The following is a 115,177-nucleotide window of genomic DNA, read 5'->3' on the forward strand; positions in this document are numbered from 1 at the left end:
CTAACCAGGAAGCTCAAAGCCAAAGTTATTGTTCATTTTTAATTGACTCTATAAAACTTATATATTGTCACTGTAACTCCCCTCTGCCTTTTACTTGGCCGTTATACTTTAACTTATTCTCCATCACAACTTCATTTTTACTTGAGATTTCCCTATTTCATTGTACCTATTCTAACAATCCACTTGAAATCCTTTATGAAACAAGGCAGGGTATAAATAAATAGAAATCATTTTGTGAGTCACTCAATTATGTTACACATCATTTCTCTATGTATAAAATAAGAGCTTGGGACTCAATGTCCAACATCTCTTTCAGCTCTAATCCTGTTCTAATTCTTTATTTCTAAAACACACAGTCCATACTAGGTTGCCTTTATAGAGCCTTGACTCTATCATAAGCCTACTAGGCATTCCCCTAGTATCCTAGAATAGGATTTATAACTCTAACTAACGGTTGAATGGGGCTTAACATTTGTGTAGAACTTATCACCTTGAGTTTGAAGTTATCTCACTTTGATCTTCAGCAACCCTGTGTGATGAGGGAAGCAGGGACATATCTCCATTTTATAAGATGAGGAAACAAATACAAAGATTAAGTGACTTGCTCAAAGTCTCATAAGTAATGATTGGCACGAGGACTGGAACTTGGATCTTCTAACTCTAAATCTTTGGCCCTCTCCAACCTCGCAGCCTCATGAAAAATCCCTCCAGCTCCCACTGAATGCTTCCAGGTCATATATCTCCTGGGACAGCCTCTTTGATATGTTTTTCTGGAGAATTTTCCGCTCCAGTCTTGTGGAGGACCACAGCATTTGTCTTATTCCTCTTTGACATGAAAGACCTTTAACGTTTGAAACAGTGATCCTGTAACCTTTAAATCTTTATTCCTGAGCCAAACATCAGAGTCAAATCCCTGAGGGCTGTTTTACCCGTTAGGCCCAAAAAGCCCAGTGCTTGGGGCCCACAAGTTTTCCAGGGGGCAATGGGAGAAAAAATTGAATTGGCTCCAAGGTACACAAAAGCAAACTGAAATTAATAAGTATTTAATTAACTGCCTGCAAAATGTAACATTATGTCAGCTTCTTTAATTGATCAATTTATTGTTCATAAAAAATTTCATTACATGTAAGAATAATTTCTGTGAATTAGATTCTCTTGTTTTATAAGATTTCCTGAGTAGGCACAATAAGACAAAAGCAACTGTAAATTTAATAAGGCATTCATAGGCAAATAATTTTAAAAGCAAAATTACAAAAATGTTTTCACCATTTTTATGGAAAACTTTAGATTTAATTGCGATGTGGGTGCACTTTAATATGTTTGGTCTAAGTGATGAAGCCTCCAAAAGAATTTACGGCAAACTTAAAATGGCCCTGAGTCTCCCATTGCCTAAATTTCTGCATGCGAGTCAACAAGATACCTTTTAGTTAACATGGCTCCCTGTGGCCTAACAGTTTATGTAGTTTCTTCTAGCTGCTGGATTTGCCCAGTAAATCAAACCTCGTTGGTTTGGAAGAAAATGAAGGTGCTGGGGAGCACTTGGGGCCCTGCCACAACATCACCAACATGGTCTATGGGGTGCCAGAGACAGTAGATCAAGAATTCAAAAGAACCCCCATAGGAAGCTACCTCTCTGAGCACCAGTCAAACCTCTTCCAGATGTGATGAGAAAGTGCACTAAGAAAAAATTCAAACTCTGACAAAACAGTCTGCATGTTGCCAAGGGCATGGTTTTAATTGCCTCAAGGAGCCTTGGGATGCACTGGCAGGATCCTAAAAATATTGCAGGTTAAAAACCATCTCGCATCCAAGGTACTGCTGTTAATTCTGTTAAACTGCTTGCATTCAAGCGATAAGCTCAGCATCAAAAATGGGCAATTCTTTAAAGCCTCAAAAGTTCTGTGAGTGCTGCCTTCACAGAGCCTAAGGTGAGACCATCTGGCATGAAGTCTTTATCCTTGGTGCCCTCAGAAGCCACCAAGGGGAAAAGCCGTGGGGACCAGCTTGTGAATCCCAAGGGCTCGTAATGACGCCAAACCCTTCCTGAAGGGCTGAGCCTGGGACTGTTGGCATCAATCTCAGACCCCTGCGAGTCCTGGGGAGCCGGATTACTGAAGCAACACTTGGATGGTACCTGCTGAGGCCACAGCCAATTCTAGAACTTGCTACTCTGCTTGGGAAGGAAAAGCCAGAACCTTATTTGGATTCTAAAGGGACTTCCTGGGTCCTTCGGCCTGAGGCAGGAAATAAAGCAAGTTCCTGAGAGAGGTGGATAGGGGACATGGGGCCCTGCATCAAGAAGACGCATGTAGAAAAGTTTCCACTCAAAGGTACTCTATGTCCTCAGAGGCTCGGTGTTCTGGGTGAGGATGAATTTGCCTCATAAAAGCACTCTGTCTCCATGTAGCACTTTAAGAGTCTGTCCGAGCCTGCCTCCTACCAATCTTCCAAGTCCACTTGTTCCATCTCTGTGCCTCAAACCTGAGTTTGCCTCTGTGCACAGGCCCTTCAGATTGATGTTGAAATCAGCTTGGTTCTTGACCCTGGCTTCCCCCGATGCTGTCTGCAGAAGTCCTTTGTCTGTACTCCCAAAGCCAGCCTTGGCCCCAGAACCCAGCCAGGGCTGCAGAGCCATACCTCTGGTTGTCCAGACAAAGACTCTGGATGCTCTAATGCAGAGATCTCTAGAGTTTCTATGTAGAGACTCAGCCAGAACCCTTGAGGAGGGGGACAAGTGTGGCCATGGAGCAATAAACTCCCTTTAGTAATTCCACAGTACACTCATTGGGTTCCTATACTAGATAAGAACTACGCTAGGTACTCAGCGTACAGCAAAAAACAAGGCCTACCTGGGCCCTGTCCTCACAGAGCTTAGAGTTACCTTCTGACCTGCTGAACAGACATTCTGCATCCTTACCCACTGCTGGTAGCACGGTAGTTTTGGCTTCCAGAGCATCATTCCGATTCTGATACAGGCAATAAGAAAGGTATACTCTCGTGGACCAACACCACCTGGAATAGCAGTAAAGCAAGGAATCAGTACAGCCAAGGTTCCTTCCACCCGTTCTACCTGATTCCCATTCTAGTTCGTGCACTGTTGCCCTGGGATATCTGCTCTATGGGTACCTCTAGCATACATCCATCAGTCACGTCAAGTTGCAGTTCTAGTGCAAAGGAAGAAAATATGACAGACAATAAACACCCTATGGCTATTCAGTGCAGTGCATGTTGAATCTGATCTTTCCACTGGAATTAAGTTGAAGGTTAATTTAGCTTATTGGAGCATACATGACAGCAAGAAAAACGTAGCTTATGAAACCATATTTATTTTCTATTAATCTTATAACAACATTCCTTATCCAGACAAAATACTCAAAACCAAGACTCATAGTCACCTGCAGGGCATATGACTGATTGGAAAGAGGCATTCCTGAATCACGATGTTAATTCCTTGAAGGGTAATACAAGGAGACAGATTGCTCTCTTATTAACAGATCGCAAGATAAGGCCTCTCTTGTCTATGATCACAGATACTGGTTTCTCCGAATTTTGCAAAGCTTCTAATGTCTAACTTAAATCCCTCCAAAACACCATCTAATCCTTACTCTCTTATGCTACCTTCAGTGATGTTAAATTTTGAAGATCAAATATACATCATTTAGGTAACACACCTTAACAACCAAGAGTTTGATTTAGCATTTTTAAATTTTAAATTATTTTTAAATTGGCTATTTCATGGTCTTCTCTATATTTACTGCAAGGTGTATCTCACTTTGTAGAATAAATGCATCCCAGAAGGTTCACTTTTAAAGTGAATCTTCCCCCTCTGACATTCATATATAACCAGTCCCAAGACAAAAGAAAATTGCCTTTAATGATGCATAAGTCTTTTTTAAATTACACATTTAAAGGAGAATTTTTAAAATAAAATAATAATACACATATGAAGATTAAAGTTTCTTTTGTTTGGTAGAATCACTTCTAGAGTTAAAGGGAAAACAACAATTGTAGCTTAAGAACAGAACATCCTCGACTAAAAATTCATTCAGCTTTTATCAAATCTCCTTGTCATCACTTTACAAGAGAATAACAGGAAACTCTCCTTGGGTGCTCAGACCTTGTTTCCTAACAATTGATGGAGGCTGCAGACTCCTGGGAATAAGCAATTGAGCTTAGGCTGAGGAGCATGGAGACTGAGGTTCCAAATGCCACAGGTCAATAGGCAATTATGAAAAAGTGGGACTCCCTCTATGTGTTCATAGTATTACCTGTTACCCAGTTTAAAGTTAGGCTTTAGGGCTTCCCTGGTGGCGCAGTGGTTGAGAATCTGCCTGCCAATGCAGGGGACACGGGTTCGAGCCCTGGTCTGGGAAGATCCCACATGCCACGGAGCAACTAGGCCCGTGAGCCACAACTACTGAGCCTGCGCGTCTGGAGCCTGTGCTCCGCAACAAGAGAGGCCGCGATAGTGAGAGGCCCGCGCACCGCGATGAAGAGTGGCCCCCGCTCGCCGCAACTAGAGAAAGCCCTCGCACAGAAACAAAGACCCAACACAGCCAAAAATAAATAAATAAATAAACCCAAAGTTTAAAAAAAAAAAAAAAGTTAGGCTTTAGACATCTTATAATAATTTCTTTAATCAACCAGAATCCATATATATACCTAAAAGTCAAGAAGGGGGCACACAACATGTAAGAAAAAAGTAACTGTTTAGTAAAAGGAGGCCAAAATGTAGAGTGTTGTGAACCAGGTTGTAGAATGGCCAGGAGTTCAGCACCTGAACCAAAGACACCAGTTACAGTGTGTGTGTGTGGGTGTGTGTGGGTGTGTATGTGTATGTGTACTCACACACATGCACATGCACATGCAAATAACAATGCAGTGACAGCATCATGACTTTGGTAGGACTTCATATAGAGTAAATCAGAAGAAAAGATGAGGAGAATAGACAGACTACAGATCTGAATATACAGAATATTTGCAATTATGTAAAAGCAAAGAAAATTCACCAGATTTTGCCTGTGGTTTTTTCTAGGATTACGGATGATTATAGATGGTTTGTCTTCACACTTTTTTGTATTTTCCTAATTTCTATAGTGAGTATGTATCTTTGACTTCCACATATAATGAGAAAACGTTTTGTTTAAAGAAAGAAAAAAATTGAGATCAAGAAACAGCAGACAAAGGGCAATTCCCCTGCCCTTTGAAGAGAAGACTAATAAAAGGAAGACTTGACCAAGAAGCTGGGGAAGGAGGAAGCAAAGAAAACATTAAAATCCACCTGAGAAGCTGCACCTAAAGTGAGGTCAGGGTTGGGCTTAAAGGCAGCCCTGGGGATGACACAAAGCAGGGGCTGTAAAAGCGATGGACTAGTTAGTGAAGCTCTGTAGCTCTAATTTAGTTTACCCATGTGTACTGGTGTCCCTGAATTGCCTCACACTGTCATAAAATAGACTTTGCACCTAAATTACCAACTGAATATGCAAACTCAAGACCCACTCCAGAAGAGGGCATCAGAGGAGTGGAAAAGAAAGATAGCCATCCCAAAAGTACCATCTAGAGGGGACATCCCCTAGTGCCAGTGGGAAAGGCCATGACAAAGGCATGTCAGGAGCAGACTGGCAGGCAGCCAGAGCCAGTTACTGAAACACGTGTCCCAGAGCAACAGCTTTCAACCCACAGTCACATAGCAGGAGCAATAGCATCCCAAAGGCGGACCTGGGTGAGGGTCTGAAAGCTGCCATTCATTCCTGCTTTTCCCAGTCACCACAACAAAACCCAAGATTCGACACCCTGAGAGTGAATCTCTAAGGGGTGCACATGAAGTACCTGATAAGAGGGAACTAGTTCATGTATGTTGGTTTCCAGCCTTTCTCTTCCTTCCATGCTTAAGTGAATTCCATCTTGACCCTCCTCACTCCACCTCCCAGCCTGGGATGGTCCTGCTTTGCTAAATAAGCTCTTTTGGGTCTTGTAATCCAGAGGAAAGGAGCTGGTGAGGATGACAAGAGGCACAGGGGCAAGAGCTGGTGGGATACAGGTGTTTGTTGGAGGGCGACTGGGGTGAGAGAGATGGGGGGAGCTGCTTCAGTGTAAGGGAAATGGATGGAAGAGAAAAGGAGATGTCAAAGATATATGACTGTGGTCTCCTTATCTCCCCTTGCAGAGTTCAGGAAAGGGGAGTTAAGGGCTAAGACCTTTGGAAATTACTTTTTAAATGCTGGACTGTATGTGCGCCACAACTAGAGAAGCCTGAGCGCCACACCTAGAGAAGCCCGCACACCGCAAAGAAGAAGAACCCACGCGCCACAACGAAGACCCAGAGCAGCCAAAAAAAAAAAAAAAAAAAAGCTGGACTGTATTATTTTAAACACAATAGCACTCTGAGTCTGCCCCATGAGAGCACAGACTTTAAAAAGATTTCATGTTGATGAGGCACACCTCATTCCTATAGGGACCTTGGGGCTCAGGGGTGCAGCTAACGAGCGTCTAATAAAACCACAGCAAACATTTACTTCCTCATGTTCTTGTGTGTATTGGCTAAAGTAAGGGTCTTTAGCCCTTACTGTTTCCCCCTGGGTTTTTTTCTAACAGAATTGTCCCCGAAGCTCCTAACTCTGAAAGTTGCTCAAATTTCTCTGACAGTACAGCAGGTATAAAAGCACATGGTGTTGGAAGTGACAGAGGGAAAAAATGATAATATCTTCCCTAAGTTTGAGCTATACAGAAATGTCTACTCCAGGTATTTTTTAAAGAATGAATGACCAAATCTGAAATATTCTTTGTATCTAGAGCACGATGCTCGACAATTTCATAACTCAGTGCTCTCTAATGAAAACAAGACTCCATTTAATGAAATCAATTGTATTTAGCATAAGAAGTAGGAAAAATGATCCATTTTATGTGCACCAAGATATTGCTACTAATCTTACATGCACAGTCATTCATAGGCATATACATAAGGTACACACTGGGACCTGTTGGGGGTCATGAGAACTCATAGTAAACAGTCAAAAGCTAAATGGTGATAAACGAATTCCCTGATGTGGTACAGGAATATTCACTGCCATGGCATAATCTAGGACAAAGAAATCTATTTGTATTTGCCATACCTTCTCTGTGGGAGGGTTAGGGCCAAAATGTCAATGTGGGGAAGAGTGTGCAAAGATCCCACCCCAGGGGCACATGTAGTATTGGAGTTGATGGTGCAGAGACAAACTAACAGCAGAGCTGGCCTTCTGCAAAGGGTGAAGACAAGGCACTTCCCGGTGGCATGTGGCAGAAAAGGCCCCCCTGCCTATAATCATCTCTCTCAACCTCCAAACCTCTACTATTTTTACCTCTTGGTTTTAGGCACTGAGGGCTGCTATTCAAATGAAGGTATTTTGAAGAAAGAATAACCTTTTGAGCTATATTGTATTTTACAAGCACCTTGGCTCAAATTAATTTTTCACATCAACAAATTAGACACCGAGAAAGACCCTGAAGGATTAGGGTTCAAACTGTATCAGGTTTGAAGAGTTAAATGATCAGGAATTAGTCAAAGAAGGTGCAAAGGTTTGTGTACAGAACACCACTTCCCACCCACAGCTCTCAGGAGGGTCAGCCCAAAACCAGTAAACTGAGCATCAGATCCTCAATAGGGAACAAAATCCCCTAGTAAACAGCTAGGGGAAAACATTTGATTAGGTCTTTATCTTTAATAAATGAAATTAAAATTTAAGAAAATATGTTTGTTTTATCTTACTTTTTAATTAGGTTCTAATTGGCACAATTATGTACTAAGTCTTTCAACAACTCAAATATTTATGTTAGGGGACAAATTTTAAACAAAAGAGTATAATAGCATTATATAATATCCTTTACTTCATGGTCAATTTTTGTAGTAAGATCATAAACAGGGTCATTTCCCCTTCTTCCCTCCTTTGTTGCAGCCAAGGGAACAAAGTAGGGCCAGCGCCCTAATTGCTACCTCCTGGACCCCCCTCCCCACTCCCTCTTGCAGAAGGCTATTTTTCACGAGAGAGTTCCCCCTCTTTGTTCCAGCACACACAGCACATCTCCCAATCGATACGACATCTCATCCTCCAAAACATTCATAATGTCTGCTTCCTAGGATTCTGGTGGCCACATGCCGCGCCCACATCACCTTCCCTTTGTAGCTGGTGGTCTTGTGCACCGGCCCCCTCTTGAGCAGGACTGCTGGTTGCTGTTCTTTAAAGAAAGAAGAATGTTGTTTGGATTGTCAACACTGAATGACAAGCTTCAGCAGTTGGGGGGTAGGGGGGTGGGACATGCATTGAAGTGTATGTGTACGGATTGTGGGGATGTGTTTTGCTGTCACAAAAGCTCTTAAAATATGAGACCGTGATTTATTTGCAAAATAAACAGGGTCATTTCTGCAAAAAAAAAAAAAAAAAAAAAAAATACTCAGGGACATATTAATTTACCAGGGTCAATATCCTTCTATATTCAAATCATTTGCTTTGAAAACCTATCACGCTATAACCCTTATTGGTTTTCTCTTCAATTGTTACCTTATCTGATTTTCCCAAACCTCATTTATGTGTGATTTGAGCAATATTCCAACATCATTTTCTTCAATTTTATGAAATCCTAAAACGTTTGCAGGAGTGACAATTTCACTTCACAACCTATTTAAAATGAGTTTGCATGTATACTGTCAAAGGTTACAATAGTCATCAGTGAAACTGGGAAAATATGTTGATAAGTGGAGAGGCAGGTGCTGGCATGAAGCAGGATAGATATTTGAGAGGAGGCAAATTTACAAGTAGAAGAATATTTTCATGTGATGATAAATGTTGCTTCCCCATGAAATCATGTAATTGTTGTGACTGGAATCATGAACACTCAGATATTCAGGATGACTGTATTATGCCACCCTCCTCCCTGGGCCATAGCTGATTGGATCAGAAATGGAAGACTGACCCAACTAAAGCAATTATCTTCTCTTTCTTGGGATTCTGGGATTGAGACGCAGTTATATGTATGGGACAGTGATCTCAATTTTTTTGATGGTGCATCCCTATCAGTAAAAAGGTTTAACTATAGGCAGACCTCAGAGATATTGTGGGTTCAGTTCCAGACCACCGCAATAGAGCAAGTATCACAATAAAGTGAGCCACATGAATTTTTTGGTTTTCCAGTGCATATAAAAGCTATGTTTACGCTATACTACAGTCTATTAAGAGGGTAATAGCATTATGTCTTAAAAAACAATGTACATATCTTAATTTTAAAATGCTTTATTGCTAAAAAATGCTAATCATCACCTAAGCCTTCACTTAGTCATAATCTTTCTCCTGGTGGAAGGTCTTGCCCTGATGTTGATGGCTGCTGACTGATCAGGGTGCAAGTTGCTAAAGGGTGGGGTGGCTTTGGCAATTTTTAAAAATAAGACAACAGTGAAGTTTGCCACATTGCTTGACTCTTCCTTTCATGAATGATTTCTCTGTAGCATGCAATGCTGTTTGATAGCATTTTACCTACAGTAGAACTTCTTTCAAAATTGGAGTCAATCGTCTCAAACCCTGCTGCTACTTTATCAACTAAGTTTATGTAATATTCTAAATTCTTTGTTGTTACTTCAACAATCTTCACAGCATCTTCACCAGGAGTAGATTCTATCTCAAGAAACCACTCTCTGCTCATCCATTAGAAGCAGTCCTCATCTGTTAAAGCTTTTCAGTCACATCTTCAGGCTCCACTTCTAATTCTAGTTCTCTTGCTATTTCTACCACATCTGCGGTTACTTCCTCCACTGCAGTCTTGAACACCTCAAAGTCATCCATGAGAGTTGGAAACTTCTTCCAAGCTCCTGTTAATGTTGATATTTTTGACCTCTTCCCATGAATCACAATTGTTCTTAATGGCATCTAGAATAGTGAAGCCGTTCCAGGAATTTTCAATTTACTTTGCCCAGACCCATTAGAGGAATCACTGTTTATGGCAGCTATAGTCTTATGAAATGTATTTCTTAAATAATAAGACTTGAAAGTCAAAATTACTCCTGATCCATAGGATGAAGAATGGATGTTGTGTTAGCAGGCATGAAAACAACATGAATCTCATTGATCTCATTGTACATCTCTATCAGAGCCTTTGGGTGACCAGGTACATTACACAAGCAGTAATATTTTGAAAGAAATCTTTTTTTCTAAGTAGTAGGGCTTAACAGTGGGCTTAATATATTCAGTAAACCATGTTGTAAACAGATGTGCTGGCATCCACGTTTTGTTTTTTCACTTATAGAGAACAGGCAGAGTAGACTGAGCATAATTCTTAAGGGTCCTAGGATTTTTGGAATAGTAAATGAGCACTGGCTTCAACTTAGAGTCACCAGCTACATTAGCCCCTAACAAGAGAGTCAGTCTGTCCTTTGAAGCTTTGAAGCCAGGCATTGACTTCTCCTCTCTAGATATGAAAGTCCTAGATGGCATTTTCCTTCCAATAGAAGGCTACTTCATCTACAATGAAAATCTGATTAGTGTAGCCACCTTCATTAATTCTTATGTATCTTCTGGATAACTTGCTGCAGCTTCTACATCAGCACTTGATGCTTCACCTTGCACTGTCATATTGTGCAGATGGCTTCTTTCCTTAAACCTCATGAACCAACCTCTGCTAGTTTCCAACATTTCTTCTGCAGCTTCCTCACCTCTCTCAGCCTTGAAGAGAGTTAGGGCCTTGCTCTGGATTTGGCTTTGGTTTAGGAATGTTGTGGCTAGTTTGATCTTCTATCCAGATCACTAAAACTTTCTCCATATCAGCAAGTAAGCTATTTCACTTTATCAGTCATGTGTCCACTGGAGTAGCACTTTTAATTTCCTTCAAGAATTCTTCCTTTGCATCCACAACTTGGCTAACTGATTGGTGCAAGAGGCTTAGCTTTCAATCTATCTTGGCTCTTGACAACCTTCCTCACTAAGTTTAATCATTTCCAGGTTTTGATTAAAATGAGACACTTGAAGTATGACTTCCTTTCACTTGAACACTTAGATGCCATTGTAGGGTTTTAATTAGCCTAATTTCAATATTGTTATGTCTCAGGGAATAGGGAGACCTGAGGAAAAGGAGAGAGATGTGGGAATGGCCCATCAGTGGAGCAGTCAGAACACACACATTTATCAATTAACTTAATCATCTTACAAGGGCATGCTGTGTGACACCCCAAAACAACTACAATAGTAACATCAAAGATCACTGATGGGGAGGGGCAAGATGGCGGAAGAGTAAGACGCGGAGATCACCTTCCTCCCCACAGATACATGAGAAATACATCTACACGTGGAACTGCTCCTACAGAACACCCACTGAACGCTGGCAGAAGACGTCAGACCTCCCAAAAGGCAAGAAAATCCCCACGTACTTGGGTAGGGCAAAAGAAAAAAGAAATAACAGAGACAAAAGAATAGGGACGGGACCTGCACCAGTGGGAGGGAGCTGTGAAGGAGGAAAGGTTTCCACACACTAGGAAGCCCCTTCGTGGGCAGAGACTGCGGGTAGCAGAGGGGGGAAGCTTCGGAGCCACGGAGGAGAGCGCAGCCACATTGGTGCGGAGGGCAAAGCGGAGATTCCCGCACAGAGGAGCGGTGCCGACCAGCACTCACCAGCCCAAGAGGCTTGTCTGCTCAGCCGCCAGGGCGGGCGGGGCCTGGGAGCTGGGGCTCGGGCTTCGGTGCTAGCCGGGAGGGAGTCCGGGAAAAAGACTGCAGCTGCCAAAGAGGCAAGAGAATTTTTCTTGCCTCTTTGTTTCGCGGCGCGCAAGGAGAGGGGATTCAGAGCGCCGCCTAAACGAGCTCCAGAGACGGGCACGAGCCGCGGCTATCAGCGCGGACCCCAGAGACGGGCATGAGACGCTAAGGCTGCTGCTGCCGCCACCAAACAGCCTGTGGGCGAGCACAGGTCATTCTCCACACCGCCCCTCCCGGGAGCCTGTGCAGCCCGCCACGGCCAGGCTCCCGTAATCCGGGGACAACTTCCCCGGGAGAGCGCACGGCGCGCCTCAGGCTGCTGCAACGTCACGCCGGCTTCTGCCGCCGCAGGCTCGCCCCGCCTCCTCCATACCGCTCCCTCCCCCCGGCCTGACTGAGCCAGAGCCCCCGAATCAGCTGCTCCTTTAACCCCGTTCTGTCTGGGCGGGGAACAGACGCCCTCAGGGGACCTACATGCAGAGGCGGGTCCAAATCCAAAGCTGAAGCCCGGGAGCTGTACGAACAAAGAAGAGAAAGGGAAATCTCTCCCAGCAGCCTCAGAAGCAGCGGATTAAAGCTCCACAAACAACTTGATGTGCCTGCATCTGTTGAATACCTGAATAGACAACGAATCATCCCAAATTTAGGAGATGGACTTTGGGAGCAGGCTATATTAACTTTTCCCCTTTTCCTTTTTTTTGTGAGTGTAGATGTGTATGCTTCTGGGTGAGATTTTGTCTGTATAGCTTTGCTCTCACCGTTAGTCCTAGGGTTAGGTCCGTCCGTTTTTTCTTTTTTTTTTTTTTTTTTTTTGGCTTAAAAAAATTTTTTTTTCCCTAATAAATGTTTTCTTAATAATTTTTTCCTTATTTTCTATTTTTAAAAAAATTTTTAATAAGTTTTTTCATATTTTTTATTTTAAAAAATTAAAAAATTTTTTTTCTTAATAAATTTTTTCTAAATAATTTTTTTCTTATTTTTAATATAAAAAATTAATAAATCTATTTTTAAAAATTAAAAAAAATTTTTTTTCTTAATAAATTTACTCTTAATAATTTTTTTTTCTTATTTTTTATTATAATTGCTTTATTTTATTTTATTTTATCCTCTTTTTTTCTTTCTTTCCATTTTTTCTCCCTTTTATTCTGAGCTGTGTGGATGAAAGGCTCTTGGTGCTCCAGCCAGGCATCAGGGCTGTGCCTCTGAGGTGGGAGAGCCAACTTCAGGACACTGGTCCACAAGAGACCTCCCAGCTCCACGTAATACCAAACGGCGAAAATCTCTCACAGATCTCCATCTCAACATCAAGACCCAGCTTCACTCAACGACCAGCAAGCTACAGTGCTGGACACCCTATGCCAAACAACTAGCAAGACAGGAACACAGCCCCATCCATTAACAGAGAGGCTGCCTAAAATCATAATAAGGCCACAGACACCCCAAAACACACCACCAGACGTGGACGAACCCACCAGAAAGACAACATCCAGCCTCATCCACCAGAACACAGGCACTAGTTCCCTCCACCAGGAAACCTACACAACCCACTGAACCAACCTTAGCCACTGGGGACAGATACCAAAAACAACGGGAACTACGAACCTGCAGCCTGTGAAAAGGAGACCCCAAACACAGTAAGATAAGCAAAATGAGAAGACAGAAAAACACACAGCAGATGAAGGAGCAGGGTCAAAACACACCAGACCTAACAAATGAAGAGGAAATAGGTAGTCTACCTGAAAAAGAATTCAGAATAATGATAGTAAGGATGATCCAAAGTCTTGGAAATAGAATAGTCAAAATGCAAGAAACATTTAACAAGGACGTAGAAGAACTAAAGAGGAACCAAGAAACGATGACAAGCACAATAAATGAAATTAAAAATACTCTAGATGGGATCAATAGCAGAATAACTGAGGCAGAAGAACGGATAAGTGACCTGGAAGATAAAATGGTGGAAATAACTACTGCAGACCAGAATAAAGAAAAAAGAATGAAAAGAACTGAGGACAGTCTCAGAGACATCTGGGACAACATTAAACGCACCAACATTCGAATTATAGGGGTCCCAGAAGAAGAAGAGAAAAAGAAAGGGACTGATAAAATATTTGAAGAGATTATAGTTGAAAACTTCCCTAATATGGGAAAGGAAATAGTTAATCAAGTCCTGGAAGCACAGAGAGTCCCATACAGGATAAATCCAAGGAGAAACACACCAAGACACATATTAATCAAACTATCAAAAATTAAATATAAAGAAAACATATTAAAAGCAGCAAGGGAAAAACAACAGATAACACACAAGGGCATCCCCATAAGGTTAACAGCTGATCTTTCAGCAGAAACGCTGCAAGCCAGAAGGGAGTGGCAGGGTATACTTAAAGTGATGAAGGAGAAAAACCTACAACCAAGATTACTCTACCCAGCAAGGATCTCATTCAGATTTGATGGAGAAATTAAAACGTTTACAGACAAGCAAAAGCTGAGAGAGTTCAGCACCACCAAACCAGCTTTACAACAAATGCTAAAGGAACTTCTCTAGGCAAGAAACACAAGAGAAGGAAAACACCTACAATAACAAACCCAAAACATTTAAGAAAATGGGAATAGGAACATACATATCGATAATTACCTTAAATGTAAATGGATTAAATGCTCCAACCAAAAGACACAGACTGGCTGAATGGATACAAAAACAAGACCCATATATATGCTGTCTACAAGAGACCCACTTCAGACCTAGAGACACATACAGACTGAAAGTGAGGGGATGGAAAAAGATATTCCATGCAAATGGAAATCAAAAGAAAGCTGGAGTAGCAATTCTTATATCAGACAAAATAGACTTTAAAATAAAGACAATTACAAGAGACAAAGACGGACACTATATAATGATCAAGGGATCGATCCAAGAGGAAGGTATAACAATTGTAAATATTTATGCACCCAACATAGGAGCACCTCAATACATAAGGCAAATACTAACAGCCATAAAAGGGGAAATCGACAGTAACACAATCATAGTAGGGGACTTTAACACCCCACTTTCACCAATGGACAGATCATCCAAAATGAAAATAAATAAGGAAACACAAGCTTTAAATGATACATTAAACAAGATGGACTTAATTGATATTTATAGGACATTCCACCCAAAAACAACAGAATACACATTTTTCTCAAGTGCTCATGGAACATTCTCCAGGATAGATCATATCTTGGGTCACAAATCAAGCCTTGGTAAATTTAAAAAAATTGAAATCGTATCAAGTATCTTTTCCGACCACAACGCTATGAGACTAGATATCAATTACAGGAAAAGATCTGTAAAAAATACAAACACATGGAGGCTACACAATACACTACTTAATAACGAAGTGATCACTGAAGAAATCAAAGGGGAAATCAAAAAATACCTAGAAACAAATGACAATGGAGACACGACGACCCAAAACCTATGGGATGCAGCAAAAGCAGTGCTAAGAGGGAAGTTTATAGCAATACAAGCCTACATCAAGAAACAGGAAACATCTCGAATAAACAACCTAACCTTGCACCTAAAGCAATTAGAGAAAGAAGAACAAAAAAACCCCAAAGCTAGCAGAAGGAAAGAAATCATAAAGATCAGATCAGAAATAAATGAAAAAGAAATGAAGGAAACAATAGCAAAAATCAATGAAACTAAAAGCTGGTTCTTTGAGAAGATAAACAAAATTGATAAACCATTAGCCAGACTCATCAAGAGAAAAAAGGAGAAGACTCAAATTAATAGAATTAGAAATGAAAAAGGAGAAGTAACCACTGACACTGCAGAAATACAAACGATCATGAGAGATTACTACAAGCAACACTATGCTAATAAAATGGACAACCTGGAAGAAATGGACAGATTCTTAGAAATGCGCAACCTGCCGAGACTGAACCAGGAAGAAATAGAAAATATGAACAGACCAATCACAAGCACTGAAATTGAAACTGTGATTAAAAATCTTCCAACACACAAAAGCCCAGGACCAGATGGCTTCACAGGCGAATTCTATCAAACATTTAGAGAAGAGCTAACACCTATCCTTCTCAAACTCTTCCAAAATATTGCAGAGGGAGGAACACTCCCCAACTCATTCTACGAGGCCACCATCACCCTGATACCAAAACCAGGCAAAGATGTCACAAAGAAAGAAAACTACAGGCCAATATCACTGATGAACATAGATGCAAAAATCCTCAACAAAATACTAGCAAACAGAATCCAACAGCACATTAAAAGGATCATACACCATGATCAAGTGGGGTTTATTCCAGGAATGCAAGGATTCTTCAATATATGCAAATCAATCAACGTGATACATCATATTAACAAATTGAAGGAGAAAAACCATATGATCATCTCAATAGATGCAGAGAAAGCTTTCGACAAAATTCAACACCCATTTATGATAAAAGTCCTGCAGAAAGTAGGCATAGAGGGAACTTTCCTCAACATAATAAAGGCCGTATATGACAAACCCACAGCCAACATTGTCCTCAATGGTGAAAAACTGAAACCATTTCCACTAAGATCAGGAACAAGACAAGGTTGCCCACTCTCACCACTATTATTCAACATAGTTTTGGAAGTGTTAGCCACAGCAATCAGAGACGAAAAAGAAATAAAAGGAATCCAAATCGGAAAAGAAGAAGTAAAGCTGTCACTGTTTGCAGATGACATGATACTATACATAGAGAATCCAAAAGATGCTACCAGAAAACTACTAGAGCTAATCAATGAATTTGGTAAAGTAGCAGGATACAAAATTAATGCACAGAAATCTCTTGCATTCCTGTATACTAATGATGAAAAATCTGAAAGTGAAATTAAGAAAACACTCCCGTTTACCATTGCAACAAAAAGAATAAAATACCTAGGAATAAACCTACCTAAGGAGACAAAAGACCTGTATGCAGAAAATTATAGGACACTGATGAAAGAAATTAAAGATGATACAAATAGATGGAGAGATATACCATGTTCTTGGATTGGAAGAATCAACATTGTGAAAATGACTCTGTTACCCAAAGCAATCTACAGATTCAATGCAATCCTTATCAAACTACCACTGGCATTTTTCACAGAACTAGAACAAAAAATTTCACAATTTGTATGGAAACACAAAAGACCCCGAATAGCCAAAGCAATCTTGAGAACGAAAAATGGAGCTGGAGGAATCAGGCTCCCTGACTTCAGACTATATTACAAAGCTACAGTAATCAAGACAGTTTGGTACTGGCACAAAAACAGAAATATAGATCAATGGAACAGGATAGAAAGCCCAGAGATAAGCCCACGCACATATGGTCACCTTATCTTTGATAAAGGAGGCAAGCATATACAGTGGAGAAAAGACAGCCTCTTCAATAAGTGGTGCTGGGAAAATTGGACAGGTACATGTAAAAGTATGAAATTAGAACACTCCCTAACACCATACACAAAAATAAACTCAAAATGGATTAAAGACCTAAGTATAAGGCCAGACACTATCAAACTCTTAGAGGAAAACATAGGCAGAACACTGTATGACATAAGTCACAGCAAGATCCTTTTTGACCCAGGTCCTAGAGAAATGGAAATAAAAACACAAATAAACAAATGGGACCTAATGAAACTTAAAAGCTTTTGCACAGCAAAGGAAACCATAAACAAGACCAAAAGACAACCCTCAGAATGGGAGAAAATATTTGCAAATGAAGCAACGGACAAAGGATTAATCTCCAAGATTTACAAGCAGCTCATGCAGCTCAATAACAAAAAAACAAACAACCCAATCCAAAAATGGGCAGAAGACCTAAATAGACATTTCTCCAAAGAAGATATACAGATTGCCAACAAACACATGAAAGAATGCTCAACATCATTAATCATTAGAGAAATGCAAATCAAAACTACAATGAGGTATCATCTCACACCGGTCAGAATGGCCATCATCAAAAAATCTAGAAACAATAAATGCTGGAGAGGGTGTGGAGAAAAGGGAACACTCTTGCACTGTTGGTGGGAATGTAAATTGATACAGCCACTATGGAGAACAGTATGGAGGTTCCTTAAAAAACTAAAAATAGAACTACCATATGACCCAGCAATCCCACTACTGGGCATATACCCTGAGAAAACCATAATTCAGAAAGAGTCATGTACCAAAATATTCATTGCAGCTCTGTTTACAATAGCCAGGACATGGAAGCAACCTAGGTGTCCATCATCGGATGAATGGATAAAGAAGATGTGGCACATATATACAATGGAATATTACTCAGCCATAAAAAGAAATGAAATGGAGGTGTTTGTAATGAGGTGGATGGAGTTAGAGTCTGTCATACAGAGTGAAGTAAGTCAGAAAGAGAAAAACAAATACAGTATGCTAACACATATATATGGAATCTAAGGGAAAAAAAAAAAAAAAAGAGGTCATGAAGAACCTAGTGGCAAGATGGGAATAAAGACACAGACCTACTAGAGAAAGGACTTGAGGATATGGGGAGGGGGAGGGGTGAGATGTGACAGGGTGAGAGAGTGTCATGGACATATATACACTACCAAATGTAAAATAGATAACTAGTGGGAAGCAGCCGCATAGCACAGGGAGATCAGCTCGGTGCTTTGTGACCACCTAGAGGGGTGGGATAGGGAGGGTGGGAGGGAGGGAGATGCAAGAGGGAAGAGATATGGCAACATATGTATATGTGTAACTGATTCACTTTGTTGTAAAGCAGAAGCTAGCACACCATTGTAAAGCAATTATACTTCAATAAAGATGTTTAAAAAAAAAAAAAAAAAAAAAAAAAAAAGAAGAGGAAAACCAGGAGCCCAGATGGTCAGTTATCGAAATCAACCAAGATCTCTAACAAAGGAGCTGGTGGGCTGGAGTAGGGACAGCCTGGCTTTTTATCTAGTCTTGCGGCTGGCACTGTGTTTATTCAAGATAGCTGACTTTGAAGAGGATGCCTTGGCAATCAAAGCTTAAATCAGGCACTTGCACTACAAAAAACAAACAAACAAACAAACAAAAAACTGTCAGGGCCTACACTACATATCATCACCCAGACTTCTTTCAAGTCTTTGATGGCAACATTAATTTTTGCACTCCTCCCAGGGATGCAGTACTGTTTCTGATTTACTCTCTTGATATGAATGGAAACCTTAGGGGCATCTACTTAGCCCTTCCTACCATAGTGGCCATCACCCATGGGTCAGAGACCAAATGTGGGAATTCTGCCCCTTGTCAACTATGTCTATTCCAATTACACCTTCAGAAACTGGGGAAATAACCACTAGCTGAGTCTCTGGACTCCCTAAAGTTAACAAATGAACAAACAAAAACTCCAGCAGCTACAATTCAGAGTTATCCTACGTGAATTAGGTTCAGAATGTTCTTTCACTTTTGCCTGTTATTTTAATATTGTACATATGGAATAGGCCCAGAAAGGCTGACCAGAGACCAACAAGTTAAAAATAAAGGACGTTCTTCCCATTATATCATAAAAAAAAAAAAAAAAGAAGATGTGGCACATATATACAATGGAATATTACTCAGCCATAAAAAGAAATGAAATGGAGGTGTTTGTAATGAGGTGGATGGAGTTAGAGTCTGTCATACAGAGTGAAGTAAGTCAGAAAGAGAAAAACAAATACAGTATGCTAACACATATATATGGAATCTAAGGGGAAAAAAAAAAAAAGAGGTCATGAAGAACCTAGTGGCAAGATGGGAATAAAGACACAGACCTACTAGAGAATGGACTTGAGGATATGGGGAGGGGGAGGGGTGAGATGTGACAGGGTGAGAGAGTGTCATGGACATATATACACTACCAAATGTAAAATAGATAACTAGTGGGAAGCAGCCGCATAGCACAGGGAGATCAGCTCGGTGCTTTGTGACCACCTAGAGGGGTGGGATAGGGAGGGTGGGAGGGAGGGAGATGCAAGAGGGAAGAGATATGGCAACATATGTATATGTGTAACTGATTCACTTTGTTGTAAAGCAGAAGCTAGCACACCATTGTAAAGCAATTATACTTCAATAAAGATGTTTAAAAAAAAAAAAAAAAAAATCACTGATCACAGGGACTTCCCTGGTGGCACAGCAGTTAAGAATCCGCCTGCCACTGCAGGGGACTTGGGTTCGATCCCTGGTCCGGAAAGATCCCACATGCCATGGAGCAGCTAAGCCCATGAGCCACAACGACTGAGCCTGCGCTCTACAGCCCGCGTGCCACAACTACTGAAGTCCGCACGCCTACAGCCCGTGCTCCGCAACAAGAGAAGCCACTGCAATGAGAAGACCACGAACCACTACGAAGAGTAGCCCCTGCTCACCGCAACTAGAGAAAGCCCGCGCGCAGCAACACAGAGCCAACACAGCCAATAAATAAATAAATAAATGTTCCTTTAAAAAAAAAAAAAAACCACAGTGAGGTATCGCCTCACACCAGTCAGAATGGCCATCATCAAAAAATCTACAGGAGAGGAGAAGATGGCGGAAGAGTAAGACGCGGAGATCACCTTCCTCCCCATAGATACATCAGAAATAAGTCTACACGTGGAACTGCGCCTATAGAACACCCACTGAACGCTGGCAGAAGAACTCAGACCTCCCAAAAGGCAAGAAACTCCCCCACGTACTTGGGTAGGGCAAAAGAAAAAAGAAATAACAGAGACAAAAGAATAGGGACGGGACCTGCACCAGTGGGAGGGAGCCGTGAAGGAGGAAAGGTTTCCACACACTAGGAAGCCCCTTCGCGGGCGGAGACTGCGGGTGGCGGAGGGGGGAAGCTTCGGAGCCACGGAGGAGAGCGCAGCCACAGGGGTGCGGAGGGCAAAGCGGAGAGATTCCCGCACAGAGGATCGGTGCCGACCAGCACTCACCAGCCTGAGAGGCTTGTCTGCTCACCCACCGGGACAGGCGGGGGCTGGGAGCTGAGGCTCCGGCTTCCATCAGATTGAAGGGAGAGGACAGGAGTTGGCGGCGTGAACACAGCCTGAAGGGGTTAGTGCGCCACAGCTAGCCGGGAGGGAGTCCGGGAAAGGCTGGAGCTGCCGAAGAGGCAAGAGACTCTTTCTTGCCTCTTTGTTCCCTGGTGCACGAGGAGAGGCGATTCAGAGCGCCGCCTAAACGAGCTCCAGAGACGGGTGCGAGCCGCGGCTATCAGCGCGGACCCCAGAGACGGACATGAGACGCTAAGACTGCTGCTGCCGCCACCAAGAAGCCTCTGTGCAAGCACAGGTCACTATCCACACCACCCGTCCCGGGAGCCTGTGCAGCCCGCCACTGCCAGGCTCCCGTGATCCAGGGACAACTTCCCCGGGAGAACGCACGGCGCGCCTCAGGCTGCTGCAACGTCACGCTGGCCTCTGCCTCCGCAGGCTTGCCCCGCATCCGTACCCCTCCCTCCCCCCGGCCTGTGTGAGCCAGAGCCCCCGAATCAGCTGCTCCTTTAACCCCGTCCTGTCTGAGCGAAGAACAGACGCCCTCAGGCGACCTACATGCAGAGGCGGGTCCAAATCCAAAGCTGAACCGTGGGAGCTGTGCTAACAAAGAAGAGAAAGGGAAATATCTCCCAGCAGCCTCAGAAGCAGCGGATTAAAGCTCCACAATCAAACTGATATACCCTGCATCTGTGGAATACCTGAATACACAACGAATCATCCCAAATTGAGGAGGTGAACTTTGGGAGCAAGATATATTATTTTTTCCCCTTTTCCTCTTTTTGTGAGTGTGTATGTGTATGCTTCTGTGTGAGATTTTGTCTGTATAGCTTTGCTCTCACCATTTGTCCTAGGGTTCTGTCTGTCCGTTTCTTTTTTTTACTTAAAAAAAATTTTTTTTAATAATTATTTTTTTATTTTAATAACTTTATTTTATTCTATCTTTATTTTATTTTATTTTATCCTCTTTCTTTCGTTCTATCTATTTGTTCTCCCTTTTATTCTGAGCTGCATGGATGAAAGGCACTTGGTGCTCCAGCCAGGCATCAGGGCTGTGCCTCTGAGGTGGGAGAGCCAACTTCAGGACACTGGTCCACAAGAGACCTCCCAGCTCCACGTAATACCAAACGGCGAAAATCTCCCAGAGATCTCCATCTCAACACCAAGACCCAGCTTCACTCAACGACTAGCAAGCTACAGTGCTGGACACCCTATGCCAAACAACTAGCAAGACAGGAACACAACCCCATCCATTAGCAGAGAGGCTGCCTAAAATCATAATAAGGCCACAGACACCCCAAAACACACCACCAGACATGGACCTGCCCACCAGAAAGACAAGATCCAGCCTCATCCACCAGAACACAGGTACTAGTCCCCTACACCAGGAAGCCTACACAACCCACTGAACCAACCTTAGCCACTGGGGACAGATACCAAAAACAACAGGAACTACGAACCTGCAGCCTGTGAAAAGGAGACCCCAAACACAGTAAGATAAGCAAAATGAGAAGACAGAAAAACACACAACAGATGAAGGAGCAAGGTAAAAACACACCAGACCTAACAAATGAAGAGGAAACAGGCAGTCTACCTGAAAAAGAATTCAGAATAATGATAGTAAAGATGATCCAAAATCTTGGAAATACAATAGACAAAATGCAAGAAACATTTAACAAGGACCTAGAAGAACTAAAGAGGAACGAAGCAACGATGAAAAACACAGTAAATGAAATTAAAAATACTCTAGAAGGGATTAATAGCAGAATAACTGAGGCAGAAGAACGGATAAGTGACCTGGAAGATAAAATAGTGGAAATAACTACTGCAGAGCAGAATAAAGAAAAAAGAATGAAAAGAACTGAGGACAGTCTCAGAGACATCTGGGACAACATTAAACGCACCAACATTCGAATTATAGGGGTCCCAGAAGAAGAAGAGAAAAAGAAAGGGACTGAGAAAATATTTGAAGAGATTATAGTTGAAAACTTCCCTAATATGGGAAAGAAAACAGTTAATCAAGTCCTGGAAGCACAGAGAGTCCCATACAGGATAAATCCAAGGAGAAACACGCCAAGACACATATTAATCAAACTATCAAAAATTAAATATAATGTGAAATTTCTAAAAATCTTATATGTTCTGGTATAATGTTATAAGTCATAATTCTAGTTATTACTTTAAAATGTATATCTCAGAAAAAACTTAAAAAAAAAAAATTAAATATAAAGAAAACATATTAAAAGCAGCAAGGGAAAAACAACAAATAACACACAAGGGAATCCCCATAAGGTTAACAGCTGATCTTTCAGCAGAAACTCTGCAAGCCAGAAGGGAGTGGCAGGACATATTTAAAGTGATGAAGGAGAGAAACCTACAACCAAGATTACTCTACCCAGCAAGGATCTCATTCAGATTTGATGGAGAAATTAAAACCCTTACAGACAAGCTAAAGCTGAGAGAGTTCAGCACCACCAAACCAGCTTTACAACAAATGCTAAAGGAACTTCTCTAGGCAAGACACACAAGAGAAGGAAAAGACCTACATAACAAACCCAAAACATTTAAGAAAATGGGAATAGGAACATACATATCAATAATTACCTTAAATGTAAATGGATTAAATGCTCCAACCAAAAGACACAGACTTGCTGAATGGATACAAAAACAAGACCCATATATATGCTGTCTACAAGAGACCCACTTCAGACCTAGGGACACATACAGACTGAAAGTGAGGGGATGGAAAAAGATATTCCATGCAAATGGAAATCAAAAGAAAGCTGGAGTAGCAAGTCTCATATCAGACAAAATAGACTTTAAAATAAAGACTTGCAAGAGACAAAGAAGGACACTACATAATGATCAAGGGATCGATCCAAGAAGAAGATATAACAATTGTAAATATTTATGCACCCAACATAGGAGCACCTCAATACATAAGGCAAATACTAACAGCCATAAAAGGGGAAATCGACAGTAACACAATCATAGTAGGGGACTTTAACACCCTCCTTTCACCAATGGACAGATCATCCAAAATGAAAATAAATAAGGAAACACAAGCTTTAAATGATACATTAAACAAGATGGACTTAATTGATATTTATAGGACATTCCATCCAAAAACAACAGAATACACATTTTTCTCAAGTTCTCATGGAACATTCTCCAGGATAGATCATATCTTGGGTCACAAATCAAGCCTTGGTAAATTTAAGAAAATTGAAATCGTATCAAGTATCTTTTCCAACCACAACGCTATGAGACTAGATATCAATTACAGGAAAAGATCTGTAAAAAATACAAACACATGGAGGCTACACAATACACTACTTAATAACGAAGTGATCACTGAAGAAATCAAAGGGGAAATCAAAAAATACCTAGAAACAAATGACAATGGACACATGATGACCCAAAACCTATGCGATGCAGCAAAAGCAGTTCTAAGAGGGAAGTTTATAGCAATACAAGCCTACATCAAGAAACAGGAAACATCTCGAATAAACAACCTAACCTTGCACCTAAAGCAATTAGAGAAAGAAGAACAAAAAAACCCCAAAGCTAGCAGAAGGAAAGAAATCATAAAGATCAGATCAGAAATAAATGAAAAAGAAATGAAGGAAACGATAGCAAAGATCAATAAAACTAAAAGCTGGTTCTTTGAGAAGATAAACAAAATTGATAAACCATTAGCCAGACTCATCAAGAGAAAAAGGGAGAAGACTCAAATCAATAGAATTAGAAATGAAAAAGGAGAAGTAACCACTGACACTGCAGAAATACAAAGCATCATGAGAGATTACTACAAGCAACTCTATGCCAATAAAATGGACAACCTGGAAGAAATGGACAGATTCTTAGAAATGCACAACCTGCTGAGACTGAACCAGGAAGAAATAGAAAATATGAACAGACCAATCACAAGCACTGAAATTGAAACTGTGATTAAAACTCTTCCAGCAAACAAAAGCCCAGGACCAGATGGCTTCACAGGCGAATTCTATCAAACATTTAGAGAAGAGCTAACACCTATCCTTCTCAAACTCTTCCAAAATATCGCAGAGGGAGGAACACTCCCCAACTCATTCTACAAGGCCACCATCACCCTGATACCAAAACCAGACAAAGATGTCACAAAGAAAGAAAACTACAGGCCAATATCACTGATGAACATAGATGCAAAAATCCTCAACAAAATACTAGCAAACAGAATCCAAAAGCACATTGAAAGGATCATACACCATGATCAAGTGGGGTTTATTTCAGGAATGCAAGGATTCTTCAATATACGCAAATCAATCAATGTGATACACCATATTAACAAATTGAAGGAGAAAAAACATATGAACATCTCAATAGATGCAGAGAAAGCTTTCGACAAAATTCAACACCCATTTATGATAAAAGCCCTGCAGAAAGTAGGCATAGAGGGAACTTTCCTCAACATAATAAAGGCCATATATGACAAACCCACAGGCAACATCATCCTCAATGGTGAAAAACTGAAAGCATTTCCACTAAGATCAGGAACAAGACAAGGCTGCCCACTCTCAACACTATTATTCAACATAGTTTTGGAAGTTTTAGCCACAGCAATCAGAGAAGAAAAAGAAATAAAAGGAATCCAAATCGGAAAAGAAGAAGTAAAGCTGTCACTGTTTGCAGATGACATGATACTATACATAGAGAATCCTAAGGATGCTACCAGAAAACTACTAGAGCTAATCAATGAATTTGGTAAAGTAGCAGGATACAAAATTAATGCACAGAAATCTCTTGCATTCCTATACACCAATGATGAAAAACCTGAAAGAGAAATTAAGAAAACACTCCCATTTACCATTGCAACAAAAAGAATAAAATATCTAGGAATAAACCTACCTAAGGAGACAAAAGACCTGTATGCAGAAAATTATAGGACACTGATGAAAGAAATTAAAGATGATACAAATAGATGGAGAGATATACCATGTTCTTGGATTGGAAGAATCAACATTGTAAAAATGACTCTACTACCCAAAGAAATCTACAGATTCAATGCAAGCCCTATCAAACTACCACTGGCATTTTTCACAGAACTAGAACAAAAAATTTCACAATATGTATGGAAACACAAAAGACCCCAAATAGCCAAAGCAATCTTGAGAACGAACAGTGGAGCTGGAGGAATCAGGCTCCCTGACTTCAGACTATATTACAAAGCTACAGTAATCAATACAGTATGGTACTGGCACAAAAACAGAAACATAGATCAATGGAACAGGATAGAAAGCCCAGAGATAAACCCACGCACCTATGGTCACCTTATCTTTGATAAAGGAGGCAAGAATATACGATGGAGAAAAGACAGCCTCTTCAATAAGTGGTGCTGGGAAAACTGGACAGGGACATGTAAAAGTATGAAATTAGAACACTCCCTAACACCATACACAAAAATAAACTCAAAATGGATTAAAGACCTAAATATAAGGCCAGACACTATCAAACTCTTAGAGGAAAACATAGGCAGAACACTCTATGACAGAAATCACAGCAAGATCCTTTTTGACCCAGCTCCTAGAGAAATGGAAATAAAAACAAAAATAAACAAATGGGACCTAATGAAACTTAAAAGCTTTTGCACAGCAAAGGAAACCATAAACAAGACCAAAAGACAACCCTCAGAATGGGAGAAAATATTTGCAAATGAAACAACTGACAAAGGATTAATCTCCAAGATTTACAAGCAGCTCATGCAGCTCAATAACAAAAAAACAAACAACCCAATCCAAAAATGGGCAGAAGACCTACATAGACATTTCTCCAAAGAAGATATACAGATTGCCAACAAACACATGAAAGAATGCTCAACATCATTAATCATTAGAGAAATGCAAATCAAAACTACAATGAGATATCATCTCACACCGGTCAGAATGGCCATCATCAAAAAATCTACAAACAATAAATGCTGGAGAGGGTGTGGAGAAAAGGGAACACTCTTGCACTGTTGGTGGGAATGTAAATTGATACAGCCACTATGGAGAACAGTATGCAGGTTCCTTAAAAAACTAAAAATAGAACTACCATACGACCCAGCAATCCCACTACTGGGCATATACCCTGAGAAAACCATAATTCAGAAAGAGTCATGTACCAAAATGTTCATTGCAGCTCTATTTACAATAGCCAGGACATGGAAGCAACCTAAGTGTCCATCATCGGATGAATGGATAAAGAAGATGTGGTACATATATACAATGGAATATTACTCAGCCATAAAAAGAAACGAAATGGAGTTATTTGTAGTGAGGTGGATGGAGTTAGAGTCTGTCATACGGAGTGAAGTAAGTCAGAAAGAGAAAAACAAATACAGTATGCTAACACATATATATGGAATCTAAGAAAAAAAAAAAAGGTCATGAAGAACCTAGTGGCAAGACGGGAATAAAGACACAGACCTACTCTAGTAGGAATGGACTTGAGGATATGGGGAGGGGGAAGGGTAAGATGTGACAAAGTGAGAGAGTGGCATGGACATATATACACTACCAAACGTAAAATAGATAGCTAGTGGGAAGCAACCGCATAGCACAGGGAGATCAGCTCGGTGCTTTGTGACCACCTAGAGGGGTGGGATAAGGAGGGTGGGAGGGAGGGAGATGCAAGAGGGAAGAGATATGGGAACATATGTATATGTATAACTGATTCACTTTGTTACAAAGTAGAAAGTAATACACCATTGTAAAGCAATTATACTCCAATAAAGATGTTAAAAAAAAATCTATAAACAATAAATGCTGGAGAGGGTGTGGAGAAAAGGGAACCCTCTTGCATTGTTGGTGGGAATGTAAATTGATACAGCCACTATGGAGAACAGTATGGAGGTTCCTTAAAAAACTAAAACTAGAACTACCATATGACCCAGCAATCCCACTACTGGGCATACCCTGAGAAAACCATAATTCAAAAAGAGTCATGTACCACAATGTTCATTGCAGCTCTATTTACAATAGCCAGGACATTGAAGCAACCTAAGTGTCCATCGACAGATGAATAGATAAAGAAGATGTGGTACATATATACAATGGAAAATTACTCAGCCATAAAAAGAACGAAATTGGGTTATTTCTAATGAGGTGGCTGGACCTAGAGTCTGTCATACGAGTGAAGTAAGTTAGAAAGAGAAAAACAAATACTGTATCCTAACGCACATATATGGAATCTAGAAAAACGGTACTGATGAACCTAGTGGCAGGGCAGGAATAAAGACACAGACGTAGAGAAAGGGCTTGAGGACACAGAGGGGGAAGGATAAGCTGGGAAGAAGTGAGAAAGTAGCATTGACATATATACACTACCGAATGTAAAATGGATGGCAAGTGGGAAGCTGCTGCATAGCACAGGGAGATCAGCTCAACGCTTTGTGACAACCTAGAGGGGTGGGATAGGGAAGGTGGGAGGGAAGCTCAAGATGGAGGGGATATGGGGATATATGTATACATACAGCTGATTCACTCTGTTGTACAGCAGAAACTAATACAACATTGTAAAGCAATTATATTCCAATAAAGATATATTTTAAAAATTCCTATGTTCTCTGATATCAATCAGTTCTTACAAAGCTAATCAAACCCACTGACTTTCTCTTCTGGAAGTTCTTTTTTCAACTGAAGTATAGTTGATTTACAATATTATACTAGTTTTAGGTGTATGGCATAGTGATTCAGTATTTTTACATATTATACTCCATTAAAAGTTATTACAAAATAATGCCTATAATTCCCTGTGCTATACAATATATCCTTGCTGCTTATCTATTTTATACATAATAGTTTGTATCTCTTAATCCCATACGCCTAATCTTGCCCATCCCCCTTCCCTCTTCTCACTGGTAACCACTAACTTGTATTCTATGTCTGTAAGTCTGCTTGTGTTTTGCTATATACAGTTGTTTATTTTTTAGAGTCTACATATAAGTGATATCATACAGTATTTGTCTTTCTTTGTCTAACTTATTTCACTAAGCGTAATATTCTCCAGGTCTATCCACATTGCGGAAAATGGAAGAATTTCATTCTTTTTATGGCTGAGTAATATGCCATTTTATATATATATATATATATATATCACGTCTTCTTTATCCATTCATGTGTTGATGGACACTTGGGTTGCTTCCATATCTTGGCTATTGTAAATAGTGCTGCTATGAACATTGGGGTGCATGTATCATTTTGAAATAATGTTTTCATTTTTTCTGGATATATACCCAGGAGTGGAATTGCTAGATCATATGGTAGTTCCAAATTTAGTTTTTTGAGGAATCTCCATACTGTTTTCCATGGTGACTGCACCAATTTACATTCCCACCAACAGTGTACAGTGGTGCCCTTTTCTTCACATCCTTGCCAATATTTGTTATTTATAGACTTTTTGATGATAACCATTCTGACAGGTGATATCTCATTGTTGTTTTGATTTGCATTTCTCAAATAATTAGCAATGTTGAGCATCTTTTCAGGTCCCTGTTGGCTATCTGTATGTCTTCTTTGGAAAAATGTCTTTTCAGGTCTTCTGCCCATTTTCGATTGGGTTGTTTGTTTTTTTGATATTGAGTTGTATGGGCTATTTATATAGTTTCAATATTAACCTCTTGTCGGTCATATCATTTGCAAATATTTTCTCCCATTCCATAGGTTGTCTTTGAATTTTTTTTTTTAATTTTTTTTTTTAAATTTTTATTTATTTATGGCTGTGTTGGGTCTTCGTTTCTGTGCGAGGGCTTTCTCCAGTTGTGGCAAGCGGGGGCCACTCTTCATTGCAGTGCGCGGGCCTCTCACTATCACGGCCTCTCTTGTCACGGAGCACAGGCTCCAGACGCGCAGGCTCAGTAATTGTGGCTCACGGGCCCAGTTGCTCCGCGGCATGTGGGATCTTCCCAGACCAGGGCTCGAACCCGTGTCCCCTGCATTGGCAGGCAGATTCTCAACCACTGCGCCACCAGGGAAGCCCGTTGTCTTTGAATTTTGCCAGTGGTTTCCTTTGTTGTACAAAAGCTTTAAATTTAATTAGATACTATTTGTTTGGTTTTGCTTTTTATTTCTTTTGCCTTAGGAGACAGACCCAAAAAATATTGCTATGATTTATGTAAAAGAGTGTTCTGCCTATGTTCTCTTCTAGGAGTTTTAGAGTTTCAGGTCTTACATTTAGGTCTTTAATCCATTTCATTTAGGTCTTTAACCCATTTTGAGGGTTTGTTTTTTTTTTTTGTATATGGTGCTAGAGAATGTTCTAATTTCATTGATTTACATGTAGCTGTCCAGTGTTCCCAGAACCACTTAGCAAAGAGACTGTCTTTTCTCCATTGTATATTCTTGCCTCCTTTGTCATAGATTAATTGACCATGTGTGCATGGGTTTATTTCTGGGCTCTCTGTCCTGTTCCATTGATCTATGTGTGTTTTTATGCCAGTACCATGCTGTTTTGATTACTGTAGCTTTGTAGTATAGTATGATGTCTGGGAGGGTAATATCTCCAGCTTCGTTCTTTTTTCTCAAGATTGCTTTGGCAATTCGGGGTCCTCTATGGTTCCAAATAAATGTTAGGTTTATTTGTTCTTGTTCTGTGAAAAATGTCATAGGTATTTTGACAGGAGTTACATTAAATCTGTAGATTGCTTTGGGTAGTAGGGCCATGTTAACAATATTAATTCTTCTAATCTAAAAGCATGGGATATCTTTCCATTTCTTTGTATCACCTTCAATTTCCTTCATCAATGTTTTATAGTTTTCAGAGTATAGGTCTTTCACCTCCCTGGTTAAATTTATTCCTAGGTATTGTATTCTTTTTTATGTGATGGAAATTTTTATGCCAGTTAGAAAATTCTGTTTTTTGAAGTGCAAACTATCAAGATTTTTGTGGTTGAGGCACATCATTTTCCACAACAAAATCATATAATGTTAGAAACATTTCCAAACATCCATTTTCAAGATGTTCTCTCCATAGCAAGAATTCTTTTGAAAGGCAGATATTTTCTCTCATTGATAAAATGTCACCTTTGCCCTGAAGAAAAATAAACTTAAAAAAAAAATAGCTGCTTGTGTCACAGAAAAGTTCAATGAATTTGGAATAGTTGTTGAAAAAGAAAAATGTATAACTCATCTTTAAGAAGGACCATTCTTTTGCCACAAGATGACCAGAGAACTTCCTGTGATATAAAAGATTTTCATGGTCACTCTCTTTTTTACAAAGTTTGAGATGATTCTACTATTAAAGTCCGTGTTTTATCAAATTAACCACACCAATGACCTCCTGTGGCACTTTGCACCCTTCTGATTTCAATTCTCTCCTATACTAGGTTAACAGTGAATGAATTTCACGTGTGTAGCTAACATTCTAGTCTCACCCCAGAATTATTTTCTATTCCAATCACAGAAACTGCCCCATTAGTGGTTACACATAGGCATAAAATTTTATTTTCTTAAAGAATGCATTTCCCGTGTGACTGTGGCTGACAGTTTCATGTCCTGTGCTGTGTGTTCACAGATGCCTCATACCTTGGACGTCCAGTTTCACTGGGTCATTTTGCCAGAGACACAGTGTGAGTGAATATTTGTCCATCATCAGGAATCCAGGGGCCACATATCCCACCTTTCCCCTTCACCAAAAGAAAAGAAGCTTTTTCTTTTTTTTAACAATAGATAGAGGCGAGAAAGCATCAGTTATAATGACAAGAGAGTACAGAACAAAAAGCAAGAGAGAAAAAAATGATCATGAGTGGGATTATTTAAACCCTTTCTCCTGATCAGGGCTACTCTGCAGCAAATGCAGAGCCTAATCATTCTGAAGAGCTCTGAAAATGGGTTATTTTAGCTCCCTAGTCAGAATCTAACGCAACTGAATGGAATTCACCTTTTAAAAAAATTCCTTTTCTGTGTCTTTTGTTCTCAAGGACTAACACAGTAATGAGCTGGATACCCAAAATATAGTTATTATTTTTAAATGCTCAAATGGCTAGGCCTACATATGGTCTCAGAATATTTGAGTCACTGGAGGAAATTAAAAGGTACTGGAAGGTTAGGAGGGATTTCCAAAGAAATCACATTTTCACCTCAAATCATAGACTCTTGGCCTGCCATAACTACAAGCTTTGGCTCTTATTCTCACCATATGTGAAATATTTTGGCTGTTTCTCACTATTATAAAGATTTGAAATTTAATTTCAAACAACTAAATAGAAATGACATTTACCAAAATAAAAGTAAACACAGGGATTTCCCTGGTGGTCCAGTAGTAAAGAATCTGCCTTCCAGACCAGACACTATAAAATTCTTAGAGGAAAACATAGGCAGAACACTCTATGACATAAATCACAGCAAGATCCTTTTTGACCCACCTCCTAGAGGAATGGAAATAAAAACAAAAATAAACAAATGGGACCTAATGAAACTTCAAAGCTTTTGCACAGCAAAGGAAAACATAAACAAGATGAAAAGACAACCCTCACAATGGGAGAAAATATTTGCAAATGAAGCAACTGACAAAGGATTAATCTCCAAGATTTACAAGCAGCTCATGCAGCTCAATAACAAAAAAACAAACAACCCAATCCAAAAATGGGCAGAAGACCTAAATAGACATTTCTCCAAAGAAGATATACAGATTGCCAACAAACACATGAAAGGATGCTCAACATCACTAATCATTCGAGAAATGCAAATCAAAACTACAATGAGGTATCACCTCACACCAGTCAGAATGGCCATCATCAAAAAATCTACAGGGCTTCCCTGGTGGCGCAGTAGTTGAGAATCTGCCTGCCAATGCAGGGGACACGGGTTCGAGCCCTGGTCTGGGAAGATCCCACATGCCGCAGAGCGACTAGGCCCGTGAGCCACAACTGCTGAGCCTGCGCGTCTGGAGCCTGTGCTCCGCAACAAGAGAGGCCGCGATACTGAGAGGCCCGGGCACCGTGATGAAGAGTGGCCCCCGCTTGCCGCAACTGGAGAGAGCCCTCGCACAGAGGCGAGGACCCAACACAGCCATAAATAAATAAATAAATAAATAAAAATTAAACTTAAAAAAAAAAAAAATCTACAAACAATAAATGCTGGAGAGGGTGTGGAGAAAAGGGAACCCCCTTGCCCTGCTGGTGGGAATGTAAATTGATACAGCCACTATGGAAAACAGTATGGAGGTTCCTCAAAAAACTAAAAATCGAACTACCATATGACCCAGCAATCCCACTACTGGGCATATACCCTGAGAAAACCATAATTCAAAAACAGTCATGTACCACAATGTTCACTGTAGCTCTATTTACAATAGGCAGGACATGGAAGCAACCTAAGTGTCCATCGACAGATGAATAGATAAAGAAGGTGTGGCACATATATGCAATGGAACATTACTCAGCCATAAAAAGAAACGAAATTGAGTTATTTGTAGTGAGGTGGATGGACCTAGAGTCTGTCATACAGAGTGAAGTAAGTCAGAAAGAGAAAAACAAATACAGTATGCTAACATATATATATATATGGAATCTAAAAAAAAAAAAAATGTTCTGAAGGACCTAGGGGCAGGACAGGAATAAAGATGCAGACGTAGAGAATGGACTTGAGGACACAGGGAGGGGGAAGAGTAAGCTGGGATGAAGTGAGAGAGTGGCATGGACATATATACACTACTAAAAGTAAAACAGACAGCTAATGAGAAGCAGCCACATAGCACAGGGAGATCAGCTCGGTGCTTTGTGACCACCTAGAGGGGTGGGATAGGGAGGGAGGGAGGGAGATGCAAGAGGAAGGAGATATGGGGATATATGTATATGTATAGCTGATTCACTTTGTTATAAAGCAGAAACTAACACACCATTGTAAAGCAATTATACTCCAATAAAGATGTTAAGAAAAAAGAAAAAAGAATCCGCCTTCCAATGCAGGGGATGCGGGTTTGATCCCTCGTTGGGGAATTAAGATCCTACATGCCTTGGGGCAACTAAGCCTGCGCACCACAACTACTGAGCTTGCGTGAGAGGCCGCGTGCCGCAAACTACAGAGCCCACGTGCCTGGAGCCCGCATGCCACAACTAGAGAGAAGCCTGCGCACCACAACTAGAGACAAGCCCACGTGTCTCTACGAAAGATCCCACATGCCACAACTAAGACCCAATGCAGCCAAAAAAATAAATAAATAAATAAATAAAATATTTTTTAAAAAGTAAACACAATCTTCATGGTACTCTTCATACAAATACCTTTCAATGTTAAAATTAACAAAGCTCCTCTGACTGCAAATGGAATTTAAACCAAAACCTAGTGTGACACCTCTGGTGGGTGGGACGTTCTTTGAAATCGCTGAGAGGAGTCTTTGGTAAAGGTTATCAATCCTACGCATATTTATTAGTAGGATTGTTTTCTGTTTCTTCGGATAGAGTGTCCAGACATCTTTATTTCTCAAGGCTGTCTGAAGGTGAGAGTATTCAGTTCAACAGACTTATGCTGAGCTCCAGCTTTGTGCAAAGACTTGGTTGCAGTTTTGTGAGGACTTCAAAAATGAAGAGGTCCCTACCTTCAAGAGCTTCCTCAGGGAAGAAGAGGTAAATTCATTATTTTTTTAATGCTGGGAAAGTCAATGTATAAGAGCTACTAAGTATTAAAAGGGCTCAGTTCCAAAATTCCAAAATTCTAAATTATAACATTTCGTTAGCAGAATAATCCAGGTTAAAAGCTAAATCCACTTTTCTCCTTCAATCAAAATTAAAGTTTCTGTAGGTTGAAAATACAGAAGTAAAATGTATAAGGAAGCAGAAAAGACAAATGGGGTAAGAATACTTAACTGTTAACTAGGCTTTTAACTCTTGAATAAATATGGTCTATCTCTTGCCATTTTAAAGAGGCACAAAGTGGAGGAAGGTAGAGCCTAAGAGGGGCTGGATTTTTAATGACAGGCCCTCAAGGACAGCACTGAGGTTGAATCATCAGGACCTATTGTCTGATCGTGGATCAGTCAGATCCAGACACTGGACCCAAGATGGGCAATCTCTCAGTGGCAAGCTCATACTAAATGGACCAGACCAATTCCTAACCCAGAAAGCCAATCTTAAGTTCTTCCTTCAAACCATGACTTATTCCAAAACAAATTTAAGGCTACTTAGAAATATGCAAACATGTTACAAGAGAAAATAAATCCAAAATAAAAAGATGAGGCAAAGAGCAAATAAAATTAAGAAAGCAAGATGGCTTTGGGAGTAAAGTCAGCCCACAAAGCATAGCAGGAGGTGCGATATTCTTTCTTGAGTAGCCTCCTCGTAGCCAGAATAAAGAGGCAAACACAGTGAGTTACATGGTGTGCTGCCACCATCCTGGTATCAAGATACCAAAGAAGCCAAACAACAATCAGAAGATTATTCAGAACAAAGGAAAAATAACAGGTTGGGGAGACACATTTCCCCTAACTCTAGGAAAACGTGATATCTTGTTCCCCAGGCAAGACCCACAGCCCAGTGACACGGTTACTAAGTCCCTACAGTCTCCTGTTCTCCTCCCTGGTCAGTGCGACAGAGCTGCTTCTCTGTGTCTGATTTCTGGTGCTCACACTCCTCTTCACTGACATATGAAGGGTCACCGAGGATATGAGGTATCTAAGGACACAAACCAACTCCTAGTGTGAGTCTTAAACACACTCTGTCTGGTTCCATCTATTCATTTATCCTTGAATTTCATCAGACTGATGAAATTCAGTCTGCAGCTTATTAGGCAAAATGCACTAGCTGTGAACTAGACAGGTGATTCCCCAAAAGCAGCAGCAGAGCTTCTAAGCCATCAGGGATCTTGGCACAGGTTAAACTAAAAAGAGTCGCCCCAGATACAAATTCTCTATAAGGGATCCTACCGCCAACAGTAGGACACACTCTAAGCTTCTGCACAAAAAAGAGCATGCCTCTTCCCACTGTAAATCAGCAAATGGGAAAGTGTTCTAAGGAAGAAATGCAAAACAGGAAAGGAAAAACAAGTACGTTCAAACATATCCATTGTCAAAGATGTCTGTGTTGTTTATTGTTCTTCATTTTTAAAGAATTTGAAACAACCTAAATGTCCAAGAATTGGGAAACTGATAAGTAAACTGTTGTGTCAACTCAATGCTATATTATATATTGCTAAAATGATGCTTAAGAAAATTCTGTTGCACCATTGATAAAGGCTCATGATAACAATTTAAGTCTTTTTTAAGGTGCATAGAAACTCATGTATATATATTAGAATTCCAAATTTTGGAGAAAAGTTCCTATGCATAGGATTAAAAGGTTGAAAGGAAAATCAATCAAATGCTAAAAATTGCCTTAGAATGATGGAACTATGGGTGATTTTTTTCTTTTATCTGCTTTCCAAACTTTCTTTTATTGTGATTAGTCTTGTCATAAAATATGTATAAATAAACTAAAACGTCTAAACTAACTTAAAAATTATGAAGTATATCAAACAAGTCTTTAAATTGTTATAGATAGATAGATAATTAGATAGACAGTAATAGAGATCATGAGAGGTCTGTGTTCAAGAGGATATAAGAGAATCTCTCCCAGGACCTCCCTGGTGGTCCAGTGGTAAAGAACCTGCCTTCCAATGCAGGGGACATGGGTTCAATCCCTGGTTGGGGAACTAAGATCCCACATGCCGCGGGGCAACTAAGCCTGCGTGCCACAACTACTGAGCCCGCGTGCCTCAACTAGAGAGCCTGTGTGCCGCAAACTACAGAGCCCACGCGCCCTGGAACCTGTGCACCACAACTAGAGAGAGAAAACCCACATGCTACAACTAGAGAGAAGCCTGCGTGCCACAACAAAGAGACCGCGCGCTGCAGCGAAAGATCCTGCATGCCTCAACGAAGATCCCACATGCCACAACTAAGACCTGATGCAGACAAAAAAAAGAGAGAGAGAGAGAATCTCTCCCTGAGAATCACTTGAAACAAAGAGGAGGGGTAAGGAGACTGATAGCAAGGTAAAGGTCCCACAATAGTGAATGGGGGCAAAAAATAGATACATAATGCGTGTTCTGTTATTACAACCTTATTTTTCTCGGGATATTGATAAAATCAAGGTGTAGCAATAGACCGTGCCATTTAAAACCACTGCTTAGCTAAACAATAGTAGATATCATCATTTCTAAACCTCTCTCCAAAGTGATTTCTCAAAATAACTTCTACTAAACCCTTAATGGCATCAGAGTGGCCCAGAAGTCCCTCTTGCTCCCCACATCCCACCAAAGACTTGCTTCTGGGAGAGTTGAAAGATCTTCAAATATAAAATAAAAGATAATAAATCTATGATCCTGTCTGACCCTGCCTGATTCAATTCCTAGCCTTTAAATGCCATACCTGCCATTAAAAGGGGGAAAAAAAAATTCTGTCCATCTGTTGTATTTCTGCTTGCTCCATTAAATGCATCTATTTTACATATGGTCTTGAGACTTGATACTATTCATAGAAATTTAAATAGACCTTGTATTTATTTTCTAGGGCTGTCATAACAGATCCCACTGACTGGGTGGCTTAAACAACAGAAATTTAATTCTTCACAGTTCTAGAGGCTAGAAATTCAAGATCAAAGTGTCAACTGGGTTAGTTTATTCCGAAGTCTCTTTCCTTGGCTTACAGATGGCCTTCTTTTTCTGGTGTTTTCACATGATCTTCCCCCGTGCATTTCCGAGTCCAAATCTCTTCTTAAGGACACCAGTCATATTTAGATTAGGGCCCATCCACATGACTTCATTTTACCTTAAGTACATCTTTAAAAGGCCCTATGGGGCTTCCCTGGTGGCGCAGTGGTTGGGAATCTGCCTGCTAATGCAGGGGACACGGGTTCGAGCCCTGGTCTGGGAGGATCCCACATGCCGTGGAGCAACTAGGCCCGTGAGCCACAACTACTGAGCCTGCGCATCTGGAGCCTGTGCTCCGCAACAAGAGAGGCCACGATGGTGAGAGGCCCGCACACCACGATGAAGAGTGGCCCCCGCTCGCCGCAACTAGAGAAAGCCCTGGCACAGAAACGAGGACCCAACATACCAATCAATCAATCAATAAATAAATCTTTAAAAAAAAAAAAAAGGCCCTATGTCCAAATACAGTCACATTCCGAGGTACTGAGAGTTAGAATTTCAACATATGAATTTGGGGGGTGGGGTCACAGTTCAACCCATACAGCTCTGAACCCTACTTTCTAGAAACTCTTCCTCTAAAACATAAACTAACATGAATGAGCAAAAACCAAATTAAGTAAGCACTAAGGAACCCCTGAACTCTGCTGTTTTGGGGTGGAATTAGTCCTGGTATTATGTGTGACTTTCACTGTGTGCAGCTGCCAGTTTACCCTTAGACCATCTGAATCATGTAATGAACCATGTCACAAAGGAGTTCCTAGAGTCTTGCTGTTCCTGAATCCAGTCTCATGACATGGCACCATGAGCTCTCAGATCCTCCTTGTTGGGCCCTGAACTGATCTTGTAACTGACCTTTGATTCTCCCAGAGTGGATCTTACAAACTGTTAAAGAAAGCATGATTTAATCACTCCTTGAACACTTCTAGGCACCCACTGTGTGCACAGTCCCCTTCTCTGCTAGGGGCTAGAGAAAACAAAGCCAAGACCACCTAGTGGATTTGCCCCTACCTGCAAATAGCCCTTGGGCTGCTCAGAAGTAACAGCAGAAGGGAGGAGGCTACTCTAACTACATGCACACTTAGGTGTCTGCTGAATTCATAGAGATCATAGCAGAGACAAAATGAAAAGGAAAATACCCCAGACGTCTAACAAGTTAGAGGGCTTGACGGCCTGGCCATAAGCATGTCTCCAGGAGAAATTCCCATTGGGTTTCACGCTTTTCCCCTCCAGGGAACAAGTCACAATACCTTTTCCCAAGCCTCATGCCCTGATCTTTTTATTCTGACTGCAATGGTTTTTCACTAATAGATAGATATCACATTTAAAGCAAATATTTAAAACATGGATTTAAACAAAAGATATTTTGCCACTGTTAGGATGATCCACATTATGAATCTTCTCAGGGCAAGTTTTCTTCCCTTCCTGCCCATCCAGTATCATGTCTCCCTCCCCATCCTCAAAAAAATCAATTTTCAGAAATAAATTTAGGCGTAAATCAAAGTATGCCTGTAGCTTGTCATTTCAACCAATAAAGTAACAAGCATTCGTTAAATGTTTCCTATGTTCTAAGTGTTTGGAGGCACAAAAGAAGCACAGGAATCTCTCTGGATCCATTTAAAACCTATTTTGTCACATTGAAAATGTCTCAAAGGTGCCAAAGGAAAAAGAGAGACAGAACTTCAGGAATGCTTTTTCCTTTGTGAGCCTTTGAAGCTCATGTTTAATACTACAGAAGAGTTTTTGAAACCTAGATTCTTAAAGGGGGAAAAAACAGATTGGCCTGAGGTTTGAAAGAGAGGTTGTAACAGCCACTATGGGGCATTCTTCAGGGAAAACAGTGCTTCTGGTGTTTATGAGTTATTCATGAGAAAGGCAGCATCTAGCTGGCTGCCACCGTGGGTGTTCATCCTGGCTGGAAGGCAAGAGCTATAAAGCCAAGTGAGGGCTGCCATGTGTTTCTAGAGGGCAGTTCTAAATCGCAAGAACGTAGAGAAACAGACAGAGGACAGCAGACATCAGAGATAGAGAAGGCTTTGCTGTCTTGTCCACAGAAGAAAATGACATATGTCAGAGGCAGAGCTGCTCAAGGCCTCATTAGTGGAGGTAGCAGGCCAGGGGAGCCCTCATTTTGAGAAGATAATCACAGGAATCGTCTTCTCTACTATAATTTTTAAATCCAAAGGTCAGAATGGTACCACCTCAAGGCTCTGACACAAATAAAACATTCAGAGTTAGTTCGAGACCCAAGAGTATTAAGTAGATGCGGTTTAAAGGTAAGTGACGCACTGAAATAGAACACAGGCAGCCCTTGCTTTGCACAGTCCCAAGATGTACAAATTTCAGTTACTATGGTTTAGTTAAATAACACCAGTTGTTCAATAAAACAATTCAAATTTCAGTTACCACCGTATATTAACCTGAGTAATCACATAAGATACAAACTTTGCTGCTAACCTTCAGTCCACAAATCATGACATAAGTAACAGATGGGCATCACGATCAGTGACTGCTCACATCACTTCTTTCCAAGGCCGTCAGCAATTGGCCACTGCGCATTTGTTATTTCTTCACAGAGAGTAAAGAGTACAGTTGTGTTAGCTCCTTGTCTCCCAGAGATAAACTCATGAAATATTTTACAAAAAACATTAAAGTGCAGCAAAGAAACAAAAAGTGGTAACGCTGGAAGTGAAACTGGATGCAACTAGAGGATCTGAAAAATGGCAAAAGAAAAGCAAAGTAGGATGAGATCTAGGCTTTCATGAAACTATGGTCTAAACTGTGTTGACAAAATTCAATGAATATAAAAAACAAGGTAAAGTTGCTTCCAAATATTTTAGTTTAAATTGTAGCAGCAACAGAAAACCAATTACGGCTGAAATGGAGCACTTACTTCTACTATGGATTGAAGGCTGCAATAAAAAAATAATCTAAATCAGGTCAGCTAGCATTCAGGCCAAAGTGTTAAAGTTAGCTGCCATACTGAAAGAAAACATTAATTACAGGGAGACCAAAAAAGAACCTTTTACTGCCGGTAACAGGTTCCATCATTTCAGATGTTGGCATGAATTGATTAATGTTAAGCTATCTGATGAAGTGGTTAGCACAAATAAGGATGCTGCTGTGAAATTTGAACCCAGGTTGTAAGGATTAGTTAAAGCAGGTAGTTATGATGCTCTTCAATATGAAAGTGACTGTGACAAAAGCATGAAGATGTCCCAGAGGAAGTGACACTGGCAAAGAAAAACTCAGGTTAAGAGAACTCTCAGATATTTCATGACATTGAAAGTGCAAAGGATAAAGTGTTGAAAGCTGATTCAGGCTTAGAAAAGATTACAACAATTTGCCAAGGCATAAAGAACCGACACATGCTACAACATGGATGAAACTTGAAATAAGTGAAAGAAGCCAGTCACAGAAGACTACTCAATACATATTATATAATTCCATTAACATGAACTCTCCAGAATAGGTAACTCTATAAGTAAATGTTTGCTTAGGGATGGGGGGAAGGTGGAATGGGAGGGTGATAGCTACAGGTTATGGGGTTTTAGCCATCTGTTTAAAGATATCAGAGAGCTGTCAAAATAACCAGGATTTGAAGGGCCAAGATTCCAAAGAAAAGGGAAGCTCGCTAAAGTGAGTCCAATATTCTGTTTACCTCTTTTTTTCCTCAGGGAAATGATGGTTCTTAGGGTGGTAGAGGCTGTAGGGGGTGAGGGTGGGAGGGCAGGAGGGAGGGTGAGAGTGGTGAGAAGCCAGGCAGAGAATGGACGCTAGAGGCAGAGATGCCAGTAATCTCACGGACTTGGGGAGGGAAAATAAAATCGGGGCCTGCCAACACAGCCAGGACTTAAATTGCCAAGATTCCTGAAGAAGGGAGGCCTAGGGAAGACAGCCTCGCCTTCACTGATTTCCCCTCAAGGCTAATAAAACTGGCCATCCTTTTAAGCAAGACCAAACAAGAAAAAAGAGGAAAGGTACAGCTTACCAGTAACAGAAATAAAAATGGAAACCTCACTACAGAGTTTGCAAACATCAGAGATGCCAATGGAATTATAGAACAACTTTAGGCCAATAAATTTGACAGTTTAGATAAAATGGACAAACTCTTAGAAAAATAAAACTTATCAAAACTGATATAGGAAAAAACATAAAGTCTGAATAATGCTTTAACCATTAAAGAAACTGAATCTATCATTTTAAAATCTTTCCACAGAGGAATCTCCATATCTAGTTGGTTTCACTGATGAATTCTTCCATTTAAGGAAGAAGAAACAGCAATACTAAGAAAACCTCTCTCAGAGAAGACAATCTACAAATTAATGAATTTATCAAATTTACCAGTAAACAAGGTTAATATATAACAAAAATAAAATACCAAAAATAAACCATAAGAAAATGAGATTTGAAAAATGATATAATAGTAACTCTCATCTCCCCCCTCCCCAATATAGCTCAGATTTAATTTCTTTAAATAATTATCTGATGATAAATTTAACACCTTGGAGGAAGTCATAAAGTCTATATTTAAATAACTGGACTCCTGTTTATCCAACATACATGAATACATTCATGTCTTCCTTTTAGACAGGCCTTCAAGGAAACCCAACATTCCAGGTGCCACAATAGTTCCAGGTATATCTGCCTGAGTTCTGGGAGAGAAGAAAGGAAGCTAAATCATACAGCTGGTACAATCCACAAGCTCACCTTCAGTTTATTTTCAAGGAGAACCCTTGTTTCCAAGGGACACTGATTCTGTAAGGAGACCTTCTTGGGCCTGGTTGGAGAACCTCTAAGAAATGTAGACAAAAGGGTAAGGGCCAGAGGTCAAGAAGCCTGGCTGGTGAGCCTCTGAATTTGATGGAGAGCCTGCTCTCAAGACTGTTAACCCTCCCCTCCCACCACTGCATCAGTGACTGTTTGGAAAAATGATTATAACAAGTATAACAAAGGGTTATTAATGCCCTTAATAGGTAATGAACATACAAATATCAATCCAAAAGACCTCTAAGACCCAAAATACAAGTGGGCAACAATCCTGAACAGAGTTTACAGAAAAAAATATTAATACAAATGTTCAATAACCATCTGAAAAGTGTTTACCTGGGGTAGAAATCAAAATTAAAATTAAAATGAGTTATCTGTCTTGCCAAACATATTAGCAGAGATTTTTTTAAATAATAATTTTTACACACAAAAAGAGAGATGGGCACCCTCGTATCTACTGGTTGGTATGTTAATATGTCTTCAAAACTGTGGAAGCCTAACAGTAAAAAAGAAATCCAAACAAAGCTAATTCTAATCTAAATGCTATAAAGAAACAAATGCTGTGGGGATGGGGGTTGATATGTCCTAGCCCACGTCATGTCTAAGTAAGTTGAAATAGCTCTTACTTGAAATAAGTACTGCCCTCCAGCTATAGCAAATAGGAAGACTACTATCTTCCTTTATGCTGTTGACCTGGCTGTTCAATCATGAATCAAGGAATGACCTTAAAAGAGAGCAAATCTACTGGAAAACTATGTTAGAAAAAAGAGTTTGGTAGAACATATTTCAGCATTCAGATTGACAACGTACTCTCAGTATACCTCTCTACCACACACGCACACACACACACACACACACACCCCCACCCCAAATACACACCCACCCACCCCCACACACACATTCACACTCAAACACACATTCACTCATACTCACATATTACATGCACACATAGTTTCTGAAACTGTTTCTTCCCTTTATTTTCAAAACTTTTCAAAACATACCTCCTCTCAATCCTCTAACTTCTTTTTTTTTGTGGGATCTTTGTTCCTCGACCAGGGATTAAACCCGGGCTACCACAGTGAAAGCGCCCAGAGTCCTAACCACTGGACCGCCTGGGGATTCCCTCAATCCTCTAACTTCTTTTCGGCCACTTTCCCCTCTCTGCCAGCTAGTTTTCCTCTGTCTGTCCGTTAAATACCCCCAAAGGTTCGTATCCTTGCCTTTCTTCTCTTTAAGGTTTACACCTTCTTGCTGAGTGGTCTCAGATTCTACTATTGCTTCAAGAACTATCTCTATCCCAACAACTTCCAAATCCATATCTCCAAACCTGCATAAACTTTCCTCACAAACTACTAGATCTATAGTTCTTGTATTGCCTTCAAATGTACACATCTAAAATGGAATTTTCCTTTCTTATTCCACCTCGCCTACTTTTTATCCTATATTTATTCATTCATTCATTGATCCAACAAATAGTTACCAAGTGTCAGCGATTATTGACCACTCATTTTTCCAAGCTAGACACTTGAGAATAAACCTTCATTATTCTCAGCCCTTCTTCTGCTCAGGTCAACCACGTATTCTAACTCAGATAGGTCTCTTAGATTTAGCCCTTTTCTTCATCTCCACCAACACTTTAGCCCCAGTCCTCCTCATCTCTTACCAGGATGCCTGCAGCAACCTCCTATATGTTTTCCCTGCTGGTGAAGTCGGTCCATTTTCCACACAGTTGGCAGAATTATATTCCTAAAAAAAAAAAATCAGGTCATGCCACTCCCTGTTCTTAAAAGCCTTCACAGCCCATAGCAATGGGGTCTGTGGACTAGATGCATTGGAATCAGCTGGGGACCTCATTAAGCTGTTGCTTTCTGAGCCCCAGAGTGACTGCATCCATCTCCTTGGAGAGGAGGCCTAAGGATCCCCATTTTTAACGAGCTCCCCAGGTGATTCTTGTGCCCGCTAAAGGTGGAGACAAGTTCCTTAGGCAGCAATACAAGGTCCTCCACCCTCTGGGCCCGGCTGATCTGAGTTCCTTCCTCTCTATACTGTGCACCCTACACATCAGTCACACTGAAATTGTTGCTCTTGCCTAGACACTTCAGGCTCTCCCAGACGTCCACGCCTTTCTCTATATGCCACTCCTCTGCCTCCTTCACCTAGCAAAGCCTGGTTTATCTTTCTCTGTGAATCCTTCCCTGGCCACTACTCTCTGTTCCATCAGAATTGTCTCTTCCTCATTTGTTCTTCCTAGCCTTTTCCTCACAACTTCATCGTGGCCAGGCACTAGCCCTGCTGAATCACAATTTGTTTATGTGGTGGTCTCCCAAATAGCCTATGACCTAATGGTATTATCTGGCAAATTTAAAAATCTTTATAAATGCCTAATGGACTGATGGATTAATTAATTAACTTCATGCACTAGGTCCATTAGTTTATTTTGCCTGGTATTCATTATGTCAGGCTCACGGGATTCAGCTCTGCCTACAATCTACGGTACTATTAGGAAAAAAACTAAAGTTTTTTCGTGATCGGGAAAAACCACCATTACCATGTAAACCAGGCATGCCTCTGGAATTTAAAGGTTCTAACCCTATAACAAGTTAGATCACCAGAAAACTCCCTATTTTAGCCACCCACATTCCTCATAGAATTATAATTTGATGTAATGCTCTACTGTCACTGTGATGGTTAATTTTCTGGGTCAACTTGACTGGGCCTTGGGGGTGCCCAGACATTTGGACAAACATTATTCTGGGCGTGTCTGTGAGGGTGTTTCTGGATGAGATTAACGTTTGAATTGGAAGACTGAGTAAAGCAGATTGCCCTCCTCAGTGTGGGTGGGTCTCATCCAATCAACTGAAGAACTTAGCACAAGAAGGCTGAGTAAGAGGGAATTCCTCCTGCCTGAGTATTTAAGTTGGGACACTTGCCTTTTCCTGCCTTCGGACTCAGACTGAAACACCAGCTCTTCTTGGGTCTAGAGCCTGCCTGCTTTCAGACTGGAATTTACACCATCAGCTGTCTTGATTCTCAGGCCTTTGTACTCAGGCTGAAACTACATGTTGGCTTTCCTGGGTCTCCAGCTTGCCACATGCAGATCTTGAGACCCTCTCAGCCTCCATAATCACATGAACAAATTCCTTATACTAAATGTTTGTTTGTTTATATACACATCCTATTGGTTCTGTTTTTCTGAAGAGCCCTAATACAGTCACCAAGTGGCCATTTTGAAAAATGTTTCTATATTCTCCCCCATTGAAAACCTTGTCTATTATGTTAAGTGCTCCACTGAAATGGTTAAACACAACGTGAGTGTGCTGCTGATGCCCAAATGTATATCACTTCCCTGAGCTCCACACTCATGTATCCCACTGTCCACTTCACATCTCAACTGAGTTGTCTCATAAATAACTCAAATTGAACATGTCCAAAACAGAACTCCTATTTTTGCTCCCCAAACCAGCTTATGCCCAGTCTTCATTATCTCAAAAGATGGACCCTCATTGATCCATTTGCTCAGGCCAAAAACTTAAAGCAATCTCAATCCTCTCTTTCTCTCATTTCCTTCGTGCAGCTCATCAGCAAGTCTTGTTGATTGTACTTGAATCTGAACACTTAATACCACTTCCACCAGCTTCTTCCTGGACCAGCCACCATCATCTCTCACCCAGACTTTTCCCACAGCCTCCCAACTGGTCTCTGCTACCACTCTTGCCTCCTGCAATGTTCTATTCTCCATATAGTAGCCAGTGGGAACTAGAATTAGACACTTTAAAAGATGACATAACTCCCTGCTCAAAACTTCCCAACAGTTCCCCAATCACACTTGAGGAAAAAATCCAAATCTCTACGAAGCCATACATGGCTACTTTCTCTAGCTTCATCTCCTACCAGTCCCCTGCCACTTGCCCCACCACTGTTATTTCCCCCACCCCACTATATGCAAGTCTTCTCCAGTATCACTGGTCGTTTCTCAAATATATCAAGTTTTTTCCTACCTGTGGGCCTTGGAGCCTGCTGTTCCCTCTCCTGAAATGTTCTTTGCAGAGCTCACTCCCTCTCCTCATTCAGGCATCTGTTCGGATGACACCTCTTCAGACGGACCTTTCTTCCCCTGCCTTCCTAGCACGATCTACCACATTAATTCACTTTATTTGCCTTCGGAGCATTCACCCACTACCTGATGGTACTTTACTAACTTGTTTGTTGACTCTCCCTCTTCAATAAACTATAAACCTCATAAGGTCAGAGAATTTGTTTTTCTTGTATATCTTCATATCCATGATGTCTGGAACACATATGTACACAATAAATACATAAATAAATGGGTGGATTCTTCTTAGTATGTAGTACCAAAAAACATTCAGTATTTGCAAACTGATATGTATCCTCTTATGAAACACAGAAATCATACAATTCATCATGTTTCCCTTTTTCTTAACTTCCAGGAAGCCCAATTCTTAACTTTGTACTCAAGCCCAACAACTTACCTTAAATTGGGTTTCCTTTTTAATTATCTCTCCATTACATGAATCTTGATCTTTTATCATTATTGCAACATTTTATAGAGCTATCTTTTATTATAAACCATCTCGATTCCTTTGTGTAGGCAGACTATAAAAATCAACACATACTTGTCCTCTGTTGTTTTTTTGATTCATGTGTGTTAATACTATCTCTCTAACATGACTAAGTTTCTTGAAAGCCGACCTATATATAACTGCCCTTCATATGCCCTCAAGCACATATCAAGGGGTAGAACTTATATTTGCTCAATAACATTCTTTTTTTTTTCCTTTTAGGTCCCAAGACTCTTTTTTTTTTTTTATTTTTATTGGAGTATAGTTGATTTGTGTACAGCAAAGTGAATGTTTCAATAACATTCATAATGTACTGACTTCTTCACTCATTCATTGATCAACAGCACAACCACACTTTGGTTACAAGTGAATAAGCTAGGGTCTAGAGAAAATTGTCATTTCCCTTTCAGAAAGTGGACAAAAATTTGTTAGAAGTGAGAGAGCAGGAGTTATGTTATATAAAAGAGAACTTGACTTGGTAAGCTGGACTGGGAGGACATCACAGGCGCAGCTAAGCCTGACACAAAGTTTAGTGGCAGAAAACCTAGAAGAGGTGAAAGGTTCTCCAAGAAAATGCCCTGGTAAACCTGGTGGAGGGGAAGTGAAATAAGGGAAGGAAAGAAATTTGAGGATGCCTAGAGGTGGGCCTTGAAGAAAGGTGAAGGTATTGATCCAAATCTTGCTGGAGAAATAATGAAGACCCCTTGGCAGAGTGGATGGGGTTGAGGGGAGGTGGGATAAATTTGGGATTAAAGGGATGGGAACAGTGAAGGCTTTGTCATTAGCACTGCTTGAGAACTACCTGGAGGTGGGAACCCTAGAGACATCCTTGTGGGATGTCTGATGTCTAGACTGAGGTTAGAGAGACAAGACAGGAAAAAGAGAGAGAGGGAGATGTAAAGTTCTGATAGAAATCTGGCAGGACTGCCCCTTCACCATTAATTCTTGACGTTCAGCAAAAAGCCCAGCACTAAACATGAGGGCCAGCAGGCAGGAGTAGATGCTGGCATGGTGGATGCAGCAACTGTCCCCACTGGCATCTTTGCAGCCCCTGGGCACTCCACATCTTCACAAAACTCTTTGGGAGCAGCTGCAGTACTAGACAAGGTTTTAAGTTTCTAGGTATTTCCCCACCCCCCAACATGCCTCCGGAATCTACAACTTGCATTCCTCACACCAGGAGAGGGCCCAAGACCCTCCGCATTAAATAGGACGGAAAAACAAAAATGAAAAGCAGACACCCCACATCCACAGCCTCTGTTTCAGCACCCAGAGCCTTCTACTGGATACTCTGCTCAAACTTTAATGTCTACATCGAGGCCCAGAAATAGCAGGGACAAAATGTGAAGTTTCATCTGAAAATTGTGCCAAATAACTGCATGTTAGTCAGAGTAACTTATATAATATGCCAGAGTTTTGTGGGGGTTTTAATGCTCTCAAAATACAGTTATCTGATGCTGAGACACTTACCTATTCCAGAGCAGGAAACAGATGGTAGCTAGTTTCAACATGTGAGGGAGAGCACTTTTGCTCAGGGGACTTTTTGCCCTAACATTGGACCAGACCTAGAACCACTGGCATATTCAAAATCCCTCGTGAGCATTCATTAAATGATGCATTATTAACCCCACCAAGAAATCAGGCTACCCTGATGCAAAAGCTGAGAGGTCGCTCATAAATCTAATTGGTATATACAGGCCAAATGGAATAAATTCACAATAAATCTTAGGAGAAATGGTCCCCTAGCAGCTTCCACTCCCCCCATATCTATAGCGGCACAGCCAGACCCATACAAGATCCACTCCATCATCAACGCGTGTGTTCACTTAACACTTACTATCTTCCAAGCACTATGTTTACATTATCATCTCATGTAAGCCTTCCAAGAACCCTTCAAGGTAAGTACCACTATCACCCCATTTCACAGAGGAGGAAATTCATCAAGATTAAGCCCTCACCCAGTTGGTGGAGCTGGCATTTGGACCCATGTGTTCTCACTCAAGAGCTCCCATTCTTAGCATTTAAAGCTACACTGTCTCCCAAGTGATGGCACAGGGTCAATAAGGAGAGATGCCAAAATGAGGTACATCGTCCCTCACAACTGCCTCTAAAGAGAAAGAAACGGTTGCAACTGAACAGGGGAAATGGCGTTCACGTCAGACGCAGAGGAAATGGGACCTCTTAAAGCTCTGAGTACAATAACTCTGAATACAAGTGGCTTTGTTTGTTAAATTAAACTACAGTATCAGCTGATAAAGTATTGCATCAATCGTTTTCACTTAAAGCAGTTTATAACATTTGAAGTTTCCTCCTAAAAAACAAATATTTGGGCTTAAGAAAACACCTTCCAAATGATTTCTGGGGAGATGAAACATTTGAAAAGACTTTACCAATTGATCTCAATGCAGAGATACTTTTAAAAACAAAAACTCTAAGCCCTGGGTCTCAGCTCCCTGCAGAACACACAAACACACACACACACCATATTCATCACACACACAATGCACTTACACCACAAGCAAACATATACACACACCACATGACACACACACTTATCACCAAAAAATACACCATAAATACACACACATACACCACACACATATATATAATACATATATACCCAACACACAAACCACACATCCACCACATATATGCACATACACTACAAGACACCCATGCCACAGAAATCACACACACACACTCCACACACTAGCAGTAAAGTGGCATGTGCTACTTGTGTTTGTGATCCCCTTTTTGCATCCATTTATGGTGTAACTGCACCTTTCATTTTCAATTTGAAGTGTACAGCTCTGTAGGGACAATTGTTTTAAATTTGAGAATGCCTGAATTAAATAACAATTTTAATTAATTTTATAGTCAAAAATGCAGTTCAGGGACTTCCCTGGCGGTCCAGTGGTTAAGACTCCATGCTTCCACTGCAGGGGGCGCGGGTTGGATCCCTGGTCTGGGAACTAAGATCCCGCATGCCACGCGTTGCAACCGGAAAAAAAAATGCAGTTTACACTAGCAGAAAAAAAAAGTATGGGGCTTCAAAAATTATGCTCTTAAGCCTACTGAGTCACTGTAATTTTAAAATTTTGAATCTGCCATTAGTGGGAGAAAGGAAATCTATTTTGTAATCTGGCACACTCTTATGATGAGTCTCTTACTGTGACTCATGCCATAGGTGCCCTGTGCAAATGTAAAAGAAAATAACCAGATTAATATGTGAGAAGAATTTCAATGATGGGAGAGAGGCTGTTGGGGTGAATCAAGCCTTTCCCACCCTTCACTGACTTGGAGCTCCTCAGAGTGCCCACATCAGGCTAAAATAATCTCACAGAGTTGAGAAGAACTTCATAGCACACCAGCAGAACAAAAGAGAGGATTTTTCAACTTGCCCTGACCTACACTACTCCCTTTGCCCACTGAAGAACACTCTCTTAAACCTAACAGACTATCCTCTATTTCTTTTATTCTCCTAATTAAAAACCTTATGGCTAAATGCAAGTGGCCTCAACTGCCTTCAAGCATAGCCCTGGGGTGAGGGGCGGGTGTGCGAATGATGGAGAGAGAAAAGAAGGAAGTCAAGCCATGTACACACTGTTATATTTAAAGTAGATAACCAACAAGGACCTACTGTATAGCACAGGGAACTCTGCTCAATATTCTGTAATAACTTAAATGGGGAAAGAATTTGAAAAAGAATAGATACCTATACATATATAACTGAATCACTTTGCCGTACACCTGCAACTAACACACTATTGTTAATCAACTATACTCCAGGTACTTCCCTGGTGGTCCAGTGGTAAAGAATCCGCCTTCCAATGCAGGGGACACGGGTTCGATCCCTGGTCAGGGAACTAAGATCCCACAAGTCGCAGGGCAACTAAGCCCACAGGCCACAACTACTGAGATCGCGTGCCTCAACTAGAGAGAGAAAACCCACACACCACAACTAGAGAGAAGGCCGCACGCCACAACGAGAGATCCCACATGCCTCAGTGAAGATCCCATGTGCTGCAACTAACACACACAGCACAGTCAAAAAATAAAATAAAATAAATAAATAAAATGTTTTTTTTTAATTCTTTAAAAAAAAGCCTTTAAGAAAAACCCTATACTCCAATATAAAATAAAATTTAAAAAAAAAGAAGAAGAAAGAAGTCAAGGAAGTTAATTAATGGGAGATGAGGCTGAGTGGGTTCCTCTATGAGTGGGTTTCTCAGAGGAGGGGTGGGAGTGAAGGAGGTGGGAAGAGCACAGGGCTGAGGAAAGTGGGTGATGCACATAACTCAGAAGTGTGTGCCTAATTCTCAATGTAACATGTGCCAAATAAGCTTACACTAAACACATTTTGTACATTGACTTAATGAGTTTGGTTTACTCTGCAATTTGGGGTTATATATGATCATGTAATTATCTCACCCTATTATTTATTGCATTGTGTTTAAGTTTCAGGTTTAAGGGGGCAAAACCGTTGAGAACTTTTTTTTTTTTTGGCCGCACCAAGCAGCATGTGGAATCTTAGTTCCCTACCAGGGATCGAACCATGCCCCATGCAGTGGAAGCACAGCCTTAAATAACCACTGTATCGTCAGGGAAGTCCCAGAGACCTTTTTCTTTAATTTACTATTGTAGAAGAAATGAGGAATACATTTTTATATAAACGTTGGTTACAATTCGCCTTTAAGGAAGGTCTTGGAAGTTTACTGTGAATCATTACTACACTGAACAATTCATTATTTCTCTTCCTAAAAACCACTTTAAAATAATATAATTTATATAAACAATATAATTTATCTAAACAATAGTTCATAAGTGCCAGAGACAATAATTAAACAAAGGGTTTATTGTGTGCTACAGGAAAGGAATTAACAGGATTTTTTTAGGACTAAAAAAGTTCTTATCTTCTCCCTGGGTGTCAGGAGCTGGAGAATAGTTCAATCAAGGCAAATGCATCTGTCTTGGAGACTTTTCTTTCTTTTTTTTTTTCTGTATGCAATTATTTATTGTGGCTTTCTTCATATTCCCCAAAAGCTGGAAACAGTCCACATGCTCATGAACCCGATAATAAACAAAACTGTGATATATCCATACAATGAAATACTACTGAGCAATAAAAAGGAACAAACTACTGAAACTTTTGATACTCAGAAGGCTACATACTTTATGATTCCATTTTATGTGAGAGTCTGAAAAAGACAAAGCTAGAGGGGTAGAAAAACAGATCAGTGTTTGCCAAGGGGCAGGGTGGAAGAAGGAGATTGACTTCATAGGGGTATGATGAAACTTTCTGGGGTGACAGCAATAGTCTATATTTTGATTGTGGTGGTGATTATACAATCTTTACACATTGATCAAAATTCATGGAACTACTCATCTAAACAGGGTGAATTTTTTTTTGAATTTTATTTTATTTTTTTTATACAGCAGGTTCTTATTACCCATTTTATACATATTAGTGTATATATGTCAATCCCAATCTCCCAATTCATCCCACCACCATCACCACCACCCCACCATTTTCCCCCCTTGGTGTCCATACATTTATTCTTTACATCTGTGTCTCTATTTCTGCCCTAAACACGGTGAATTTTACTGCATGTAAAATATGCCCCAATAAACCTGTTGGAGACTTTTCTTGAACCTTCAAAATCTAGCTAACAAGCACTTTACTGCTAAGTTGACTTCTGTTATTAAGTGGGAAAAACATATTTCTGTTATCATAATTTTCTTTCTTTCTAAAGATTTATGTGTTTTTCTAACAACCCAGTTGACGTAATTTGAAAATAACACATTTTCAAGGTACAGATAATTTCCATGCTCTGTAATCCATTACAGAGCATTAAACTTAGAGAACAATTTCCTACATTTAACAAAATTCACATATCCCAGGGCTTCCCTGGTGGTGCAGTGGTTGAGAATCTGCCTGCCAATGCAGGGGACATGGGTTCGAGCCCTGGTCTGGGAAGATCCCACATGCCGCGGAGCAACTGGGCCCGTGAGCCACAATTACTGAGCCTGCGCGTCTGGAGCCTGTGCTCCGCAACAAGAGAGGCAGCACTAGTGAGAGGCCCATGCACCGCAATGAAGAGTGGCCCCCGCTCGCTGCAACTAGAGAAAGCCCTCGCACAGAAACGAAGACCCAACACAGCCAAAAATAAAATTAATTAATTAATTAATTAATTAAAAAAAAAAAATCCACATATCCCTGAATAGAAAAACAGAAAATGAGAAATCAAGCCTCTTACAAATATAGATATGTTTTAGGATGAAGACAGGGATATCCAATATTACAACTATTATTTAATATTGCCTTGAATATTTTGGCAAATAGGAGTGGGAAGAAGGAAATAAAAAGCAACAAGTATAACTATCAGAAAGAAGAAAGAATTATCACATGATACTCTATCTAGAAACTCTGGGAAATCAATCAGAACTAATTAGAACTAATCAGACTATTCACTAAGGGGCTAGTTATGAAACAAATTACTAACTTTCCCTTATATTAGCAATAGACCAAAAATGTGATGAAAAATATAAATTGCACTCCAAGTGCAACAGGATCTCATTATACATAAAGAATAACCACTAGGAATAAACTTAAGAAGAAATGTGGAGGATATAGATTGAAAGAAAATTACAAAACTATGCTGTAAGTCATAAAGGAAGATTTGAATCAAATTGTTTCCAGGGAAGTGCAAGAGCTGTAAGACCAAAGTCCACCCAGGCCCACTGAGACCCCATTCAAGACCAAAACCAGTGACTTAGTGACACCCATACCTAGAAAACTAGGCTTCCTGAAGGATTCTAGTCATCAGTCATTGGACAATGGGGAAGACACTATGTCAAAGGCATCACCAGGTTCATCTGTCACCATGTTTTAGTGGGAATGAGATTTCACACACACAAAAATACAATCAAGTGGAGTTGGACTATCTCCAAGGATTGCCAGGTTTCCTGGGGTAGGACTGTGTTACTCTATATTAGCAAAAGTAATGCTTGCCACTGTAAAGAAAGATAAGCCCATTTTCTCAATAGCCAAACAAAATGAAAACTACTTTCTTGCTTATTTAGAAGTCCAATGAGCCTGGGATAAGGAAAAAGGAGAGAAGCCAGGTTGATGAAGGCCCTTGCCATCTTCAACACATGGCTTTTCGTGTTGCCCTGAACATCAAAGTCCCACCAGCACATGGGAGAAAATGGAGATGAATATTGTTTATGAGCCAGCTCCGAATGAGGTGCCCTTCACTTCTGCTCACATTCCGTAGCTACAACTCAGTCTCACGACCAACCTAACTGCAAGGGAGCCCAGGAAGGGGGCTCACACTGCTTCCCTACCCCAACTAAAAGAATGGACAATTGCGTTTATTCAATAGGCAAAGAAAAGAGCTGCCCAATTGTTGATATCTTCTTCATATAACTGGAGCTTCCCCTTTAAACATTTCATTTTTTAATTTTAAACATATTGATGCATAACAGTTTTTCTGTTTCAACAGAGGGGGCAATAATGAAACTTATCCTATGGCTCAGGAGCTTGATGATGTATGTCAGCTCTCTTCCTGGGACTGTGGTCAGGAACTCTTGAGGAATTACTGATACTTTCCCTCCATACTAAAATGCTCTAGATCACTATCTTTTTTTTTAAACCCTTGGGTCTTTTGAAATGTCTTTTCTGAATCCTTCCTCCGAACAGAATGGCACCTGTCACTTCTTGCTGCTGTCATCACACAGGTTTCTAGCAGTTCATTTCCCCTCTAATGTCCTACTTCTACTAAGGATTTACACTAAGGTAAAAAAATTGAGTGTGAAGTAAAAGCAAAAAGTTGGCTCAGACTGAGGCCCACTCCTGAGTAAAGACTGTGAATTTCTATCACCCGGACCTGCTAGCCTTGACTTTGGTTATCCAATATCTTTTTGGAATTTTTTCTTCCAAGTTTTTACTGCTTTCAGCAGTTACAAAAACCAAGTATGTTGGTTTAGGATATGATCCTAGAAAAGAAAACAAAATTATGCCTCAAAGAGAATCACTTTACAAATAGTTCTAACTGTGAAGAAAATTAAATAATAAAAAACAACAAAACTAGAATAATATCTAACAAGGAAAGAGGTCTGAAATATATTGTTAGGTAGAAAAAAAAAACCAAGCTGCAAAACAGCATTTATAGTGTAACCCCATTTTTGTAAAAAAAAAAAAAAAAAAAAGCATATTTTTGTACATGCATAGAAAAACCTTAAGGAATGGGGAGTCATTTTCTCTAAGGTGTAGGATTGCTGACAAATTTTACTTACAGTGCCATTTATTTATGTGTTTGACTATTTTATAAGAAGCAGATTTTTTGTAAGCATAAAAAACAGTAAAGATGTTAAAATAAAATTCACACTGTCTTCTCAGAGTATAAGCTCCTGGAAGACATGGATGACAGATGAGCACTCCTCTATATACTGCCTACTGCCACAAATAAGAGGATTCTTAATAAACACTAATATAAACACTGATCTTTATAGACTAAAAATACAAACTAGAGTCTTGAGCTCAGAGTCGATCTCATAGACCAGGCAAGTTCCAGGAAAGTGCTGATGACATTCCCCTTGGAATACTTCTGCCTGGAAACCTGCTGGAGACCATATTAAGCAGAGTTTCAAGAGCCCATCAAAGGAGCTTATGCTAACCAGGGCCACACTCTAACCTATACTAGAATCATGATGAAAATGTACTCAGCTGGGAAAAGAACTCTGGATAACTATACTGTGTTATAAAGGTTTTCCAGAATCTACTTCACAAAACATTGATCATTTAGTGCGTGAAACCAACATGCACATAGTAGGCTTTTGCCTCTTGGTGTATACTGAGGGGATCCCACAAGACACCTTCTGCCCAGCATTTTCTCTCTACCCTCTTTTCTCTCCATACAAATTTTAAGTAGTGGGATTACTCTATAAGACATGCACAAGAATTAAGGCATGAACTCCAGAATACTCCAGTTTAAATGAAAATACATTTGCTAGGAAAGTAATGTATCAGTAAGCTATTGCCCCAAAAAAGCTGCTTAACAGATTGACCCCGAACCAAGGGGCATGCACCAAGAAGCATTTATTCTCGTGTTCATAAATCTTCAGGTGTGATGGGACAGCTCAGCCTCATGCCGTGGGTGTGCGTGTTGGTTGGGGCAGCTATGCTCCACATGCCATGATTCTTCTGGGAATAGTTTTCATACTTAGCCAGTCTTAAAAGGAGGACATTAAGGAAATAGGACAGGAGGAATGGGGGAAATGGGGTCTAAAAATACGTAGCACTCTGGACATTGCCAATGAGGGAGGAAAGGCTGAGGGAGGTGCCACAGGAGAGGTTTCTGGAAGAGAACATAATAAAACAGAACACCCTCATGAATGAAATTCACTGATGAAAATTCAGAAATGAGGAAAAACAAGATAAGACATCAGGAAGACATAGATACATGAGTGTAAAAGAAAATCATAGCGAAAGACAAGTTTTAAGAAACCTGTACATAGAAGTAAAACTGTTCAAGCACAATGTGTTTCTCCATTTGAAACTAGCATTACTTGTATGGCCATCCTGATTCATAATCTGAAAGAGGTTGCAAACCGCTATGAGAATCTCTCTGTAAGAAACCTTTCTACAAGAAAAACAAGTGTGCGAGTGTGTGTGTATGTGCGTGTGTGTACAGGTTTTTTTTTAATATAATTTTATTATTTTTTATACAGCAGGTTCTCATTAGTTATCTATTTTATACATATTAGTGTATACATGTCAATCCCAATCTCCCAATTCATCCCACCAACACCACCACACCCCCGCTTACCACATCAGTGTCCATATGTTTGTTCTCTACATCTGTGTCTCTATTTCTGCCTTGCAAATGGGTTCATCTGTACCATTTTTCTAGATTCCACATATATGCGTTAATATACGATATTTGTTTTCCTCTTTCTGACTTACTTCACTCTGTATGACAGTCTCTAGGTCCATCCACGTCTCTACAAATGACCCAATTTCATTCCTTTTTATGGCTGAGTAATATTCCATTGTATATATGTAACACATCTTTATCCATTCGTCTGTTGATGGGCATTTAGGTTGCTTCCATGACCTGGCTATTGTAAATAGTGCTGCAATGAACATTGGGGTGCATGTGTCTTTTTGAATTCTGGTTTTCTCTGGGTATATGCCTAGTAGTGGGATTGCTGGGTCATATGGTAATTCTATTTTTAGTTTTTTAAGGAACCTCCATACTGTTCTCCATAGTGGCTGTATCAATTTACATTCCCACCAACAGTGCAAGAGGGTTCCCTTTTCTTCACACCCTCTAAAGCATTTGTTGTTTGTTATTTTCTGATGATGCCCATTCTAACTGGTGTGAGTTTTGATTGTAGTTTTGATTTGCATTTCTCTAATAATTAGTGATGTTGAGCAGCTTTTCATGTGCCTCTTGGCCATCTGTATGTCTTCTTTGCAGAAATGTCTATTTAGGTCTTCTGCCCAATTTTTCATTGAGTTGCTTGTCTTTTTTAATATTGAGCTGCATGAGCTGTTTATATATTTTGGAGATTAATCTTTTTTTAACATCTTTATTGGAGTATAATTGCTTTACAATGGTGTGTTAGTTTCTGCTTTATAATAAAGTGAATCAGCTATACATATACATATAACCCCATATTTCCTCCCTCTTGCATCTCCCTCCCATCCTCCCTATCCCACCCCTCTAGGTGGTCACAAAGCACCGAGCTGATCTCCCTGTGCTATGCAGCTGTTTCCCACTAGCTATCTATTTTACATTGGTAGTATATATAAGGCCATGCCACTCTCTCACTTGGTCCCAGCTTACCCTTCCCCTTCCCTGTGTCCTCAAGTCCATTCTCTATGTCTGCGTCGTTATTCCTGTCCTGCCCCTAGGTTCTTCAGAACCAATTTTTTTTTTTATACATGTGTTAGCATACGGTGTTTGTTTTTCTCTTTCTGACTTACTTCACTCTGTATGACTGACTCTAGGTCCATCCACCTCACTACAAATAACTCAATTTCGTTTCTTTTTATGGCTGAGTAATGTTCCATTGTATATATGTGCCACATCTTTATTCATTCATCTGTCGATGGACACTTAGGTTGCTTCCATGTCCTGGCTATTGTACATAGAGCTGCAATGAACATTTTGGTACATGACTCTTTTTGAATTATGGTTTTCTCAGGGTATATGCCCAGTAGTGGGATTGCTGGGTTTTTATGGTAGTTCTATTTTTAGTTTTTTAAGGAACCTCCATAATGTTCTCCATAGCGGCTCTATCAGTTTACATTCCCACCAACAGTGCAAGAGGGTTCCCTTTTCTCCACACCCTCTCCAGCATTTATTGTTTGTAGATTTTTTGTTGATGGCCATTCTGACTGGTGTGAGGTGATACCTCATTGTAGTTTTGATTTGCATTTCTCGAATAATTAGTGATGTTGAGCATCCTTTCATGTGTTTGTTGGCAATCTGTATATCTTCTTTAGAGAAATGTCTGTTTTACGTCTTCTGCCCATTTTTGGATTGGGTTGTTTGTTTTCTTGATACTGAGCTGCATGAGCTGCTTGTAAATTTTGGAGATTAATCCTTTGTCAGTTGTTTCATTTGCAAATATTTTCTCCCATTCTGAGGGTTGTCTTTTTGTCTTGTTTATGTTTTCCTTTGCTGTGCAAAAGTTTTGAAGTTTCATTAGGTCCCATTTGTTTTTTTTTGTTTGTTTTTATTTCCATTCCTCTAGGAGGTGGGTCAAAAACGATCTTGCTGTGATTTATGTCATAGAGTGTTCTGCCTATGTTTTCCTCTAAGAGTTTTATAGTGTCTGGCCATACATTTAGGTCTTTAATCCATTTTGAGTATATTTTTGTGTATGGTGTTAGGGAGTGTTCTAATTTCATTCTTTTACATGTAGCTGTCCAGTTTTCCCAGCACCACTTATTGAAGAGACTCTCTTTTCTCCATTGTATATCCTTGCCTCCTTTGTCATAGATTAGTTGACCATAGGCGCGTGGGTTTATCTCTGGGCTTCCTATCCTGTTCCATTGATCTACATTTCTGTTTTTGTGCCAGTACCATATTGTCTTGATTACTGTAGCTTTGTAGTATAGTCTGAAGTCAGGAAGTCTGATTCCTCCAGCTCCGTTTTTTTCCCCTCAAGATTGCTTTGGCTATTTGGGGTCTTTTGTGTCTCCATACAAATTTTAAGATTTTTTGTTCTAGTTCTGTAAAAAATGCCATTGGTAATTTGATAGGGATTGCATTGAAACTGTAGATTGCTTTGTGTAGTATAGTCATTATCACAATATTGATTCTTCCAATCCAAGAACATGGTATATCTCTACATCTGTTTCTGTCATCTTCAATTTCTTTCATCAGTGTCTTATAGTTTTCTGAGTACAGGTCTTTTACCTCCTTAGGTAGGTTTATTCCTAGGTATTTTATTCTTTTTGTTGCAATGGTGAATGGGATTGTTTCCTTAATTTCACTTCCTGATCTTTCGTTGTTAGTGTATAGGAATGCAAGATATTTCTGTGCATTAATTTTGTATCCTGCAACTTTACCAAATACATTGATGAGCTATGGTAGTTTTCTGGTGGCATCTTTAGGATTATCTACGTATAGTACTATGTCATCTGCAAACAGTGACTGTTTTACTTTTTCTTTTCCAATTTGTATTCCTTTTATTTCTTTTTCTTCTCTGATTGCCATGGCTAGGACTTCCAAAACTATGTTGAATAATAGTGGCAAGGGTGGACATCCTTGTCTTGTTTCTGAGTTTAGAGGAAATGCTTTCAGTTTTTCACCATTGAGAGTGATGTTTGTTGTGGGCTTGTCGAATATGGCCTTTATTATGTTGAGGTAGGTTCCCTCTATGCCCACTTTCTGGAAAGTTTTTATCATAAATGCGTGTTGAATTTTGTCAAAAGATTTTTCTGCAGCTATCGAGATGATCATACGGTTTTTATTCTTCAGTTTGTTAATATGGTGTATCACATTGATTGATTTGCATATACTGAAGAATCTTTGCATCCCTTGGATAAATCCCACTTGATCATGGTGTATGATCCTTTTAATGTGTTGTTGGATTCTGTTTGCTAGTACTTTGTTGAGGATTTTTGCATCTATATTCATCAGTGATATTGGTCTGTAATTTTCTATTTTTGTAGTATGTTTGTCTGGATTTTGTATCAGAGTGATGGTGGCCTCGTAGAATGAGTTTGGGAGTGTTCCTTTGTCTGCAATTTTTTGGAAGAGTTTGAGAAGGATGGGTGTTAGCTCTTCTCTAAATGTTTGATAGAATTCCCCTGTGAAGCCACCTGGTCCTGGACTTTAGTTTGTTGGAAGATTTTTAATCAGCATTTCAATTTCATTACTTGTGATTGGTCTGTTCATATTTTCTATTTCTTCCTGCTTCAGTCTTGGAAGGTTATACCATTCTAAGAATTTGTCCATTTCTTCCAGGTTGTCCATTTTATTGGCATAGAGTTGCTTGTAGTAGTCTCTCACGATGCTTTGTATTTCTGCGGTGTCCATTGTAACTTCTTTTTCATTTCTAATTTTATTGATTTGAGTCCTCTCCCTCTTTTTCTTGATGAGTCTGGCTAAAGGTTTATCAATTTTGTTTATCTTCTCAAAGAACCAGCTTTTCATAATATTGATCTTTGCTATTGTTTTCTTTGTTTCTATTTCATTTATTTCTGCTCTGATCTTTATGATTTCTTTCCTTTTACTAACTTCGGGTTTTCTTTGCTCTTCTTTCTGTAGTTCCTTTAAATGTAAAGTTAGATTCTTTATTTGAGATTTTTCTTGTTTCTTGAGGTAGGATTGTATTGCTATAAATTTCCCTCTTGAACTGCTTTTGCTGTATCCCATAGGTTTTGGATCGTAGTGTTTTTGTTGTCATTTGTCTCTAGGTATTTTTTGATTTCCTCTTTGATTTCTTCAGTGATCTCTTGGTTGTTTAGTAACGTATTGTTTAGTCTCCACGTGTTTGTGTTTTTTACATTTTTTCCCTGTAATTGATTTCTAATCCTATAGCATTGTTGTCGGAAAAGATGTTTGATATGATTTCAATTTTCTTAAATTTACGGAGGCTTGATTTGTGACCCAAGATGTGATCTATCCTGGAGAATGTTCCATGTGCACTTGAGAAGAAAGTGTAATCTGCTGTTTTCAGATGGAATGTCCTATAAATATCAATTAAATCTATCTGGTCTATTGTGTCATTTAAAGCTTGTGTTTCCTTATTAATTTTCTGCCTGGATGATCTGTCCATTGGTGTAAGGGAGGTGTTAAAACCCCCCACCATTATTGTGTTACTGTCAATTTCCTCTTTTATAGCTGTTAGCATTTGCCTTATGTATTGAAGTGCTCCTATGTTGGGTGCATATATATTTACAATTGTTATATCTTCTTCCTCATCATTATGTAGTGTCCTTCCTTGTCTCTTGTAACATTCTTTATTTTAAAGTCTATTTTATCTGATATGAGTATTGCTACTCCAGCTTACTTTTGATTTCCATTTGCATGGAATATCTTTTTCCATCCCCTCACTTTCGGTCTGTACGTGTCCCTAGGTCTGAAGTGGATATCTGGTAGACAGCATATATATGGGTCTTGTTTTTGTATCCATTCAGCGAGCCTGTGTCTTTCAGTTGGAGCATTTAATCCATTCACATTTAAGGTAATTATCCATATTTATGTTCTTATTACCATTTTCTTAACTGTTTCGGGTTTGTTTTTGTAGGTCGTTTTCTTCTCTTGTGTTTCCCACTTAGAGAAGTTCCTTTAGCATTTGTTGTAGAGCTGGTTTGGTGGTGTTGAATTCTCTTAGCTTTTGCTTGTCTGTAAAGCTTTTGATTTCTCCATCGAATCTGAATGAGATCCTTGCCGGGTAGAGTAATGTTGGTTGTAGGTTCTTCCCTTTCATCACTTTAAATATATCGTGCCACTCCCTTCTGGCTTGTAGAGTTTCTGCTGAGAAATCAGCTGTTAACCTTATGGGAGTTCCCTTGTATGTTGTCATTTTTCCCTTGTTACTTTTAATAATTTTTCTTTGTCTTTTATTTTCGTCAGTTTGATTACTGTCTCAGTGTGTTTCTCCTTGGGTTTATCCTGTATGGGACTGTCTGTGCTTCCTGGACTTGGGTGGCTCTTTCCTTTCCCATGTTAGGGAATTTTCGACTATAATCTCTTCAAATATTTTCTTGGGTCCTTTCTCTCTCTCTTCTCCTTCTGGGACTCCTATAATGTGAAAGTTGATACATTTAATGTTGTCCCAGAGGTCTCTTAAGCTGTCTTCATTTCTTTTCATTCTTTTCTCTTTATTCTGTTCTGTGGCAGTGAATTCTACCATTCTGTCTTCCAGGTCACTTATCCGTTCTTCTGCCTCAGTTATTCTGCTATTGATTCCTTCTAGTGTAGTTTTCATTTCAGTCATTGTATTGTTCATCTCCGTTTGTTTGTTCTTTAATTCTTCTAGGTGTTTGCTCTTTAATTCTTCTAGGTCTTTGTTAAACATTTCTTGCATCTTCTTGATCTTTGCCTCCATTCTTTGTTCAAGGTCCTGGATCGTCTTCACTATCATTATTTGGAATTCTTTTTCTGGAAGGTTGCCTATCTCCACTTCATTTAATTGTTTTTCTGGGTTTTATCTCATTCCTTCATCTGGTACATAGTCCCCTGCCTTTTCATTTTGTCTATCTTTCTGTGAAAGTGGTTTTCGTTCCACAGGCTGCAGGATTGTAGTTCTTCTAGTTTCTGCTTTCTGTCCTCTGGTGGATGAGGCTATCTAAGAGGCTTGTGCAAGCTTCCTGATGGGAGGGACTGGTGGTGGGTAGAGCTGGGTGTTGCTCTGTTTGGCAGCCATCAGTAAAACTTTAATCCGCTTGTCTGCTGATGGGTGGGGCTGAGTTTCCTCTCTGTTGGTTGTTTGGCCTGAGGCAACCCAGCACTGGAGGCTACAGGCTCTTTGGTGGGGCTAATGGCAGACTCCAGGAGGGCTCACGCCAAGGAGTACTTCCCAGAACTTCTGCTGCTGGTGTCCTTGTCCCCACAGTGAGCCACAGCCACGCCCCGCCTCTGCAGGAGACTCTCCAGCACTAGCAGGTAGGTCTGGTTCAGTCTCCTATGGGAGACTGAACACACTACTTTGTGTGTGCCCTCCAAGAGTGGAGTCTCTATTTCCCCCAGTCCTGTCGAAGTCCTGCAATCAAATCCCACTAGCCTTCAAAGTCTGATTCTCTGGGAATTCCTCCTCCCGTTGCCAGACCCCCAGGTTGGGAAGCCTGATGTGGGGCTCAGAACCTTCACTCCAGAGGGTAGACTTCTGTGGTATAATTGTTCTCCAGTTTGTGAGTCACCCACCCAGTGGTTATGGGATTTGATTTTATTGTGATTGCGCCCCTCTTACCATCTCATTGTGGCTTCTCCTTTGTCTTTGGATGTGGGGTATCTTTTTTGGTGAGTTCCAGTGTCTTCCTGTTGATGAGTGTTCAGCAGTTAGCTGTGATTCCAGTGCTCTCACAAGGGGGAGTGAGCGCATGTCCTTCTACTCTGCCATCTTGAACCAATCTCTAAGTGGCAAGATGTACAGGTTTTTTTAAACAAAGCAGATCAGAAACTTCCTAGAATTTGAGCCTTGAATATAAGGATACAAGACTGAAAACAGTATGAGCTCACTCATCATTCTGGTTGCCCTGAGGAGGCTATGTCATGATTACTGCTTCCCAGGTTCTTAGAGTTGCTCCATATTCCTGACCCCTCTGAAGGTCCCCTCTTCCACATTTCCTTCAACTCTGTGAACCATCCTTTAATCCTATCAATAAATATATTTTTTGCTTAGATGAGTTTTAAATTGATTTCAAATTTTAAATCAAATAATTGAAATCAAAGAATTGTACCAGGTACTGGTCCCTTTCCTGTGTTTATCCTCCAAGGAGACAAGAGAGAGAAGGACAGAGAGCTAAAGATACCTTGAAGCAAATAACAAGGAATGCCATCACTCAAGAATCTAGTATCCAAAATCATTTCATGCAAATCACTATTACTATGGCAACTCTTCAATGTGCATTCAGTGATTTTATAATATATTAGCACTTAGATGTAAATCAAACTGTATTGGCTTATTCGGCCTTGACTCCTTTTTACATATAGATTGTTTTATCTCATAAAATTCATCAGAGTTGACTAACAGAGTAAATTTACTTTTTCCTCTAAAATTCCTATTGAAATCACACTATAAAGGAAAGCCTTCCATGTTTTATCTCCCACCACCACCATCATTCTATAAACATACACACACACTCATAATATCCACTAGAGCCCCAGCTCCTGTCATCAGAATCTGTTCTGATGATCCAATATGGTTAACATGGTTAATATGCCTCCCATTAAATGATAAATTAAAAACCATCAAAGTCAAAAGTCTAATGAGATTTTTTAATAAAATCTGACTAGTTGGAGAGAAATTTCATCTGGAATAGTAACTGTATAAGAGCCAATAAAATGTTGGGTATTTTTGGCTGTGCCACCCAGCACGTGGGATCTTAGTTCCCCAACCAGGGATTGAACTTGCACCCCCTGCATTGGAAGTAAGGAGTCTTAACAACTGGACTGCCAGGGGATTCCCTTTTGTTTATGGGGTTTGTTTTGTTTTGTTTTGGGGTTTTTTGGGTTTTTTTTAAAGAGTCAATAAAATGTTGAAGAAGAAGAACACTGGTCAAACAAGCCATGACCATAGAGAAAGTCAAGGTAGGTGGCAGCAAAGTAGTTCATAGAGCCTCAGGAGGGAGAGCCCTAGGGAGAGGCATGCCTATTTCTCATCACTCTGAGACAGACACCAGCACTTCCATATTATCTGCACCCAGAACAAGTTCAGACAAACTTTGAGCACCAAACTGTGTCCAAGGCTGTATGGCCATATGGGACCACTGAGCATCATGTAACTCATTCATGTGCTACATGATTCTGAGATTCAACGTCTCACTAATTCAGAGAAGAGCTTCAGTCAAAGAAAATAAATAAAAGAGGAAATAAAGGAAGAGGTGAATCCACATATACTGGTGTCAGTGATGTTTTCACATCTTCAGAGAACTTAGAGAAAGTTTTTAAATCCAGCAGTAAAGAGAAATAGATTCTACACAGACACTGGGTCCAAAGGATCAGAAAGAGGAAGTGCAAAGAACAAGCCTTAACTACAAGCCACAATCCTTCCAACCTCAGCAAGACCTAGAAGGGGTAATGATGGGCAACAAAGAATGGGGGAGTGATGAGTAGGGAAGGGACAAAGATTCCATGGTTAAGGAAATAAAGCTGGATACTGTGTCAGTTTGCCTCAGCTTCACAGAAGCCTCATACAAACTTGGCTAGATGAAATGGTATTAGGGAAGAGAACGGAGGAGAAGTGGGGAGGAAAAGGAGAAGAAAAAGAAGGAAGAATAAAGAAATTCTACAAAATAATATTAATGAAAATTGTGATATGAGTTTAGTAACAAATAGCTCAATAGTAGTGGAATAGGGAGTCCATAATAGACTCACGTATGCATTAAAATTTAGCTCACCATAAATGTGGCATTTCAAGTGAATAAGAAATGAAGCCTTGTTTAATAAATGAGTTGGAGTATTTAGCTAAAAATTGAAAAAATAAACACGGATCCCTACCCACACTATACCACAAAATAAATGCCAATGTAATAAAGACCTAAAGTCAAAAACAAAAGTATAAAAGTACCAAAAGAAAATATGAGAACATATGGATGAGGAAGGCCTACTTAAGCAAAATATAAAATTTAGAAACAATGAAGAAAAAAGAAAGAATGCCTGATTTGGCTACATAATTTTAAACCTCTGTATGATGAGAGACACCATAAACAAAGTTAAAAGGTCTAAATTTGTTAAGTATTTGCAAAATAAGTAACAAATATGTCAAGAACAAAAAGAGAGGTAACCCAATTTTTTTCATGTGCAAGGAACATTGACAGAGACTGTTCAATATCTCCAATTCTCATTCTGTGCTGCTTCTATAATAATAAAATTTTATTATTTAATTGGGCGTGTAGTTACACAAAATAAAGATTATATTTCACAACCTCCCTTAGAGATTAGTCACCTGTGGCATGTGAATGAATGCTGGCCATGGAGTTATAGAGAAGGGTCATGAAGGAGGGTCCAGGAATTTTCTTAAGAAACAGTATGTGTGGGTCCTTGACTCTACATCCTACTGCCCAGAGTGCAGATGCTTCCATCTTAGACCTGAGGTCAAGGTGAGGAGTTGGATTTGAACAGGAAGAGGGACCCCCTTATCCTGTGGAAGGAAGTCAGGAATTGTATGCATGTAGATGAGCGGCAGTGAGGGGGATGGAAAGTGAGCAAGATAATTCTTACTGGCCTCAGTTTTTTGATCAAGTAGGAGAAAACATAGTCAGCTAAGAGTAAGGTAAGTGAGAACTTAAGGACAGTGGTAGTGACATCGAATATTTATTGAAGACAATGAAGGAGGGACCTGACAACAGCCAATCAACAGAATGAAAGGAGAGTGCTGAGAGCCCAACAAGGGTTCAAGGCCATAGATGAGGGGGGGGGTTGCCAATCTGCAAGGTTTATTGCAAGATCTACTGATATTTTTTTCTAACATTGATTAATCTGAAGATAAGAGTAAAGGAAGCAAATTGTGGCACTGATCCAGGGTTGGGATACAGTAGAGTGGGATGAGCAGTAGGATAAAAATAAAAGGGGTATTTGTGGGAGAATATTTTAGGCGATCAAACATGAGGGTTCATGGAGAAGAAAGAAAGCCCAAGATGGGACCGATAAACTGGGAGGAAGTGGAAAGAGCAAGGGACTGGAAATCTTGATGCTGAAAAACAGAGATAGTAGAAATGAAACTATGAAAAAACTGAGGGCTGGGATCAGGATACTTGAGTTTTACTTGAGTCTTCTAAAATGGAGGTGTTCTAGAAGAAGGCAAGTTCCAGAATATGACCATGCAATAGACAGGAGAAGTATAGCACAGTGGTTAAAAGCATGGGCTTTGAAGCCAGAGAGAATTTCTGTTATTAGTTTTATTATTTATCTTCACTTTGCCTTGGTTTCTTCATCACACCTAATTAATAAGATTGTTGTGAGGATTAAAATAATTTACTTAAAGAGCTTTGTTCAGGGCCCAACACATACCAAGCTCTCAATAACTGATCATTTTTAAAAAGCAAAAAAGAGAAAAAACACACAGATACCCTACTTTTCTGCCTACTATTAAAGAAGATGCACAACACATTATTGGGTAGAAAAATGTACTACCTTTAATACTGATGCTAATTTTGCCTATGGGCAGCAAACATTTCCAAACTGTAAGCAAATGTCTAATAAAAAAACAGTGAATAGCCTAATCCAGTTATGGGCTCTTCATTTTCCTTGATTGAAAATGTCTTTAAAAATAAGTGCTTGTTATGGTGAGCAGTACTTCAGTAGGGTGTGCCTATTACAATTAATTAAGTCAGCAATTACAGCAGAAACTCAGCCCCTTCAACTAAGCCAATATTTTGAAAAGAAGCATTTTTAAATGAAAGAAAAAAGAACCTATTTCCAGATAACAAGTAAAAAATGATCATAAGTAAACAGATAACGGAGCCAGTGTGACTGGAGATGGAAGAATTATTCTCGGTAAAGCTGGAGAGGATGTCAGAGTTACCTAATGCAGTCAGCATCTTCAGTATCAGAGAGCTTTCCCTACTCCATATGCCCTTATCACACCTCCCTCACTCTGTAAATTATTACGTGAAGTGTGGGAAACGTATACCTGTATATCAAAGATATGAAGTAAACCACCTCAGCAGATGCAGTTGGAGAACAGATATAGCCCCTGGTATGGGCTAAAGGAATAACTGCAGACTTGTGATCTGTTAGTTATGTTTGAGTGCACATGGTTTGCTCTGTGATATACCCAAATCCTTTTAACTCAAATGGCTTTAGGCCACACAGCCAAAAGGCAATGCCTGATGTCCAGTGCCTAGTACATAGTAGGTATTCAACGAATGTTAAAAGCCATTTGCTTATTTATGCAGCCAACATTTATTGAGTACCTAATATGTGCCAAACATTGTTCTAGACATTAGAAATAGAAGAAACACATTTTTTTAATTTTGCTTTTATTTTGGTGTTTTTTTCCATCATAAATGTAATACATGATTGTTGCACAAAGTGAAACAACACAAAGATGTATCAAAATTTTCTTTGTTGTCAAATATGGGATCAACTATTTTAAATGTTCCATGAACATATGGGGGGAGTATATCTTCTCTATTCAAAGGATGTGAGTCTTTCTCCTCTATACATGAGTGCACACCTGGGTGCTCACGTGTACATGCACGCACACACACACACATGTTTACTTATTGTAGTATTCAAATCCTTTATGTCCTTACTTATTCTTTGTCTCCTGGAGATGTTCAATTTTGATATATACATACTAAAATCTCTCACTATAATTATTTTATATATCTCACCAGTCAATAAAAATTAAGATTAAACAACCATACAACAATGAATTGAGAGGCAAGAGCTAAAGTCCTTTGTTAAGCACCAAATGAATCAGAAAAACATTAAACGAATTATGTCAATAGAACTGTCTATAGCTAAGCACACTGTGAATTAAGTTACAAGATCTTTTTCTTCAGAAAAATGCTCTTTCTGTTGATGTCAAATTAAATTCCTCAAGCACAAGAACTACATATCAGATCATTACCTCTTCCCAGTCTGCGAGTCATAATTATTTCCCTTGGCTCACTGTTAATGTGGGCTTTTGTACAGTTGAAAATGACTGTGCAATTAGGTAATTCTGTTAAAAAGACAAAAATTAGGTTTTTCTCTCAAGAAACAGAAGCCATATGAATACAGTGATGAGAAACTAAAAAGCAATTCAGAAACAATTTTAATTACAGTACAAAGTCCAAAGTATCTGCCTGCATCATTCATCTTCAAAGGTCTTTTGCTTTTTGTTTTGATAACTCCTCCTCAGATTTTAAAGGAGTAGATAAGGTGAAATATAAAACACAATTATATTATGTGTATAGAGTAGCCCCATCCAGGAAAAAATGAGCCACAGAAGGAGAGAGGATGCCCTGTTGACTATCCTTGCTATTAGTCACATTGGTTTAAAACCTCACAGGGGCTTCCCTGGTGGCGCAGTGGTTCAGAATCCGCCTGCCAATGCAGGGGACACGGGTTTGAGCCCTGGTCTGGGAAGATCCCACATGCCGCGGAGCAACTAGGCCCGTGAGCCACAATTACTGAGCCTGCGCATCTGGAGCCTGTGCTCCACAACAAGAGAGGCCGCGATAGTGAGAGGCCCGCGCACCGCGATGAAGAGTGGCCCCCACTTGCCACAACTAGAGAAAGCCCTCGCACAGAAACGAAGACCCAACACAGCCATAAATAAATAAATAAATAAATAAAATATTAAAAAAAAAAAAAAAAAAACCTCATAGGTTTTGTAGCGATAGAATACACGGAAAACAGGAGGAAAGGACCCAGAAGGTGGATACCATGATAATGATAGGTGTTTACAATTATACAAAATGTTTACTTTCCTTAGTCACCACAAATGACTTGGAGTGTTAATCCGTACCTGGCCAAGTGACTGAAAGTTTAATCTTGAAGTTGACTGTTGCTCCAAACAACTGTGAAGTGAATTCACCTAAAATTGTCACCTGTTAGATTATTTTTCCACTTTAAAAACATAACAGTTTATTAATTAATATAGAAACTACTCTGCTAGCTCCTATCTCTGGAGGAGGGGCTAAATTATTTCCTTTCTCAAAATTCTTTTGAATTAAAAGTGACTTCTTTTGTCAAGAATGTTTTATTTGGTCCTAAGATATATTTGGCATCTACCAAAATGAATCTTTTCTTAACCTGCTCACCTAAGCTGGCTGCCACTGAGCAAGGGAGGTGGAAAGGGCAGGAGAGCAGAGAGAACCTGCATGTTGTACAGTTCCTTACATCAGAAAAGAAACCAAGAATTCCAATGAATAGATTAGACCAAATCTACAAGAAAGTTTCCTTAGAAGACAACTATTTGCCATAATCATCATACTTATTTAGTGACCATATACCAAGTGTTTAACTGTCATTATTTTACAGCAATCCTACAAGGTAGACCTATTTTGTCTCTGTTTTACAGGTGAGAAATCTGAGGATCAGAGAAGTTAAACAACTTGCCAGTGTCACACAGCTGCTAAGTGGTAGATCTGGCATTTGAACCCAGCGACTAGGATGTGGGTTGTTTTGGTTAACATGAGAGACTAAGAAAAATCAGTACTGGTCATTGAGGATAGAAAAGGCACAGGTATTTTGCCAAGAGGTGATGTTAAAATCACTTTTAGACTGGCGGCCCTGGAGCTCCGAGGATATTATGGGGCCCCTTCCTCACTGCCCAGCGTCTGGTCATCCAAGTCCAGCCCTGGTGGGTTGCCCAGCAAGCTGCACTCACCCCCCGCAGTCCAGCATGATGCCCTGGTCCATCCAGGCGGAGCAGCAGCCAGCAGGTGTAGTCTTCGTTGTCCAGATCTTGCAAAGCCCAGGTCCCTGCGATGAGCAAGCAGCTCCTGATCTCTGAGAAGGCCTCTCTGAGCCCTCCCTGACTCCAAACCCCAGGGAGGTCCCCACACCACAACCACTACCACCACCCCGGCAACTCCTGCCCCAGGTAGTCCCCAACACAAAACCCTGGTGAGGGAGCGAGGTGGCCTCAAAGTCTCCAGCAGGAGCCTGGGGGAGGGCTTGGGGCTTACCCTCCTCTAACCCCAGCCTTCTGGGACCCAGGACTCCCTCCTGGTCACGGTCTCCTCTGTTCCCCACTTCCTCTGGCTTGAGCCCCTATGGGCAGCCTCTGGCCTACACCAACAAGCCAAGGATGGCTCAGAGCCCCAGGGGCGTTCTCACGGTGAGGATCCTGGCTCGGCTCCTTCCCCCAACTCAGTGCAGAGAGTGGCTCTCCTATCTCAGCCCATCTCCATGGGAGGAGAGGTGAGGGAGGAAGTGGGCAAGAGCTTCACATGGGCTGAGGCGCAGCCCCAGGCCCCTACCCCGCCCACTCTCCTCCGCCCCCTCCTGGGGGGCTTGGTCCACACCTGCCTGGTACCTACTTCCAGGCAGGCCCGTCCATTCCACCTCGTCGCTGGCAGGGAAGAAAAGGAAATTTAAATCCAGGGGGCCAGGCCCTGTACTGGACACTTTAGATACTTTATTTCACTTACTTCTCACTGTTTTAACACCTGATTTTACCATAAAGGAAACTGAGACTCCGAAAAGCCAGCCAGAGCAGGGAGGATCCAAACAGCCAAACATGCTGGGTCTCTCTACTCTGCCCTTTCCACCTCCCCTTGCTCAGTAGCAGCAGAGGTTTTACTGGAATAAGTCATTTTTCAGCTATACTTTCACCTTTCTCTGTTCACATGGTTAGAAGGGAAGGATGGAGATGGGAAGCACATGCTTTTATGAAGGGGACTGAGGGAAGAAGTCAGGTTGTTCAAATAAGATGCCCCAGCCTTCAGACTCATTGCCTTCAGCTCAGCCAGGCTTGGTCATTCTCAACTTGCCTTCTAACATACTTTGACTGAAAGTTAAGGCTCAGTAACCGGTTTAAGGGAGATGTTCTGTGTGAATACGTGAGGAGGCACCTGGACATAAGGGAAGAGTTCTAGCTTCTAATTCCCTATTCTCCACCCACTACCTTGGTCTGGAACAGAATCACTCTGAGTTTTGTTTTGTTTTGTTTTTTTGTTTTGTTTTTTGGCTGCGCTGCACAGCTTGCAAGATCTTAGTCCCTCCCGACCAGAGATTAAACGCAGGCTACAGCAGTGAAAGCACAGAGTCCTAACCACTGGACCGCCAGGGAATTCCCAGAACCACTCAAGCAAATTGAAACTAAATTCCTCAAGCAAAGTGAAACTGAACCCACCTACCTTATGGCATTGCTGCCAAGGTTGGTGACTGTCACAAAGGGAGCCTCAGTGCTGTCTATTTAGTGTCTCCCTCTATACCCAGCAGACCATATTTCCAGGCCCCAGAGGAGGGGAAAAATCTTATCTTGAAGAGACCAGTTTCTATTTCTCAGGGCAAACCCAGCTTGAGAATTGCTTTTGTCCCCAGAGACATGCCTGTCCTCACTGCTCTCCCACACACGTGGGCAGCCTAACGCTCCCTATGCCCATCTCCCTTTCACAAATGAGTGGTCATCTCTTTCTCAAAAAGCAGACTCCCCTCTGGTATTCCTCCCGCCACCAGCAACTGGAAGAAAAGCTCTGCCTTTACAGAACAGTATGCTCGGCAGGTCAGCCTGGCAAACTGGAGTTTCAAAAAGATGAAAGGGCTCCTGGAGGATTTTGCGGTGTTTTGGAGAGTGCCTCTGGGCAGATCACACACTGTGACAAGTTCTTTCCAAGTTGTGACAATTCAATCATGCCTTCTACAAAGGACTGACATTTTACACTTAACATGGGTGGTAGCTGCCCTTGCTCATTTTCCCCAGAATCTTGAAGTGAGCTTGGGACAGCGATACGGAGGCAAATGCGTGGTTTTCTGAACCCTGCTTCTGTTCCGTGGCACCTGTGAACTGGCAGCCAGGCACAGGCAAGCGGTGAGGGGCCTCTGCTGACAGCTATGCTGGAGTTAGAAATGTTTGTGCACACTGAGCCCAGGAAGGCAGCGGCTTCCAAACCCCACCCCCGCCAACTGTCAGAGGAAGAAAAACAAACAGCTGGAGGGGGAGTGGAGGTCTCTCACTCTAGTCTCCCTAATTTACATGGCTTGCTGCTAGCAGCTGTATTCTCTTCCCTTGAAATTTCTTCTCTCTCATCATAGATTCTCATTATCAGAGAAGTGGGACATTGGGAGGGGAGAAAAGAGATGCTTACTTCATATCAAAAAATTTCCCCATCAGATAATGCTTTAAACCTTGTAACAGGGGCTTCCCTGGTGGCACAGTGGTTAAGAATCTGCCTGCCAATGCAGGGGACACGGGTTCGAGCCCTGGTCCGGGAAGATCCCACATGCCACGAAGCAACTAAGCCCGTGCACCACAACTACTGAGCCTGCACTCTAGAGCCCGCAAGCCACAACTACTGAGCCCACATGCCACAACTACTGAGCCTGCATGCCACAACTACTGAAGCCCACACGCCTAGAGCCCGAGCTCCACAACAAGAGAAGCCATCACAATGAGAAGCCCACGCACCGCAATGAAGAGCAGCCCCCGCTCACTGCAACTAGAGAAAGCCGCACGCAGCAACAAAGACCCAATGCAGCCAAAAAATAAATAATAAATAAATTAATTAATTTTTAAAAAAATCTTGTAACAGGACATTCACCAAAAAAAAAAAAAAAATGAATCTAGACACAGACCTTACACCTGTCACAAAAATGAAATCAAACTGGATCATAGACCTAAATATAAGATACAAAACTAAAACTCCAGGAAGATAACATGGGAGAAAATCTAGGTGACAATGGGTTTGGTCATGACATTACAACATGACTTGGGGCAGAGGGAGTGGGGGGGGGAATGAATAATAAGTTGCACTTCATTAAAATTAAAAATCCTTTAACTGGGGACAAAATTTTTTGTTGTACAAATAGAATTGAAATGCAAATTCCTATCTGAAGGAGAGAATACTGGGGTTTAAAATCACAGTAAAGTATAAAAGACTAATGGCAGATCCTTGCCTAGGTCATATTGTTTCCTTGCTGTGATACAGGTAAGGAGAAAGGAGATGAGAGCACCTGAATACAACTACTCATTTACAAGAAAATACAAAGAAAAAATACATGTGACATGTACAAGGAACAAAGTCTTATTCTAGGGATAAACATACCACTTCCACTTTAGCATCTTGAACATATGCCTTCTCAATGGACATAAGGAAATCTGATGGTTCAGGTCTTAAAATTAGATTAAATATTTCCTTGTTATCAACAGCCAAGGCAGTCTCCGTAAGTCTCAGATCCAATCCAGCAATCAATTCATAGCAGTAAATATTTTCATTATTTAAAAAGTTCAATCATGAAAGTAACTAACAAATCCAAGAACTACTTTTCTGAAAAATATCACTTTATAATATAAGCAAACATTCAGCAAATGCAATCAAGAAAAAAGGAAGAAACACAAAATGCAAGATATGGGAAATGGAAAGAAAACAACAGAAATCAAAATCCCCCCCCCAAAAAGATGACGTATATAATCTTTGCTTTCAACTCTCAAAAATTATTAAAGGGGATCCAGGTCACATCAGGGAGAGTAACCCTTCTCCAAAATCTCCTCCTCCCTTCCCTAGTTCTCCCGACCACTCAAAAAAGCTCCCACTTCCCAAATGACTCAAGGTCTTCTCCAAATGTTCACCTCCTGTATCTTCTTTCTCTTCCTCCCTTTTCATTATGTAGTTTGGTTTAGCTTCTCTGACTTCTTTTTGTTGCCTCTCCACTTCTCTCATTACTTGAATTCTCTACCACAAAGGATATCTGAAGCCAAAGTCCTGACCATTCTCCTCCTGATTTTCAGGTCCTATTTGCTCCTCCACTTCTCCTGATCTTTATGTCTGAAGTCTGGCTTCCAGGCCACAAAGCACTCACACATGAACTAACCTATAAACATTATCTCCCATTCCCACCCCATCAAAAATGTTTCCTGGAGTCCAAGTCAACACTGAAAATTAGCCCTCAGGAACCAAGAGGGTTCATTCCCAAAACTCAAGGATGGTTCAATATTTGGAAACCTAATATAACATGCCACATCAACATAACACAAGGGAAATCATGGGACTTCAATGGCTGCTGAAAGACATTTGTAAATACAAATAGGAAGTTGCTGTGCACAACAATTTTGAACAAAATGTAGTTGATATCTCTGTGAAAGAAACAGAGATTGAGGTTGTGGGCAAACAGAGAAAATCTAGTCTTCTAAATCTAGTGATAGGGAAATCAGATCCAGAATATGAATTACCTTCATCTGTGTCATTCTCAGGCCCAACTGAACCTGTTAAAGGCTTGGAATTTGGCCTTGCAGGATGTCTTTCCATCTATAGAGGACTGGAGAAGTGATATGACTTGTTAAAATTATTAGCCATTTTTGGCTTTACCAGTTATTAATATAAATTAACTGAATGTTGATTGCATTCCCTTGTGACCTATTACTTTTTTTAAATAAAACTTGGTTTTTCTCACATTCCCAAAAACATATTCACTGTAGCTAATTAGAAATATTCACAACATAATGAAATTTATGTTACCCACATTCTCACCATCCAGAAAAGACCACTAATTAACATTTTAGTATATATTCTCCCACCATGAGTTTGGGAATATCAGCATTCTTGGTGTTTAATAAAGACTTAAGTTTGTCACTGGTGTTAAAACAATCACTTCTGTGTCCCAAATGACTCAATGGGATATCAGAGGCTACTAGACTAAAGAATTTTAACAGACTCTTGAGACAAGAGTTTAAACATTTGTCTGCCCGCAAAACACAGTATTAGATGTTCTCCCATTGGTGGCAGAGTGAATTTCTGTAGTCGTTTGGAAAAATGCCCTACCAGACGGTTCAAAATAATCAGGGTCAAAGAGATGTACATACACATACACACACACACACACCAGCTGAGAACTTCTGCCCGACGAAATCGATAGATAATTGATTTGTATGAAAATGTATGTATGCTGAGAGACTCCATAGCTTTCACCTCTCAGAACCTGTGACTCCTTCAAAATGTCAGGAGCCCTGGTTTGTAAAGTTCTTTCCAGCTCTAATATTCTGGTACTATCTGAGATTGGGGCACTCATTCTGCCTGTTTAGAAGAGAGAAGCATTGAAAGAGCTGGAGGACAGAGGTGAAGCTAGGTTCTTTTATCAGAAAGAGGCTTTGGGGGAAACTGGCCCATGAAAAATGTACACACAGCCCTTTACCTTCTCTGTGGATCACCATCTCGCTTTGACAGTGCTTCCTCTAATATCGAACCATCAGAGAATTAAGTCAATGTAAAAATGATGCCACTTTTCAAAGCTATGCCCAGCAGAAATGTCTGTTCCCAGTGCTGCTTCCAGGTATACTTGTGACGAGAACAAGAGTTACTAACCTTGGGGTCAACTTAAGAAATGGGAGGAAACGAGATAGCATATTTTTCAATGCCTACCATGCACTTGACATGTCCAAGACCCTCCACTGTTAAGTGCCAGAATCAGACCTCAACCATGGCTCTAGCCAATTTTAGAGTCTATTTAACCTCCAAGCCAAATGGCCTCCTCTATCAATCATGTATGTTTTATATTCTTACCTACACCCTCGTTTTCTGTCAAACTTCTATCTTAATTAGGAGATCAGTTAAACACACATAAACCTTATTTTTAAAACCCCTCTATATTTTATTTTAAAACACTGATTCTAAAATATAAAAGTTACATAAAACTTCTTCCCCCCTGCAAAAAAAAAAGGACAAATTAAGACTTTATTGTTCAAACGCTGCCATCTGGTGGCCAAAGATAATAATCCCCCTAAAAATAGATCCTTCATAGAAAAGGTATGGAAAACCCCAAGAGCCTTTATCACCTTGTTTGTTAGCAAAGATTGATAATCTGGAACGTTATGTGGGAAAATACGAACATTTTTATGTTCCACTAATTCCGATCCATTACAGATACTATGCTCATAGAAATGCAAATCAAAACTACAATGAGGTATCACCTCACACCAGTCAGAATGGCCATCATCAAAAAAATCTACAAACAATAAATGCTGGAGAGGCTGTGGAGAAAAGGAACCCTCTTGCCCTGTTGGTGGGAATATAAATTGATACAGCCACTATGGAGAACATTATGGAGGTTCCTTAAAAAACTAAAAATAGAACTACCATATGACCCAGCAATCCCACTACTGGGCATATACCCTGAGAAAACCGTAATTCAAAAAGACACATGCACCCCAATGTTCACTGCAGCACTATTTACAATAGCCAGGACATGGAAGCAACCTAAGTGTCCATCGACAGATGAATGGATAAAGAAGATGTGGTACATATATACAATGGAATATTACTCAGCCATAAAAAGAAACGAAATTGGGCTTCCCTGGTGGCGCAGTGGTTAAGAATCCGCCTGCTAATGCAGGGGACACGGGTTCGAGCCCTGGTCCGGGAAGATCCCACATGCCACGAAGCAACTAAGCCCGTGCGCCACAACTACTGAGCCTGCGCTCTAGAGCCCGCGAGCCACAACTACTGAGCCCACGTGCTACAACTACTGAAGCCCGCGCACCTAGAGCCTGTGCTCCGCAACAAGAGAAGCCACCGCAATGAGAAGCCCTCGCACCGCAACGAAGTGTAGCCCCCGCTCACTACAACTAGAGAAAGCCTGTGCACAGCAACGAAGACCCAACGCAGCCAAAAATAAATAAAATTTTTTTTAAAAATAAATAAATTAATTAAAAAAAAAAAAAGAAACGAAATTAAGTTATTTGTAGTGAGGTGGATGGACCTAGAGTCTGTCATACAGACTGAAGTAAGTCAGAAAGAGAAAAACAAATATCGAATGCTAACACATATATATGGAACCTAAAAAAAATAAATGGTTCTGATGAACATAGAGGTAGGACAGGAAATAAAGACGCAGACATAGAGAATGGACTTGAGGACATGGGGAGGGGGAAGGGTAAGCTGGGCCGAAGTGAGAGAGTGGCATGGACATATATACACTACCAAATGTAAAATAGATAGCTAATGGGAAGCAGCCGCATAGCACAGGGAGATCAGCTTGTGCTTTGTGACCACCTAGAGGGGTGGGATAGGGAGGGTGGGAGGGAGACGCAAGAGGGAGGGGATGTGGGGATATAAGCATACGTATAGCTGATTCACTTTGTTATACAGCAGAAACTAACACAACATTGTAAAGCGATTATACTCCAATAAAGATGTTTAAAAAAAAAAAAAAAGAGAGATACTATGCTCATAGACAATGGCAGCAGGATATTTATCAGAATGTTTCCAAAAGCCAGATGCAGACTCCACAGACCACATGGTTGACAGTTAAATCCAGCTGCAACAGAAAGAGTTGTTTCCTATATGCTTTCAAAGTATGACACAAGGTTTCTCATTCAACAAAATTTTATTGGGATCCTATTATGTTCCAGGTACACTGAATTTTATTGGGTACATGTCAGAGAACCAAAGAAATAGCATCTGTTCTAGTGAACCTCATGGTCTGGTGAGAAACAGGGTCCCCACCCTGTAAGGTTGCACATTTGTGACCTACATGAGCCCCAGACTCAGGGGTGAGTGTGGGCTAAAAGCTTCCACCTGCAGAGGGTGCCTTTTTCTCATTCACATGAGACATACACTAACAGCTTCTCAGGTGGGGTATTCAGATAGGGGTGCCTATTGGGGCCTTTCTCCAAAATCTTGGGTCTCTTCCCTAATGCCTGACAAGCTGGAGGGATCACATTTTAGTATTTTACCTATTTCCTCCCCTTGCTCTGTCATGAACATTTTATAGCTGATTCACTTTGTTGTACAGCAGAAACACAACATTGTAAAGCAATTATACTCCAATAAAGATGTTAAAATATGGAAGGAAGGAAGGAAGGAAGGGAGAAAAGAAGGAAGGAATCAACACACACACACACAAAAGAATCCATCTGCTCAACTGGCTTTTCAGGCAACTCCCAAAGCCCCTTCCTCTGCCCTGGCCCTGGCCTCCTACCCCCGGAAGAGCAGCCAATGAAAGAGCAGCAGAGCTGGTGGTCTACTAGTGAGCCAGGACATGGAGGTGCCTCAGGACCCTGGCAACTCTAGCCAGTGTTGTAAGAGTGCATCCTACAGCTTCTGGAGAAGTTTCTGCAAAAGGTCCTTAGCGAGAAACTATTCAATTTGAATAGATAGTTTTTCCTCCAATCAAGGCAAACAGTACAGGCTGGGGGTCGGGGCAGTGGGTTGTGTCAACTTTCAACCTGTAGCTACCAGAAGCCCAGGATTGTCTGCCTCCGTTTTAGTCTTAGATCCCATGTCAATGGCATAGGGCTAAGGGAGCTACCAGCGTTTTGGAATGATGTGTGCAGTCCATGTGAGTGGTAAATATCTGTTGTTTTGCAAACTGCTCTTCTCTGTTCTGTGTAATTCTAGCGGGGCCATCAGTCCTGTGGCCCTCCACCCCTCTCGCCTCAAGACGGTCCTGTTCCTCAAAATGGCCAGAGTACGTCTCCTCCTAAGAGATACAGTGATTAGTCCAGAGATGAGTATGTGACCTAAGCAGAAGACTCAGGGTCCTTTCTATACTTGGGCAGGAATGTCAAGGAAAAGGACTGTCCTCTCTCTCTCTGAGGCCCATGGCTATTTTTGTTGCCCCCTGGAGAGAGTCAACACAGGAAAGCAGAAGTAAGAGACGGAAAGGGAAAGTTCTAATGATGTCACTTAAACCCCTAGATTCAGCTATGCCCTTTGCTCCCCACCATGGGTCCAGAATCAGCATAAACTGGGGCAGATGAAGACTTCTTTTAAAACTTACTTAACAGTTAAGGGCATGGATGTAAAGAATCTCTGTATTTTAGAAAGCTCATCTGCCAATTTTGATCTTAGAAAAAAAGGAGACCTTAGGGACACAGCAATAGAAGCTAACCGGCTGGAGCCTGAAGCAAGTTATAAGTCCCTCTTACTACTGGGAGGGACTTTAAGTATTATCTAGTCCAAAGCCCTGGTTTTAAATATGAGAAACCAAGACTGGAAGGGAAAAAGAACTTGCTGGAGAGAATACTCACTGAGGCCTCACAGGTCAGATGGGGTTAGTTTAGCAGAGAAGACTAGGATTGATGAGTGCTGTACCTGGGCCTTTCACGTTCATACTTGTTTAATCCTCACAGTCAATCAGGGATTACACATTTTAGCTCAGTTTCACAGATGATAAAATTGAGGCCAGAGAGGTTAAATGACTACTCCAGTGTCACACAGCTAACATGTGACAGAGCTGAGCTTCAAATACAAGCCTAAGCCTTTTTTTTTTTTTTTGGCTGCGTTGGGTCTTCATTGCTGCACGCAAGCTTTCTCTAGTTGCGGCGAGCGGGAGCTTCACTTCGTTGCAGTGCACGGGCTTCTCATTGCGGTGGCTTCTCTTGTTGCGGAGCACGGGCTCTAGGCACACGGGCTTCATTAGTTGTGGCTTGCGGGCTCTAGAGCGCAAGGCCTAAGTCCTTTTATTCCTACTCTACCTTTAGATAAAGAAAATATGCAAGACAAGAAACAAGTGGGATTTAGCACTGATGCCATTCCTTATTCTTAAATAAGATGTCAGTACCCTGAGCGCATCTGGGAAGAGTCAAGAAGACTTCCAATACAGGCCAAGATCTGGTTTAAATTGCTAAATGAAACCTTTAAACCTCCAAGTCCCAGTAGCCTTCTAAAAAATGACAAAGTTGAAATAGATGGTCTCAAAATAAATTTGCAAAATGGAACAGGCAAAAGGAATTGAATAGTGAGTGGCCCAGAATCCTAGAACTCCTTTCCCACTGCCCCATGCCCAGGCTGTTTCCTTCCCCGAGGTCTGGGTAGAGAGCAACTGCCAAGAGAGGAACTCTCAGGCATTTGAGGATGTCACTGATTTGATGAGTCATTTGACAATTGCTTACATACTGCTCACGTACCAGCCCCTCCCTGAGTCGGAAGCATCAGAACTCTACTCATTAGGAGACTCTAAGACCCAAAGCTCATTCCTTGGTGGTAGCTTGTTTGCTAAAAAAAAAAAAAAAAAAAAGTTAACAGATTAAGATATAAATAATAGATTACTCCATTTCAGAGAAGCTAATGGACTTTGAGAGCCCTTTCCTCCAGCTCCAACTTATGATTTGTTCAAAGCCTATTCTTCATGCTACCATGTAAGACTTGATCAGTTTCAGGTTCCAGTTCAGCTCTGTCACATCTTACCTACCTTCTCTTTCAGCAAGAGAAGAACTCAATTGTAAATGTGCCTTCTTGACTAGAGTTTAAAGTATCCATCCATATTCAACTGCTTTATTTTAATAAAACTGCTGTCTTGCCTGGCTATGATAGGGCCAAGATAAAAGAGGATAGTCCTAATGGAGAAAATACTACGACCTGGCATCACAAATGTGATTTACATGCTTTTGGTCTATTTTTTCATGCCAGTATGCCCTGTACCTTGAGAAGACTCCACCCAATTGCAATGCAGTGATAAATCTGGGTTAAACAGGCAAAGAAAGGTAATTTTTTCTAGTGATAATGTCAACAATAGCCCACCTGGGGGAGGGGATGACGTGGGGCCTATACACCTCAATATTTTGCATCCTTTTTCTGGCCCCTCCAAGTCATTATTTACGTTTGTTCTTCTAAAAGAGCTATCATTCAAGCTCACTGAGTAGCCTGGCTGAACAAAGAATTTAGAGGTGGCCACCTCACTTCCAAATTTTCCTTCATTATCTCTCACATATTATACTGTCTGTGATACAGTCTCTCCTTGGTTGCAGTTTATCAAATATTCTCATCTTGATTTTCATATTGATATGCTAAACTATATAACATTATTGATTAGGTGGAAAATTAAATTGAATCCTTCTGCAGTATCTATTTCTTAAAGTTCACTGGGCACTTTATCTGAAATTTAGTTAAATGTTCTGTAATTCTCAAGTACACTGGCTGGGGCCTCAGTAAAATCTCTGCCTTAGTTTAACAGTACAAGCTGCTACAAGCTGTACTGGGTCTTCAGACTTGAGATACAATCATGGTGCAGCTGATCTATTTGTGCAGATGATCGGTACAGTTTTCCCCTAGACATTCATTTTGGTAAAGTAGATTCAATGTCATTTATTCATTCATTCATTCATTTAGCCGTGCGGCATGTGGGATCTTAGTTCCCCAACCAGGGATCGAACCCGCACCCCCTGCATTGGAAGTGTGGAGTCTTAACCACTGGACCAGCAGGGAAGTCCCAATTCAATGCCTTTTAGATAGCTTATGATGAGTGTCAGCCAAGGTTCCCAAAGCCCTCAGACCCACTGAGGATCTCCCTGTTTCCCAAGACTTCTGCCTGAGTGTGGTGGCTAAACTGCAGCCAGCAGTTCCAGGGTCCAGATTCCAACTCCAGCCAGAGGCCCCCAGGATGTGTATGTACTAAAGGGCTGAGGAAGGAGCACTGAGACCAAAGGAGAGCATCCCAGAAACATCCTGGAGATGGGATCTGGCCCCTTGTCTTCCACAGTGATCACAGACACCTCCTGAAATCCCAGACACATGATGAACCTTTTCACCAGAGCAGAGGTTCGTAAGTTGAGGTCCACAGACCACTAGGGAGTCTATGGAAGCACTTCAGGGACTTTATAAACTCCCTATTAATGCATATAAAATGTGTATATATACATTATCCTGGGGAGCAGGCTTGATGGCTTTCATCATTTTTTTTTTTCAGCCGCACCACACAGGTTGCAAGATCTTAGTTCCCCGACCAGGGATTGAACCCGGGCCACCACAGTGAAAGCACCAAGTCCTAACCACTGGACCACCAGGGACTTCCCTATCATATATTTTTTTTTAATCTAGTCTATGGAAGAGCTCTGTGGAAGTCTCCAAGTTGGCATTACTGGGACAAAGAGAGAGGCAGTTAGGCCAATTCTGTCACAGACGAGCCCTGAATCTCTGATATCTAGCCATATCCAATGTATGTGATGAAACTCCAGGAAATGTCACTGAACCTGCAGAGACTCTTAATGACCATCCCAAGTATGGCCTGGTCCCTGAAGGGACTATTCATCCCTGGATATCAAAGAGACAAACCCAGGAGAGGAAAAAACATATATGCTCTGAGTCTACGGCTAGCTACATTCATCAGGGTCCCAAGCCAAGCCTCTGAAACTGACCTCTGGGCAGGAAGAGGGGAATGGGAGCCATTGAAGAGGAGTAGTCATCAGCTCAACTTGGCTCCTAAGAGCCTGGGGCCAGAGGGGCTCCCTCCAACCCCTGCAGAAAGGAAGGGGCTGGTGGCTACAGCCAGTCACTCTCCCTCATCTAATGCCCAAGGTCTTCCTGGATCCTGAAATAACATTGACCCTGCAGAGGGAAGGAAGACCCATAACTGGCCCAGAAAGCCAACCAGAAAATACAGTATGTGCCCTGGCAGGACACAGCCTAATCTGGAAGCTTCAGAAATGCAAGGTGTTTTGAAGCCAAGGGCTGATTTATACTCTGGTTCTCAAATTTTAGTATGAATAAAGATCATCCTGAATGTTTGTTATATAGTGTTGATTCCTAGACTCAGGGGATTGTGATTCAATAGTTCTGGGGTAGAACCCAGGTATTTATATTTTTTAAAAGGAAACTAGTAATTCTGGTCTCAGGAGTCCATGGAGTATACCTTTAGAAACAGAGTTTCTCTGGGTTCTAAGGCATCAGATGTGGAGAAGGGGATAGATCAAGTGAACCCTCTTTCCCAATCCCCACCATTCCCCCCACCAAAATAAAAGCAGAGGCTTCCAGTTACCATTTATCGAGCCCTTCTCTGTGCCAGATACTATGCTAAATCTTTTACATGGATTATTCTATTTAATGCTTATAACCCTGAAGTTCAGGGAAAATAAGTAATTTGCCTAAGATCCCTCAGCTCTGAGTACCTGAGCCAGGATTGAAACCCAGATCTGAATCCAGAGTCTGACATCCTGACATCAAAGGAAAAGCTATGAAGCCACATCCCCTCCACAGGGTCGAGGGAGAAGGCCATGGGCCACAGGGTAAGGAGGCAACCACTGCAGGAGAGGAAGCAGACAACTGGGCAGGCTCAAAGGTCCAGAGTTGAGCCAGAGAGAAGGAACTATTTATTGGATAAGGAACTATTTATGGATAAGCTGGGCTGATAAGATAAGGACTACATTCCTGGAATGCAGAAGGAACAGAGGACAGAGACGAAAAATGTTGGACAAAAGGGCTTTAAAGGAAATGACCAGCCTCAGAGAAATCAACGAAAGCCATGGAAACTTTTGGTCAGCACGGGCCCAAGGCCCCTGCGGGTCTATGACCTCTGCTGGTTAGTACTGCATTTTACTGTTCAGCTGAGAGGGAAAATAATGAGTTCAATGCACCAGAACCAAGACCAACTTTGGAGCCCAGGATCTTTTACAGATTCTTAGATCTTCATCCTTTAAAGGGGCATAACAATAGTACTTACCCCATGGGGCTTCCCTGGTGGCGCAGTGGTTGAGAATCTGCCTGCCAATGCAGGGGACACGGGTTCGAGCCCTGGTCTGGGAAGATCCCACATGCCGCGGAGCATCTGGGCCCGTGAGCCACAACTACTGAGCCTGCGTGTCTGGAGCTTGCGCTCCGCAACAACAGAGGCCGCGACAGTGAGAGGCCAGTGCACCGCGATGAAGAGTGGCCCCTGCTTGCCACAACTGGAGAAAGCCCTCGCACAGAAACGAAGACCCAACACAGCCAAAAATAAATAAATAAATAAATAAATAAAATCAAAAAAAAAAAATAGTACTTACCCCAGAGTTACATACAGTAAGAAGTAAAAGAGATCATTTGGATAGAGTACTTAACATAATACCAGAAACAAAGGAGCTGGACAAGTGTTAGCTGCTATAATCACTAATTACTACTAATTATGACTATACCCTTGCTCACCAAAAAACCACTGTGGCATCTTGTTTATTTGTGAAAGACACAGGTCAAATATGGTCTCTGTGGATTGAGGTTTTTCTCTCTTCAGAGAGAAGTTATTGTTAAGATGTTCTTTTTTTTTTTTTTTACAAACAAGAGCAAAAAATGTCACACCGCCACATAGATCAACAACTGATCAAAAATCATGTTTCAGACTTCCCTTCACCTTTAGTTTTGATGTTATCCAAAAAGTAACTTAATCCAACTGTTCCATCCAAATTTGTTCTGAGGGAAAAGTGAAGCAATGGGGTTCTGTGCAACTTTTCATTCAACAACTATCTTTTTGTGCATCAGAGCTGACTTTGTGACTATTACCTGAACTCCTGATAGTTTTCAATTACCTAAGAGAGATACCCCAAACAAATGAACTTTATTTTCAGACAACAGATCTAAGCAAGACACCAAGAAGACTTGACAGCTGAACTGTGATGAACATATGGCCGAGTATTTCCATACCATCCAGGAACTCCTCATATTAGAAGAAAACTCCATCCTTCTACCCGCTCACCTAGCCTGTTTGCTCAGAGTGAAGGAGAACCGATGAGACAGACTTCCTGGGGAAAGCAGCATTTGGGTGGTTTGGGATAGAAAGCAATGAAGGGGACAGAAGAAACTAAGTCTCCCTATGAAGGAGGGAAAGAGAGAGAATATTACAGACCAGATTAACATCAGAGAACAAGACCAATCAGTGCCTTCGGGATAAATAAGAGACCATTCTGGCTGCTCTGATGAAAGGGTACCACCTGCCTCTGAGGAGGGAGGATAAATGTAAGAAACAGAAATATATAAGCAGCCCTCTGCCTCTATATCCTGTGTTTGATCAGTTTGAACATGGCTTTGCTCCCATTAGTCAGATCTGATGTGGCTCCTGGAGATGGTGGGCCAGGCCTATCCCAACCACCCTCACCAGAGGACACATCCATGACAAACCCTAATTCCTGAACTATTCAAGTCGCCCCATATTGTGGCCACTCAGGAACAGAACAAGCTTTGAAAAAAAAAAAATTGCATGTTTTAATTCAAGAAATAAAAGTTCACACAAAATCCAGAACAGGTGTCAGGAATTTGCTCGAAACAATCAGCCACACCTGCTGCAGAAGTTCAGGCTCCACAGAATCACTTTGGCCAGTGTTTCCTGAGATGCACTTTCAGCTGAGGAATGGAAGGCAGCAGCTGCTGGCACTCATGACAACGGAGGGGCAGCTTCAAGAGCTCACACATCCCATCTTGGACAGACACTCTGCCAGCCTCTTGTACCATCTCAATCACAGCTGCAAGCAAGGAAATAGAGTTTAGAGCCCAGATACAAAAAAAAAAAAGAAAGAAAGAAAGAAAGGAAGGAAGGAAGGAGGGAAGGAAGGAGAAAGAAAGAAAGAAAGAAAGAGGAAGGAAGGAAGAAAAAGAAAGAAAGAAAGAAACAAAGAAAGAAAGAAGGAGGGGGGGAGGGAGGGAGGGAGGGAGGGAGGGAGGGAGGGAGGAAGGAAGGGAGGAAGGAAGGGAGGAAGGAAGGAAGGGAGGAAGGAAGGAAGAAAATCTGACTCCCAAATATGCCAGGTATCCTTAAAGTTAGTAAACTTGAGGTTACATTCACTACTGGGAAAATGGGCTCAGTCAGGTTCTAAATCTGAGCAACTTATTTCTGAGATGACTACATTCCTTCAGGATACACTCTAAGCAATCCATGTTACTATGTCAAAGGCTTATTATCACAGGGCTTTACCCCTAGTTAGCCCTTGGTCAATGGTAGCTGTCATCATTAACATCCCAGCATGATGAAGTTCCATAGTATACACACTGGGAAATGCTTCCTTCTGTATACACAGCCTTCCCCTGTTAAGTAACCACTCTTGATGGAAGGCAGCCCCCAAGTTCCTCCTAGCTGCTGGCAGAAGGAAGAAATAACTGTTTACAGCTTTCAGATCCCTGAACTCCAGTAATTCTCAGGACAACCTCTGAAGTCCCCCATTGTTAAAATAAACAATCTTTTTTAGACCCTGACATAACAGCATTCTAAGTCCCCTAAGAAGGCTGCTCACAGCAAAGTGGCAATCCTACTACAATCCAAATAACACAGTTTCTTTTAATGGGGCTCTCTGTACAGGCAACACAAAGTTGTACAAGGGTTTTTGAAGCCAAGTTATTTTGGGAAACAAATGAATCAAGTATAAGAACAACTGAGAAGGGCCCTGGTGGGGCAGTGGTTAAGAATCCGCCTGCCAATGCAGGGGTCATGGGTTCGATCCCTGATCTGGGAAGATCCCACATGCTGCCGAGCAACTAAGCCCGTGCACCACAACTACTGAGCCTGCACTCTAGAGCCTGCAAGCCACAACTACTGAGCCCGCGTGCCACAACTACTGAAGCCCGCGCACCTAGAGCCCGTGCTCTGCAACAAGAGAAGCCACCGCGATGAGAAGCCTGCGCACTGCAATGAAGAGTAGTCCCCTCTCGCCCCAACTAGAGAAAGCCCGTGCACGGCAACAAAGACCCAATGCAGCCAAAAATAAATTAATTAATTAATTTTAAAAAAAAAAGAACTGAGAAAATGAAACAAATGTAAAAACCAAAGAACACCGTTTACCTTGTGATTCGAGGAAGTATTCGGTATTGAAAGAATTCCAGTGTTTTTTGTTTTTAAGGCAAGGAGAATCAAAATCCTGGCTGATCACATGAAGGTGTACATGGCTAGTTGAGAGGAAACAAAGATTGACCATTAAACCCAGCTTAATCAAAATGACAAAAAGTATGGGTATGTAAAATATTGATAGTGTTTCCATTTAACTCCACTCATTCATTCATTCACTTAAGACTATTTAAAGCAACCTAAATGTCCATCGACAGATGAATGGATAAAGAAGATGTGGTACATATACACAATGGAATATTACTCAGCCATTAAAAGGAACAAATGGGGTCATTTGTAGAGACATGGATGGACCTAGAGACTGTCATACAGAGTGAAGTAAGTCAGAAGGAGAAGAACCAATATATATTAATGCATATATGAGGAATCTAAAAAAAATGGTATAGATGATCTTATTTGCAAAGCAGAAATAGAGACACAGACGTAGAGAACAAACGCATGGACACCGAGAGGGGAAAGGGGATGGGATGAATTGGGAGATTGGGATTGACATGTATACACTGGTATGTATGGAATAGATAACCAGTGAGAGCCTGCTGTATAGCGCAGGGAACTCTACTCGATGCTCTGAGGTGACCTAGAGAGGAGGGAAAACCAGAAGGGAGGGGATATGTGTATATATATGGCTGATTCACTTCACTGTACAGCAGAAAGTAGCACAACATTGTGAAGCAACTATACTCTAATTTAAAAAAAAAAAAAAAGACTATTTACTGCTCATTAAGTACCTACTCGGGCCAAGCACTGTACCAGCACTGGGAATTTAGCAGTGAACAAAATGGGAAAGGCCTATGCCCTTACAGAAATTATATTCTAATGAGGGGAGAGAAATAATAAATAAGTAAACAGATAAACAAGGAAAATTCAAAATGTTAACATTGCTAAGAAAAAAATAAAACAGGGAAATGGGATAGAGAGTGCCGGAGGGTAGAGGCTGCCTCTTTAAGTAGCTAGGGTGTCCAGGGAAGGCCTCTCCCAGGCAGTGATTTGAGCTGAGAAAGCAGTCATGAAAGCAAAGATCTGAAAGAGTGTTTCAGGGAGTGGGGAGACCAAGTGTGAAGGCCCTGAAAAAGGGCTTGGTGCAACCAAGGAGCAGAAAGGAAATATGACTGGAATGGCTGGAAACAAGGAGCAGGGACTAGGTAGGAGCCAGATCATAAAGGGTCTTATAAGTTGGCAGAGGGTTTGCATTTTATTCTGATTACACTGGGGAACCACTGAAGGATTTTAAGCAGGGGAGTCCTGTTATCTGATTGACACTTTAAAAGATCACTCTGGCTACTGTGTGGAGAAAGGACTGTAGAAAGGGTAAGGATGGATACAGAGAGACTAGTTAGGAGGCTGCTGCAGCAGTCCAGGCCAGAAATAATCATGTTTTAGACAGGAGCTATAGCAGTCGAGATGACAAGAAGCAATCCAATTCTGAATATATTCCGGAATAGAACCAACGGGACCAACTAATGGATTGGATGTGGGTTTGGGGAGGTGCCACTTGCTGAGATGAAGAAGCTTCAGGAAAAGCACGTTTGAGGAAGAAAACCAAGAGTTTGCTTTTGGACTTGTTAAACCAAGTAGGATGACTTTTTGTATAGCTTTGACTCTTAGAATCAGTAATATTTCACATTCCCCCAATAAATCATCAAAACCAACCAGTGCCGTGTGGGAATTTAAAATGGAATATAAGCAGTAACAAATAAACCTAACTGTATTACAAATGAAAAGGGAACCACACTGAAGGGGGTCAGGAAGAAAATAACTACCTAATTAAGTTTGGAACACAGTATTTTGACTGGATTCTGTAAAGATAAAAAGAACATTGTACAAAGACTGGAATCAGAAGCATCAGCGTGAGCTCATGGCTTTCCACATACATGTACAGGCAGGTAAACAGAGAGGTGTCTGTATCTGTGTGGGTTAGGATTCATGCATGTATTTCCTGGCTCCATCTGCTAAGAGGACCTAGAAGCAAAGACACTCTGGAACCAACCACTTCTCTCTGCAGAAACCTCGTGCCCTAGTCTTGGCTTATAAATGTCATTATCCACTAAAAGGAACTAGGGTTCTTTGGAAAAGTGGTTCATTCCAGGGCTAGAACAGGAAAAATATAAGATAAGCCTGGAACATCTTGTTCCAAAAAATAAGGAGCCAGAAAATAAGGAAGAGCTCAAAAAATGTTTGGGGCACGTCAAAGTGATACAGGAGCCAATCTAAGGAATTTCCAATGACCAAAGCTGGAACAATTTGAGCAATAAACAGAGATAGATTAAATTAAATCCTATAGACTAAAATAAATATCCATGAGTCCATACGTGTATTGAATAAATACATAATGGGGGAGAAGGGACAGCTCTTCCACACGGAGGAATTCCAATTAATAAATTAGAAGGAATGAGGGAAACAAAATTACCATTAGGTAAACACCATAATAATAACTGTTGCAGGCAAGATCCACCAATAGATGCTAAAATCACTGGGCAAAAGTTTGAGGAGAAAATATATAGTAGCATAGTCTTAAACATCTCCCCCCAAGATATTCATCAATTACAAGGGAAAAATAATAACTTTGAGTAGAGAAACCTGGCAGACACCACCTCAACAGAGTGATCAAGGTGAATATCATGAGCAACAAACCATCTCGACATCATACACTCCTTGATATGATGCACTGAGAAGGACACACATCATTTCTGTGGTATATTGGCAAAAAAAACAAACAAACAAAAAAAACGCATAACCTCAATCTAGTCATGAAAACACATCAGACAAACTCAAATTGAGAGCCAACCCATAAAACAACTAGTCAGTACTCATCAAAAGTGTCAAAGTCATGAAAACCAGAAAAGGAGGAGGAACTGTCACAGATCAGGGAGACTAAGGAGAGACAACAAATAAATGCAATGTGGGATCCTGGAGCAGAAAAAAATGGAAAGAAAAATGGCTGAAATTCGAATAAGGTCTAGAGTTTAATTAGTGGTGATACTATGGAAGATCTTTGTTCTACTTCATACTTCCAGTTTTATATTTTCTAAATTGAAAATATATTACTTTTACAATAGAAAAAATATTTAATTTATTACCTTTTCCTTCCTATCTTTAATTTATTCAAAATGATATCATAAAGAGTGATCATAAAAGGATATGTAACAGGAAACTTTACTTACTGGTCATTTTGCTTCCCACCCACACCAGTCACAGCTCTTGCCTTTAGCATTCTCCTTAGCACAACAGCAGATGCAGAAATCGGACGTGTGGACACCGGGTGGGAAGCAGGGGGTGGGATGAATTGGGAGATTAGGATTGACATATATACACTACCATGTGTAAAACAGATAACTAGTGGGAACCTGCTGTATAGCACAGGGAGCTTAGCTCGGTGCTCTGTGGTGACCTCAATGGGTGGGATGGGGGCGGGGGAAGGGAGGTCCAAGAGGGAGGGGATATATGTATACATATAATCGATTCACTTCATTGTACAGCGGAAACTGACACAGCATTGTAAAGCAACTATACCTCAATTAAAAATTTTTTTAAAAAAGGTATGTACACCATGATTACTACGTGAAAAGGGCTTTGTGATCGAGGGCTGTTAGTCATGAGCTCTGCAGCATTAGGGAAATAGGATTATGGGTGACTTTTTGCCCTAAATTTTTTTTTTTTTTTTTTTTTTAAACAGACAAGATTCTTGCACTCAGGCAGCCTTCCCTGACTAAACAATTTAAATTTATTTATTTATTTATCCATGGCTGTGTTGGGTCTTCGCCTCTGCGCGAGGGCCCTCTCCAGTTGCGGCAAGCGGGGCCCACTCCTCATCGCGGTGCGCGGGCCTCTCACTATCGCGGCCTCTCCTGCTGCGGAGCACAGGCTCCAGACGCGCAGGCTCAGCAGTTGTGGCTCACGGGCCTAGTCGCTCCGCAGCATGTGGGATCCTCCCAGACCAGGGCTCGAACCCGTGTCCCCTGCACTAGCAGGCAGATTCCCAACCACTGCGCCACCAGGGAAGCCCCCCTAAATTTTTGAATAAGGTTTTAACAATTAAAAAAATATTTTTTTAATGAGATACAACATAACTTCCACCCAGTGACCTAGCAATTCCACTTCTGGGTATTTATACAAGAGCAAAAAAATGAAGTATATCTGATATACACAACAACATGCATGAATCTCAAAATCCATTATGCTGACCAAAAAAAGACAGAAAAAGAGTATACATTGTATGATTCCATTTATATGAAGTTCTAGAACAGACAAAACTAATCTATGCTGAAAGAAAGCAGAACAACACTTGGGGATTGAGGGGAGGATTGCAAGAAAGGAGCACAAGGGAACTTCCTGGGATATGATAGAAACGTTCTGTATCTTGATCACAGTGATAGTTACATGGCATATACATCAAGACTGATCAAACTATAGATCTTATTGTGCAGTTTATTGTATTTAAGTCATGCCTCAATTTAAAATAAAGAGTATTGATGGGGAAAAAATATGGCACAAAAATTTTACTTGTTAAAGTGACCAGTAATCTAGGTCATAATTACCCACCTAACAAAATGTGAAGACTGTTAGGTGGTTAAATAAAATAACCAAAAGAAATTCTGACACATACTACAATATGGATGAACCTCGAAGACATTATCCTAAATGAAATAATCCAGCCACAAAACAACAGATACTGTATAATTCCACTTATATGAGGTACCTAGGGAAGTCAAATTCATAGAAACAGAAAGTAGAATGGTGGTTGCCAAGGGCTGGGGGGAGGAAGGAATGAGAGGTAGTTCAGGAAGATGAAAAAAGTTCTAGAAATAGATGGTGGTGATGGTTGCACAACAATGTGAATATACTTAATGCCATTGAACTGTACACTTGAAAATAGTTAAAATAGTAAATTTTATGTTATGTATATTTTACCACCCAAAAAAAAAAACCAGCCTAAGATAAAGACTCAGAAACCCAATCACTCTGCTTATCTTGTTGCTTAGCTCAAAAGAACTGGAGATCTGCTTTGCTTGCATTCCTTGAAAAGAATCAATCATTCCTTTCTGAATCCTTCTGGGTATGAGCCAAAGGAAAACAGGCTCTACACTTTTTTCTCATTTTATTTTAAATCTTAGATCTACTAGGCTGTCATGAAAGAATTCAGTGATGCTTGCCTCCTTCAAAGCAATGGTCCCTAATCATTTAGGGGTTATAGATGTTTCCGAAAAATCTGATAAAAGCCACTGACCACAGCTCTTCACCCGATGGCAATGAAGCTGCTTCATCTAGTTCATAAGTTAGGCTCTCAGAGTTTACACTTTGAGAAGAACAAAGAACTGTATGTTATCGAATTATAAGCAGAAGTAGGAACTCAAGGCTTACAAGCAAGTCAGGCAGGAGGGTTGAAGTTTCAGCCCACCTGCCTTGGAAACACCCCACCCTACTCCCGTGGACCTCAGGGCTATGAGCACAGTCAGCAGACCCAGGCTGAATCCATCTGTCCACCTAGATAGAACCAGGACGCACCAGCACTCCCCACAAGGCTTACCTCATGCTGGGAATGGCATGGTAGCCCAATCGGAAGCGGAGTTTGCTAGACCCAGCAAAGTCTGCAATCACTTTTTCCCCCACAGTGTGCATGTGTCTGAGGAGCTCAAGGTGTTCTCCGGTCACAGCCTTCAGACTGGAAATGGAGGCCCATGGTAAGACCAGCCAGTGGTGACGAGCCTTGGGGTATTTATCCTTAATCACCACCACCTGCTCATCTTTGTAAACCTAGCAGAGGGGCACAAGAGAAGGAAACGGACATCTACAGCTCATCTTGTGTGGGCCAGATACTGTCACATTCATTAACTCACTTAATTCCCACCACAATCTTGTGCAGAAGGTCTTAGTATCCCAATTTTGACCGATGAAAGCACAGAGACTCAGATAAGTTGAGTGTCTTGCGCCAGGTCACATAGTTATCAGTACTAAGTGGGAAGTCTAGGATTCCAACACAGATCTAGTTGACTCCAGTCTGTGTTTTCAGTCACCACACTACACAGAACACACAGAAGAGGCACAGCACAAAATAGTTCCTGAGGATCTGATGTAAAACCCCTGCAGGCATGAATTCAAATGCACCCTTCTCACTCTAACACAGCAGACCACATGACACATGCAAGTGTGCTCCAAGAAGCCCTATCAGATCTTGCCCCTTGTCACCCCAGGATGTAATTTAAGAACAAAGACTCCTCCCAGGATGATGCCTGACTATTAATCCCAGTGTAGCCCAGTAATTACAGTCACTATACATTATCCGACACTCTGTTGAAAGAGACCACACTAAGGTTAACACAACTTCCCTTATAATAGTACCCAGAAGTTTAGGAGGAACAAAGCAGAAGGGATATTCATTTGAAAAACTTGGCTTCTCTCCAAAGAATTCCAGTTGCTAACTTACTGACAATGAGAAAAGCCACTTGATCTCACAAAATAGTCCAATAAAATGAATCTCACTCAGAAGGACTGATCTTCTTTGATTTCATTTGTAGTTATGAACTCTGTGGAGTGATCATTTAAAACGTGAAATGTATTTCAATGCCAAAATTTTATTCTGACCTGCATTTTGGGGTCCTCCATTGAAATCTTCAAGCCTTGACTCCAGTGGCCCAATGATTCCTAGAGCAAAAAGGGGCAATGTAAATCACAAATGCGATAGTTAAATTTGGCAGTAGTTAATACTGGACATCAGCAAAGTCCAACCAAACTTGGAAATAAGGTCAGTCTTTAAGAATTAAACTGTATCTCTTTACCTCAATCTTTTCCTTTATAAACCATAAGCCATTCCCATTTTCTTCCCATATTCAGAGCTGCATGTCTAGACAGAGGTTGGAAACACCAGAGTGTGAATTGCATCTTCTTTGCCCTCTCCCACTCCATCTACAGCCTAAGTTTCCACTTTGACATCAGGATGTGAATCACATGATCTATGAAGAATGTTCCAATCTTAACCTTCTATAGATATACACTGACCCATTTTAGCAGCTCAGTGTTAAGCACACTGCCATTATCACCCTACCTTCAAGGGGCTTACCTCAGGAATTCAAGAGAAAAGTACGTAAAGGGATAGTCACCCAACTGACTGGTGACACAAACAAGTGACTTTTTCATCATGGTTAATAACCCCTTAGGCATGTCTGGGCTTTACTGCGTACAAAACAATTAAGTAGTCATTACACCTCATTTAATCTCCACATCATCTATCAAGCACACTACCCTCACCTTTTTGGTGGATGCATCTTTCTCCTTCTTTGGGGGCACAGAGCACTGGCTAGGGTTGCTCCCAGGTTCTAGTCCTGTACTGGGCTCAGCTTCCTGGGCAGCATCCCTTTCTACAGAATCACTGTTGCCTGACCTCTTTCTCTTCCTGTGTGTTTCCAGGCCAGGGTTCTTTGTCTCTTCCTCAAACTCTATGATATATGGATAAAGTTCATTCACCAGGTGGAGGACCTGGCCAGGCTGCAGCTTCACCTCTTGGTCTTTCCCAATTATGAGTGAGTCAATGCTGGTGGGATTGACCCCTACCTATGGAATAATCAGAAAATAATTACAATAATAGCAATAACACCATTAGCAATATAGCTACTCCTATGTTCACCACTTACTATGTGCCAGGCACTGTGCTTAATATTCACTTCTGTTACTCTGCCACTTCCACACGTGACAGAGAAGCCTTTATTGGCTGGCACAGACATTCTAAAGTCAACAGTGTAAGAAAATCATCAAGTATAACATGGAAATCCAAGTTACAAATAGACATACCTGCTTTACCTTGACATATCCTTTGTTACACTCTGCTTTCAACTGTACTGAAAGAGATTGAAGAAAGTTAAACCCAAATGCCATGAAGAACCAGGCACTTGCTCCTGTTCTCCCTACAAGACAGTGAAGCCTCACTCCAGGAGGCAATGTGACGAGGGTTTCCTCAAAGGCCTAAGAGCAAAATCATCCATTATTCAGGTGGCTAGGGCTCCAGGTCCTTCCATAAAATGCCCAACAGTGTACATACTCCTTTAGCTACTGCTAATATCTTTATAAGGCAGCTTCACTGAATCCCCACAAGTCTCCCTATTCCAGAGCCCTTGGCCCACTCAGGATCACAGACTCTGCAGTCAGGAAAGGGGACCCATTTCTCTCACAAGCTCTTATATCTCAGGATTAAATCAAGACTTCCACTATTGTATGAAACCATCAGATGCCTTCAACAGAGAAAAAGGTAAAAGATACGTTCCTAGAAAACTGAAGTTCAGCTGGCCTTGGGTAGGAGGAGTAGAAAGAATATTCTAGAAAAAGGATTGCAGGGACAGAACAGTCTGAGCATGTGTGGGAAGAAGTAACACTAAATACTTGTGTTCAGATACGTGAACAAAAAGCTTCTGGACAGGCTGACATACACATCCCTACAGCTGCTGCTGTGACAAGGCAGACAGAGAGCAAGAAGCAGTGCCTACTTCTGTATGTTTGGCTTAGCCAGCTCAAGCATGACTTTTTTCTTTTTCCCATTTAGATTAACTCATGTGGGAAAAATCATAATCAGTGCTGCAGACTCCAAGCCTTAGGAACCCCTACTATGGCAAACACATTGCAGGGGGAGGCCTGGTAGCAGTGAACATGTCTGGAGTTTACAGGTAAAAAATGAGGTACATGGTAAAGATTTTTCCTAAGGACTTTCATTTCATTAAATCCCATGAAAAACATTTCAAGAGCTAGATGTCATAGTCTTTTAAAGATAACACCCTCTGTGTGTGGCAAAATGTAAAGGATGAAACCATCCCATCACTTCTCAGACGTGGTTCCAACCTGGAAATCCCAGAATTCAATTGTCTCACTGCCCAAAGAGGAATCTCCCTGGGCAAAGCAGAGTGCAGAACTCAGTTCCACCACCCCATAGTACAGGATAGAACCTGCCTGCTCCCAACACTGAATATTAACCACTTTCAGAGGGTGGAGTCAGGAGTGCATGGGGCCCTAGCACTGGCTAAAAGACCTCAGTTCCTGAGTTTTGTTTATGGCACACAAAAGGTTTTCCATCAGTAGCATCCAGGAAATGTACATCTTTGATTATCACTATCTGAGGGAACCAAACATGGTAATCTCCACAATCCTATGACCAGTTACCTTGCTGTCGAGAACATTTCTTGTCAGTGATCTTGGTCTCGGGGCTGCGCCCAACCATGACTGCTTCCAAATGTGGAAGTTTGATTCGCTGGTGCCGATTGTCCTGTCTCACCAACCAGCACACCCGCATCATTACTCTGAGAGACAAAACACAAGAGAATCACTGGAAAAACTAGCACAGGTCCTCCAGGGCCACACCCCAGCACCAGCACACATGCCATTTACCAGCTGTTCATCTTGAGGCAAGTGACTTCACCTCCCTAGTCTCAATTTCCTCACCTGTAAAATGTGATAATGACAGGACTCATGAAGGTGTTGTGAGGATTAAATAAAACAATATGGGTAAAGTATTTACTTCTGTGCCTCAGTCATGCTATGCAATCAAATATTTGTTATGTTTATTGATACACTCTATGTGCTGGACATTAAGCTACCTGCTGAGGATCAAAGAATGATGAAACATTGTCCCTAGCCTTCAGGGGCCTGGAGTACAATGGGGCAGACTCATATACCAATTATTACAACATAATGTAATAGATACTATAAGAAGGGAGTAGCCAAATATGGCCTTAGCCCAGGGAAAGGAATGACTGACTCTTGTAGGGAGCATCAAAAAAGGCTTCACGAGGAAGGGATATTCATGCTCAGTTTTAAAGGGTGAGAAGCTTGCCTGGCAAAGAACTAAGGACATAAGAACAGAGGATGTTCTCCATAGGCATCAAGGTTTCCATTCCTTAACTGTCAAAACATACTGATGTTAGAACAATATATTTTACTGCCATCTGCCAGAAGATAGTCATAATAAATATACAAACCTACAATTTCTAGAGTGTGAATGCAGCACCTTTGTGCAATACACATCCTGCACAACACTACTGGAGGGTCTGATATTCTTTTGTAAAACAACTTTTATGGTCATGTAGGATATCAGTAGAAGAGAAAGAGAAGAAATTCGGGAGAGGGATGAGGCCTGAACAAAGAGGATGGAGAGGAAAAAGAGCCAAGAGAAATTGCGAAGGTAGACTTATTGCTGACTGCATTTGGGGAATGACAAGGGAATGAAGGGAGACACCAACCAAGATTTCTAATTTGGAAATACTCATTACCCAAAATGAGGAATACACTGGAGACATAATTTAGAGATAAATGATAAGTGAAGAAGGGATGATTTCAGATTGAAACACAATTAGATTAAGTTGCCTGCGGAAGATCCTAGAGTCACACTAGGATATACAGGTATGAAGCTCAGGGAGGGGAAGGGACTGAAGGTGTGTATATATATATGTATGTGTGTGTGTGTGTGTGTGTGCGTGTGTGTGTATTTTTTGAGACTATAAAGTGCTTTATTTGGAGTCTTGGGAATTGCAATTCAGAAGACACAGTTTCGAGTAAAACTGAAAGTGTTTCAGGGAAGAGAAAGAATCAGGGGCTTATAAAGGTAAATGCCACAAGGTTGTTAAAGTTGTAAGAATTATGACCAGCTCTGACACAAAAAGGAAATATTTGTCCTTAACTGAATGTATATATATGAGAGGCATCAACATGTCATAGAAGTTAGGGTAAAAAGAGAGGATGAGATCACCTACGGGCAGAACAGGGAACTGTGGGAGGGACAGACTAGATCTTTGGGACACCTCCCTAGACTCCAGAAGCCTACTAATGCTCAAGCCTCTAATACCCTCTCTTTGAGAAACGCCCCTTGCAGGCAAGGCAACACTCAATCAGCCGCTCTGCACAAGCTCTGTATCCAAAGGCGAGAGAAAAGAAACCAGATTTTTCAAAATCAGAGTTTCACTACCATCTGCAAAGACAGAATAATGCAAAGCAGAGTGAGCAAATGAGTGCTGAAGACGTGCAGTCACAGAAATAGGATCAGTCAGGAAAGGCTTTGGAAACTGCCCAGTAGAAAAAGCCAAGAGCCAAGGGGACTGATAAGAAAGAAAAGGAGTGGGAGTGGACATTCCACTTCAAAAAGCACAAGTGATGGTACAGATTTCAGCAATGACAAGCCATGGGTGAGGGGTGAGAAGCAGACCTTAGTTGGCCAACCCAGAGGAGCTGCCGCAGAGAGTCACCCAAAGAAGGCAAAGGTGTTGAAAGAACACTAGGCCGAAAAGTTGAGATTTAACAATCCATAGGAGACAACTGCCAGGGTCTGAGCTGCAGAGTGAGGTGAAATGATGCTGTGTGTAGGCAGGCTGGAGTGGAGAAATCTAGAGTCAGAGATGAGTCATTTAATAACTTAAATGTGGGCCAGAGTTAGGTCTAAAAGGCAGCTCCTTTGTGAGGGAGCTGATGCAAGAGCATGAAGAGTCAGCTGTAAATCTAAAATCCTAAACCCAGAGCCTCAAATGATGATGGTGCTACAGGCAAGTCCCACTTATAAATGCTATGTGTTCAGAGGGGCATCTGTTTGCTCTTGCTGGAAACTGATGAATGAGCAGGTAATGGACTGAGAAGTGAAGTATGTCTTCATTAAGCATTGGGAAATAAGTCATCTGGTGACTGACTACTCACAGTAATAATAAAAGAAGCCTGAAGAGAGAACAGTTGGATAGCAGGGACAGGAAGGAATCCAGTGGACAGCTGGAAGCATGGCTGACTTTTGCAGGATAACAGGGCCTACCCCTCCTGCCCCACACAAACACACATTCACGTGCTTCATTCCCTCTAAAGTTCTGAAGTTATAATGTTCTTATTTACTACACCTTGAGAAACTGAAGCAGTGACTACACGATGCTTATGTAACTAAACTTAAGCAATATCTTCGCCCATTTCAGCCTCCAATTCCAACTTCTAGAAATGAAGCATTTTAGAATATGGGGAGCACAAAAGGATGGATGTTCCTGAATCTTCAATATAACTCATCCAGTAAAACTCCATCAACTGCAAGCTCTATGACAGCAGAAGTCAAGGCCATTTTTCCTTCCACTATACGCCTAGCACTTAATACCTAGCATACAGCAAGAATATAATAAATATTTGCAAGTGAATGACCAGATAATAATCCTATCCAGGTTCTCCTCCCTTCCTTCTCTCTCCCCTCCTCTAGCTCCTCTTATGTGGGGTGCTTTGCTACTCTCTCTGAGCGACCCCATCTCCACATCTATGTGGGTAAATCCTAATTCTCTATTTTTCAGCCCCACACTTTTCATTCCAGAGTTGTCGGGACTGGTCAGAAAGAAATTCTGATTATTTCTTAAGGGACCCAAGTGATCTGATGGGCCGCACAAGGCCAGAAATCTGGTAACCTGGAACACGCTGTCCAGAAGAATATTCTGCAATGATAGAAGTGTTCTAAACACTAACGTAGCCACCATGTGACAATCAAGCACCTGAAATGTAGCTGGTGCAACAGAGGAACTAAATTTCTTACTTAGCTTTTTTTAAATTTAACAAAGCTGGAGTATCCAACCTAGACTTGGAGAAAGGAGGTGTCAAGGAAGGTTTCCGATAAGAGGTAGGCCTAAAATGAGACCTATACATTAACTGGGTTAATTAGGTGAAAGTGGGCAGCCTAACTAGGTGAGGAGCAGGAAGTGGAGAAAGGAATCAGAGAGAAGATTCCAGTCAAAGGGAACAGCAAGGGCAGTGCACAAAGAAACAGTACAGTGCACATGAAGAAGCAGTTCAGGGCTGCTGCAACCTAAAGTATGAGGCAAAAAAAGAGGATGGAGATGCAGGCTGGTCCAGATGAAGCAGAGCCCTGGGTGACCAGCTGCAAAGCTCAAACGTTAGAAGCTCTAATGGATTTTGCAGTTTAGTAAACAATAAATATTTGCTGAATAAATGAGAGAAAAGATTGGATGAATGAACGGACAGATCCCCTTAAATATTATTAGCAGGACTTTGACTCAGTCAGATTTGTTTTCAAAGATCATTTGGGGGAGGAGGGTAGGTAGTGTGGAGAACAGATAACGTGGGATATAGGACTAGAGGGGGGGATACCAGTTAGAAGGCCATCATATTTCAGATCAAAGAAGATGAGGTCCAAAGTAAGACAATAATAGAGATGGAAAAAAGAGCACAGATTTGAGAAATATTTAGGGGGCAAAATCAACAAGACTTAGTGATGGATGTGCTAAGAGTAAGTTCAGAGAAGATAGAATTTGAACAGTCTGTGGGACTCGCAGGCAGAGCTGTCCAGCAGGGTAGTCAGAGGTGGGCACGAAACTGAGAGGAGATCTAAGCTGACACTTTGATTTGGGAGCATGCAGGAGGGAGTTAAAACCAAGCTAGTTGATGTGCTCACCTAGGCAGTGTGTACAGAATGAAAAGAACAGTGGGCCAAAGTCACAAGCCTTGGAAACACCCAACATTTTAGGAGAGGAGGAAGAAGACTATCCACAGGAGAAATCACTGGTGAGAGGCACATGGAAAAACAGCTAGAATGTAAGCTCTTTAAAGGAAGGGGGCACTTTGACTTGTTCATCTCTATATCACAGTACATGTTTGTTGAATAAATCAGCTGAGTGTATTGTCCTGAGAAGCAAAGAAGTAGGGAGAGAAAGGTATCATCAAGTTTCAAAAGCAGCAAAGGAATCCAGTAATGACTGCAGAATGTCAAATCTGGTTTGATAGTCAATCACTAGTGACTACAGGATAAAATTTCAGGGGAATGACAGATCTGAAAGCTAGACTGCAGAAAGGAACGGGAGGTGAGGAGTTGGAGACAGAATTTAGAATACTCTTTTAAAAGTTTGGATGAGAGGGGAAGAGAGTTACTGGATGAGAGCCAAAGGAAGATGGATCACCAGGAACTTTTTCTTTCTTTCTAGCTTGGGAGCAGGGTGGGGGGGGGGGGTGGGGGGGGGCACACACATGGATATGAGAAACCTGACCTTGTTTATACATGACTGGGACATAGACAAGGGCAGAAAAGACAAATGAAAACAAGGTCTCATAGGTGAAAGTATAAAAGAAAGGTCAGAAGCAAAGATAAAGGAAATTACTTTGATCAGGAGACAGCTCATCCTCTGATACTGAACGAAAGGTAAAGATAAGTATAAATCTAGATGACTGTATGAAGGGAAGGCAGGGGCAGAAATCTGAGGGAGAGCACATCTGATGACCTCAATTTTCTCCCTAAAATAGTAGATAACAACAGAGTAAGGTGTTTGGGAGCTTGATAAACAGTTGAGGAAAATCAATATAAAATAGTGGATAACATCCAAGCCTCTGAAATCCAACTGCTCAAGTTCAAATCTTGCCTCCACCACCTACGGACTGTGCGACTTGTGGCCAGTTATTTAAGCTAAGTCTTTATTTCTTCAGCTGTAAAACGATATTAATTACTGCTCTACACCACAGCGTTGTCACAAGGGCTAAATTAAGAAGTAAAAAGTTCAGTATCTGGCAAAAAACAAGCATTCAACACTACTATCACTCTTGTTAATAGTGAAGATAGGATGAAAGCAGGAGCTAAGGAAATGTAAAAAGATCATCCGACAGCACTGACTGTGCAACTAAGGTGAAAGGGCACAAATCTGTTGTGTCTCCCCACCTGAAGAGCCCTGTCTCAAGTGTTCTAATGACGCCCAATATAAATCAAATTCTCAAAAGGCTCCAAACCTGGACCACATTAATTCCACAGAGAAATTATATCCTTGCTTTGTTGAACCGCTATCACTGGTCTGCAAGAGAAAAGGCTTGCTTCTTCTGGCCTTCCTGTAAGGCCTGCTGAGGACGCTGTCAAGTGCCCCCAAGTTCCTCTCATGGAGCGTTTCTGGAGAAAACAATGTCCTTCCTGACAGGCTGCGCCGCCTCCTTGGGTTGGACAGTGCCCATTCTCTAATCTTTCCTCTGCTTGTGTTCCGACCAAGCTAGGTACAGGCGTCAGGGGCACAGGTGAACGAACGCGAAGTGGGACGGAGGCCAACGTGAGCGCCGCCAAAACACGGCAGGCGGGAAATGGGAAGCCCAGAGCCCTAGAGCCCTAGAGCCCTAGAGCCCTAGAGCCCGAGGATGCTGCAACGCCTGCCAGGAAAGAAGCCGTGAGAGCGTTATTCAGGGCACATCACTCAGAGGCAGTAGCGGACCCGGCCTGAGGCCCACTCCCACAGCTCTCAACCCGGCAGGCAGAAGAGGCAGGCCGATAACCGCCTTACCTAGAGACGGCGGAGGCTGACAAGCTCACGTAACTCCTCCACTTCCGGCGCTGTGGGATGACGTCGCGAGACAGACTGGAGAGCAACCAGTGATTACCTGCTGACAGGGTCTCGCCCGATGCCCGGATCGGGAAGTGCCAGCTCCACTTGGACCCGTATTGGGCCACGGTCCAAGTTTGGATCTTGGCAGTTATCCCAAAGAGGACGAGCTTTCTCAGCATCTCTCTATGCGAGAGCTGCTACCCCGTCACCACCTCTTAGTTTCTGAAATGGGAGAGACTTCAGGCAGCTCTCCTCTCGGTGGCCGTTTCTAGGCAGCCGTCCAGCCTCTGACATTCCCTTCATAAGGAAAATGTCACTACTTTTAAGGCCACCTTTTGCGCTGTAGACAGTAGCTGCTTGTGGCCGCCCCCTTTCAAAGCTACAATCTGCTTTCTCCTATTCTGGGGTAGAAAGGACTGGAGGGGAGAAACCTTAGCGGAGAAACCTGCTAAGATTTTTTAATGCTGTCTTCACTAAATGAACTGGCTGAGGGGCAGTCAGGGAGGAGAGAAGCAGGATGTTGGAATAAGATGTGTTTACCGATTTTTACGGCAATTCCCGGATGTTCCTTAAGAGTCATATATTGCAACTATTCGAAGGCATTCTGGCAGATGGAAAAATTCCTCTCTCATTTGGAATACTGTTTCCTTCCAAAGGAAAGCAGAGACTCAATGGTATGATGGCGATATCAGAGCTATCAAAACAGAGTGGGAGGATCTTCCAGGAAACAAGGAAGGGAGACTTGCAGTTGTTAGCAGAGAAGATGCAGGTTTATATTAGGGTCACACCAGCAAGTGGAGGAGCACAGGAAGCTTCTCAGCAGCCACACAGGCCTCATGGCAGTGGAATGTGGTTCACATTGCTCGAGGTAAAGAGAGGCTATTCTGGTGACCTGACCAGTTATTTCCTCAGAATTAAGCTTCTCTTAGCCTCTTCTTCAACCTGACCTGCCTATGTTGTGTCTTGCATTCAAAACTAGATTGGATTATTCTAATTGGATTATTCAACATATATTGTGCAAAATTGAGCAGCCTATTAGGTCTAGTTGGATTATTCAACATATACTGTGCAAAAATGCCCAGCCTATTAGGTCTAGCCCTTTCTCTATAGCATACTACCGACCCAAGAAGCAGGGTCACATGGCATAATGCACGGCTTCAGGCAGGCACAAAATTTTCAAGGACTCCAAAACCAAAGATTTATCACAAACACATATATAGAGGTTAATAGAGAATAAGCCTGTGGTATTATCTAATGCAGTAGCCCTCAAAGTATAATCCTTGGATCAGTAGCAGTAGCCTCAGAACACTTGGGAACTTGTTAGAAATGCAAATTCTCAGTCCTCACCCCAGGCTTACTGATTCAGAAACTCTGGGGGGCGGGGCCCAGCAATATGTTTAACAAGCCCACCAGGTTATCCTAATATTGTACGTGCTTAGATTTGAAATTCACTGATGGAAGGCAAAGGCTTCAAACCACACACCGTGATAAATGTGTTTTGTTAGTATACTCAGAGTTTTGGGGGGTTTTTTGTTTGGTTTGGTTTTTTCTTTTTTTCAAATAAAAAATTTTTTTTTCAATTTTTAATTGTGGCAAAATACAAATAACATAAAACTTACCCTCTTAACTGTTTTTAAGTGTACAGTTCAGTAGTGTTAAGAATATTCACATTGTAGTGAAATCTATCTCCAGAACTTTTTTTTTTTTTTTGGCTGCGTTGGGTCTTCGTTGCTGCGCGTGAGCTTTCTCTAGTTGCCGCGAGTGGGGGCTACTCTTCGTTGCGGCGCGCGGGCTTCTCATTGCGGTGGCTTCTCTTGTTGCGGAGCATGGGCTCTAGGCACGCAGGCTTCAGTAGTTGTGGCGCACGGGCTTAGTTGCTCCGCGGCACGTGGGATCTTCCCGGACCAGGGCTCGAACCCGTGTCCCCTGCACTGGCAGGCAGATTCTTAAACACTGCACCACCAGGAAAGCCCCCCAGAACTTTTTAATCTTGCAAAACCAAAATTCAAACAACTCCCCATTTCCTCCGCCCCCAACCCCTGGCAGCCACCATTCTACTTCAAGTTACAGTGAGTTTAACCACTCCAGATACCTCATGTAAGTGAAATCATACAGTATTTGTCTTTTTGTGACTGGCTTATTTCACTTAGCATAATGTCCTCAAGGTTAATTCACTTGTAAGTGTCAAGACCTCTCTCCTTTTCAAGGCTAAAAAACATTCCATTGCATGTATACACCACACTATTCCTCTGCTTCCACCTTTTGGCTATTATGAATAATGCTGCTGTGAACATCGTTGTACAAGTATCTCTTTGAGATCCTGCCTTCAATTATTTTGTATATATACCCAAAATTGGGATTGCTGATTCATAATTCTGTTTTTAATATTTTAAGGGACCACCTACTGTTTTCCATAGCGGCTGCACCATTTTACATTCCCACCAGCAGTGCACAAGGGTTCCAATTTCTCCACATTCTTGCCAACACTTGTTATTTTCTGATTTGGGTTTTTTTTCTTTTAATAGCAGTCATCCTAATGGGTGTGAGGTAAGGTGATATCTCATTGTGGCTTTGATTTGCATTTCTCTAACGATTAGCGATGTTGAGCATCTTTCCATATGTTTTTTGGCCATTTGTATATCTTCTTCAGAGAAGTATCTACTCAAGTCCTTTACCCATTTTTTAATCATGTTATTTTATTGTTGTTGCATTGTAGAAGTTCTTTGAATCTTCTGGATATTAACCCCTTATCAGATATATGACTTGCAAATATTTTTTCCCATTTCATAGGTTGTCTTTTCACTCTGTCAACTGTGCCCTGCACAGAAGTTTTTAATTTTTTTTTTTTTTTTTTTTTTTTTTTGGCTGCGTTGGGTCTTTGTTGTTGCGCATGGGCTTTCTCTAGTTGCGGTGAGCGGGAGCTACTCTTCGTTGTGGTGCGCAGGCTTCTCATTGCGGTGGCTTCTCTTGTTGTGCAGCACGGGCTCTAGAGGGCAGGCTCAGTAGTTCCGGCGCACAGGCTTAGTTGCTCCGCGGCATGTGGGATCTTCCCGGACCAGGGCTCGAACCCATGTCCCCTGCATTGGCAGGTGGATTCTTAACCACTGCACCACCAGGGAAGCCCCAGAAGTTTTTAATTTTGATGCAGTCCAATTTATCTATTTTTACTCTTGCTGCCTATGCTTTTGGTATCATATCCAAGAAATCACTGGACTCTTTTCCCCTATGTGTTACAGTTTTAGGTCTCACATTTAGGTCTTTGATCCATTTTGAGGTTTTTTTTTTTATATATATGGTATAAAGTAAGCATCCAACATCATCCTTTTGCATGTGGATATCCAGTTTTCCCAACACAATTTGTTGAAAACACTGTCTTTTCTCCATTGAATGGTCTTGGAATACTTGTTGAAAATCATTTGACTACATATGCAAGGGTTTATTTCTGGGCTTTCTATTCTATTCCATTGGTCCAGTACCACCCTGTTTTGATTACTGTAGCTTTGTAATAACTTTTTAAATCAGGAGGTGTGAGACCTCCAACTTTGTTGTTTGGGTTTTTTATCCCTTTTTCCAAGATTGTTTTGGCTATTTTGCTCAGGGGGGGTAATTTTTTTTTTAATTACAACAGTTAGAAATTAGAAAATCTTGCAGGATTCTTGGTCTCTTGGGGAAAAAATCAAGAAATCCAGCAAATTCTGGCAACAAATAGATGGAATTGGAGTGGCTGCCAAGTGCTCTCTAGTTGCCATTGTCTCCACCCACTCATTTATGTAACCTGTCCCGTCCCTTAAAGGCCCTTCTTTCTTTGATACTTTGAGACCCCTGGTCTAAGGGAAAGGCAGTTGGAGCCAGAGGACCAACCTGGGGAGGCTGCAGTGGTCTGGTTCAGAGATTTTCTCAAAAGGAAAAATACAGAGTTCTGAGAGAAAATATAGCTAGGAAATTTTGTTTGTTTGTTTGTTGCAGGACAGAGGGTAGAGTGGGAGGGGTTGGGGAGGGGTGTCAGGAAAGACCTATCTAAGGAAAGGACAATTAAACTGAGTCCAGAAAGATGAAAATGAAACAGACAAGACTTGGTAGAAGAATATTCTAGGTCTATGATCTAGACTGAGGAAAGGGCATGTACAAAAGCCCTACAGTAGGGCTTTTAACATATTCTTTCAGGCATGACAGAAATCCAATGGAGCTCAAGAGTAGATTGTAAGAGGAAAACGGTGATATATGAGCAAGGGTCAGGTAGTAAACCATTCAGGAACTGTATGTAGGCTCATCCTATAGTCAATGAAAAAACCCTAAAGAGTTAGCCAGGGAGTGACATTATTTGATTCTCATTTTATGAAGATCACTGTGGCTGCTGTGAAGAAGAATGGATTGGAGGGGAGGATGAGAACAGAAAGGCTGAGAGCAGTTAGGAGTTTACTGATGTAGCACAAAGGATGTTGGCAGCCTGGACAAGAATACAGAAGTGGACTGATTTAAGAGCTATTTTGGAGGCAGTAGCAACTGGATAAGACAACACATATTCTTCTCTGTAGGCCAACCTAGGTCAGATGGCAAATAATAAGTCACTTAGTGGGGATAGGACCAAAACCTAGTGAGCTATACATGTAGTTGCATCTTTCACATATCCAAAAACTTCTCACTGCAAGTACCTACGACTCTGCCTGAAGGCTTCCTCTGGCCCCAAGAGCCTTCTCTGACTGCATACAGGCCAGAAGGGATGGGATTTACACTCCTGGGAGCAGTAGTGAAAATGATGTAAAGAAGTGGATGGGTAAACTTGTTTCCACACCCCTGGGGCGAAACAACTTTGAAGCATAAACTACTCTGTCTCCCGGAGGCTCTCCAGCCCCAGTTGTCTAGAGGGGTAACCTGTGCATTAACCCACCGGTACTGCTTCCCTCCCATCCCTGTCTCACTTCTCCACTCCCCTACTGATGCTTCCTGCTATCATCTCCTAAACATACTAATTGCACTCAAATCCTTGCCTTGTGTATGCTTCTGGGGGAATACAACCTACACACTCCTGCTGAATATTTTCTTTTTTTTTTTAATTAATTAATTAATTTATTTATTTATTTTTGGCCGCACTGGGTCTTCATTGCTGCGTGCGGGCTTTTCTCTAGTTGCAGCGAGCAGGGGCTACTCTTTGTTGCGGTGCGTGGGCTTCTCATTGCGGTGGCTTCTCTTGTTGCAGAGCACAGGCTCTAGGCGCGCGGGCTTCAGTAGTTGTGGCACACGGGTTCAGTAGTTGTGACTCACAGGCTCTAGAGCGCAGGCTCAGTAGTTGTGGTGCACGGGCTTAGTTGCTCCGCGGCATGTGGAATATTCCCAGACCAGGGCTCGAACCCGTGTCCCCTGCATTGGCAGGTGGATTCTTAACCACTGTGCCACCAGGGAAGTCCCTGAATATTTTCTAATGATATTTTATTTCTCTTTTTTAGGTAAGTTAGTAACTCCTACTGCTTCCCAACTTTTTGATGTCATGGCACAAAGATAAAATTATATATGCAGATCATACTGGGGTCACCTTAAGGTCTATGAGGAACTTGGTGAAAAAAAATCATTATATTTTCTTTATAATTACATGTGATAAAAATTTAAAATAGACCATTTGAGAAAATAACATTGATTCTGGCTAAATATCCAAATAAAATATTTTAAAATTTTTCATGAGAAACTTGGCCATGTTTCTGTGAATATTACCTTTTTGACATTAGGTTTCATGGTGAAATAGCTATATCATTTCTGATTAAGTTTTTAATGATAATCTTTTTAAATTCTTAGAGTCACACCTATAATTGGCACACCAGTAGAGAAGTTCTGTTCTATACACCACAGAGTAAACATGCTAATGTATCCATAAACTATACCCTGCAATTTACTTTAAAATTTTCCACCTATAATTTATACTTTATTGTTTTCAACTCCTACTTTCAATACTAGTTAACCTCTCCCACTATGTGTTGATTTCATAGCTTAACTCTCTCAAGAATCTAACTTTGCAAGAGTTTACGGGATCGTCACTGTAATCCCAAGTACTAACATTCATACCACTGATGGTTCCTGTTAGAACTTCCATTTCAATTCATCAATTCTTATTTGTGTAAATTGCAGATGTTGTGGTGGTCTCTTCTGAAATTTCTTATAAGCATACTAATTCTAACTTATCCTGCTTACCTTCTACCATCTCTTCATTGCCAGCCTTGTACGAGCAATGCTGAACTTCTTACCCCTCCACCCCCTCCTCCTCAGTACTCTAGAGAGAGAGATGAGCTATCCCTGCTAAGCCCTGGCCCAGCTGTAATACTCTATTGCATTCCTTGATGTTCATGCTATTTCCTCTGGAATGTTCTTCCTTATTTTCTCCCTAATTCACTCCAGCCCCCTCCAATCCATTTACATGCAACTAGAGAAAATATTTCAAAACACAAATCTGACTAAACTCAGTAACTTTTAGTCTTACTTTTAAACGAGATGTTATCTATCTCTCATAATCCTATCTACCACTTTTTCCTTGCCTATCCACATACCCAACACAGGGGGTTTCTTTCAATTTTTTGAACCCATTCAGTCAAGGTTCTCTGGTTGGAAGCTGGAAAAGTACTCTAGCTAACTTAAAGATTGATGAGGCTGCCCTTGGTAACATTCCCAAACCATATGAATCCTGTACTATCCAGGCCCTCAACCTCACAATTACAGAGAGTTAACAGTAACTCCAGAACAGGAGGGCCTGGGCTCCTGGCATTGTCAAGATCAGTTCTTCCCTCTGGTCAAGTAGGAGGGACATGGATTTAGAAGCCCACATGGACACTTGCATCCCGCATTCTCCAGGGTCTTGGCCTCTAGCCAGATGAAATCAGATTAGCTCTAGCTTTCCAGTGCTTGGTACATTTATTCATTCATTCAACAAGTATTTTTGAGCAGCTTCTACATGTCAGGTATTGTTTTAGGTGCCAGGGCCTATATCACAGTGAACAAAACAAAGCTCCTGCTTTCAAGGAGCTTACAATCTAGTGGGGAGAGGCAGACCATAAAAAAGAAATATATGGATAGGGACGTCCCTGGTAGCGCAGTAGTTAAGAATCCGCCTGCCAATGCAGGGGACACGGTTCAATCCCTGGTCCGGGAAGATCCCACATGCACAGAGTAACTAAGCCCATGTGGCACAACTACTGAGCCTGCCCTCTAGAACCCATAAGCCACAACTACTGAGCCCATGTGCCACAACTACTGAAGCCCACACACCTAGAGCCTGTGTTCCGCAACAAGAGAAGCCACCGCAATGAGAAGCCCGCGCACCGCAACGACGAGTAGCCCCCGCTCGCCGCAACTAGAGAAAGCCCACATGCAGCAACGAAGACCCAACGCAGCCAAAAATAAATAAATTAAATAAATTTTTTTTAAAAAGAAGAAATATACGGGTCATGTGGGGATAAATGTTATAAAGAAAAAGCAGGATAGAAAGTGATGAAGATATTTTGTTTATTGTGGAAGGCCTTTTTTTGAGTACAGACCTAAAAGAAGGAAGGAAGCCATGTAGATATCTAAGTGGGAAGGGAAGCCATCAAAGGATTTTAATCAGAGGAGTGACTTTTTGAGCCCCGCCACCTCCAACCACCGCAGAGTGACATATTTTTTAAAGGGTACATATTTTTTAAAGAGTCATTCTAATTATTTTATGGCACCAGGATCTTAAAAAGAGGGAATGGTTTACAACCTGCAGTTTCTTCAAACCTCAATGTCTATATCCATTCAACAACTGCATGGAGTGCCTCCTCTGTATTTGGCAGTGAGCTAGGTGTTGAGGACAGAGAAGGCAACAAGCAAGACCCAGCCCCTCCCTTTAAGGAACTTTCAGTGCAGGGAGCTCAGTTCCAGCACACACTCAGCTTTCACAGACTCACTTTTGAGCTCTTCTACTCTCCTGAACTTGTCAGTGTCCTTCAGATACTGACCTACCTGCAATTTCTCCCATTTGTCTTTCTCACTATACTTCAAACTGGATGCCCAGTGGCATTTTCCTGACCATGGTTTGGCTCCTCTTGACAACAAATTTGTATGTCTATACTTTTACACTATTCAGACAACCCTGGGACCCTCCTACTTTGTCACTCTTTTCACTAGCAAAGATCCAGCTCTGCATATCAAAATAACACAGTTTAATTAAATTTACTCTTTCTTTCTTCACCATACTTTCAATGAGAGTAAAACGTCTACTTAACATAGAATAATATTGGCCTAAATTATATGGCCTGTAACAGAAGTTTTTAACCACTCTCCAAAGGACTTTCGATACAGAAGAGACCTCACTTCCCACATATGTGACTTCTCCCTGATGTCTCAGAGATAGGGGATATGGCATATGTGATTAAGGAGAAAAAAGGACAAAAAATTTTTTTAGAAAATATAGATTTAGTCTTTCTCTCTATGGCAGTCTATTACTTTTCTAGACCCTATTGATTCTCCCCTCTCAGAATTCTTGCCCTTGTATAGTCCCCTCCCACACTGACTCTGTTCTTGGCCAAGAAACTGGCTTTGGCCAAAGGGACATTAAGAAGTAGGATGTGAGCAGAGCCTTGATAAGTGCTTGCACATTGTGGCCTATCTTTTCGGGGTGCTTCTCTTCAGAACCCAGCTGCCAGGCTGTGAGAAGCCCAACTTAGCCACATGAAGAGATACTATGAAGGAGTACTGGGGTCCTGGTCAACAGTCCCAGATAAGCGCCCAGCCAACAGACAGTATGTGAGTGATCCAGCTTGGATAGACCCTCCAGCCCTAGTTGAGCAATCTCAGTAGTCACCACACAGAACAAACATCAGCTATCTCTGATAAACCTTGCTCTAATTGCAGAATTTTGAGCAAATAAATTACTGTTATTTTAAGCCACCCATGTTGGGGGCATTTTGTCATACAGCATAAGATAACAAGAACACTCTTTTTAAAAAAAAAAAAGAGGTGCTGTTTCTACTATATGTTGGAATTCTTAAGACTAAAATGCCTGAACCTTGGGTCAAGGTTCAACTTCCCTAATAAGAGAGATGCCGGTGTACAATTATACTGGTGTAATTGTTAGTTTAAAGTCTGTGGCCCCATTCATCTGTAAGCTCCATAAGGGTTATGTCTATCATGGTCAACATTGTTTCAATGACCTAGAAAAGACCCTAGCACATAGTAGGCACTCAATCAATATTTTAGTAAGTCAATATTATGTTGATTTACTAGTTATATTAGTTCTTCTGTTCGAATAGGACAGTAATACTTGTTATTTTATTATTATTATGAGCAAACATTATTATATAATGTTTACTACATGTAGATACTGTTCTAAGCAATTTACATGCATCAACAAATTTAGTCCTCACAATAACCCTATGAGCTTGGTACCATTATTATCCTTTTTTACAGATGAGGAAACTGAGGCACAGAAAGAATAAGTAACTTGTTTGTCAAGGGGCCAGGATTCAAACCCAGGGAGTCAGCTTCTAGAGTCCATATTCTTTGCCACTACACTGCCCCCCCAGTTTCCTGTTCTAGGCCTGGCAGTGCCATTGCTGTTGAAGCAAGAACAAGGAAAGGTTTCACACCAGAAGATGAAGAGTTCCCTCATCATGATGAAGACACCCCTGTTATTATGCAGGTGGAAAGCTGCACAGAGGGACCACATTCCTGCTCTAAAACACCTTTACAACGTCAATGACAACAAGAAGATGACAGACAGGAATGAGAGATGGTGACACACACCAGGAAGAAAAACCCTTATACCAGGCCCTAACCCAAGCCTCTAACTCTACCAGCTAAAATGACTGAACCCCAACCCGTGAACTCAGCTCAACCCCAGTCACCCTACAGGACTATAACGAGCCCTGAGTCAGGAGCTGCTAGCTCAGCGCTGAGTCTCTTTTAATGCCAGTGCCACTGTGACTTGTTACTGGGTTTTCCTTATGCTCAGCACACAGACCAATGACGAAGGCCCAATGTGGCACCATCACCAACTCTGCCTCTGCTCTGAAGAACAGCCTGGATGTGGGAGTCTGGATCTAAGCCAGTAGCACTGTGAAGGTCACTAGCAAACTGACCTCCCAGTTTGATGAGTACTTTCTTGACCCAAAACTACCACTACCACCACCAGCAAGTATGTACACTCACACACAAATGGCCCAGCCTCACTCCCATATTTGGAGAAGACATGATAAGTTTAATATTAAAACTGAAATGGCAATTTACCCCAACAGTAGAAGAAATATTTCATAACTGTATCGCTTGATAGCTAAAAAGGGGTGCAGAGTTGGGGAGCAGGATGTTAGGTCTTGGTAATCAGTGGGGCCTTTTAGAAGGAGCCTTTGAACTATGTCTTCTCCATTTGACATTCACTCAACAAATACTTTTTTACACCTGCTATATGCCAATAACTGTAGTGGGTGTGAGAAATAAAATGCTGTGAAGCCATGATCACTGAGAGTGCTCCACCTCAGAAACAGTGCTTTAACCCATTGAATCCCTTTTTGGTGTGCTGCCATCAGGCTGTAAGAGGCATCCTTGTGAACTAGACACCCTGTCAGGGATGCTGTCAAGGACACTGCTCCTCATATAACACAATGTTCTCTTCATGAGCATCCCTGGGAGACAGTCCAATCTGATCTCAATTCTGGGAATAGTTCTACTTCTCCAGAGTAACAGGTTTGTTTTTTTACCTATGGACACCACGAATTGTAGGACCAATGAGGCTGTCAGCTTAGAGACAAATTCATGGCCCAGCTGTAGCAAATGTGAAGGTCATTCCTATCTGCATTTTTAGCTTTGTCCCTGGCTCTATTTTGTCTCTAGCCATGTTTTTATTTCTTCATTCTCTGCACTTTTAATTTATGGCATCCTGTGTGTGTGTGTGTGTGATTTCTTTGTTTCGGAGATTTTTCTTGTATCCTTGGAAATGTCTATGAACACTTTCTAAAAGAAGACATTGGCATCAATGTTTATAATACATTATATACATTTACATAAATGCTATGATAGAAGTGTATCTAAAGGGTGATGTTAGCACACAAGAGGGCTTATAAATCAGTCAAAAGCATTAGAGGAGACCTTGCATAGGGGTCATTGCTTGAGTTGAATTCTTATTTTGTATTGTTCTTTGTTTTGTTGAGGATCTTGTAGAGTTTATTCACAATACAACAATTGTTAAACAAAGTTAAGTTGTTACCTAGTGCAAGATAATAATAAAAATCTTGCAGAGTAAATTTTTTTACATCATATCATGGGTTCATGGGACACCACAGAAATCTTTTACAATAGATTGAGGCTACTTCCACAAGAGTTTCATTTCATCAATTTTTTTCTGACAAAAAGATCATGGGCAAAAATAATCCATATTTACATCAGAATTTACATACAGAGAAAGAAATTAAGGTGGAATATCAAACTTAAGTTAGAAGATATTTGATAGCAAAGTGAGGTGAAGAATTAAAATAGTTATTTAGAAGACATATATACACAAAATGTTATCAACTGGATTATTCAAATAAATGAGGACAAACAGGATTTGGGAGTTTAAATTATCAAGATCAATAGTCTCCATTTGGAAGGGATATTAAAAATCATTTAGTTCAGTTGCATACCTGTGCAGCAGTGTTCTCCCTTAATTCTTTATTCCATCTTGCAGGTAGGCCCCCCAGCCTTGGACGGTCCATGGATTGTGTGGTTGCCTGTATGAGAACAGGGTGAGAGAAAGAATAGCTGCTGACACATTGTTTTAAGTGTGCTGGGTCAGCAGCTTATTTTTAAATACACTCAATTTGAGCTCTTTTTTCCCCTCTTTTCTTAAAAAAGAGTTCTAGCAATATAAAAACTCATATTGACCAACTGCATATAGAGGACCTGAAGAAATAGGTCAAGATCTCATGGATGAAGCATTTTACAATTTACAAAAAGACAGCAATAAACATGTTTACTGCACATCTTTTCATTCGTCAATGGCATGAAAAATTACAACCATCTTTCTTCAGGTTAAAAAGAAAGAACGAAAAAGTAAACTAGCTATACTCCATGACCTCTTTCAACAATCTATAAGGCCCGGCGCTTTAAAGAGGATACTGTTCTGCCTTGCATTGGGGAAAACTGTTGACTTTTAACTTAGAATGACTAGAGAGAATGCATTGCTATTTTCCCCCCTCTTCCTTTCTATCAGAATTTTTTTTTTAAACTTAAAAGCAAAATTATCTGAAAACTGCTCACTGCTGAGCAGAAAGCCTACTCTGAACTCAGCAATTAGTCACTGACATTTCCTGCAGGAGGGCAGCCCAAGCAGGCAGAAAAACCACTATAGTGCTAGGCTGGATGGTCCATGAGGGCAGGAACCATCTCTGCTTCTTCACAACTATCTACCCGATGCCTGGCTTAAAGTCTGGCACAGTGCATATTCATTCATTCATTCATTCCATAAACTTGTATTGAGTACCTACTCTGTACCAGGCAGTGTTCTATATGCCTGGGATACATCATAAGACAAAACAGACAAAGATCTCTATCTAAATGAAATTTTACTTCTATTGGGAAGACGGTATAGCGAGAAGAGACAATAGGTAAGTAATTTGTTATGTCATGAGTGTGAAGTTATATAAAAAAGTTAAGGGGGATTGGGAGTGCTAAAGAGGAAGAGCAGATTGTGATTTTGAATAGGGTAGACATTGTAGGCTTCATTGAGAAGGTGATATTTAAACAAAGCCTCGAGGGGGGTGAGATGCTCAATACACACTTGTTGATTAAACAAATGAATGAAACCAAAGTTAAGGAAGCAGAAAAGTACAAGGGATGTTCAGGAGGTGGTGAGAAAACGAGTTGAGAAGGTAGGCTGCTGGAGATGAAACTGGGAA

At 41.1% G+C, this 115,177-nt stretch overlaps 1 protein-coding gene across 5 annotated transcripts; it reads right to left on the reverse strand.

Moving 5' to 3' along the window:
- Positions 1-2,992: 2,992 nt before the first annotated feature.
- Positions 2,993-102,306, reverse strand: APTX (aprataxin). Of its 5 annotated transcripts, none has more exons than XM_061199155.1 (9): positions 101,731-101,813; positions 96,160-96,296; positions 94,804-94,850; positions 94,264-94,566; positions 93,601-93,660; positions 92,546-92,772; positions 86,959-87,062; positions 85,466-85,648; positions 2,993-3,012 (listed from the first exon to the last, which is right to left on the reverse strand). In XM_061199155.1, exons 1-8 carry the CDS (start codon positions 101,739-101,741, stop codon positions 85,494-85,496), a joined length of 1,044 nt encoding a protein of 347 aa, XP_061055138.1. In that variant the 5' UTR covers positions 101,742-101,813; the 3' UTR covers positions 2,993-3,012; positions 85,466-85,493. The 5 variants fall into 5 exon arrangements, with proteins under 5 accessions (XP_061055138.1, XP_061055136.1, XP_061055139.1 ...); XM_061199153.1 differs by lacking the exon at positions 2,993-3,012 and adding an exon at positions 80,270-80,441; XM_061199156.1 differs by lacking the exons at positions 2,993-3,012; positions 101,731-101,813 and adding an exon at positions 102,267-102,306 and having other exon boundaries at positions 85,367-85,648.
- Positions 102,307-115,177: the final 12,871 nt, after the last annotated feature.

This window comes from Eubalaena glacialis, chromosome 9, assembly GCF_028564815.1.
Source record: "Eubalaena glacialis isolate mEubGla1 chromosome 9, mEubGla1.1.hap2.+ XY, whole genome shotgun sequence".
Classification (NCBI taxonomy): Eukaryota; Metazoa; Chordata; class Mammalia; order Artiodactyla; family Balaenidae; genus Eubalaena; species Eubalaena glacialis.

What these genes read in the sequence shown, in the direction of transcription:
- APTX (XM_061199155.1), bottom strand. An exon ending in GATATGTCAAGGTAAAGCAG is followed by an intron (nt 94,567 to 94,803) that starts GTATGTCTATTT and finishes ATTATTCCATAG; the next exon opens with GTAGGGGTCAATCCCACCAG. An exon ending in CATGCCATTCCCAGCATGAG is followed by an intron (nt 87,063 to 92,545) that starts GTAAGCCTTGTG and finishes CCTCTCAACTAG; the next exon opens with CCATGTACACCTTCATGTGA.